Source organism: Cetorhinus maximus, chromosome 15, assembly GCF_964194155.1.
Source record: "Cetorhinus maximus chromosome 15, sCetMax3.hap1.1, whole genome shotgun sequence".
In the NCBI taxonomy this organism is placed as follows: domain Eukaryota; kingdom Metazoa; phylum Chordata; class Chondrichthyes; order Lamniformes; family Cetorhinidae; genus Cetorhinus; species Cetorhinus maximus.
The window spans coordinates 41,692,433-41,836,611 of record NC_135893.1 but is presented as its reverse complement, the minus strand read 5'-3'; the positions used below and the strand labels follow the sequence as shown (position 1 = coordinate 41,836,611).

Genomic DNA, 144,179 nt, shown 5'->3' with positions numbered 1-144,179 from the left:
AGTCATCAGAGGCAACATGGCCAACCATTACACAGGCTGTCTCCACCCCTGCTGTGGATGTCAGGGCAGCACCTAGAAGTAGCCGGCCCAGAATGGTTTAGAATTTCTGATCACAAGTGGTTGCATGGATAAACACATTTTGTCACTTTATAATCTGAAAATCGATTCACTTTCACTGAATAATGTTTAATGGTGTCTTTCAGCTTCATTTACAAACTTCATGAGTCCTCCCCCTGCCAACCCCCACCCCCTGTCCACTGGCAGTTCAGCTGCACGCAGCCAGCTTATGAGTAATTTTGGGGGGAGGAGTGTATATGTGTCAGTGCCTTTTGAAGCCTCGAGCAAGCACTCTCAAGCACGTGGATCTTTTCTCCAACACACTCATCTCAATGTCCTGAGCATTTTCAATGCTGACTGCTGGGGTTCTCTTTCATTAGTCCATCTGAGCTGACCTTCATTTCTGTCCACCCACTGATCGCACTCCTATGCAGTATCTGTTCCCACCCAACACGAGGCTTCTTTCACTTTTGATTTTAGAAGCATGGTACTGGGTACTGGCGAAGTTTGTCTTTCGCTCCCCCGTCCTTTCCCCTCCCCCAGTCACCCATTTTCCTTTCTCCCATCACCATCGAACCCCACCGGCATCATCTTCCACCTCCCCACCATCATCTGCCAACCAGAATCCTTTTCTTTCTGGGATGTCCTAGAGTCATAGAGGTCTACAGCACAGAAAAAGGCCCTTCGGCCCATCGAGTCTGCGCCGGTCAAACAAGTACCTAACTATTCTAATCCCATTTTCCAGCACTAGGCCCATAGCCTTGTATGCCATGGCATCGCAAGTGCACATCCAAATACTTCTTAAATGTTATGAGGGTTTCTGCCTCTACCACCCTTTCAGGCAGTGAGTTCCAGATTCCCACCACCCTCTGGGTGAAAAAATTCTTCCTCACATTCCCTCTAAACCTCCTGCCCCTTACCTTAAATCTATGCCCCCTGGTTATTCATCCCTCCACCAAGGGGAAAAGTTCCTTCCTGTCTACCCTATCCGAAAGGATGAACAGGTGAACATCCCTATCTTTCTGAGAATCCTACCCCTAACCACATTGATCTGCCTGACCTCCTCCTTTCCACCCCCAGGGTCCGTGTCTGCCCCCGAGTCCCCACCAACCACCTTCGCTGTCCCTTCTACCATTACCATCACCCTCCCACCCTACCAGCTCACTCTGCCCTCTCTCATTCTCACCATTCCGTCCTAATGTGCCTGCCCTCAATTCACTGCCCAGAAGGCAGTCATCAACTCCACAGACCACTCCCTTGCACGTTCACCTGGACATCCCCCCCTCTCTTACTTCTTCCTCCAACCTTACTCCTTCCACCCCCCAAGACTCCTTCCGCCCCCTGGACTCCTTCCCTCCTGGACTCATTCCCCCCTCTGAACTCCTACCTTCCCCAACATCCTGCCCACCTCTGAACTCCTTCCTGCCCCGAAATCCTGCCCATTCTGCACTCCTTTCCTTACAGCTTCCTTCCTCCCTTACACCTGCCTCTCCAGTTGCCGCATTCTCCCGTTACACCCATCTCTCCTGTACTCCCTCCGCCTTCCCAACCTCTCCCCCTGACACCATTGCTCCCCCACTCCCAACCTCACCTGCCCTGACACCATCATTTCCCCCTCCCAACCTCCCCACCCCCCTGGTACATCTTCCTCACCAATTCAAACCAAAACCTTCTCTCCCACCTCCCAATACACTTTCCTCTCCCAGTCAAACCTCTAACTTCCTCTCCACCCCCTCAACGATCATCCATAACATACCATGGGCAAGACACTGATTTCCCAAAGCAGACTCTCAAAGGTGACCTGCCACCTTCCATCTTCCATAAGCTGCTTCACGGCAGAGCTATGTCCATGACAATCCATCCAGCATGCCAGGGTCTGGTTGCTGTTGCGCTCCAGCAACTTCTGCTCCTCAGATGTCCACTATGTGAGCAAAGTCCTGACAGTAAGTCCCAACTTCTGCATGTCACACTTGTCAAGGTGTGTTCTGTTTTCCCGCCAATGTGGGTGGTAAATTTGACGTGGGGAATTATTATAATACAGCCTATGGTAAAGGCTGAGTTGCTCAAAATCCAGAGGGAAACTTGAAACAACTGTCATAACCCATTTTTGCAATTTGTATGTTTCGAGATACAGGTTTTGAATTCAGTAGTAATAAGACCAACGAGTCTCAAGGGGTTTTTTATAAAACTAAATTAAACATTTATTAATACAAGAAAAATTGTAAGCACATACATTTGTCTACAAAATCTCAATTATAATAACTACAAAAATTCCCTAATTAATCTGATTCTCCATTACACCTCTGTTAAAGCAACATAAAAACTCATAGATTTAAAGAGACACCTGGAAGAGCACACCCTAGACAGTCGTATTCAAAATGATAAAAGCAAAATACTGTGGATTCTGGAAATCTGAAACATAAACAAAAAATGCTGGAAAAACTCAGTAGGTCTGACAGCATCTGTGGAGAACTCTGAAGAAGAGTCATACAGACTCAAAACGTTAACTCTGTCTTTCTCTCCACAGATGCTGTCAGATCTGAATTCAAAATGAGTTTCTTTCAGCCTTGGATCCTTGCAGACAGACTTGAAGTTTACAGGCTGGAGGCGTCTCACACTTGATGGCGCTTATAATGCTTCTGTCTTACACACAATTTCCTTTCTCCTTTATACATATCTTTCTCTTTGAATGTAAATTTTCCATTATATTGCTTGGTTTTCAATTTTACCTCTTCTAAGCATCCTTTGATTCCACCAATTTTATTATTAAACTGAAAAAAATAAACACATTGCTTGGCATCTTCTAGCTAGGTGCAAGATTTCACCCACTCGTTTGAATGCTTTATTTAAAAATGCAAATTGCCTCCTTGACACCTATGTTTCTAAACTTCCCCATGTTTATCTAATTACCATTTCAAACCTACTCCTTTCTATATATCAAAGCCTCTAGACCAGCTGGCTTTAATCCAATTAAGACACACACACACATAGACACAGACAGGACTAAACTATATTTTAAAAAATAATTCTCAATAACATTATAGACGCTAACCTTTTCATGACATCTCCCTCCTTGTCAAAAAATGAACCACCATAATTCTAAAAGATGGCTTCAGTTTTAATAACCCATCTTACACTATTTCTTATACTTAACTATATATTTACACTACCAGATGCATGCATTAACATAACAATGTACAAGTCCTTACTATCAGCAGAAATCATTCCAGTTCAGTGTCCAGGTTTTAAAATGTCCAATTTTTCTTCTAACCTTCAAACTCTTGATAATGCATCTGTAAACAGATTCTCTCATCCAGCAACATGTATTATATGTAGATTAAATGGTTGCAGTAATGAACTCCATCTGAATAGCCTTGCACTTCTGTCTTGAAATTTGTCCAGAAACTTTAAAGGATTGTGGTCTGTATAAACAATTGTTTTTGACGGGTTGTTTGGCACATAGATGTCAAAATGCTGCAATGCCAACACCAAACCCAACGGCTCCTTTTCAATCATTGAATATCTTCTTTGTTGTGCATTCAACTTCTATCAAAAATACCCTATCAGTTTTTCAATTCCAATGTCATCTTCTTGTAACAGTATGGCCCCAATGTTGCATCAATGGCCAACTTAAATTGTTTGGGGTACTTGGGTACTTCCACAACTGGTGTCTTAATTAATACAGTTTTCAAACTATCAAATGCCTTCTGACACTCCAGTGTCCATTGAAACTTCTTGTTCTTTTTTAATAGTTCATTCAGTGGAGCAACCACACTGCTAAAATTTGGTACAAATTTCCAGTAAAACCCACTCATGCCCAGAAATCTTGAAATTTCTCGTTTTGTTGTAGGCACTGGGAAATCCATGACAGCCTTGACTTTCACATCCCTTGGAGCAACCATGTCCAACAGCATGGCCTAGAAACATAACTTGTGCTTTGCAAATTCACTTTTTGCCAAGTTCATCACCAAATTAGCTTCTTGTAATCTAGTTAAAATTCTTCCAGATGCCGTAAATGCTCATCCCATGTCTGACTGAAAACTATTAAGTCACCAATATAAACAGCACAATTGCTTAAACCTACAATTACTTTGTCAGTCTTTGAAATTTCACAGGTACTTCATATCAAATGGCATGATTTTAAACTGATGTAGTCCATTTGGCGTCACAAAAGCCGATATCGCCTTTGTTCCCTCCAATAACGGTACTTGCCAATATCCTTTTAGCAAGTCAATCTTTGTGATAAATTTTGAGTATCCCACTTTCTCAATACAATCCTCTAACTGTGGTATAGGATATGAATCTGCCTTTGTCACCGCATTCACCTTTCGATAGTCCACAGACAGTCTTTGTGTTCCATCCAGTTTCAGTACCAGTACAATAGGCAAACTTCAGTTATTGCAACTAGACTCAATGATATCATTTTAAAGCATGAAATCAATTTCTTTCTATGATAACTTTACCAGATTTAAATTATAAGGATGTTGCCTTATTGAAGATGAAACTGCTACAGAGACATCATGTATAGCTTATTTCCACAAACCGCTCTGTGTGACTGCAATAGCCTTTTCCAAATCACTTTGACACTTGTCTGGAAGGTAACTCAGTGTTACATTTATGTTTTCAAGTACCCAGTTTATCCAGTTTGATTAGAGGAAAATCAGAGTCTTGCATTTCTATCTCTTTCTCATTATCTACCACCACTAACACCTCCATTTGGTCCTCTTCCCTTTCAAAATACTTTTTAAGCATACTTGCATGACACACCCTCTGCTTCTTTCTTCTATCTGAAGTATTTATTAAATAATTTATTTCACTTAATTTCTTTTCAATCCTGTAAGGCCCATTAAATCTTGCCTTTAATGAGTCACTCAGCACTGGTAACAGAACTAGCAATTTCTCTCCAGCAATAAAACTGTGAGCTTAAGCTTTCTTATCTGCCTTCACTTTCATCACTTGCTGTGATATCTTTAAATGTCCCCTAGCTAACTCACATGCTCTGTTTAACCTCTCACTGAAGTTTGATACATAATTCAGGAGAGTAGTTTCTGGATTTTGACCTTCCAATTTCTCATAACTTAATTTCAGTGGTCCCCTTACCTTATGACCATAAGCTAGTTCAAAAGGACTAAAACCAGTCAATACATTAGGAGTGTGCCTAATAGCAAATAACGAGAATGGAATTCCCCTATCCCAATCCTGTGGATAATCCTGACAGTACGCATTCATCATAGTTTTCAAAGTTTGATGCCATCTTTCCAAAGCCCCTTGTGACTCTGGATGATAAGCTGTTGACTTAAATTGTCTTATCCCCAAACTGTTCATTAATTCCTTAAACAGCTGTGACACAAAATTTGATCTGATCTGATTGTATTTCTTTAGGTAAACCATATCTTGTAAAAGAAAATTGTTAACTCTTACACAATCTTCTTAGTTGTAATATTTCTTAAAGGTATTGCTTCAGAAAACCTGATAGACACATCCATTATTGTCAGTAAGTACTGATTTCCATTTTTAGACTTAGGGAGGGGTCCTACACAATCAATCATGGCCCTAGTGAAAGGTTCTTCAAATGCTGGTATTGGGGTTAAAGGTGACGGCTTCATCACTGCTTGTGGTTTCCCTATCACCTGACATGTGCAACATGTTCTACAGGATTTGACTACATCCCTATACAATCCTGGCCAACAAAAATGTTTCTGTACTTGCCTGTGTCTTTCTAATTCCTAAATGTCCCCTCATTGGAATTTCATCAGTAATCCTCAGAATCTCATTTCTATACCCTAATGGGATAACAATCTGACGTACCTCCCTCCAGCTTTCATTTGCTGAAACATGATCTGGCCTCCATTTTCTCATTAAAATATCACCCTTAAGGTAATAAATTCGGGAATACATTTTGCTTCTGTTTCCGAGTAAGCTTTCTGATATAACAGTTTTAATTGCAAATCCTTTTGCTGCAACTCAATTAATTGTCTTGAGTTAAACACTTCAGCGGTGTCTTTCTGGATAAGGTTATCAAACACAGTGCCTGCTAATTGGATTTCAATACTTTCTTCCTGCCTTTGAACTACCTGTCCTTTTTGTTTTTCTTGTTTCAATCTGTATGCCTGTGATCTCATTAACATGCAAACTGGAAATAATCCAGGATGTTCCTTCTGTAACACCTCTGTTGAAAACATTTCTACAGGCTACTCAACTACCATAGGCATCACTCACATTTGTGATCCAGCTATATCATCATCCAGAATAAGTTGAACCCCTGAAATGGGCAATATTTGCACCACCCCAACAGTCACTTCGCCAGTTTTCCACTTAATCTTTAAACTTACCTTCCACAAGGGAATAGATTTAGCATCTCCATGAATCTCATTTATTTATCACCTGTTTCTGTAATATTCCCTCTGAACAACAAATGCCCCTATCCCACAACATTAAGGATTGACTAGCCCCTGTGTCTCTGAAAATTTTAACATCTTTACCTACTCCATCCTGTACACCTGGAAAGACTTTCCCTTCATACACAAAATCTTTAAATATTTCTGCAACCTGCTCCTCAGAATTCTCTTGGATAAACTGTGAACACATTCCCACTTCTTTACCTATCACTGATTCTTCCCATTTTACCTGTACACAAACCGTTGGTTTCTCCTGTTCCTGAACCTCAGAACTCACAGTGCTTTTACTTGCAGAACTTTTCTGCACTCCAATAATTCCAACAGATTTTCCCTGCAATTTTCAACACACTGACTTTGTGTGCCCTTTATTACAATGAAAACACCTCAATTTTCGAATGTCACTTTTACCCTCAGCACCTTCCTTTTTATTCTGAGAAAAAAAAACTTCCTGGGAATTTCTACCTACTCTTTCTCTTCCCTGATTTCCTACCTTCCTTTCACCTTCCCACTTTCTATCCTTTTCAGTTTTAAAAGGGTGACAAAAAAGGTTTAGCTCTATGAACTAACTCATAATCATCAGCTATCCCAGCTGCTTACCTTACAGAATCAATCCTCTGTTCCTCCACATGAGTTCTCACTACTGAGGGGATTGAATCTTTAAATTCTTCCAAAAGAATTAAGTCTCTAAGAGCTGTATATATTGTCTCTATTTTTAATGCCTGTCAAATTTACTTTGTTTTATTTTCTCAAACTCATTATAAGTTTGCCCAGGCTGTTTTCTCATATTCCTAAATTTCTGCCTGTATGCTTCAGGAACCAACTCATATGCACTCAAAATAGCCTTTTTCACCATACCATAATTCACCAATACTTCTTCTGATAGCGAAGCATGTACCTCATGTGCTCTACCACCAACTTAGGCTGTAACAATAATAATGTCCAGTTTTCCTGTGGCCATTTCATTTGTTTATCTATCTTCTCAAATGAAATAAAGAATGCTTCAATATCCTTTTCAAACTTTGTAAGAGCTTGTACAAATTTAAACATCTCCCCAGTGGGTTCTACTCTGGAGATAAATCTATCCTCACCTCCCGGCATCTCTTTTTTAACTGCCAACACTTTCCGTTGGAATTCTCTCTCTCTCTTTTTCTCTTTCTTCTTTCTCTATATTCACAATTTCTAACTCCCTTTTCTTTTTCTCTCCTGCCTTTCTGCCTGTTCCCTTTGAAATGCCCTGTGTCTTTCCTTTTCTTCCAATTGAATTGTTTTCATTTTCAACTGAATTTGAGCCCATTCCAATGAACCACCCCTTGGAGAACTCTGTCTCTCAAGTATTCCTTCCAATTTTTAATGCTGTGCTATCACATCAATTATGTCTGATTTCTTAACCCCCCGCAGGTAACCTCAATTATAATTTATCCGCCAACTCTGTTAACTTACTCTTGTATCCTTTTTGTAACGCAATCAGAGTTATATTTACTACTCCCAGACAAGTCTTAGCAATTACCAAAGCCATTTTTACAGTCTCACCACTTCAAAAATAATTCACACCCACTCCTGAATTCAAAGTGCTTCTCATAGTCATAGCCTTAAGATTCACCAATTCCAAAAACTCAAGGAATTTCAAGTATATCCCGCCAAGGGCCCCCAATTACTATGATACAGCCGATGGTAAAGGCTGAGTTGCTCAAATCCCAGAGGGAAACTTGAAACAACTGTCATAACCCATTTTTGCAACTTGTATGTTTCAAGATGCAGGCTTTAAATTCAGTAGTAATGAGGCCACTGAGTCTCAAGAGATTTTTTATAAAACTAAATTAAACATTTAATTGTAAAAATTGTAAGTGCATACATATGTCTACAAAATTTCCGCTATAATAACTACAAAAATCCCCTAATTAATCTGGCTCTCAGTTACGCTGCCTGTTAAGGCAACAGTGAAGCTCATAGATTTAAAGAGACACCTGCCAGAGCACACCCTGGACAGTCACATTCAAAATGAATTTATTTCAACCCTGGATCCTTGCAGACAGACTTGAGATTTACAGGCTGGAGTCTTCTCACACTTGATGGATCTTACAATGCCTCTGCCTTACACACAATCTCCTTTCTCCTTTATACATATCTTTCTCTTTGAATGTAAATTTTCCATTATATTACTAGGTTTTTAATTTTACCTATTCTAACAATAACATCCTTTGATTCCAAAGATAAACACGTTGCTTGGCATCTTCTAGCTAGGTGCAAGATTTCACCCATTCTTTTGAATACTTTATTTAAAAATGCAAACTTCCCCCTTGACACCTATGTTTCTAAACATCCCCATGTTTATCTAATCACCATTGCAAACCTACTTCTTTCTATACATCAAAGCCTCTGGACCAGCTGGCTTTAATCCAATTAAGACACATACACATACACACACATAGACACAAACACCACTAAACCTATTTTTAAAAACAATTTCCAATAACATTATTGACATTAATCTCTTCATGACAGGATGATCCCAGCAAACAGGGCTTATAATGATATACAGAAGTATGTAGTTCCTAATGTGCAGCGGCGGGAAACATAGCCTGCCATTGACGGGTGGAGCAAACGATTGCAAATTGATTTCATGATGGCGTAAATCCGATTGTTGGCCTTCCCACCATATTGTCCACTTATGCATGCTATGACGTGCCAACGGGCACAGAAAATTCTGTCTTGACTTTATTCAAAGTCAAGTGGAAGATTTAAAACCTGGACACAATGGAAGGGGCAGTTGGCCTCACTGCTGTCAGACTTACAGCCTCTCAGACTGAAGGAGTTGGGAAGAGAGAACCCAGAACAGGTGGTGCTATGCCAAGTAGAAGAAAAGGACTGCTTTTGGGTTAACTACCCAGCGAAGAGCTGTTGAGGATGGAAAGCATATTTGAGGAAACAAAGATATGAAAAGTTAGCGACCATGGAATCACCAGAGAGAACTTAATGATGGGGGGCAGTTCCATTAGATAATGCTCAAAGGGTTGAGTGAAGGGGATGTGTTTTAAAAGGGTGTTATGATCCCCATAGAGATCGATAACTCTTAAAAAGATATTTGAATTATGACTGATGAAAAGATCACACAGCAAAAGTTCAAGTTTTAAGACTTTTACTGTTATAAACAAAGTAAAAACAACATTGACTCACACTATTTTCATTTTCCAATCTTCACTAGATATAGGCAAGTTACCAGAGGATTGGAGGTCTGCGAATGTTGTACCATTGTTTAAAAAGGGTGTGAGGGATAGGGCAGAAAATTATAGGCCAGTCAGTCTGACTTCGGTGGTGGGCAAATTATTGGAATCAATTCTGAGACACAGGATAAACTGTCACTTAGAAAGGCACAGATTGATCAGGGGTAGTCAGCATGGTTTTGTTGGGGAAGATCGTATCTTGCTAACTTAATAGAATTAAGGAAGATTGACGAAGGTAGTGCAGTGGAAGTTGTCTACATGTATTTTAGTAAGGCATTTGATAAGGTCCCACACGGCAGACTGGTCAGAAAAGTGAGATCCCATGGGATACAGGGAAAGGTGGCAAGTTGGGTCCAAAATTTGCTCAGTGACAGGAAACAAAGAGTAAGGGCCAATGGATGCTTTTGCGAGTGGAAAGTGGTTTCCAGTGGCATTCCACAGGGCTCAGTGTTGAGGCCTTTGCAGTTTGTTGTATATATTAATGAGTTGGACTTAAATGTGGGAGGCGTGATTGGGAAATTTGCAGATTTTTTCTTTAATCATTCACGGGATGTGAGCATTGCTGGCTAGGGCAGCATTTATTGCTCATCCCTAATTGCCCTCAAGAAACAGGCAGTGAACTGCCTTCTTGAACCTGCGGTCTATGGTGTTCAAGAAGGCAGTTCACTACCACCATGTGGTTCTCAGAGGGTTGTGCGAGGTGGTGGTGGCGGAGTCATTAAATATTTTTAAGGCAGAGAAAGATAGATTCTTGTTAGGCAAGGAAATCAAAGGTTATCAGGGTTAGATGGGAATGTGGAAATCGAAACAAAAGAAGATCAGCCATGATCTTATTGAATGGCGGAGCAGGCTCGAGGGGCCGAATGGTCTACTCCTGTTCCTATTTTTTATGTTCTTATGTGCACAATGACACAAAAATTAGCCATGTAGCTGATAGTGAAGAGAATAGCTGTTGACTCCAGAATGATATCAATGGTTTGGTTGAGTATGGCAAATGGAATTCAATCACAAAAAGTGTGAGGTAATGCATTTTGGGAGGGAATACTCAATAAACAGGAGGATATTGAGAGGGATAGGGGAAGTGAGAGACCTTGGACTGCATGTCCACAGTCCCTGAAGGTGGCAGGACAGGTGGATTAGGTTGTAAAGAAAGCATATGGAATGCTTTCCTTTATTGGATGAGGTACAAAATACAAAAGTAGGGATGTAATACTGGAATTGTATAAAATGCTGGTTAGGCCACAGCTGGAATTTTGTGTACAGTTCTGGTCACCACATTACAGAAAGGATATAACTGCTCTGGAGAGAGTACAGAGGAGATTTACAAGAATGATGCCAGGGCTTGAAAATTGCATCTATGAGGGAAGATTGGATAGGCTAGGGTTGTTTTCCTTAGAATAGAGGAGGCTGAGCAGTGCCCTAATTGAGGTTTAAAAATTATGAGGGGCCTCGGTAGGGTAGACAGGAAAGACCTGTTTTCACTAGCTGAGGGGACAATTAATAGGGGACATATGTTTAAGATGATTGGTAGAAGGATTAGAAGAAACATGAGGAAAATGTTTTCACCCAAAGAGTGGTGGGTGTCTGGAATTCGCTGCCTAAGTTGGTGGTTGAGGCTGAAATGCCAAACTTATTTAAAGGTACCTGGGTCTGCACCTGAAGTGTTGTAACCTGCAAGGCTACGGACCAGGTGCTGGAAAGTGGGGTTAAAAATGAGTGGCTCTTTTATTTCTCCTCTTTTTATGGCCAGCGTAGACATGATGGGCTGGGTGGCCTCTTTATGCACTGTAACTTTTCTATGGTTATATTTTTGTAGGTAACTTATACTCTAAAACAACAGAAAAGATCCCCCATGTGATTTTTAAAATGACTGGTAATCCAACCTTATTGTTATATTTTATTCTGTCGCTTAAGCAGACCCCTCATTCAGTCGTATTTTCTGCTCACCATGACTTGTTTCCTTTTCCGTTCCCAGCTAGATAACTTTTAATTCAGAACAGACTTTTACGATGAAGGTTATCTTGGAGATTCCTCTCTCTAGCCTAAGCTAGGTGCATCTTCCAGGCTCATTTCAATCCTCACAAACTTGGTTTCGTCAATCAAAGCAGGAGCTCCCACCCACATTCTGCTTAGTGAACAATAGAGACTGACTGCCTCTATTTCTCTGCTCTCTCTCTCTCTCTCTCTCTCAGACTCTTGCAGACTGACCTGTCTGTGAAGTTCAGGGATATCTTAAGAAAATCCCTGTAAATCGATTCTACAATGGCTTGCTATGGACTCTTCCCCTCTCAAAGCCCATCTCTATGGCAATGTGACTGTCAGGGGCCCTGCATCCAGGTAGAAATGCTAATTAGTTATCCTTCAGACCTCCAACTCCATCCTTTCTTGAAATTAAATAGGCAGTTGCAAGTATAACCATTTACAAAACCTGACATTCCTAACACCCAAGCTCTTTCACTTTATCTGGAGATCAAAAATGGACCGTGTCCACAGAGACACAATCTACAAACCTCTAGATAAAAGGGGGGAAAATTGTACTCGACATAATCCTCATCCTGATGGCCACATTTGTGTGTGGCTGCATCAAGTTGTGCGTAGGCCCTCAGTATGCAAACACCATGTCACTACATGCTGAGGTTCTACCTGTTCCCAAGTTGTGAAGGCTGTGTCATGGACAGGAGCGGGGGTCTGTTCAAACAGCACTAATTTTTCCTCTCACCCACCTGTCCGTAAACAGAAAGGTGTTTTGATTTGTTTCTTTTTTAATAAGTGGTGGCTTATTTCCCAAACCCCCAAGGTTTTGTGTGATCCAACACCAACTAATAAGCCCACAGCAAACTTGAGGTAAGATGAACTCAAAAGGTTAGATTATTGTATACATTCAAAAACTTTGAAAAAGAGGGTCTGCAACGCCGCCCCCCCTCCCCAACACATACAGTAAAGAGACTGATAGAGAAAAGGTTTTACAGTACAAAGAGCACAGAAAAAATGAATATTGGTTCACATGAGGTCCAGAGTCCAGAATCAAAGTCCCACGGGGAGCTTCTTCATAGAGGTCAGCGGGCTGAAAACCGATGGTGTAAGATTCGCTTTCCTGTTGGTGTTGACTTCACAAGATGAAATCGGCATGCAGAGATGAATCAGTTTGTAGGTGATGGTATAGAACTTTCAGCAGAGGCAGGGTAGATGGGGCCAGAGCTCTTTCTGTGTGGCCTGCTAGTCAGATGTTAAAGCAGCAGATTGGCTTGCAGCTCAGGAAGGCAATATTAACTTGTTCAACAAGCCAGAGACTTAGATCATGTGACCCTACTGTTAATGTTGAATTTGTGTTGCAATAAAATGCAGCTGTCCCCAATTGGGGAAGGATTAGGGAATCATTATAAGAGTATATATACCAGTTCATCTCTGACTTTGCTTTGCTGTCTTGGAAATAAACCTGTTTTAAGGTACAGGCTAATTTAGGTTCATTCTTCCTCAACATACAATCATTGCAATTAACATGGTAGCAGAGGATGAACTTTAAGCCTTGGTTGATCGGTTGCTGAATAAGAAGTTTTTGCCTCTATCCTCTGAGGGAAAAAAAGAAACATACTGCTGCTGACAAACTCAGCGATGGAATGGCAGAAGGACATTGCAAAATCTGAGGCTTTGACTACCCACCCATCTTTTTTCGGAGGTCAAACCACATCAGTAATGGAAAAACGAAGTTACCCCAAGAGAAGCAAGGTATTGTTTTGGCTTTGTCATTACTAGCAAAAAGTAAGATTAGGAGTAAAGTCTTTTAAGAATTGGACATGATGACTTGGGCACTGAGGAGGGATTGGCCCTTCCATTACAGTTTTTGGATAAGTTTTACAAAAAGAATGATTTGTTGGAAGCATATGTAGCATGGTCAATCTTTGATAGATTTAAGAAAACAGATGATCAGTTCATGGAGGAATATATTATGGACTTTGATAAGTAGTGTAAGAGACTGAAAAAGTTTAACCTAATCTCAGAGTCTGTATTTGCATTTAAGTTACTCGATTGTGCACATATTTCTCATATCAGCAAACTTTTGGCATTGACGGGGGTTCAAGTCCATGGGAAAGACCCTCTCCTCGACCAAATGGCTTCTGCACTAAAAAGATTTTTGATAAAACAGTCATTTCCAGCGACTTTCCTATCAAATACAAGCAACTCTGCAGTAAAGCAAGGATGGAGGATTTCATACTGAATTTCGAGATCGACAAGATATTAAATGCAGATTCTAGTACAAATACGGTGTTGCTGATAGATGGTCGTACTTCTACCCAATTTGAGAGTTGAGACAAAAAGCGGGTCTGTGACAGTGACCGTAGGTGTTAAAACCCGAAAAATGCATGGGGAGTAGTTAATTGGTGTGAGTCTAAGTATCATTACGTAATGATTTGTCCGCAGCGAAAGAATCGTGTTTTTGAAGTAATGCATGAGACAGATAATTCCGAGGCTGACTGCCATGAAGGAATCGTGTGTTTGAATCCGGTGATAAGCATTTTGATGGCTGATTCATTCAACTGTGCAGTTTTAGCTAGCAGTTGCACTTCCACAGTGTGTGAGGTGGATTGGCTTAACTGCTACCTGGAGTCTCTCGATGAGGCAGATCGGCAGAAGGTTGAGGAATATGAAAGCTCTGCCTGTTTCAAGTTTAAGGTAATAACATGCCAACATAACGTGTCTTCCAAAAGAGTAATCCCCCTGCAAGCTGGGATCAGCCTCTTCATCAGTAGTGATGTAGTCTCTAGTGAGATACCTCTATTGTTAAGCAGATCTTCGATGAAGAAAGCACAGATGAAGCTAGACATGGAGAATGACAGACTGATTGTGTTCAGAAAAATCGTGGATCTACATTTTACTCAGTCAGGCCATTACTGCCTGGCATTAATGAAGTCAGATATTTCTCATCAAAGTTCAAGCAGTCTTGTCAACTTCTAGGAATGAAAGTTTGGTGAATAAAAAGAACATTATTAGAAAGTTTCACAGACCATTTGCACATCCAGCACCACAAAAACTGAAAGCTCTATTGTGGAATGGTGGAGTGGCTGATAAAGATTACGACAACCTTACCAAGCAAGTCACGACTCTATGTGCCAATTGTGTTAAATATCAAAGGACACCACCACATCCTGTTGTGAGTCTGCCACTAGCCAGGGAATTTAATTATGTGGTGGTAATGGACGTTAGAGTATGGAACAAGGATCAGGGTTTTTTTTTACTACACTTTGTAGATATGGCAACCAGATTTAGCTTATTTATGGTAATACATGGTCAGGACAATCGGACCATTGTTGATAAGGTCATGGAGAAATGGGTGGGTACCAGATTAGGAACACGAACAAAATTCCTGATGGATAATGGAGGGGAACTTGTGAATGAAGAATTTCGGGACGTGTAAAAAATTTGAATATCATAGTTATGCATACTTTGGCTGAGAGCTCATTCAGCATTGGTTTGCGTGAGAGGAATCATGCAGTGATAGACGACATATTGCACAAAATACTGGCTGATCAACCAGATTGCAAACGGCGTTGGCATGAGCAGTGCATGCATGGAATTCTTTACAAATGGTTTGGGGGGTGTATAGCCTGTACCAGTTGGTGTACAGGAGGAATCCAAAGTTGCCTTCAATGCTATTGGATGCTCCTGCTGCTCCTGAAGAGCTAATGATAGTTCCTGTTTTTTTCTGCCCACTTGGATGCCTTGCATGCAAGCAGAAAAGCTTTCACCAAGGCTGAAGTTTCCGAAAGAATTAGGAGAGCATTGCGACACCACATAAGACCATCTGAGGTAAAATTTAGCTAAGGTGATCTGGTTTATTATAACAGACTGGGGCAAAAGGAATGGAAAGGCTCAGGGAAAGTTATAGGATGTGAAGGGAAAACTGTGATTATTCAACATGGAATCAAACAATAAAAGCTCATTCCTCACAGGTCCTCACAGTCAATTCGGAATGAATTAGCAAATACTGACAATGTGATAGATGATGAAGTACCATGTGCCTCACATACTCATAGATCTTGTGGAGCAGAGCCAGAGGGACAAAATATAATGGATCAGGAGATGGATATCAGTAGAAAATTGGATTTTGGTAAACAGGAAGAGGCTACTTTGTCCAAAGGTCAGCTGCCCAAAGTGGGTATCATATCGTCCAGAAGGATCGGATAACTGGAGGGATGCAACAAAAGTGGACGGGCAGGAAAATCTACTGGAAAATAAGAATTGGATGAATATCCAAGAAGAGGAAAAACAGTGAAGGCCAAGGACTAGGAAAACGGAGTATGAGAATGGAAAGTAAGGAAGCGGAGCCCAAGTTACAGTAATGGGTTGGGTGATGAATCCAGGGTGGAGAAACATTCACAAATAGTGGATAGGGCCTCTGACTGGGTAAGGACAGGAATCTAGCAGTAGGAACCCGAAAAGACTTAAACAGGCAAGTAAGGGGTCACAGCCTGACTAGACGACAAAGTAGAGTGGAGAATTGCGAGTCATTACGACAAAGTAGCAGAAGCAGGAGTCCCCACGACCGAGAGGTTTTTGTAACGGCTTACAAGTTAGGAGATAAAGGTATATGGTAGGCTAAGCAGAGGGAGTTGGACAGTTGAAGGGAGTTTCATGTATATTCAGAAGTCTCAAATAGGGATCAGCCAGTGTTATCACATAGTTGGGTCTGCATGGAAAAGGTCTTACCGGAAGGCTAGATTAGTGGCCCAGGGATTTGAAGAATGCTTAATAGATGAAGTCAGAGTGGATTTGCCCAAAGCAGGGAAGGTAATTTTTAATTTTTTCTGGCCCTTTTGGCAGTGTTTTCGTGGGAGTATACGTCAATAGATATAAAAGCTGCATTTTTGCAGGGGGTTCACCTCTTGAGGGAAGTGTTTCTCAAATCTCCTAAGGAGGCACTTGAAGTGGAGGGAAAATTCTGGAAATTGAAAAAGTGCATATACGGTTTAAACAATGCTTCTAGAGTGTGGTACTTTTCAGTTCAATCAGTGTTGTTAAAGTTGGGTTCTCTCTAACTCAAGGCAGGTTCTGCCATATTTTACTGGTACCATGGCGTGAAACTGGCAGGCATCTTCTTGATGCATCTTGAGACTTCCTATGGAGTGGAACTAGTGAGCTTCAAAACAAAGTTATTGACAAGATTAGGATAGACCTTAAGTTTGAGAGTCAGGCTAATAGGGTCTTTAAATATATTGGATTAGAAATAAAACAGTATAGGTCTGAGGTTACTTAGCATCAGCAATCGTATTTAGAAAGTGTTAGCCCTATTGCAGTCAGTCAGGCTAGGTCTTTGCAAAAAAATCCAAGGATGAGGCAGAGCAGCTGTGAAGTCTGGTTGGGCAATGAAACTGGCTGGGTGCTCGAGATGAGGCCAGATGTGAGTTTTGATGTTCTTGAACTGAGTATCATAATGAAACATCCCAAGATCTAGGATATCTTATAGGTGAACAAAACTTAAAAAAGTTAAAGATGGAGAAATGTGTACTGAAGTATCCATCATTGGGTGATCCTAGAATATAAAATTGATTGTGTTCAGTGACACCTCTCACACAAATCTTGATTGGTTTTCAACTGCAGTGGGTTTTATAATATTTCTTGTGGGTGAAAATGAAGTGTTGGCTCTTGGTTTTGGAAGCAAAGAAAATAAGGTGACGAGTAAAAAGCACCCTGGCTGCAGACATTCTTGCACTAGTAGAGACAGTTGACATAGCATTCTTTTTATCTAAAACATTAGGGGAAATACTAAAAGGGGGAAATGATGAAGGAAATGTCCCAGTAGAGTGTTATATTGACAATCGATCCCTTAGAGATAATGTACACTCCATAAAGAGTGTAAGTGAAAAAAGATTACGAATTGATATTGCAAGTCTAAAACAAATGGAGAGAAAGGAAATCTCTAAGCTCCAGTGGGTTGATACAAGTCATCAGTTATTAGATTGTTTAGAAAAGAACGACTCAAGATGTGAGCTTTTTTTTTTGGAACTGGGTGACTTATTTTTCTATCTTCAGTTTTTTTATTTTTCTTAAAAGGAAATGCACCTGTGTTTTTTTTTAAAAAGGAAACTTGTTAATGTTGAATTTGTGTTGCGATGAAATGCATGCTTTAAATTGGTAATTAACCATAGCCATCCCCAATTGGGGAAGGATTAGGGAATCCTTGTAAGAGTATATAAACCAGCTCACTCCTAGCGTCTGGGAGGAACTGGGAGAATCTGTGCCTTTGCTTTGCTGTCTTGGAAATAAACCTGTTTTAAGGTACAGTCTAGCTTCAGGCTCATTCTTCCTCAACACAGAATTATTGGAATTAACATGTACCTCTCCACAACGTCTTCAACAAACGTTTTTTATCCGGTGTTGGAGATTGGCTTTGTGTTCCTGGCTGATAACGTCTCTGCCATTATGGGTTGGAAGAGGTGCTATTTGTTGAGGGTCTAGTATTTAGGAAGTCATTGTCTCTGTAGAGTCTGACTCTGCTGGCAGGCCTGGTTTATCAAAAACAAATGGCTTTCATGTAGCTCCCTTTGAATTTGGGCTTTGCAGTCCCCAGGTGGTCTGTTTGTATATCCTTAGAAATAATGAGGTGTAACATTTCTGAAACTGCAAAGTTTCTTTTGTTCTGGTGACTTGCAGAGAATAACTCATAGACAAAGGATCAACCATCTTAATGGTCTTTGTCACCTGTAAGGTCCAGTTTAAATTTAAGAAATAGCAATGAGGATATATTTTTAGAAGAATATACAATGTTAGGTTCTGTTCCATCACAGATGGCTCTGGCAACATTACCACAAAGATCCATTCTACCACCTGTTCTTTGTGGAAATGTTTGTGCAGAAAAACACCTTTCACCACAAGTCCATCAGACAGTGATCTGTTTGTAATGTTCTCGAGGCCCTACGGGAAAAGGAGATGGCAGATCCTGTCAGATAGTTCCCTGAGCAGATTGTCAAAGTCATTGGCAGAATGCCTCATTGCCAGAACTTGCTAACAAGCACCAAGATGTAGCTTGGCAGGTGGTGAGAAATACCCTCTTGTTCAGATCCTTCCTGCACGCCTGGACTCTCAGTATGCTGTCTTCGAGGCAGCTGTGGTAGAGATGAGAACATCGCTCACCACCTTCTGCTAAGCAGATCTAGAAGAAAAAGATTGCAATAGTTTTTGTTGGAATCATCCTGAGCAGCCCTGTGCTCCAGAGGCTGTTCCCAGGCATGCACACCGAGATAAACATTTGCTGCTGCTGTGAACCCAGTGAAAGATGCTCTTTGGTCTCCCTGAAACTTGCTGAATCTTCCAGTGCAAAGAATCATCGACGGTCGAGTGTTGCAGACTGGTGCATTCGAAGGTTCAGGACTCCGTACTGAGCGACACATCAAAGCTTGGGGCAGCTGCCACAAAGGCACAAGGCGGAAAGGTCACTGTCTAAGGCCCTCCTATTGTAGTACACTGAGGGGCAGGGAACAGTGTAAAATACCCTGGGCTGTATATTTTGTCATGAAATAAACATTATAAATAACCAGTAGCCAGTGCAGACTCAATGGGCCAAATGGTCTTTTCCTGCATTAGAAAGATTCTGTGAGAAGGTGTAATTGTAAGTGTCGTGAGGCACCTCAGGGAATCCACATGCTCTATTGAAAGGAACTGCTCCCATTTACATTTTATGTGAAGTTAACTTTGAACTGTCACATGGTATACTTTTATAAATTTTATGAATAAAGTATATTTTTGGACCAACAAGGTGAGGACGAGGTCAAGTAGGTTGTTTTGTCTTATTGGTTCCTTGATGCAGAAGGAGGTAGGTGGCAATCTCAGGTGGAGTTTAGGTGCTGGAGATGGGCAACTGGTGACTGACTGGGGTGCTAACGCATCAAGCAGGCTGCGAGGCCCTCCTTGCCTGCCTGGGTATGAGAACAGCCACAGGCCATCCTGTGGAGGCATTTCCACCCCCCCCAAAACCCTCCCAGATTCTGCTGAATCTATTTTTTGAATTAAAGATTTGAAAAAGTTGTAGAGAGGGTACCTCCATTTTGAACCCCCTCTTCTCTTACTTACTTCCCATTAAAGCCAACTGCTCCTCTCCAAGTTGGATTGCCTCTGATTAGTCGTCCAGCTTTGAGAGCCCGCTCGCAGTCCTGGGATGGAGAACCTGTCTCCTGTCTCATCGTGGACACCTGTATGAAAATCCCAGTGAATGACAGTTTCCCCTGAAGGTAGCTTCAGGGCCCAGGAATAGTCCCAACCTCTCTTTTCGACCTCCAGAGGAAAAATACAGCCCTTGGTGACGGACATTGAAGTCTCCCACCCTGAGCACATTCTGCGCCCTTGCCACCCTCAGTGCTTCCTTCAAGTGGTGTTCAACATGGAGGAGCACTGACTCATCTGAAGGTAATCAGCAGGAGGTTTCCTTGCCCATGTTTGACCTGATGCCATGAGACTTCTTGGGGTCAGATCAATGTTGAAAACTCCCAGGGCCAGTCCCTCCAGCTGTGCCACCACCTCTGGTGGGTCTGTCCTGCCAGTGGGACAGGAAAAGCTAGGGATGGTGATTGTGGTGTCTGATTCAGTGAGTGTGACTATGTCAGGCTGTTGTTTGACTAGTCTGCAGGACAGCTCTCCCAATTTTGGCACAAGCCCCGAGACATTGGGAGGATTTTGCAGGATTGACTGAGCCTTTATCATTTCCAGTGCCTAGGTCAATGCTAGGTGATCCGTCAGGGTTTATACTTTTTCAACGTTTTGTAGTGATTTGATAAAACGGTGTTGCTTGCCATTTCATTGAGAAGTTAAGAACTAGCCATATTTTGTGGATCTGGAGACACATGTAGGCCAAGCTGGGTAAGGATGGCAGATTTACTTCCCCAAAGGACATTAGATGGCTTTTTGCAACAATCCGGTACTTTCATGGTCACCAGCTTTTTATTCCAGATTCATTTAATTGAATTTAAAAAGAACCAGTTGGTGGGATTTGAACTCATGTCTCCAGAGCATTAATCTGGGGCCTCTGGAATACTGCTTCAGCAGTATTATCCCTTTGATTGCATGGCTGCTGTAAGCTGCCTGGGCTGACAGTACCACTAACAGATGAGTCTCCACTGCTCTGGGATTAGCACATTTCACTGGCACTGGAAATCCCGGAAGCTCAGGAATTCAGGGAATTCTGCAGGAGAGAAAATAACAAATGCAAAAAAGCACACTACAGAACAGCGAATGAGAACAAGTGACTGAAGAGAAAGCATCAGGAGAATCAGCCATGGCTCAGTTGGTCGCAATAGACTGAGAAAGCTGAGGTTCAACTCCCAGTCCAGAGATTTCAGCACAAACTCCAGGCTGACATTCCAGTGCAGCGCTGAGTGAGTCCTACACTGTCAGAGGTACTGTGTTTTTCAGATCTGCCCCCTCTGGTGGATGCAAAAGATTCCATGGCACTATTCCAAGAGCAGGCACATTCTCCTCTCTGTCCTAGTAAGACAATGCAAACTCTCGGAAATTTATTGCGAGAGGTGATATTTAAGTAAAATTAAGCCTCACTCTCAATATGATAGACCTCTGAAATCTCAGGATTTTTCTCTGTCACTCACAAGGACTAATGTTCGAGGCTACGGATAGTGCCAATTACTAAAGTGGGCAACCCGTGAACTCACCTAATTATCAAGCATGGACCAATAGGGAAACACAGAGGGTGAGCCAGGGCAGGAGATCATGTGTGTGTGTATATATATATGTTGGGAGATGGGGGGAGTGGAGCAGCTGGGAGGGTTAGGGAAATGTGACACCCTTTATTTCCACAATGGACGCAGTAGAGGAGGTTAAATTCCTGTGATCTGAGACCTTGATTGCTGCCGTCAAGGGCTCAGACCAGCTCTTCAATGTAACACAAAAATGTATTATTAAACTGTTTATACTTTAATGCAAGGAGTATTACAAAAAAGGTAGATGAGTTAAGGGCACAGGTAGACACATGGCAGCAGGATGTCATTGCTATAACAGAGACCTGGCTAAAGAAGGGACAAAACTGACAGCTTAATATCCCTGGTTATAGAGTCTTCAACACAATAGAGTAGGAGATGAAAAAGGATTGGGGGGTTGGTGGGTAGCACTAATGGTTAAAGGATCAATTCCAGTTGTGAGAAGGGATGGTATACTAAATGGGTCAACAAACGAGGCTTTATGGATTGAGCTTAGAAATAAAAAAGGGGCAGTCAAACTACTACAGACCCCCAAATAGTGAAAGGGAGATAGAAGAACAAATATGTAGGCAAATTTCTGCTTGTAAGAACAAGAGGGCAATAATAGTAGGAGACTTCAACTATCCTAATATCAACTGGGATTTAAACAATATAAGGGGCACTGAGGGAGAAAAATTCATGCAGTGTGTCCTGGAAAATTTTTTAAACAATTAGTGACAAACCCAACGAGAGGAGATGCAATTCTAGACCTAGTCTTGAGGAACGAAGAAGGACAAGTGGGTGAAGTGACAGTTGGTGGCGATATCGGGGACAGTGATCACAATTCAGTTAGATTTAGCATTACCATGGAAAAGGACAGAGATAAGGCAGGAGTAAAAGTCTTTAACTGGGGGAAGGCAAATTTTGCAGAAATGAGAAGGGACTTGGCTGAGGTGGACTGGACAGCACTGCTGGAGGATAAAACAGTGGAAAACCAGTGGAAAGCACTAAAAAGCGAGATCCGAATTGTACAAAGTAGACATGTTCCCTACAAAAATAAGAGTGGTACTACCAAATCTAGACCTCCCTGGTTGTCTAGAGGAATACATGGGAAGATCAAACAGAAAAAGAAAGCATACGATAGGCACAAAGAACTAAGCACTGCAGATAGCCTAGATGAATATAGGAAGTGCAGGGACAAAGTAAAAAAGGAAATAAGGAAATCAAAGAGAGAGCATGAAAAAAGATTAGCAAGTAAAGTTAAAGATAACCCAAAGATGGTTTACCAATACATTAATGCTAAAAGGTTAGTTAAGGAAAAAGTGGGACCTATCAGAGATGAAGATGGAAACTTGTGTGTAGATGCGGAGGCTGTGGGAAGGGTTTTAAATGAAAATTTTGTCTCCGTGTTTACAAAGGAAAGGGAGGATGTAAATATAGTAGTCCAGGAGGAACACTGCGAGATATTGGACAGGATAGTCATAAAGAGAGAGGAAGTACTCGAAGGGTTGAAATCCTTGAAAGTTGATAAGTCACCAGGGCCAGATGGATTGTTTCCGAGGCTGCTGAAGGAAGTCAGGGAGGAGATAGCAGATGCTCTGAGGATGATTTTCCAATCTTCACTAGATACAGGGGAGGTACCGGAGGACTGGAGAAATGCAAATGTAGTTCCATTGTTTAAAAAGGGATCAAAGGAAATGCCAAACAATTATAGGCCAGTTAAGTCTTACATCGGTGGTGAGCAAATTAGTAGAATCAATCCTGAGAGATAGGATTAACTGTCATGTGAAAAGGCATGGACTAGTCAGGGATGGTCAGCATGGATTTGTTAAAGGAAGGTCTTGCCTCACAAATTTGATTGAATTCTTTGAGGAAGTGACAAGAAGGATTGATGAAGGTAGTGCAGTGGATGCTGTGTACATGGATTTTAGCAAGGTATTTGACAAGGTCCCACATGGCAGATTGGTCAGGAGAGTGAAAGCCCATGGGATTCAGGGTAATGTGGCAAACTGGATAAAAGGTTGGCTTTGTATCAGGAAACAAAGGGTAATGGTCGATGGATGCCCTTGTGAATGGAAAGTTGTCTCAAGTGGTATTCCACAGGGCTCAGTGTTGGGGCCCTTGCTGTATGTGTTATATATTAACAATTTGGACGTGAATGTGGGGGACACGATTGGGAAATTTTCAGATGACACAAAGATTGGCCGAGTAGTGGATAGTGTAGAGGATAGCCATAATCTCCAAAACGATATAGATGGGTTGGTGGAGTGGGCGGTAAAGTGGCAGATGGATTTTAACATAGAGAAGTGTGAGGTCATACATTTAGGGAGGTCAAACAGTTACAGGGATTACACAATAAATGGGAATATACTAGGAGGGGTAGATGAAGTGAGAGATCTTGGCGTACAAGTACACAGGTCCCTGAAGGCAGCAGTTCAAGTAGACAAGGTTGTAAAGAAGGCATATGGAATGCTTTACTTCATTGGCAGAGGTATAGAATATAAAAGTAAGGATATAATGTTGGAATTGTATAAAACACTGGTGAGGCCACAACTGGAGTACTGTGTGCAGTTCTGGTCACCACATCACAGGAGGGACGTAATAGCTCTGGAGAGAGTGCAGAGGAGGTTTACAAGAATGTTGCCAGGGTTAGAAAAGTGTAGCTACGAGGAGAGATTGGATAGGTTGGGGTTATTTTCCTTAGAACAAAGAAGGCTGAGAGATGACTTGATTGAGGTGTACAAAATTATGAGGGGAATAGATAGAGTGGGCAGGATAAAATTGGTTACCTTGATGGAGAATTCTAGAACCAGGGGACATAGGTTCAAGCTAAGTGGCAGAAGGTGTAGGGGGAACATGAAGAAGAACATTTTTACGCAGAGGGTAGTAGGTGTCTGGAATTCGCTGCCCAAGTTGGTGGTAGAGACAGAAACTCTAAACTCTTTGAAAAAGTACCTGGATCTGCACCTTAAGTGCTGTAAGCAGCAGGGCTATGGGCCAGGTGCAGGAAGGTGGGATTAGAAAGGGTACCTGGGTGTCCTCAGACTGGCATAGACAAGATGGGCCGAATGGCCTCTTTCTGTGCTGTAACTTTTCTATGGTCCTAAAAATATCCTGCACATAATATATAGCATCTCATCACATCAGAACTTTCTAGAAATGGGCCTGGAGTAGAATTCTACCATCGGCCATGCCATTCTTTGATTTCTCTGGAGCCAGCATTGGTTTGATACCATGATTACGACAAACGTGAACGTGATGTTGGAGGTTGTTGATAACTTCATGTACCTAGGCTCCAGAATATCAGTAATCTGTCATTTGATGCTGAAATCACATGCATCGCAAAAGGTGCAGTTATATCCAAACCTGTGTACTCAGCACACTCCTCTACAGTGATGAGACCTGGATGAATTATGCGAGGCAGGAGAAAAGGCTGAACAGTTTCCATCTTCGCTGCCTCTAATGTTTCCTTGGCATCTCTTGGCAGGACAAGGTCACCAACTCAGAGGTCTTAGATTGTGCTAATCCATCAGCATACACCCATTGCTAAACCAACAAAGTCAGCGCCAGCTTGGACACGTTCATTGGATGGATGATGGCTGTTTACCTTCTGTACGGTGAACTGGCCACTGGGTCACAACCTTCTGCACGTCCATTCTTCCTCCACAAGGCCACCTGCAAGATCATATGGGACATTGACACTGACAACTGGAAGACAGTAAGTCACAGCCGCGACCTCTGGAAGCTGACTGTTTGGAAGGGCCTTGGAAAAAGCGAGCAGAAGTGAGCAGAGGACCCAGAGAAAATATGCCAGCATATTGTGCACCTTCTCATCCCACTCTCTTCCTCGGCAGAGACTGCCATACCAGAGTGGGGCTCCTGAGCCACGCCAGACGGTGTTTAACACAGAGTCATCCACATGCCGCAAACCATCGTCTCGGAGATGGATGGCTGCCAAACATACCCAGGTAACAGGTAGCATATTTGAAAAGCATTTTGTAAAGCAGTTTCAGATGCTGTAAAATGTTTCTAAGAGATCAAATAAGCCACTTATCAGGTTTACAAATCAACATTCAATGGTTTACCCAGGAGGGAAAAAATAGTTTAAAAACTGGGAAATAAGAATACTGGTCTGAACTGTTTTTCCCTGCTGGGTAAGTTTGTAAAAACATTTTTACACCAAATCCGTTGATATTTGAGTTTGCCGCTTGATTTGTGAGGCGGTGGATTGGCATGTGTGAACATTTTATCTGCTCTTTATCATATTTCTCTATTCCTCCATTCTCCCCTGTCAGGGACTCTGAGATGAGCAGGGAATCAGATCAACTTAGTCCGCCGATCCCACCGGCACGGAGCCTGCGCACTGTGACGGAACGGCCGGCACGGAGCCTGCGCACTGTGACCGAGCAGTCGTGGCTCGCCGGCTGCTCCGACGTGACTGCAGAAAGTGGTGCTTCCGGTTGAAAGGTGCAGGCGGCCGGAAGTGGCGAAAGGCTGGGTGCCGGCTGGCTGCTCGCCCGGAGATGCTCGAAATTCGGGAGCGGAGGAGAGGGGGAGCCGGAGGGAGAGTCAGCCGGGACAGGTCAGTGTGGGGAGAGGGGGAGCCGGGACAGGTCAATGTGCGAGGAGTACCCGGTCGGTATCGTGGCCAGACCCAGCCCGCAGCTATTCGACTGTGGATCCCTCACAGCCGCCCCATTAAATGGAGATTCAGCTGAATTCTCTCATGATCACAATGGTTGTTTTGTTTTTAATCCCTGTTTGGAGCAGTGGTTAAAGATTAATTCTGTATAGAGGCCTCCTTCCATCTCTAGGTGTGACATCGGCCCATTTTCACTTGTTTAAAAGGTTTGCTGCTGCATTGCCTCTAAGACATGTTTTCACACAGTCCGAAAAGCCAGTGAGAACATTTAGTGGATCAATGTCTTCCCTTAAAACAGTTTAGTTCAGTTGAGACTTCCCTTTAATCCAAAGGAGCACACCGTTGTGCCATCGTATTCTGTTTCACGTTTTATTTGACTTGTGTAAATGGTAAGTTTATACAAAGAGTCTGAAAGCACTTCAGATCATATTAAAAAATAGGAGTAGACCATTCGTCTCCTCGAGCCTTGGTCATTCAATAAGATCATGGTTGATGTGATGTGGCCTTCACTCCACTTTCCTGCTTGTCCCCCATAATCCTTGAATCTTTCTAACAGTCAGCCTAACTCAGCCTTGAATATATTCAATGATCCAGCCTCCACTGCTTCCAGTAAAAAAGAATTTCAAAGATTAATGAGCTTTCATCTCTATATTAAATGGACACCCCTCATTTTAAAACTGCCCTCTAGTTCTAGATTACCCCATGAAAGGAAATATCCCCCCACATCCACCCCGTCCTGCCCCCTCAGAATCAGATATGCTACTTTTGGAGACCGAGGGATGTTGCTGGTGTTTTTTTTGGTGTTATTGGTTGAGGGAGGAATGTCGATTTGATACAGGGGATATAGTGGGAATGTGTAATTGAGGTAGAAGGTCAGCTGTATCTTATTGAATGGCAGAGCAGGCTTGAGAGCTGAATGATCTACCCTGTTCCTATTTCTTATGCTAACTCTTTCAATACCTGACCAGAGCCTTAGTTTAATGTTTTATTTGAAAGAGGAGGACTCCTCTGGCAGTACGTTATTCCCTTAATACTGTGCTTAGATCCTAATGTTGGCTTTGAACCCGAATATTCTAACCAATCATGCTGAGCTACTCCACCTATATGGGCACAATGTTTGCATATGGTGGGTAACACTCAGTTCTGCACTTCACCACAGTCTTTCATTGTTAACCAGGCCTGATGCTTCGTGAGAAGCTGTGACATTTCTGAATGGCACATAAATGTCAAATATTGTCCTAAGAGCTCCGTTTAACTTTTCAAAGGATCCAAATACTTGCTTTGAAATTCCTGACTAGTGTCTTGTTTAAAGCTGCTTCATTTAAAACGGCTTAAGCCTTGGTATTTCGCTTCTTAAATTTTCCATGATTTTAATAGTGCTCAAGGTGAAGGCTAGGCCAGACAGCCAGAGAAAAATACAAGTGAGTGTGATTGCTCTAAACAGCACATTTCCCGTGTCTCTACTTGCTTTCTGTGCAAGCTGTAACATTAGCTGTACAAGCTGTAACATGGATCAAAAAATTGGTTTGTGCTGTTACCTTGTTTAGTTCTGGAAGCTAATGGACACTATCAGCAGGTCATGTCATTGGTAGACTGAACTGGTTTAAGTGAACGTTGAAAAAGAATCTATAAGTGATATGAGGCAGCATTTCTTATTTTTGAAAGCAACATATTGCTGATGCTGGAAATCAGAAATAAAAGCAGAATGTGCTGGAAATACTAGGGCAGGCAGGACCTGTGGAGAGATAAACAGTTACCATTTCGTCCTGTTCACTTACATTGTCCTAGTCCTGAAATGTAAACCTGAATATTTCTAACATTTTCTAGTTTTATTTCTAAACTAGCCATAAGATATTTGTGGTGAAATGAATATTTTTATTTCTTCCGGACTCCTCCTTTATCCCCCATCCCATCCTCCCCATGCCATCCCCTTCATGACACATCCACCTCATCCCTCTCATATCATCTCCATCCCACTCCTCCTTTCTATACCATCCCCAATTCTATCCCTCTCATGCCTCCCCATTCCCTTTTCCATATCTTGCATGCATCCCTTCCTCTCCTACTTTCATATTGACCCCCTCCTCCTCCAGAGAAACTTGAATATTACTCCAGGTGATTTGCGTCAGATGGATCAAAAAATGTTCTCAGTGCACTTAGGATCTGAATATTACAATAATGTTTTAAAATATCTAATTAGCCAACTGTTATTCCACAGGTGCAGAATAACCTCACAAAACATAAAGCACTTTGAAAAGCAAGGCGCAGGCTGATGGCAAACTGATTTGTTATAAAATGCGAGTCAGTTATGCTGCTATGTCACAAGACTCATTCATGATTTCTCTTTACTGTTTAAAGGTAGCCCTGGAAGAGCTATCCTGAGGAAGCTGCCTGACACAATGGAGTTGCCAAACTACGGCAGGCAGCTCATGCAGCAGCTGTACACCCTGAGAAAGGAGGAACAATTCTGCGACTGCACCTTACTCATCGGAAACACTCAATTCAGAGCGCACAAACTTGTACTGGCCGCCTCCAGTTTGCTCTTTAAATCTCTGCTGGACAACACGGACACAATTTCCATTGACCAGGCTGTTGTCTGCCCAACAGAGTTTGCTGTTCTTTTGGAGATGGTCTATACAGGGAAAGTTCCACCAGGGAAGCACAACTTCACAAAAGTGGTTTCTGTCGCTGACAATTTGCAAATGTTTGATATCGCTGTGAGCTGCAAAAATATCATGGCAAACATAATGAAGCACAACGCGGCAAATGAAATGCGGGTTTCTAACCCTGCTGTAGGTCGAGCTGTACAACATCCAGAACGATCAAGACCAGCAGACACAAATCAGTATTGCATAGTGCAAGAATTGGACAAGATTGAGGAGTCTGCTCCTAATGTTACTGAAATAACTGGGGCAGCAGAGCAAAGCTTGCCTCTGGTAGGATTAAACTGTGCTGGTTTAGAAAGCACTGGAGTTGCACTTCCCTCTGAGAAGAATATTCTGTTTGATACTGTTGATCCAAAACAAGGTGCTGAGCACCAAGAAAGTTTAGCAGAAAACAATATCGCTAATATCCAGGATGTTAACTCCCCAGGTTGTACAACAGGTGGAGAAATGGTCAGTGAGCGAGCCAGCAAGAAAGGTAAGCTCATGATATCAGGTACAACACAGCACTAGTGTTTCCCTGTGAATTGATCTTTGTAACTAGAGTCAGCAGATGATTCTCAATGAGGTGTCATTCGGTAAGTTTCAGTCAATAAAGCATTTCAGCTCCTGGGAAATGCCTCTCAACCTCTCCCAATCAGAGATGGCAAAGATCCTTTTTAAATTAATTTTTTTAGTTCATTCACAGGATGTGGGCTTCGCTGGCTGGGCCAGCATTTATTGCCCATCCCTAGTTGCCCTTGAGAAGCTGGTGGTGAGCTGCCTTCTTGAATCGCTGCAGTCCATGTGGTGTAGGTACACCCACAGTGCTGTTAGGAAGGGAGCTCCAGAATTTTGACCCAGTGACAGTGAATGAATGGCGATATGCTTCCAAGTCAGGATGGTGAGTGACTTGGACGGGAATTTCAGGCGGTCGTGTTCCCATCTGCCTGCTGCCCTTGTCCTTCTAGATAGTAGTGGTTGTGGGTTTGGAAGGTGCTGTCTAAGGAACCTTGGTGAATTCCTGCAGTGTATCTGGTAGATAGTACATACTGCTGCTACTGTGCATCGGTGGTGGAGGGAGTGAATGTTTGTTGTTGAGGTGTCAATCAAGCGGGCTGCTTTGTCCTGGTTGGTGTCAAACTTGAGTGCTGTAGGAGCTGCACTCATCCAGGCAAAAGGGGAGTATTCCATCACACTCTCGACTTGGGCCTTGTAGATGGTGGACGGGCTTTGGGGAGTCAGCGGGTGAGTTACTCGCCACAGGATTCCCAGCCTCTGACCTGCTCTTGTAGCCACAGTATTTGTATGGCTAGTCCAGTTCAGTTTCTGGTCAAAGCAAAATACTGCGGATGCTGGAAACCTGAAACAAAAACAGAAAATGCTGCAAAAACTCAGCAGGCCTGACAGCATCTGTGGAGAGAGAAACAGAGTTGACGTGTCGAGTACGTATGACCCTTCTTCTGAGAAGACCCTTTTTGTTTCAGTTTCTGGTCAGTGGTAATCCCAGGTAGTGGGGGGATTCAGTGATGGTAATGCCATTGAATGTCAAGGGGTGAAGGGTATATTCTCTCTTGTTGGAGATGGCAATTGCCTGGCACTTGTGTTACTGTAATCCTGATGTGGGCACTAAACCAACAATGACTAGGTGTGTGGCAGGTTCTGGTTCTTGCTTAATATTTCAGGTCAGCCCTTGTAGCAATATTAATACATAATTGCTATTGGCTGACCACTGTGGGAATCATTGCTACAGTTGTACAGGACATTGGTGCAACCACAACAAGAGTTCTATATACAGTTTTGATCTTCTTATTCAAGAAGGGACATAATTGCATGAGAAACAGTTCAGAGAAGGTTCACTCGGCTGATTCCTGGGGTTGGGGGGGTGGGGTTTTACCTTACAAGGAAAGGTTAGACAGTTTGGGCCTGTATCCATTGAAGTTGATCTTATTGAAACATATAAGACCCTGAGGGGGCTTGACGGGTGGATGCTGAAAGGATGTTCCCCCTTTTGAGAGAGACTAGAACTGGTTTAAAAATAAGGGGTCTGCCATTTAAGACAGAGATGAGAAGAATGTTTCCTCTAAGTGTCGTGAGCCTTTGGAAATCTCTTTCCCCAAAGAGCAGTGGAGGCAGGGTCATTGAATATTTTTAAGACAGAGGTAGGTAGATTCTCGACTGACAAGGGAGTCAAAGGTTATCAGGAGTAAATGCAATATGGAGTTGAGGCCACAAACAGATCAGCCAAGATCTTATTAAATGGTGGAGCAGGCTCAAGAGGCTAACTGGCCTACTCATGCTCCTAGTTCGTTTCTGACCCCCTCAAGTCGGTTTATTTGTTCGTCAATATTTGAAGATTGGCAGATCCTCGTGGAGTAATTCCCCAATTCAATAGAATGAAAATGTTTGAATTTATACGCTGCCTATTTTTTTCTCCAGGATAGTGATATTTTTTGGAGTGTTATTACTTTGTACTGTTAACAACAGACTTGGATTTATAAAGTACTATTAATGTAGAAAATGTCCCAAGTCACTCCACTGATGTGTAATCAAGTAAAATGGACATAGAGCCCTCAGAGGTCATCGAAAGCTTGTTTGGTTTTCTGGATGGTTTTGCAGCAAGTGTGTGAATCAGTGAGGTGGAGGGACTTTAGGGAGGGCACACTAGAGCTTGAGGTCTAGACAGATAATGGCACGGTTGCCACTGATGGGCAAAATGTGGGGCAAGGGGAGGAACTTGCAAAACCAGAGTCAGTGGAGTAAAGAGTTTGGAGGGAGGAAGGGTGAACAGAAAAGGTGAGGCCATGAGAAAAAATTAAAACATGGGTTGAAAATTGTAAACCTGGGATATTGAAAAGGAGGCCGAAGTAGGACATCAGAAGCTGGGATGATGGCTAATCAGACTTGAAGCGAGCTAGAATTCAAACAGCAGAGTTTTGGGTGAGTGCAAGTTTACAGACAATGGAGAATGGGTGAGAATTGGACAGGGGTTTCAGTGAAGATGGGCTGAGGCAGCACGGAGATGAGTACATCACAGAGGTGAAAGTGGACGATCTTGCCATGGAGAATGAGACATCGAGGTGTCAGTTTGCAGGGATTGAATTTTATTCATTCACGGGATGTGGGCTTCGCTGGCTGAGCCAGCATTTATTGCCCATCCCTAGTTGCCCTTGAGAAGGTGGTGGTGAGCTGCCTTCTTGAATCGCTGCAGTCCACAGTGCTGTTAGGAAGGGAGTTCCAGGATTTTGACCCAGCGACAGTGAAGGAACAGCGATATATTTCCAAGTCAGGATGGCGAATGACTTGGAGGAGAACTTCCAGATGGTGGTGTTCTGCTACCCTAGTCCTTCTAGATGGCAGCGGTCATGGGTTTGGAAGGTGCTGTCTAAGGAGCCTTGGTGAATTCCTGCAGTGCCACTTGTAGATGGTACACACTTGCTACTGTGCATCGGTGGTGGAGGGAATGAATGTTTGTGGATGTGGTGCCAATCGAGCGGACTGCATTGTCCTGGATGGTGTCCAGCTTCTTCAGTGTTGTAGGAGCTGCACTCATCCAGGCAAGTGGGGAGTATTCCATCACACTCCCGTATTGTGCATTGTAGATGGTGGACAGGCTTTGGGGAGTCAGGAGGTGAGTTACTCGTCTCACGATTCCTAGCCTCTGACCTGCTCTTGTCGCCAGAGTATTTATATGGCTAGTCCAGTTCAGTTTCTGCTCAATGGTAACCCCCAGGATGATGTTAGTGGGGGCTTCAGTAATGGTGATGCCATTGAATGTCAAGGGGCGATGGTTGGATTCTCTCTTGTTGGAGATGGTCATTGTTTGACACTTGTGTGGCGCAAATGTTACTTGGCACTTGTCAGCCCGAGCTTGGATATTGTCCAGGTCTTGCTGCATTTGGACATGGACTGCTTCAGTATCTGAGGAGTCACGAATGGTGCTGAACATTGTGCAATGTTACTTAGTATTAGAGAAAAGAGGTTGAATGGCCAGCTGTTTAGTTGGGATGGACTCAAGGAAACAGGTGCTTGAGCCCTTTTGAAATGTTGAGCTCAGGGAATGGAGAAAAACTAGAAAGAGATGGGTGTTCAGAGCAATGCTGGGTGAGCTGGGGTGTGGGGGAGGATAGTACAGTGTCGTGGGCAAAAAGGAGGAGGGCAGCAGTAGAGGCAACTAAATTGCTGGTCTTTATTTAATGACAAGGAAGTCTATGATCACCTTGCACTTGTTGGTGAGGCTGGAGATCAAGAGAGGATTAATGGGCTAGTTGACTGTGGAGATAAGCTGGCAATTATCTTTGCTGATCAGAATGATCCTTAAGTTGTGGGCAAATTTTGGCAGTGAATCCAGTATTGAATATCTAAACCAGTAGTTCACCAAATATACTCAATGTTGCAAATGTGGCAGTGGTTGTGCACAGTGAGATCCTACTAACAACAATTGGATCAACTGAGCGGGAAAAAATGTTTAAGAAATCTTCTGCTTTTCTTCAAATAGTACTGGGTTCTGGGCTTCGCTGGCTAGACCAGCATTTATTGGCCATTCCTAATTGCCCTTGAGAATGTGGCAGTGAGTTGCCTTCTTGAACCGCTGCAGTCCATGTAGTGTAGGTACCCCCACAGTGCTGTTAGGGAGGGAGTTCAGGATTTTGACCCAGTGACAGTGTTGCACTCCCTAAGTACTGACAACGGCTGACATGGACACGTGGGATCTTTTCTTAGGTACACTTTTGAAGTATGAATATCCAAAGGGAAGCTCCCCCATCTTCATGTGAGCTGGTAAACTGGTTGATACCACAAGGTGACTAAACCATACAGGTCCATGGGATTCAGTTGGGATTTTTGACTTTTGAAGGAGTTTTTTCTTATACATAGAGCTGCTGATTGGAGATAGGTTTTTCTCTGTTGACTATACTCTATAGTTCCAACAAAGCCGTAGACAAGGAAATGCGCGGATCACTGTAGGATTGCTGTTCAATGACTGTCCAGAAACTGGCCAGGATTGATGATCTCCCTACTCAGGAGAATATTTTGAAGGTGGAAAGGAGAGAGGCTGTGAGGAAGATGTAATTACCACCCCTTAAATTAAACAGTGAATCGTGGAAATATTTGTTTTGATGTGTTGGTCATTAAGTGTTTTGGCAAGCATCAGTTTTTGCTTCTGCTTCAGAAAGAGCACTGGTAGCACTCTTGGCTTGTACACTTGGTGTCAGCTGGGAAACTACTGGTGAGCCACTCTTGGAGGGTTTGAGGATGTTTTAACTGAGATGTTAAACTGAGGCATTGTCTGCCCCTCAGGTGAATGTAAAAGATCCCAAGGCACCATTTGAAGGAGAGCAGGGGAGTTCTGGTGTCCTGACCAATATTTATCCTTTAACTAATACCACTGACCAGTTTAATTGGTCATTTATCATGTTGATGTTAAGGGGCCCTGCAGGCTGCAATATCTTTCTAAACTCCAACAGTGATTACACTTTAAAAATACTTCATTGGTGTTGAAGCACATTGGCATACCCTGAGCTTGAGGAAGGAATGTAGGAAATGTTTTCTCCTTACTGACTCTAGGCCTTGGAAGTCACATGGAGATGGGGATAGAGAGGATGAAGTGATGTGGTTCTGTACAAGCAGATGCTTTCTTGGTTGTCTTGTACTTTTGCATTCTTTTTCTGCACAGATTAATCAGAAAATGCTTTGGCAATTCTAGTTCAGCTTGAAATAAGCTCATATTAATATTGTTCAAAATAATTTTAATCAAAAGTACTCCTTAATCTGAGCACTTGGTCTTGTGAAAATGAGGAATGAGTCAGTGATTCCACATTCTTCACTTACTGAACTACGATGTAATAAAATAAATTTCCTGCAAAAAAGTTCTGCAATGAATCATTACTGCCCATTGATTGTAGGTTTCAGAGAAAGTTGCTGTTTTACACCCCTCGCTGTGGATTCTTCAGCTCCTGATTTGGCCCAATTCTGATCTATGTCTAGAGTTGGATAGAATGAGTCCTTTACTCGGGTTTCTAATCTGCTAAATTTTGTGTTTGCACTTCAAGATGATGCGGGTGCTGGAAATCTGAAATAAAAACAAAGTGCTGGAAAAACTCGGCAGGTCTGCCAGCATCCGTGGAAAGAGAAACAATTAATGTTCCAGTATGACTTTTCTTCAGAACTGGTTGAATACGGATGTTGCCTGATAGATCAGTTAAGGTACAAGGATATATTTTTTGTCAAGGGATGTGGGCGTTACTGGCAAGGCCAGCATTGGCCCATTCTTAATTACCCTTGAACTGAGTGGCTTGCCAGACCATTTCAGAGGGCAGTTAAGAGTCAACCACATTGCTGTGGGTCTGGAGTCACATGTTGGCCAGACAGATAAGGATGGCAGATTTCCTTTTCTTAAGAATATTAGTGAATCAGGTAGGTTTTTATGACAATCAATGGTAGTTTCATGGTCACCATTACTGAGACCATCTTTCAATTCCAGATTTATTAATTGCTTTTAAATTCCACCAGCTGCCATGGTGGTATTTGAATCCATGTCATCAGAGCCTAGGCTTCTAGATTACTAATCCAGTGACATTACCACTGTGCCACCATCTTCCCCTAAGGGGATAAGAAGGAAGATAGTGGAAGGAGTGGATGTTCAGAGTGGTGGATGAGATGCTTTGCCTGAACTTTGCAGTTGTCGCAGTTGCACTCATCATGCAAATGATGAGTGTTTAATCACACTCCTGACTTGTGCCTTGTAGTGGTGGTCAGGCAGGAGTCAGGCAATGGAAATACAGTTTTCCCTGACTTGAGTGCATTAGCTTTGGCTATCCGACCAGCAGTGTAATAGTTTCTGTGCCTTCTAGGTTCCGTTGTTCATTCTGGACAGAGGACATCCAGATTGGCTGGTTTAAAGGCAACTGTAAACTCTCTCCTTTTTTTTCTAGGAAGTCAAGTGCCAGAACTAGAAAGATTGAGGTAGTTATGTCATAGTTGCAATTAGGCTAATATCTTGTACATTACACTGTGTAGTTTTCACCTATGTCTGATCATCCCTAAGCAAGGTGATCGGTCAATGGTGAGTTAATGCATGTGATATTGTTTTAATTAATATTTTTTTAAGTTGGATGAAAATTCCCAGATTTAGTATTGTTGAGGGATGTTGACATGGGTGTTGTGTGATCACATTCTTGGGCAGTGTATGTTCTGGGCGATGTTTAAATTAACCTGTTGTGTATATCTTGTGTCAAACTTGATTTGATTTTGCCACTATAACATACAGCTTCTGCAGCAATAATGTTGTTTTTGTCTCTGAGCAGAGGAGCCCAGGAATCTCTCAGAGCAAGAGTTCCTCTTGCAGCATAAACATGACCTTGCAGAGGCTGTCCAGGACCTACAGGCCTTAGTGGATTCTGTGGTTAGATCTGATGACATCCCAGTGGCAGAGAAAAAGGTATTGATATTTATGTTTTAAACAATTGTCTCCTCCCCCTGCCATTTACCCTCATCCTGCCTGCCCCTGTCCGTACCCCCATCCCCATCCTGTACAAAGGAACACGATGCCATCCTAGCCTTGGCACTAACTGCTGTTTCATGATGAAACGTGCTTGCTCCACTCCGACCTCTCTCTTCTCCCCACCCCCCCACCCCCATCGGAAATGGAGTAAATTCCTCTGCTGTGAGGCTGGCAGGGTCAAGTGAGCACTGTGAAGTAAATATTTCTATCACTAAAGGTGCGTCACTAGGCTTCCAGTATCATGGATGCATGGTAGAAGTGTACAAATATAGATTTCTTTACCTGTGTATAGATTTGCAACATTGGAAATAGTTAAATCACTGGGATAAGATGTACTGTGGAGTTTAACAGAGTCTAACCGGTGTTCACCTTCTGTGTCCTGCTTCAGGTATTCTTAGACTGCTGTAAGGAAGCAGAAAGCAGTGAAGTTTTCTGCAGGTTACTGGATAAAGTCACAGAAGAGAAGACTTTGCAACCAGAAACCCTGATATTTGTGCTTGAACAGAACAAAGAAGCTTACCCCAGGCTGCAAACTGTGCTTCAGAACTTGAACCGAAATCTGCCCATAGAACGGTTAATACTAACTGGTGAGTCCCTGCATCAGTAACTAATACTCGCTTGGTAGTACAAAATTTGAATGCTGCTGATAAGAGAAATGCTGTCACAGCATTTCATCTTGCACTCATCAGGACAGATGCAAGAATGCCAAATTTTAAAGGGAAATATGAATATATGCAGCTTCTAGCAAGTGTCAGTCAGCTACATTACGAGCTCGACTGATAATTTTAAATTGGCTATTAGCGTAATTCTTAGCACACAAATGCTGCCCAATCGTGGAGTCATATCTAACACTAGACATTATGTTCTGAGTTTTGCAAGCATGGGTTTGTTGAACAAGCTACATATATTCATGTACAGGAGCCTCGTCTCTGCAGGCAAAAGGAGTATGTCCAACGTAGCATCATTTTGAATAAACAAAAGCAGGGGAGGCAATAGCTCCCTGGTGCATTCGCCATAGCAACACCTTGACTAGTCAGAGCTGACTTGCTAACCAATTAGTATCCCTTTTCTCGTGCAGTATATGAAATTGTTATTGCCTTTGAAATTTGATATTCTTGTGGCTGTCCTGATGAGTGCAAAATGGAAAGCTTTAACAGCATGTCTCTTTTCAGCAGCATCAGTAACTTTAGTTATAGTACAGGTTCTGTACTAACTAGTAGATTAGTGTGTTAAATTGGGGCTGCTATGTATTCAGTGATTTAACCTTTGGTTTTAGTGTAGAATGTGTAAGATTTCTAAGAGCAGATTGTTCTAGAGGTGTATTAACCTTGGGTCTCATTGTGTTGAAAGAAAATGGCTTGTTGGCACCACAGCTTTGAATTTTATATTTGAAGTTTAGTTCGTAGTGCTAAAGTAAGTAAAAGAGAAAAAAAACAATGTTGCTTACATTTATGTAGTGCATGTCATGACTTCAGGATGCCCCAAAGTGCTTTACAGCCAATGAAGTATGTTTGAAGTGTAATCACTTTTGCAACTGAGGAAACACAGCAGCCAATTTGCGGACAGCAAGTTCACAGAAACAAATATGTGACAAAGATCAGCTTTTCTCATTGATGAAGCTAGAAGGATACATTTTGGCCAGGGCTGTGATAAGGTGAGGTGAGAGTGACTGTTCTTGACATCAGGGCAGCATTTGACCGAGTGTGGCATCAAGGAGCCCCAGCAAAACTGGAGTCAATGGGACTTATGGGGTGGGGGGATCGCTCCACTGGCTGGTGTCATACCTAGCACATAGGAAGATGCTTGTGATTGTTGGATGCCAATCATCTCAGCCCCAGAACATCACTGCAGAGAGGCTAATGTCCTAGGCCCAACCATCTTCAACTGCTTTATCAATGACCTTCCTTCCACCATAAGGCCAGAAGTGGACATGATTGTTGATGATTGTTCAGTACCATTCGCAACTCATCAGATACTGAAGCAGCCCATGTCCATTTGCATCAAGACCTGGACAATATTCAGGCTTGAACTGATAATTGGCAAGCAACATTTCTGCCACACAAATGCAAAGCAATAAGATCTCTAACAAGAGAGAATCTAATCATTTCCCTATGACATTTAGTGGCATTACCATTGCTGAATCTCCCGCTGTCAACATCCTGGGGGTTACCAATGATCAGAAATTTAACTGGATGACCCATATAAATACTGTGGCTACAAGAGCAGGTCAGAGGTTGGGAATTCTCACCACCTGATTCCCCAAAGCCTGTCCATCACCTAAAAGGCACAAGTCAGGAGTGTGATGGAATACTTGCCTGGATTAGTGCAGCTCCAACAACACTCAAGCTCGATACCATCCAGGGCAAAGGAGCCCACTTGATTGAATCCACCAACTTAAGCATTCACTTGCTCCACCACCGACGCACAGTGATGGCAGTGGTCCCATCTACGAGATGCACTGCAGCAACCCTTGTCAAGCCTCCTTCGACAGCAGCTTCCAAACCTGTGACCTCTACCACCCCGAAGGACAAGGGCAGCATGGGAACACTACCACTGACAAACTCCCGTCCAAGCCACATACCATCCTGACTTGGAACAATATCGCTGTTCCTTCATTGTTGCTGGCTCAGAAACCTGAGACTTGCTTCCTAACAGCACTGTGGGTGTACCTGCATCATATGGACTGCGGTGTTTCAAGAAGATAATTCACCACCACCTTCTCAAGGGTTATTAGGGGATGGATGACAAATGCTGCCATAGCCAGCGATGTTCACATACTGTAAAAGAATTTAAAAAAGACTCCGCTGCTCTTCAAAAGTATTCCACAAGACCTTTGATATCCACCAGAGAGGGCAAGCACAACATTTAACATTTCACCTGAATAATGACACCTCCCACAGAAGTGTACTTGGAATGTCAGCCTGGATTATCCGCCCAAATCTCTGGAATGGGACTTGAGCCATTTCAAGTGAGTGCTACCACTGAATGACAACTGGCACCTTAAAGAACGTGCGGTTATGAAGCAGTTCTAAATTGTAGTTACTGTTGCAATGCAGAGAAACATGGCAACCAGCAAGGCTCCACAAACAGCTGACTGAGAAATGAAATGTATGTTTGTGATGTTGACTGAGGGGCAAATATTGACTGGGACACTGGGAGAACTCTGCTGCCCTTCTTGGAATAGTAGCTTGGGATCTTTTACATCCACCTGAGTGAAACAACTGTCCTCCACAGTGGAGACTCTTTTCTCCTTATCCTATTTTAGGCTGGGCTAAGATTCGCTTACCTTTTTAACAAGTTGGCCTGAGTCTTCACTAGCTTTAAAGTGAGTGCAGCCATTAATTGATTTTAACATAACTTAGTAGCAACCAGCCAATATTATAGAGCTGATTCGATTTGGAAACTTTTACCTCTTTAGAGGTGTGTTGTGATTTGTTATGTAAGCGCCAAACAAATGTTTTTGCAAATTTTAGTCTGAGAATATAACCAGACCCAAGCCTGGATTTTTTAATGTGGTTTAGCTTATACCCAAACAGTTTGAAATGGGTGTTAGGTGAAGTGTGGTATTTGAATTCTACTTTCTGACATTGGCTTGTTATCTTTACATGCACAATTTGAAGTTCAGATTTGGACATGTCTAGAAAGGAGAACATTGTCTGCAATCCTTTAAATTTGATTTACCCAATTATGGAATATCAGGATAAGGGGCCAGGAGACTTAAGAACTAGCAGGCAGAACTGAAGGGAAAATAAATCTGAAATCAAACACAAGCCTACAGGCAACTGAAAGAGCAGCCCAACCCTGCTGTTTGATGGCTGGGGAAGTGGAGGTAGTGCTGAATGAGATGGTTACTCTCTGCCATTCCACAGTACTGGTCCTTTAGGTCAGCATTGCAGCAAGCTGGAAGGAGCTAGGTCCAAGGATCTGACTGCAGCTGACTATTCCTGTCACTGGATGTGCCAGCACAATGCTGCATGCCAGCACAATGCTGCATGGCAGCTACAGGTCACCCTGCAGTAGATGGCACAGGTCTCTATCTCACCCAGACCTTGTGAGGGCAATTTTCCATGGTCATTGTCAGGGAGCTGTGCCAGAGGCTGCAGGAATGGTTGATGCCACTTTGGCAGATGAAGCTAATCAGGGTATACTGACCACCCGAATGTACCTTTTTCACAAGAGCATAATGTACTGCAATTCAGGTGCTCCTGAAGAAGCAACCGCCATTATTGCTAGTCAAACAGTCAGGTAATGTGTAGTTTGGATATTTACCCTCCGAGCAGTTTATGTGCTGTGCTCCTACCCTTTCCTAATCCCTAAATTCCTTTAACATATTGACCTCTGCTGCTGATCATGAAGTTTCTCAGTAACTACCTAGATTACATGTTGCAGACACCGAGGTGTACAAGACAAATGTTGGAACCTTAAAGCTGAGTTTGTAATGTACTTTTCTAATAAATAGGTTTCAGCAGAAGATGCCTGTGTCTGGATCTCTTTATCAGACACTGACTTCAGGCAGATGAAAAATATAAATTTTAATGAGGCATACCAAAATTTCACCTTTACATACATTAGCTGTTTCTGAAATGGAGGCAGATAGTGGACAAAATGTGGGACCTATTTAGAAAGGGTTCATGTGAAGGAGAATCAATATCCTTGAAAGAATACTGTGACTTTTAAAATTCTATTGCTGCAAAATTGCAATAGTTGCCAGCATGTGGATGTTACATAAAGGAGGTAGAATCATAGAATGTTACAGGACTGAAGGAGGTCGTTCAGCTCATTGTACCTCAGGCCATAGTTCTTAGAGCTATCTAATTACAGTAGTTTTCATAACTTTGCAATTATTTTTATTTATGAATAATTGTTTCCATTGGTCGGGGAATCTAAAACATGGGGGCACAATCTCAGGATAAGAGGGTGATCATTTAGGGTGAGATGAGGAGAAGTTTCTTCACTCAAATGGTTGTGAATATTTGGAATTCTCTACCTCAGAGGATTGTGGATGCTCCGTTGTTGAATACAATTAAGGCTGGGATAGACAGATTTTTTGGTCCCTCGGAATTAAGGGATATGGGAGCTGGTGGGAAAGTGGAGTTGAAGCCGAAGATCAGTCATGATCATATTGGATGGTGGAGTAGGCTCGATGGGCTGTGTGGTCTACTCCTCCTATTTCTCATGTTCATTTTCAAGTATATATCTAATTGTCTTTTGAAAGTTTCTACTGAATCTGCTTTTACCACCCTTTCAGTCAGAGACTTCCAGATACTAGATGTGCTACATTTTAAAAAAAAGAATTTTCCTCATCTCCCCCTGGTTCTTTTAATAACCCTTCTTTCCCATGGCTTCTTCTGAGCCCTAATCCTCTCCAGCACAGAAACAGTGACCTACCAGCAACTCCTGAGCTCCCTAGGACTTCTGAGCTCGAACTGCATCGAATTGCTCCCAGGGTAACTAGTGGAGTGCCACAGGGATCAGTGCTTATTTACAATACATATTAATGACTTAAATGAGGCAAGTGAATGTACTATCGGCAAGTTTGCAGATGACACAAAAATAGGTGGGAAGGCAAGTGGTGAGGGTGACATAAGGAGCCTACGGAGGGATATAGGTTAAGTGAGTGGGAAAATGTGAGATTATGCATTTTGGCAGGAAGAATAGAGGAGCTGAATATTAGTTAAACGGAGAAAGACAGCAGAAGGCTGCAGCACAGAGGGATTTAGGAATCCCTGTGCATGAATCCCAAAAAGCTAACATACAAGTTCAACAGATAATAGGGAAGGCAGATGGAATGTTAGCCTTTATTTCAAAGGGAATCGAGTATAAAATAGGGAAGCCTTGCTAAAACTATACAAGGCACGAGTTAGACCACATCTAGAATACTGTGAACAGTTTTGGTCCCCTTATCTAAGGAAAGATATACTAGCATTGGAAGCAGTCCAGAGAAGGTTCACTAGGCTGACCCCGGATATGGAGGGATTTTCTTATGAGGAGAGGTTGAGCAAGTTGGGCCTGTACTCATTGGAATTTAGAAGAATGAGAGGTGACCTTATTGAACACACAAGATTCTTAGGGGGCTTGACAGGGTGTATGCTCAGAGGTTGTTTCCCCTTGTGGGAGAGTCTAGGACCAGAGGGCATAATCTCAGAGTAAGGGGGCGCCCATTTAAAACACAGATGAGGAGGAATTTCTTCTCTCAGACAGTAGTTAATCTGTGGCATTCTTTACCGCAGAGAGCTGTAGAAACTGGGTTGTTAAGTATATTCAAGGCCGAGATCGTTTTTTAATCAGTAAGAGAATCGAGGGTTATGGGAAAAAGGCAGGAAAGTGGAGTTGAGGATTATCAGCCATGACCTAATTGAATGGTGGAACAGACTCGATGGGCTGAATGGCCTACTCCTGCTCGGTCTTATGGCTTCTCTGTGAGCTGCACACCACATGAGGCCCAAACTGCAACCCTCAGTTGCACCAATGGCTCCCAGGTCATCTTCGAGACCTAGCTGCCTGGAGCCTGCTAACAGCAGCATCTTTTTGGTATCCAGCCTCTTCCCCTGCTGTTGAATACTCAGATAAATGGAAACCAGAGAATCTTCTTAAGCTCGACCCATCTTCATGACAATGTAACCTTCCAGGATTTTAATGCTTTTAAACAAATTTAGCTCTAACTCCCACAACAAAACATCTCACTGGGACTGTACCTCTTTGCACATAGTGTTGACAACACAAATCCACTGTCCAGCTAATTAAACACACCTGCTGATTAGGATCTTGTGTTTTTGGCTGTTAACCCCTTAAGTCAGCATGGCTGCAACATTTAAGTGTAATAGACTCCAAGCTGCTTCAGTTGCATTTATCCCATTTGCTACGGTTAAATGTTAATTTTCCCAGAGTTGAATGTATTAGCATGCACCATGAACTAGATATTTGTCACACCCTGCAAGCACCAGTTCCATGACTGACAACTTAAAAATCATCTAATTAAAATTCAATAGGATTGGTTATGTCTAAACTAAACACATACCACTGACTCTCAAGGTGGAACAGGATCTCTGCTTCAGTCCTTACCATGGTGGAGGATCTGGTACATTACTAGGTCAGTCCCACTGTACAAAGAACAAAGAAAAGTACAGCACAGAAACAGGCCCTTCGGCCCTCCAAGCCTGCGCCGATCATATTGCTCATCAACTAAAATATTTTGCACTTCCGTGGTCTGTATCCCTCTATTCCCATTCTATTCATGTATTTGTCAAGCTGCCTCTTAAACACCACTATCGTACCTGCTTCCACCACCTCCTCTGGCAGCGAATTCCAGACACTCACTACCCTCTGCGTAAAAAACTTGCCCCGCACATCACCTTTATAGTTTTCTCCTCTCACCTTAAATCTATGTCCCCTAGTAATTGACTCTTCCACCCTGGGAAAAAGCTTCTGACTATCTGCTCTGTCCATGCCACTCATAATTTTGTAAACTTCTAACAAGTCGCCCCTCAATCTCCGTTGCTCTAGTGAGAACAATCTGAGTTTCTCCAACCTCTCCTCATAGCTAATAACCTCCAGACCAGGCAGCATCCTGGTAAACCTCCTCTGCACCCTCTCCAATGCCTCCATATCCTTCTGGTAATGTGGCGACCAGAATTGCACGCAATATTCCAAGTGTGGCCTAACCAAGGTTCTATACTGCTGCAGCATGACTTCCCAGCTTTTATACTCAATACCCCTGCTAATGAAGGCAAGCATGCCATATGCCTTCCTGACTACCTTATCCACCTGCGTTGCTACTTTCAGTGACCTGTGGACCTGTACACCCAGATCCCTCTGCCCGTCGATGCACTTAAGGGTTCTGCCATTTACTGTGTAATTCCTGCCTGTATTAGACCTTCCAAAATGCATTCCCTCGCATTTGTCCGGAATCCTAACTGCTGACCTCAGTCAGTGCATGGCTGCTGACTGAACTTGTCGTTATTGCTGAGGTGATTCGAGGTACTGCTTGCACATACTCATCTGAGCTACCATATGTTAACACCACCAGGAAACATTGACATGGTGGCGGGGATAGAAAAAGAAACCAAACTTATTTATCTGATTTCTCACATGTTGACACGTTAGTCTAAATCCTGTGGGTGTTTTTTACATTTTGTACAATTCCAGCATGAGAAAGGTTAGAGCGCAGAACTCTCACTACTGAAGCAATTGTGCAAAAATATTTTTATCTTTTCTTCCAGCTCCACCAAAGCAGAAGGATTCACAGGTGTTGGCCATTCTTGAGCTAGTTGAGATATGTTTTCTTTGTTTTTGGCCCCCAAATGGCTTGGTTAAGGTGCAGAATTTACAATGGGAGTAAATGTCAAGATGCTGCAACACAGCAATGCATTTCCCACCCTAAAAAAAATCCTGTTGTCATGGTTTTTGGACATTCTTTATAGATCAGTATTGAGCACGCCTATGTAATTGACTATCATAGGAGTTCCCTATGTCCCGAGGTCCTTGTATGCTATCGCTACAGGCTGCCATCAATACGTGGTGATGTAGTTCTACTGTTTTCCATCCTTGTATCCTTTGTTACACCATGAGCAATTTCATGGGAGACTGGCTAATATATGAAAACTCCATCTTTGCATCAAGTATAATTAATATTATGAAAACAGAAATTAGGGAAGCTGAACTAACTGTCATGACTTATGCTGTTTAACTATTTTTTTCACATTTTGTAGCCAGTAATAGTGTGATACTGTGGCAGTTTCACATTTTTTTTGCACAAGACCAGTTGCTTCAGTTCATTGAAATTATTGCAGTGTACTAGAACATTTTCTTTTGTTTAAAACCAATACTTATGCTTATGAACTCTGTTATTATCTGGAGGCAGCGCAGGCTACTGAGATATTGGGTGGTTTTTCAACTGTTTAAATGCTGTTAGCAGATCCTGCAAAGAGTAGGTTGGCAGATAAATGAGAACCATTCGGAGATTTTTTGGGGACTAAAGTGGACTTGCATTTGATTGTTGAAATCTAAGGGAAACGGTTCTCTACTCTGCCCACCTCTTGCTTCACCTGCCACATTTCGACTGGGGACATAGTTTTTGATTTTTGTACCGCATTTGGTGTATAAAAACATATGTGAATAAGTGAAGAGGGCATTTGGTAGAACGCATACCTCCGTTAGTGTTAATATAATTACGCAGCTATTCCTCGAGGCTTTTCCCTGCCTGGTTGATGTTCTGTAACAGCAAAGATGAAAAAGGAAATATTTTAATTAAGAGCTTCCCTCTTCACTGAGGGTGTTTCAAACCAATCCACATCCAACAACCTTCTCTGAAAACTCTGCTCACATTTTGACAATTGTGATAAATTCCACCACAGCAGCTGAGACAATCCGCAACATTCTGAAATAAACAATATTGTAAATAAAGCCACCCACAGCATCCTTTTTTTAAAAAAAAGTCAATTCGCCGTATCTCCCAATGTTAACGGATCCTTTTAAAAAAAAAAAATTCCAGGATCCGAATCCGAATCTTTAGCAAAAACTAATCAGCTCTTGATTGGGTCATACCCTATTCATGTACCAACTTGCGTTGAAAATTGTCCATTACTTCTTGTGATATATTGTTTATAGACAATCAGACAAACAAACAGGGCAAAGATGATGGCAGTAATTGGAGATAGAGGACTATGTGTTTCTTAATTAGAAAATTAGAGGTATTAGCAGTCATTGCATTTTCAATTTGCCTGTATAACATGACAAAATGAAAATTAATAGTTCTAGATTTTATTGCACCTGCTACTGTTGGGCAGACATGTTTTTGCCTGTTTGTTAGTCTGTGGCCAATGCATCTCAAAAAAGCTAATGGACGGATTTCAACAAACGGTGGTGCACAGGGTATGGCCAAGGAAGAACTGATTAGGAATTGGTGAAGATGCGGATCCGGATCTTGGAATTTTTTAAAGGATCTGTTAAAATGTGGGATAAAGCAAAGTGACTTTTTAAAAAAAAGAATGTTGTGGGTGCATTTATTTAGATTGTTGTTGATTGTTTTAGAATATTGTGGATGGTCTCAGCTGAATTTGTCACAGCTGTCAAATTGTGTGCAGAGTTTACAGAGCAGGTTGTTGGATGTGGATTGGCCTGAAGATGTCCCAGTGAGAAGGAAGCTCTTAATAAAGAGATTTATTTTTCAGCTTTGCAACTAGAAAGCATCAACCAGACAGGGAAAAGCCTTGAAGAATCGTGTAATTGTAATAACATTGAGTTAACATAGCATGGCAGAGGTACATGCTCTATTGAGTGTCCTCTTCACTCTAACCAACAGCTTACATTTATATAGGTCTTTTTTCATGGTTAAAAAGTGTCAGTTTTTCACAGGAGTATTATTAACAAAATTTGACATTGAACCACATAATATATTAGGGTAGATGACCAAAGGTTTGGTCAGATAGGTAGGTTTTAGGGAGCATTTTAAAAGGAGGAAAGGGAAATATGGAGGTGGCGAGGTTTAAGGAGAGAATTCCAGAGCTGAAGGCACAGCTGCCAAAAGTTAGTGATTAAGATCAGGGGCGTGCAAGAGGCTAGAATTGGAGGAGCACAGATATTTCAGAGAGGTGTAGGGTTACAGAGGTAGGAAGGGGCGAGGGTCTTTCATAACTTCAAGGTGACCAAAAGTGCTTTGCAGCTAATGAAGTACTTTTTAAAGTGTGTTTCCCATTGTAGTGTAGGAAGTCAGTTTTATGCATGGTCAGATCCAAAAAACAACAACCTGATAATGACCAGATAATCTGTTTTAATGATGTTGCTTAGTGGATAAATATTGACCAGGACACTGGGGAAGAATGTCTCTGCCCTTGGTATAGGGTCATAGAATCTTTTAAGTCCACCTGAGAGGAATGAGAGGCCTGTAGTTTAATGTCTCATCTAAAAGACAGCGTGTCCAACAGTGCCGCACTCCCTTAGTACAGCAGTGGTAGTTTCAGCCTAGATGTTATGCTTAAGTCTCTGGAGTGGGACTTCACTCCACAACTGTCTGACTCTGAAGCAAGATTGCTACCACTAACTTGTGATGTGCATACAGCCCTACTCTTACTGAGGAGAATATAGGTTTTGCTTTCTACACGCTTCAGTTGTACTAGCTGGAAATGTATTGCTGTAGTAGTGTAAGCCAGACACCTGAACAGTGGGCAGGATTTAAAACTATTTGTTATTCTTGGCCCATATTCAAAAATTTCTTTCCTGTTTGAGGGACATTTGTGGAAGTCTTTAGAGCTAGATAGATGCAGAAGAAAGCAAAGGGATTAATATTATAAAAGCAAAATACTTTGGATGCTGGAAATAAAAAATAAAAGCAAATAAAAACTGGAAATAACTCAGCAGGCCTGGCAGCATCTGTGGAGAAAGAAACAGAGTTAAAGTTTCAGGTCAATGACCTTTTATCTGAACAGAAATAATATTGTCTTCAACTTGCTTAGTGTGAAGGCGTGACTTTACTTTTTATTCAAACCTTGTTTATTCATAGATTAGCGTCTGTATCTCATTTTGTTTGGAGCTGATGGATTGGTTGTTTCTAATATTTAGGTCGTATTGATAGTGAAGATTTTCTGCTCAACCTTTATTTACACAAAGAGGAGGTTCTGGAATGTGTGACGGACTTGAGCCCTTTATTGGACTGCCTGGACTCTGCTGAAGAAATGGCTTTCAGTGAGGAGGAGAAAAAGGTCATTTTCCCTTTTGAGTCTATTTATTTATCCAGCCAATTTTAAAATGTTTTACTTTTGACTCTGTATTGAAAAGGAAAGGCAACCTCGTCCTATCCTCATCAGCAATCCGAGAAGAGATTGAAGTGACTTTCTCCTTCCTTTAGAGATACAGAAATGTACAACACAAGATAAAAACAAAAAACTGCGGATGCTGGAAATCCAAAATGTACAACACAAGAGGTGGTCATTCGGACCATCATATCTTGGTTGGCTGGCTCTTTGCTCAAAACCCCACTGGCCTGTTCTCGCCTCATTCCCTACATTGAATCAAATGATTTTCTACTTTCATCTTAAACTATCAGATTATTTCTGCCTCATTTATTCCCTCTGGAAATGAATGCTCTCACAGTTCTCCTCATCAACATTTTTCCTAATCTCTCACTTTATTGTTTTAGTCACAGTTTAATTAACAACTTTGTGTTACTATTCAACAACCAGAAGAAATAATCTTATCTTCATGCTATCAAAATCTTTCATTCTTTTAAAGACTCCTCATGCCTTGTAAGCCGCCTCTGCTCCAGTAGGTAAAGGTCCAGTATTTCAATAAGATAAAAACAAAAAACTGCGGATGCTGGAAATCCAAAACAAAAACAAAAATACCTGCAAAAACTCAGCAAGTCTGGCAGCATCTGCAGAGAGGAACACAGTTAACGTTTCGAGTCCGAATGACCCATCAACAGACCTAAGTAAAAATAGAAGAGAGGTGAAATATAAACTGGTTTAAGGGAGGGTGGGACAAGTAGAGCCAGTGATAGGTGGAGATAACCAAAAGATGTCACAGACAAAAGGACAAAGAGGTGTTGAAGGTGGTGATATTATCTAAGGAATGTTAAGGGTAGAAAGCAGGACAAGCAAGGTACAGATAGCCCTAGTGGGGGTGGGGGTGGGGTGGGGTGGGGTGAAGGAATCGAAAAAGGCTAAAAGGCAGAGAAAACAGTGAATGGAAATACATTTAAAAATAATGGAAATAGGTGGGAAAAGAAAAATCTATATAAATTATTGGAAAAAAAAGGGGGGGGTCGGAAAGGGGGTGGGGATGGAGGAGAGAGTTCGTGATCTAAAATTGTTGAACTCAATATTCAGTCCGGAAGGCTGTAAAATGCCTAGTCGGAAGATGAGGTGCTGTTCCTCCAGTTTGCGTTGAGCTTGACTGGAACAATGCAGCAGGCCAAGGACGGACATGTGGGCATGAGAGCAGGGTGGAGTGTTGAAATGGCAAGCAATGGGGAGGTCTGAGTAATGCTTGAGGACAGACTGAAGGTGTTCTGCAAAGCGGTCACCCAGTCTGCGTTTGGTCTCTCCAATGTAGAGGAAACCGCATTGGGAGCAACGAATGCAGTAGACTAAACTGAGGGAAATGCAAGTGAAATGCTGCTTCACTTGAAAGGAGTGTTTGGGCCCTTGGATAGTGAGGAGAAGGGAAGTGAAGGGGCAGGTGTTGCACCTTCTGCGGTTGCATGGGAAGGTCCCGTGGGAGGGGGTTGAGGTGTTAGGGGGTGATGGAAGAGTGGACCAGGGTGTCCTGGAGGGAACGATCCCTGCGGAATGCCGCCGGGGGGGGAGTGAAGGGAAGATGTGTTTGGTGGTGGCATCATGCTGGAGTTGGCGGAAATGGCAGAGGATGATCCTTTGAATGCGGAGTCTGGTGGGGTGATAAGTGAGGACAAGGGGGACCCTATCATGTTCCTGGGAGGGAGAGGAAGGTGCGAGGGCAGATGCACGGGAGATGTGCTGGACACGGTTGAGGGCCCTGTCAACCACGTGGGTGGAAAACCTCGGTTAAGGAAGAAGGAAGACATGTCAGAGGAACTGTTTGTGAAAGTGGCGTCATCAGAACAGATGCGACGGAGGCGAAGGAACTGAGAGAACGGGATGGAGTCCTTACAGGAAGCGGGGTGTGAGGAGCTGTAGTCAAGGTAGCTGTGGGAGTCAGTAGGCTTGTAATGAATATTGGTGGACAGTCTATCACCAGAAATTGAGACAGAGAGGTCAAGGAAGGGAAGGGAAGTGTCAGAGATGGATCATGTGAAAATGACGGAGGGGTGGAACTTGGAAGCAAAATCTGGAAAATTGGGAGGAGGAGGCTGAGCAGGGATATGTGCATGGGAGCAAGTCTCCAGGGCAGTCAGTGCCCAGGGCCTCCGGCAGAGAACTGCCCTGCGATGCCGAGAAAGGATGAAAGACCTCATCTGCTCCACCAGGGAAAGTGAACCTATATCACCCCCTACACCTCAACCCCCTCCCACGGCACCTTCCCATGCAACTGCAGAAGGTGTAACACCTGCCCCTTTACTTCCCCTCTCCTCATCGTCCAAGGGCCCAAACACTCCTTTCAAGTGAAGCAGCATTTCACTTGCACTTCCCTCAATTTAGTCTACTGCATTCGTTGCTCCCAATGCGGTTTCCTCTACATTGGAGAGACCAAACGCAGACTGGGTGACTGCTTTGCAGAACACCTTCAGTCTGTCCGCAAGCATTACCCAGACCTCCCTGTCGCTTGCCATTTCAACGCTCCACCCTGCTCTCATGCCCACATATCTGTCCTTGGCCTGCTGCATTGTTCCAGTCAAGCTCAACGCAAACTGGAGGAACAAAACCTCATCTTCCAACTAGGCACTTTACAGCCATCTGTACTGAAAATTGAGTTCAACAATTTTAGATCATGAACTCTCTCCTCCATCCCCACTCCCTTGCCGATCTTCCCCCCCGCCCCCCCACCCCCTTTCCCCAATAGTTTATATAGATTTTTCTTTTCCCACCTATTTCCATAATTTTTAAATGTATTTCCATCCATTGTTTTATCTCTACCTTTTAGCCTTTTTCAATTCTTTCACCCCACCCCACTAGGTCTATCTGTACCTTGCTTGTCCTGCTTTCTACCCTTAATTAGCACATTCCTTAGATAATATCACCACCTTCAACACCTCTTTGTCCTTTTGCCTGTGACATCTTTTGGTTATCTCCACCTATCACTGGCTCTACTTGTCCCACTCCCCCTTAAACCAGCTTATATTTCACCTCTCTTCTATTTTTACTTAGTTCTGTTGAAGGGTCATTCGGACTTGAAACGTTAACTGTGTTCCTCTCCGCAGATGCTGCCAGACTTGCTGAGTTTTTCCAGGTTTTTGGTTTTGTTCAAGCCTTTCCTCAAAACAATAGGGTATCACCCTAATGAATCTATTGTTTTAATTGGATGCCTTAAACTGCAGGTCGTGCTTTAACTCTGGCCTACACATTTCTTTCAAATTCAACATTGCCTCCATTAGTCTGGATTAGGTGGTATCTTCAAAAAAAGCAATCAAGGCCAAGTATATTTAAATCTGTTTGATTTCAGTCATTTTCTTCAAGGCATCCATCAATCTGCCTTTTTCCAATCAAACAGGCTTTCTGAAACCTTCAAAGTGTCAGTTCAACCAGTTGGCTTCCATAGACAGAGCTACTGTTAGTCGATCTGATAAACTCATATCTTAGTTCAGTAGTGTGCACTGGTGAACTAATATACCAACCTTTGAATATTTTTTACATCTTCTTAATGTTTTGTTGCAGGTATTACTGAAATGCTATTATGCACATGTGGCACACCCTAGTTTATTTTAAAAAGCAATTTAGTTAATATTAAGATTTTACCCTGTTCTTGATGATCTGAGAGTTATATGTAAGTGAATAAAGTCAAGGATTTTTTTCCATTGTATTCAGTGGTCACACTTAGTGACAATCATCATTTTTCAGGAAACAGCAGAAGGTTGAATGCATGTGACTCAATTTAAAATAAGCAGACATACAGAAGACAGAAATCACAGGTACGGGAACAGTAATAAACGATCATGGGATAAAATGGTTCACACTATTCACCCTTTAAACAAACATGAATATAGAATAAAATTCAAGTATTTACGTTTAATTTACAGCACAGAAAGAGACCATTCAGTCAACTATGCTGAATATCTATGTTGGTGTTGCCTAGCTTCCCTTAAAGGCATCTGTGCCCTTCCCACCATTGATAACAAGTTCCACATTCCAAGCAACCTCTGCATAAAGTTTCTTCCGAATTATTTATTGGATTTTTTAAATAACTACATTGTTTATGGCCCATAGTTTTGGACTCCCAGTAAGTGGAAACGCCTTCCCTACGTCTACCCTGTCAATCCCCTTTGTAATTTTAAAGACCTCTATTAGATTTTTTTTGTAAAATGGGGTACAGAACTGTATTCAAAATGTGACCGAATATTAGTTAAGCAGTTGGCGTGTACTCATTGGTATAGCATGATTTCAGGTGATTTAGACTGTAAGAGTAGTCTTTAGAAAATGTACTGTTTCAAAATTTTCTTGTTACTTCGTGAAATGTAGTTACGGCTAATATGTTGATATTTAGGTGATTGTGGAATGCTGTCAGGGAGAGACCGCCAGAGGTGCCATGGCTAAGTTGTTGAGGAAAGTAATCGAAGAGAGACTGCTCAGCGCTGAGACTGCAATAAATTTCCTTCAGACAATGAAAGAGGCTTACCCAGTGCTGCAGTCCTCGCTAAAGACTCTCACAGCAGAACCAGCAATGGCTGCAAAGTCAGGTTAGTTACATGAGAATCTCCTGAAGGGAACAATGATGAGTCAATGAATTCTGAGCACAAATATTGTAATAGAGTGGTTGCACTCATCTGGACAGATGCAAGAAATCCAAATTTCAAATGGAACAACAATTTATACTACATGGGAAAAGCGGTGCTTCATGCAGTATAAGTTGTTATTCCCTTTGAAATTTGGAATTCTTGCATCTTTCCTGATGAGTGCAAGAGGAAAAGCTTCGGCAACATGTCTCTTTTTTCAGCTACCCTCAAATTCTATACTACCAAACGACAATTTGAAGAGGATTATTTGTTTAATCCTGAGGCATGCTCTGAATTTATGTAGAGATCTGGGGAAGTGACAACATTTTCTGTGACATAAGCTGGAATTCACCCATCAGAATAGTCTGAGACCCTGAATCCCCAAAAATATGTAAGCAATTGAAAAACCCCCCCAAAATAGTATAGAACCCTTGGTGAGGCCACATCTGGATTACTGTGTGCAGTTCTGGTTACCACATTATAGGAAGGATGTGATTGCGCTGGAGGGGGTGCAGAGGAAATTCACCAGCATGTTGCCTGGGATGAAACATTTAAGTTATGAAGAGAGGTTGGATAGACTTGGGTTGTTTTCGTTGGAGCAGAGGAGACTGAGGGGCGACCTGATCGAGGTGTACAAGATTATGACGGGCATGGACAGGGTAGATTGGGAGCAGCTGTTCTCCTTAGTTGAAGGGTCAGTCACGAGGGGACACAAGTTCAAGGTGAGGGGCAGGAGGTTTAGTGGGGATGTGAGGAAAAGCTTTTTTACCCAGAGGGTGGTGACGGCCTGGAATGCGCTGCCTGAGAGGGTTGCCTCACATCCTTTAAAAAGTACCTGGTTGAGCACTTGGCACGTCATAACATTCAAGGCTATGGGCCAAGTGCTGGTAAATGGGATCAGGTGTTTCTCACGTGTCAGTGCAGACTCGATGGGCTGAAGGGCCTCTTCTGCACTGTGACTCTGTGAATAGAACAACAACCCTTTGAAGAACACTTCATGCTCTGAGCTATATGAGTGAATCCTCTTATAAAGCATACCTTAGTGATGTACAATATCATCAATGCTCCAAAAGCGGTTATATAATAGTTATTGTTATAGCCTGGGTCTACCAACCTCCAATGTAAGGGTGTAATTACATTTTAACCAGATCTGCATCTGAAGTATGTAAGTACAAAAAAAAGACTGCCTCAACCTCAGGTTTGTTGTCCAATTACTGTTGCAGCTCTGCTCATGGAGAAATAACAACTGATGATAAATAGAGTAAGCAAGGAGGAGATGTGACTTTGCATGGGCAAGAGAACATGGCTCTAATGGAGCAGAGAATTCTGGATCAATAGCAGATAAAAGGAAAACATTGTAGATGAAGGAGAAAAATAAACTCTTTGGATTTGTTTTGCCTTTTAGGAAGAGGGGTTAGTGCTTGATCATTTTGCTCAAATTAAGGAAGCATGTACAAGATCAAACGTAATAGTTAAAGGATATTTCAATTTATCAGCGGTAATATTAACATATTCCGAATGAAAGTAAAAGCAGAGAAAATGTTACTGGGTATTGTGAGACTCGTGCATGATTCTACGAGTACAAGGTGAGGTTGATTGTGGACCTCGATGCTCTATAATAACTAGAGGAGGTTGTAGTCAGAAAACCTTAAAATCATGTGCCATATGTGCTCGAGTTTAAAGTTAGACTCAGTCAAGAAGAGAGGAGTGCAAATTCTCAAATTTAAGGTGATGAATGCAGGAATAAAGTCAATGAGATTAAGAAACTGGATAGGCAACTTAAAATAGAAAACCAGATTAAGACTGTTTAGACCAGCATTTATTCCCCATTCCTAATTGCCCTTGAGAAGATAATGGTGAGCTGCCGCCTTGAACTGCTGCAGTCCATCTGGTGTAGGTACACCCACAGTGTTGTTAGGAAGGGAGTTCTAGGATTTTGACCCAGTGACAGTAAAGGAATAGCAGGATGGTGTGTGGCTTAGAGGGGAACTTGCAGGTGGTTGTGTTCCCATGAATCTTCTGCCCTTGTCCTTAGAGGTAGTAGAGGTCACGGGTTGAGAAAATGCTATTGAAGGAGCCTTGGTGAGTTGCTGCGGTGCATCTTGTGGATGGTATACACTGCTGCCACTATGCATCAGTGGCAAAGGGAGTGAATGTTTAAGGTGGTGCGTGGGGTGCCCATCAAGTGGGCTGCTTTGGCCTGGTTGGTGTTGAGCTTCTTAAGTGTTGTTTAAAATAAACATGAAAGTGTTTTAGAACAGTGAATGAGCACCAAAGGAAGCAATTGGATCCTGAATGATCCCAAGGGTCATTGACTTACCAAAGGACTAAAAGTCCAAATGACTTGTGTATGTCCTCTCCATAAGCTTCTGACCAATTATAGAAGTGCAATTTTCAGATAGGGAATTTGGACTTTAATAGGTTTGCAAAGATTTTGGTAGTATTACAAAGATTGGTCTGGAAGCTTGGGAAACACAAAATGGTTGAAACTTGTGAAATGGATCATAAATTAGCTGAATCAGAAGACCTGAAAGGTCCTCATGAAAAGAGTTGACTAGTACTGTGCATCTGTAAGTTCCCAAATAGCATGGAACAATTGAACCACATACAGGTGGAATTAAATAATCTTGGACATTGGACTGAGAAGTGATAGAATTTGTTTAAAGTATGTAAGTAAAAATTTGAGACTGGTTAAGGCAGGGAAAATTGCAAATATAATCTAAATATTAAACTGCAAGACAAAACACGAGGGAAACCTATTGCTAGATTGTTTGCTGAAAAAACATCATCTCTCTATGTGGCAGCAGTAAAGAAAGCAAACAGTATCAATAGTGTATAACTAGAGAGGGAGATCATTGAATTTGTCAAAGTAACATAGGTCCTACCCCACCTGTTAACCATAGTGCAGTGAGGCATCCATACACAGGAGGCAGTGCAGTAAAGGACAACTGATAGCTGAGCTACAAAACAGGCTGCCGAAACTGAGCATATTCCACTGGAGAAAGGAGGGCTTAAGGAATATTCATAAAATATTCATGGAATTGTTGCAGCACAAAGAGAGGCTAGTTGGCCCATTGAGCTTGTGCCGTTTCTCTACAAGAGCAATTTAGCTAGACCGACTCCCCAACCCTTTTCCTGTAACCCTGTAAATCTTTCCCCTTCATGTGCTTATCTCATTCGCTTTTGAAAGCCACAATTGAATACGTCACCAGCACCCTTTCAGTCAGTGTATTCCAGAGTCGAACCACTCTCTCCTGAAAAAAAAATTCCCTTGTGTCACCTTTGTCATCGTCACTTTCAATCTTCTACCAATGGGAGCAATTTCTATTTACCTACTCTCTCTAGATCCCCCTCATGATTTTGAATACCTTCATGAAATTTCCTCTTAAATCTCTTTAAGAGAACAAACCCAATTTATTTAATCTATCCATGTAACTGAAGTTCCTCATCCCTGTAACCATTCTTATATAGCTTTTCTGCATTCTCTGTAAAGCCTTCACACCCTTCCAAATGTGGTGTACCTGGAATTGGACACAATATTCCATTTGGTTCGTCATAATTTTCTTGCTCTTAGTAAATAGATGCTTCTATTTGTGAAGCCCAGGATCCCATATACCTTTTTAATCACTTTCTCAATCTGACCTGCCAACCAAGGCGGTAAGATATAAATATAGGGATATGAGGCAGGATATATTTGATAAAACATCAAGACAACACATATATTGAAGCACTGTGTACGAAAGGTGAACAGATGGTTTAGTTGAGGATGCAGAATAAATGGAACTGAGGATCTGCGGAGGCAGTGGAGCAGAGTGGATGCTGTAGGCAAACTTCAGGGGACTCCTTTGATATTTGGTACTTGCGTATGAGTGACAAGAGTAGTTAATTCTTTTTGCTTTGTGACCAATTCAATGGACCACAATGTTTTCTTCTTGTCTTGTACAATTGGTTCCTATCTCTCTCATTCTCCTCCTCTGACATTTTCATGCTGATAAAATTTTATATTCAATTTTAGTAGAAGCTGTTGGATCTCAAGTATAATCTCATATTTGCCACTAACTGTGGCTGCCAAAATTATAGGTTTGCTGTGTTATGTTGTTCATCTTAGTGAAAGATAGCAAACTGACGTATAAAAATAAAATTTTGAGGGAGATCTTTGCCTTATTTGCTGATATTGCGACACCTCTTCACAATATGACAGTTTTCAATGTAAATGAATAGGTGGTGATGATTTTTGACAACACTGTTGAATTGATGTTTGGCCAAATCAACAGAGTGCTGTGTATATGAAGACTGGAGAAGAGCCAAAGTAAATATATTGAGGATAGATATGCTATATGTGCAAAGTTGTGTCACTGCAGCCTCTGCTTTTTTTTCCAATACTTGAAATTTCAGTCCTCTTTGCATTTAAATCACACTATACCTTTACCTCTCTATATTGGTAATTTCTTCCAGTACTACAGACATCCAAACTCTCCAATCCTCTGGCTTCAGTCTCTGGAACATCCCTCTTCCTCCCAAATTTTGCTCCACTACAGTGGGTGTCCTTTCAGCCACCTAGGCTTCATATTCTGAAATTTGTTTCATTAAGACTCTTCTTGGCTACTATCTGAGGCTGAACCAAACCATTCACATCCGTAGTGTCCTATTTGACCCTGATCTGTGCTTCCAGTTTTGTATTCTCTCAATCACCAAGAACCTTTGTGGCATTGCATGTGTTAGCTCCTTCCTCAGCTCATCTGCTGCTGGAATCCTCATCCATGTTTTTCTTTGCCTCTGGACTCAACTAATTCAGTGTTCTTCCAACTGGCCTCCTATCTTCGGGAAACTGGAGCTCATCCAAGACTTTGATGCCTGTATCTGAACTTGCAGTAAACCCTGCTAACCCATCACCCCTTTACTCACTGACCAACATGGGCTCCAGGCTAAGCAACACTTTGAATTTCAAATTCCCATCCTTGTTTTCAAATTCCCCGATGACTTTGCCCCTTCCAATCTCTAATCTGCTACCGCCCTCTAATTTCTGCATTTTTCTAAATCTAGCCTCTTGCGCATCCCCAGTTTTCAGCACTCCACCATTGGTAGCCTACCTGAAATACCCTTCATCAACCCCTCGCTCTCTTGCGCAGAAAATGCAGAAAATTGCTCTTGCAAAGAAATGCAAATTCCCTTCACACCCTTACACTCCATCCATGTTTACTCATTAGCATTTCAAGTACACTTCTGCACCTAACTTCTTTTGATAATTTCAAGCTTAGTCCACCTGACTCCAAGGCAATTAAACCACACAGACAGAACCAATCTACACTTGCACCCATAAACCTAATTTACAATAAACCAGAATAATATTATGAAAACAATAATACTTTTGTAACAAGAGGGCATTGATTTAAGATGATTAGAAGGATTAGAGGAAAAGGTTTTTCACCCAGAGGGTGGTAGGCATCCGGAATTTGCTGCCTAAATTGGTGGTTGAAGCTGAGACCCCCAACTTATTTAAAAGGTACCTGGATCAGCACCTGAAGTCCGTAGCCTTGCAGGTTACTGCACCAGGTGCTGGAAAGTGAAATTAAATTGAGTGGCTAGTTTCTTTTTCTCTCTCTTTTTTGGCCAGCGCAAACACGATGGGCTGAATGACCTCTTTCTGTGCTGTAACATTTCTATGATTCTAAGGATGCTATATAAATGTAGATGATTGTCTTCACTCCATCCTTTTCTCTTTTAGAGCCTTCCTTAAAACCCACCAAAGAAACACACTCCTTGCATGTAGAACTATCCTTCACTGACCACAAAATGAATTCTCCTTCAGCACAATGCAACTGTCTCCTGACTGGTACAACATGCCTATTCCCATGCAGACAGGCTCCCTGTCATACTAACTGTGGACATTTTCAGAACACATTTGCCAATTGGCTTTGACCACAAAATAATAGTTCTCAAAGATATAGCTAAGCAAAGCTCATTTTTAATTTTCAAATTCTTAGTCACTTGGCAACCCCAATCTTTCTTCTTTTCGCTTGGCATTCCTCTCACCTTGCATCTTTTATAAAGCACCGTGGGCCATTTTTCCAACCTTAATGGCACTATATAAATGCAATTTTTTGTTGTATTGGCTCTCTCAGTAACATTGCCAAATGGGTGATTAGTTTAAAGAAAGAAAAAAAAAGTTTTGGGCTGGTAAAAATGTTTTAATTTCTCAACAGAATTGAAGAACTCAGAAGATTATGGGTTTGACTTGCTGAGACGATATCAAGATAATATTGTTGATGCAGTAACTGACCTTCAACCTCTGCATAACATCCTGTCTGTTGCTGAGGATGTATCTGATGATGAAAAAGAGGTATGAAATAAATTTTATTTTTGTATAGTCAAGTATGATATGGCATGAGTCAATGTTCCCGTGCAAGCTGCAGCAAAAGTGACCGCGTAGCTGTCTAGAATTTGCCATGCAGGGGGCAAACAGGTTGTGCACAAGAGGATGTGTCGCCACACGCCAGTCTTAGAGACCATACAATGCAACCAACAGGCTGTGCACAGCAAAGGGAAATTAGAGGACATTGAGAATCGGAATTTTATATTCTTGGTTTTTTGGCAGATGTGATGCTGCTGCATTTTTTAGTTATCTAGATCAGTGAGATGAAGCTACTTTTGTTTCACTATTCAGTCTCATATGTTTGCCAACAGCTTGTATATGTTATAGGAACATATTTGTTTATGTGTATTGTGCCCAGACAAGTAACAAGGTAAGTGCGTGTAATGAGATAGTAGGAAGTAGGACATAGTCACAAGTCAAATGCAAAAACACCTTTTATTGCATCTTTTTTGAGTTTAGGTTTTGAATATTAAAAATTAGCTTTGTTTAGCTATTTCTTTGAGAACTATTTTTTTGTGGCCAAGGAGTAGTTACTAGGCAACCATGTTCAGGGAATATCCGCGGTTAGTATGACAGAGAATCCCTCTCCATGGGAATAGGCATGTTGTACAATAACACCAGTCAGGAGACAGCAGCTTTGTGCTAAAGGAGAATTAATTTTGTTATCAGTGAAAGGACCGTTCTCCAGAAAGGTTTTCGGTTGTCATAGGCCGTCAATGGCAAACGGATGATCAGTGACTTGGAGATGATTGTTCACACTTCATGCCAGAAATGGTTAATATCTTAAATGCCTGACCTGTTGGGAAGGTGTTTGTTACAGATTGGTATGTCTTAAAGAAGGCTCGGTAGCCTTCTGGAGGTTAACTGTAAGTCTTTATTAACTACTAGATCTATTCACACACGTACAAGAAAGGGTACAAGCTAGGAACTGTCTCCATGCTTAGGTCTATACTTGTCTCTGCTCAACACCACACTGACCCTGGGTCTGGGTCATGTGCCTTCTTACATCACTGTGGGCAGTAATGCACTCAGTCCCACGTTAACCCTATATGTGCCAGACCCTGATAAAACAAACACACCCCCATTGCACTATTACTACATTAGAACTATCCCATTTCCCCCTTTCTAATCCTTGTATTTAGAGGTTCAGGCAGCCTGGCAGCCCTATCACCCTTCCATATCTCGTTAGCAGTTCTGTCAGAGGAGTGGTAGGCTCTGTCATTTGTGGCTCATCCTATTGGCCTAGAGGTTGAGCTGACACCTGGGTATGCTTTCATTCTTTTCTGCCATTCCTTCGCGTTGAACCACACTCGGTCGGTCCAGCTGTTGCAACGATAGGTTGTTGCTGCTAATCTTTTGTGATTGATCTGGACCTATTGTGATCCGAGTTGACTTGGAAGTATGGAATTGTGATCCATGTAAAAAAAAAAGTAAGTGTTTGTGTAGCTTTAAGAGCTATCTGCATTTCAAGATGGTGTTGCCGTTCACTGGAAGATAAAGGAATTTCCTGTGCTTTGCTGGTTTCAGTGAGCTACGCAAAATGGTGTTGACATTCTTCTTGGGGGGAAAAAAATAATAATGGCTGCCTGGGTTGGTCATTTACCAACTTCTTTAGTTCTGCTGTTTTACTTTGTAAACTGTTGAGTCCGGGTCAAGTGCCATCTTATATCGCTGTGTGGGCAGTACTGTTCTCCGTCCCACATTAACCTTATATGTGTCAGATCCTTATACTACATGACCATTGAGATTATGTTTTATCGTTCAAATGGGCCTATGTCAACATCAAAGAAAAGCTAGACATATTGGTGTAGCAGCTTTTGGGGCCCTGGGTCTCTAGATGCAGGTAAGGCAGCCAAGTGAAGCTACATTGAGCCATCACCTACAAAACATTTCATAAATTCTGTTCAAAAGTAGCTTTCGGACTCTCTTGTTTAAGAGCAGTTTATTTTTTAAGTTAAAAACAAAAACAGAATTACCTGGAAAAACTCAGCAGGTCCGGCAGCATCGGTGGAGAAGAAATCAGTTGACGTTTCGAGTCCTCACGACCCTTCGGCAGAACTGAGGTATAGTTAGGAGAGAGGTGAAATATAAGCTGGTCTAAGGTGGGGGGCGGGGGGAGAGAGAAGTTGAGGGTGGGGTGGTTGTGGGGATAAGCAAGCAGTGTTAGGAGAAGATAATCAAAAGATGTCACAGACAAAAGGATCAAAGAGGTGTTGAAGGTGGTGATATTATCTAAGAAAAGTGCTAATTAAGAATGGAAGGCAGGATACTCAAGGTACAGCTCTAGTGGGGGTGGGGTGGAAAGACTAACAAGGTTTTAGTTTTAGATTTAAAAATAATGGAAATAGGTGGGAAAAGAAGAATCTATATAAATTATTGAAAAAAAAAGGGGGGAGGGGGAAGAAACGGGGTGGGGATGGGGGGAGGGGGAGTTTAAGATCTAAAGTTGTTGAATTCAATATTCAGCCCGGAAGGCTGTAAAGTGCCTAGTCGGAAGATGAGGTGCTGTTCCTCCAGTTTGCGTTGGGCTTCACTGGAACAATGCAGCAAGCCAAGGACAGACATGTGGGCAAGAGAACAGGGTGGAGTGTTAAAATGGCAAGCGACAGGGAGGTTTGGGTCTTTCTTGCAGACAGACCGCAGGTGTTCTGCAAAGCGGTCGCCCAGTTTGCGTTTGGTCTCTCTAATGTAGAGGAGACCGCATTGGGAGCAACGAATGCAGTAGACTAAGTTAGGGGAAATGCAAGTGAAATGCTGCTTCACTCTTTTCCCACCTATTTCCATTATTTTTAAATCTAAAACTAAAACCTTGTTAGTCTTTCCACCCCACCCCCACTAGAGCTGTACCTTGAGAATCCTGCCTTCCATTCTTAATTAACACTTTTCTTCACTAACACCTTCAACACCTGTTTGATCCTTTTGTCTGTGACATCTTTTGATTATCTTCTCCTATCACTGCTTGCTTATCCCCACAACCACCCCACCCTCAACTTCTCTCTCCCCCCGCCCCCCACCTTAGACCAGCTTATATTTCACCTCTCTCCTAACTATACCTCAGTTCTGCCGAAGGGTCGTGAGGACTCGAAACGTCAACTGATTTCTTCTCCACCGATGCTGCCGGACCTGCTGAGTTTTTCCAGGTAATTCTGTTTTTGTTTTGGATTTCCAGCATCCGCAGTAGCTTTTAGCTTTTTGTTTTTATTTTTTAAGTTATTGAATTTGTGCAAGTGCTCTGGTGTACAGTTTTAGGCATATATGGCTCTGTTCAAAATATAGACTAACGAACAATTGTGGCAAAGAATTGTGCAATAAGTTATGTTTTTTGGGCCTTTCAGGTAGGAGAGTTATGTGGACTGAGCTTTTCTAGTTTATACACGTATATATCTAGTATTATACCATTGTAATTTATTTTTGTTTCTGGGCAATTCCCTTTCAGGGGTTAAGGATAACAAGCTCCAACACCAACGCCCCTCCAGATCTTCATTCCCCTTCACTTCCCTCTGACCCTATCTTTCTTCTAATCTCACCTGTTGCTGTGTATTCCCGACACCCTCCAATCTTTCACTCTCCCTGACGCTGAACAATCTGTCCATGGTTTTATCCCCATACGCCCTCAACTTAAGGAATTTCAAGCTCTTGCATTGCCTTCTCCTCCATGCCCACTTCTTTGACCAGCAGCCTTCCCCTGCTTAATAGATCCCTTCAGCTGTCTCCAATAATCTCCCTCCACTTGGACTTCTCCTTCTGACCTTCTACCCTCTATTGAACTCTGCATTGAGAGCTGCTGGAGTGACATCAGCCATCTTAATTTCTCTGCTCCCTTCATTCACTTGTCCTCACATTCCACCCCACCAGTCTGCAATGGGTGATGGGACAAAATCTAATCCATTGAAGCTAATTTTGTGCCAAACTAAAGGTGGTACCATGAATAATATGGGAATAAAACAGACACATTGTGCTTGATGCAGATTAGTGAGCAACTCCAGTTTTTACATAATTGTTTGTTTGGATTATTAAGATTATATTGCTGTGGCCCTGCATAGTTGTGAACAGTTCAGGAGAATCTGAATTTTGTCCAGCACAAGATTTATGTGCTTGGAAGTGATGAATAAATAATCTAATATGTAGCTAGCATTGTCAAATATCTGGGAGCATGCAGACATCTTGGTGTTAAAATAGTCATTCAGCTCGTAGATCTGACTGGATGTAAACACAAAATCTATTTGTGTAAAATTTAATACCTCTCAGATATCTTGTCTATCTATCCAGCACGACTATACAGGTTAGAAAAAATGATCAGTGCCTTCCTTCTGCACCCGCTGTCTCTAAAATACTTGAAGATCATGGTTTACAAACATCAATTCCATGAGATCTTTTTGTTCTACGCTTGTAGAGTCGGTTGGTTGATTAGGTATTTTAAAACTTCATTGTAATATTCAGGTACTGAGAAGAACAGTTTTTTGAACCCTCTCATACATGGCACCTGGATTGAGGTGTAAGACCCTCTATTTGCAACCACATGTTGCTCTTCTAATCTTTGCCATGCAAGTAGCTTCAGGGAAAAATGGTTGCTAACTGTAAGTTTTAAAACGCCTCACTGTAGTTTGTGGAATCTTGCTATGAACAAAATGATTGCCACTTGGGTTTGGTGGGAGGGAGCCTGGTGCAAGCAGAGGCATGTGTGGCACACAGAGGACTGGAGCGTATGATGTTCCTGTGGCTCCAATGGTTAATGTGTCACTGTCCAATTGCAAAAGTGGAGTGTGTGCATGAGAGAAGTGGTGCAGATTCTCCCTGACAGCTATGAATGGTGGTTGTTTCCTTTAAAAAGTTAGGGTGTAAATCGGTGAGAAGCACCAGGATTCATTGTTTCCTCTCATCTTCCTCCAGTGATGTTGAGGTACGGTAGTTGGAAAAAAGCATGTGCGAGCATTACCTAGAATCACCTCAGCAACGACTGTCGCTCGGTCAGCATACCCGCGCTGGCCGTGTTCAGCAGTCAGGATTGCAGTGGGATTGACCCGGGAAAGTGCCCCTGCACCAGCTGCCCCCACCCCCTTCCCTTTGTTGAGGAGTCAAGCTGAGATCCTGTGCGACTTTTGAGTCAGAGTTTCTTTGTGTTTAGTTCGGACATAGCCAATCCTATTGAAATGTAATTAGATGTTTTTCAAGATGTCAGCTCAGGAAACGATGCTGCTTGCAGGGGGTGTAGAGGAGGGGTCAGAGCCAATATAGAAATAGGATGGGGATGGCTTGGGAGGATGAAAATGGGGAAGGCATGGGAGGAAGGGCATGGCATTGAAGGGATGGCATGCGTGAGATGGAATGGCATGGGATGGGAATAACATGGGAAGGACAGCTTGGAAGGGCTGGATGAGATGATGGAATTGACTGTAAATGTTTTGCGGTTTTCTGCTAATATAAAATATTTCTTTAATTTCGATATTTTTCAGAATAGCCAAAGTTGTTCTTTGCTCTGGGCTCTTCTGCACATTGGGTTGGGGCTCACGACACTGAGAAAATGGGTAATTTGCTTCAAGGCTGTTGCTTGCCTGTTTTATCAGGCTAATGAATATAATTTGACCTTTTATTTTTATGTGCCAGAATTGATCTGCTAGACAGGCATATGTTTATCTCGTTAGCATTACAACTTAGACATTTTGTTTTAAACATATGGTGGCCATGGCTGGATGATCTTTTGCATTTCTTTTCTACACTCTTCATTTAATGCTTCGTGGCATTCACAAAATGCTTTAAAGTTGTAACTGTAAAATATTGTTTTCTATAATGGCTGACCAGGATTTCATGTACTTTGCATCTTCTAACCTATTGCACGACCACACCATTTTCAGTAGAATTTTGAAAAAAATTGTCCATTTCTGCTTAAACAAAGATGGAACCGGTAATGTATGTATAGCTTTTAATTCAACTTCAGTGCACTTCCAGTTACCTTTTTAATGGATTCATTTTTGGTGAAGTTCTGTTGTGTATCAACAGTGGATTCTGAGAGAAGTACAGCTGTCGAGTTGGCGTAGTAAATTGCCATTGTTTTTCTTTCCTAATCTTTGTTAAATGCTGGGCACAGTAACTCTGACAGTGTAGTGCCAACCATTTCTGTTGCTTTGGTTGCTATGGTATGATACCCAGCAGCAAGTCAAAATGCAACACACGCTTCTGAATACTGCAATTTCACTTGCAAAGGTGCCTTGTGTGATTTAAAATGATTTGTTTTTTTTACATTTTTGCTGACAGAGAATTGAAGATCTTATTAAAGGGAAAGATGCGATAGATTGTATCAGAGATTTGATGGAAGCAGTGTTGGAGAAGCAAACGCTAGCAGCACTCACAGTCTGGAAACTGCTCATCCGAATGAAAGAGGGTGTGCCAAAGCTGTGCGCTCTGCTAGCTGAGCTCCAAAGAGAACCAGAAAGTCTCCGGCTCATTTTATCTGGTGAGGCTTTCAATTAGCAATACTAGAATTAGTACAGGGTAAGTGTTAATGAAATACAATCAACGTAATAACCCATCTGATGCAAGGCAAAAAGGGTGCTTACCTATTCTGTTTTAAAAAGAACTGGCACCTTGATAACAATGTGATTAAGTATTATAGTGGTCAGAGTTTTAGAAATGTTATGTTATGGCCTTGGCCCAAGCATGAACAAAAGAGCTGAACTTGAGAGGTGAGGTGAGAGTGACTGCCCTTGACATCAAGGCAGCATTCGACCAAGTGTGGCATCAAGGAGCCCTAGCAAAACTGGAGCCAATGGGAATCAGCGGGGGAAAACTCTCTACTGGTTGGAGTCATACCTAGTACAAATGAAAATAATTGTGGATGTTGGAGGTCAATCATCTCAGCCCCAGGATATCTCTGCAGTTCTTCAGGGTAGTTCCTAGGCCAAACCTCCTTCAGCTGCTTTATTAATGACCTTTCTTCCATGATAAGGTCAGAAGTGGGGATGTTCACTGATGATTGCACAATGTTCAGCACCATCCACGACTCCCCAGATTCTGAAGTAGTCCATTTCCATATGCAGCAAGACCTGGACAAGTTTAAGGCTTAGGCTAATAAGTGGCAAGTAACATTCATGTCATACAAGTGCTAAGCAATGATCACCTCCAACAAGACAATCGAACTATCTTTCCTTGATACTCAATGGTATTACCATAACTGAATCCCCCGCTATCAATATCCTGGGGGTTACCATTGACCAGGAATGAACTGGACCAGCCACATAAATACTGTGGCTACAAGAGCAGGTCAAAGGCTGGAAATTCTGCAGCGAGTAACTTACCACCTGACTCCCCAAAGCCTGTCCACCATCCACAAGGCACAATTCAGGAGTGTGATGGAATACTCTCCATTTGCCTGGATGAGTGCAGCTCAAGAAGCTCAACACGATCCAGGACAAAGCACCCCACTTGATGGGCACCCCATCCACCACCTTAAGCAGTCACTACCTCCACCACCGACGCACAGTGGTACAGTGTGTACCACCTATAAGATGTACTGCAGCAGCTCACCAAGGCTGCTTCGGCAACACCTTTCAGACTTGCAACCTCTACCACCTTGGTGGAAAAGGGCAGCAGATGCACCATCATCTGCAAGTTCCCCTCCAAGCCACACACCATCCTGGCTTAGAACTATCTTGCTGTTCCTTCACTGTTGCCAGGGCAAAATGCTGGTACTCTTTCCCTAACAGCACTGTGGATGTGCCTACACCACATGGACTGCAGTATTTCAAGAAGGCAGCTCACCACCATCATTTTGTGGGCAATTAAGGATGGGCAATAAATACTGGCCCAGTCAGTGATGCCCCTGTCCTGTGAATGAATAATTTAAAAATATCTCATTTTTGTATTGTAATGAGTGTGTGTATCTATTGTTGTTCATTTTTTTGGAAGCCTTCATGAAGGAGACACTCTGTCATATTTACCAGAGGAAAATCTTTGGAATTCACTTAAAAGTCATGGATCAAAATGGACTAGAAAATAAACCACAATTTATTTGTGGCTTTTTTTAATAAATGGGTCAATAATGACGTTCTACCTCTATAACTGTGCATGTGGTATAACTATAAATTCCACATTGTACTGGCCTCCCACTTCAGATTCTAGCACGACATTGGGAGCTGATAAATTCCATAAACCATTGGGTCATTGCTGATGTTTGTCTACTGACGCAAGACACCAAAACCAAGCCAAGAAAGCTGTCTCCTGTAGGAGTACCAGTTACAAACTGGTAGCAGGTGTGTGCAGCTGTGGGCTGGTATAACCTGTGTTAGTCAAGCCACAATAATTCAGCACATAACTTCCCACCATAAAAGTGGTTAGAGTTTCAGAAGTAGTTATAGATACCATTGCATGTGACCATTACAATTGAAATGTGTTGAAGAAAGTTTCACTCAAATTCAGACATGTGGCTGTAGCAATAATAAATGTTATAGAGAAAGCTTGTCCAACTATGTTGTTCACAAACATCAAGATTGTAGATTTTGCAGGTGATTCTGGTTTTGACACTGATGTAATTTTTTCTGATTTAAATCTATCCTGGTGAATAGCCATCAGCTTCCCTATTAGCTTTACAGAATCCTTTCCATCAAAAGTAATTATGACAGGTCCCATATTGGTCCCTTTTATACAATGTGGTGGATACGACAGCAGTATGAGAAGATGTGCAAAAGAAGTAGACATAATGTTTTCTCAAGGCATGAATGTTATTTTAAAACGGTTCTGCATGTGTCAATCTTGTGTGTAAGTACATGGCTGTAGGTGTGGACTGATTTTATTTTTTCTGACCTTTTCCAGTGAGTGACAAGGAAAGTAAAGCTTTGGATATTTTGAGAAGACATAGACAGTTGATCACCGATGCAATTGATGATATCAGTTCGCTTCTGGATTGTTTCATGCCTGGTGTAGAGAATCTTCCCACTGAAACAATAGAGGTGCTTTATTTTCACATGTTCAATACTTTACGCAAGTTTATAGTTTTTTTTTAACCCAAAAAATGTTATTGAACCAACTTACAGTGATAAATTCATGTTAGTTGATCTTCTGTGGAATTTAGATGGGGAATTAAGACCATTTGTAGTCTTCAGGTGAAGTGAGGTGAGGGATAATTTGACCAGGGTTATATACTAGGTCTTTTTGTACAATGCTTTATACATGTTTATATTGTTGAATAATAAACTTTCAATACTTTAAGTAAAGTTGTTTGGAGAAGGCTGAAGTTCTGGAAGATGCAAAGCTGAAATTTTCCGGTGCTGCCATTGACTAGAAAGTGTAATTGCAGCGTGACAAGTTTACATAGGCTGTTTCCATTATAAGTGTGAACATAGGAGTTTGGAACAGGGAACAGTTGATGCAGAAGTATGCCAAAAAAAAGTTGACAATAGGTTTTGTTAACTTATTCATACATTATAAATAGATATGCGCATATTCTTCCCAGTTGATTTCCTGCCCTATGTAGCATTCAGAAATGCTTAATGTGCAGTTTCTGCCAGTCGAACTGTGTAAATGGTCCGTTTAAGCTGAAACTTCCTCTGTTTGTGGGAAAGTTTCCTTGTCTGCACCTCCTGTTGCTGTTTTTAATATGCAGCAGCTTCATGTGATGTATATGAGGTGCAATCTTGAATCTTAACAGAGAATGTTGCAATGTTCTTTGTTATAGTGTATTTAGAATTGTTAGACAGAAGTAATATATCAATATAAAAAGCAAAATGCAGCAGATGCTTCAATTCTGAAATAAAAACAGAAAATACCAGCTCAAGCAGCATGTGTGGAGAGAGGAAGGCAGGGCTAACACTTTGTTAGAACCAGAAACTAAATATAAGAACATAAGAAATGGGAGCGGACAGAGACTATCCAGCCTGTCAAGCCAGCTCTGCTGTTCAAAATGATCATAGCTGATTTTGGGCTTCAACTCCATTTTTCCACCCGCTCCCCATATCCCTTGATTCCCTGAGAGGCCCAAAATCTGTCAGTCGCAGCCCTAAATATATTCAATGGCGGTGCATCCACGACCCTCTGGGGCAGAGAATTCCAAAGATTCACATCCCTCTGAGTGAAGAAATTTCTCCTCATCTCAGTCCTAAATAATTGGCCCCTAATCCTGAAACCTGAAAGAGAAAGCAGTCGATGATTATGTGGATGGGGTGAGATGTAAATTGGGAGGAGTCTCATGTGGAGCATAAATATTGACACAGACTGGTTGAGTTGAATTACCTGTGTGAGCTGCAGGCACCAGGTAATTCTATTTAATGTTATAGCTGGACAGCTTCGAAGGAGCAACAGAGCCAAAGTAAATGGGGCAGGGAGGAAAAAAGAAGTCTGGTTAGATGGGAGACAGGAGATGATTAAATGGCACAAGTGATAATGATAGTGTATCCTGTCCTTGTAGATAGAAGCCAATAACTTATTTGGAATTTCAGCTGACATTTGTATGACATTTTTGTACATTTTTAGATAAAATTTCTCTCTCCTAATTTCTCCCCATTTTCCCTCTTCCTTTGTTGACAGTGCAGTTCTTGATGAGGATGCAATTTCTTGGGTTTGAACTCCTCATGTCAGCTTACACATTGAATGTTGGCAGGTTGTTTGGCTATAGGCCCATCACAGCTGAAACCTTATACAACTTACCCCGGTTATAATTTAACCTATACTTAAACTAGTTCTTTTTTCACAACTTAACCCATAGTTAAATAATTTAACCCCTCGTTCTGCAGGGTACTGCACATTATATAAGTTAAATGCAGTTTATATAATTATGTAAGTTAACCCTTAAATATATAATGCAACCCTTATTTATGCAGTTTCATCTGTCATTTTGCCATTGGTTATTTAGCTAAGTGTAATACTGCAAGGTTAATGGAATCTTTTTATGGTTCTGTGCTATTTATTGCATTTTTAAAATCCTGTTTTGCTTTTCATCATCTTATCCCAAACATCACCACGCGGTGGAATGCAGAAATTGAGCAAAACTTGAGAAATAGATATACAGCTTCGATCATGGCCATTTCAGCACCAACAAAGCAGCTCTTCACAGTAGTTCACTCCTTATATGGACAGAATGTAGGGGGGGTGGAAAAGCAGAACATATGCACACAGGAAAAGGTATTGAGTTCAGGTGAAAGGTTACAACTTGAAAAGGTAATTCTGTTTCCCTCTCCACAGATACTGCTGGACCTTTCCAGCATTTCCTGTTTTACTTTCCAAGCTAGTGTAATCACTCCCAGGGAAATTCAGAGTGTCTCGGTTTTAGAGCACAATGTTTCTGATCTGTCATTCCACCTATGCCTGAAAATGACTTCAAAGTCCCATTTCTGCTCCATGCTGCCAGTGGCTTAAAAGGGTTCTCTTATGGCTGCTGCCATTTTAATTGCATTCTTATCGCTCTTCTACCACCATTGAATCTAGCCAGAGCTTGGACACCTTTGCTATAGCTCTTTCAGACTAAAAGTGTGCATTGTTATGCATGTCAGAAAATGCCAATAGCAATGGCCACAGAATGTGCTTTATTAAAGTGAAAAGGTATATACTCTGCAGAGTGCTTGTAAAATAAAATCTTTTACTCTGTATATTTGACCCCTTTATTAAAATTTAAATCATGTGGATGAAATGATTTTGCATAATATTGCAGTGCAAATGCATTTAGCTAAAATGTCTTTCTCCACCATTAAAAGAAGTTAATGCATTGTTAAAATAACAGGCAAGTATGTCCTCCCTACTGGAGTGCGTAGGTATGGTCAAGAACGCAAAGAAGTTATGAGGTGGGAAATGACCACCTGTAGGAAAGTCTCCCTCTGAGAGTTTTGTAGTGTTATGGCAGCAGAGCTGTTTCTCATGTGACCTTTTCCCAATCTTAGTTCTCAATTTGAGCAGGAATATCTGTATTTTCATTGGTTGGGGTAAATAGAACATGTAGATACCTGTGAAGATTGAGAAGATGGTTAGGTGGGCAGTAGCGGTGGGGTCTGGGTTGCTTGGGCATGTGGAAGATGGTTTTTGGAAGAATGACCAAAGCTCTTAACAAGATAGATTCTCTCTTCTTGCTCTGGCTCACCTGCCCTGCCCTGTCTAGACCGCTTGTCCCACCCTGCCAGCCCTGCCCTGCCCCACCCCACCCACTCCACCTCGAAGAATAGACTCACCCAGTGTCTTGGGCCAAAGGCCACAAAAAACTAATTGGATTATCAAAGGGGACTGGAGTGGTTGACTAAAAGTTAAGAGTTCTAGATCATCAGTGACATGTATTTTCTTGTCAAGTTCCGATTTATGAGCAAACAGCTGTCTCATTATTTAAGTGCAATTATGATTCCAGCTTTGACAGGAACTTGGGATAGTCCTACATGTCAACGTTCTTCAAATGGCTGACTTAATAATGTTGATGTAATAATCATCCTTCAAGCTAAAACCAGAACCCAATAACTGTACAGTTTTCAGATGAGAAATTTAGGCTCGCAGGTATTCATCAGTTTAAGAAAAGCAACAAACAAGTTAAATCCAAATTCAAGTGCCTAGGTAGTAGTAAAGAGCAGACTAGATACGTGTGCTTCGTGCCCCTGATAAAGCAGACAAGTTAATATGTTCCCAACCACCCTGGGAACTACTATTTTGAAGAAAAGCAAAGGCTCAGCCTAAATTAAGTCTTTTTCATATAATGACTGACTGACTGATTTATATGGCAACGCCACCCAGCATGATTTCACCTCATTTATATTTGGTTGGTAAAATTCTTAATGTTACAAATATTGATTGATTTCAGTTCGTTTGATGTGATGGTACAGAATACATGAGGGAGTGTCTCTGTGCCATCATAGGTAGCGAGTACTTTAACTTATGTGGAGGTTCTGCCATCCATAAATAATCGACTGCTGGGAACTGGGTTCATGTCCATGATGTATTTTCTTCAATGAGCGACAAAAAGGTGCTTCAGTACAAGGAGGGAAAGTTGGAGAGCATGCAGATTGTTCACATTAAGAAATAAGGCAACAAAGAAAGTAACTATACATAGTATATTGACATGGAGGCTGTGATTACAATATCGACTACATGTAGTTGAAGTGTTCTGTGTAATAAGTATTGGCCCCTGCATGCAATCTAATGGGAGAAAAATGGCAGGTTAGTATCTATATTTTATAATAATCCTAGCTGGGCGTAACAGTCCTGAATCTGATTGTAAAGGAGTATGTGGAGTTCCTGGTTTATGGAGCTTGAATAGATATGGGGAAACTTACTCACCTGATTAGTAATTATTCAAGAGATGTGACTTGCTCAGTGTAGACTAGGATAATTACTAACATGTGGAATTTAACATTACCCTAAAGAAACTCATTTTATAAATTCTATTGTATCATTTGGATGGTTTATATTTCTTCCTACTGTCAGATTTTGAAGAGCTGCTGTTACAAGGAGACTGCTGGTCAGTCATTAGAAAGCATTCTGGGTAAAATTCTAGAAGAGCGACTCATTCCTGCCCTGACGTTCTGTAGACTCTTGCATATGATCAGTGAGTCCCATCCGTCCCTTGAATTGGTAATAAAGGCGATGGAGCATGCAGGTAACCGTTCAATAAAGGGTTTACATATATAGTTCATGGGCATGGGTGGAAGTAGCATTTTAAAGTTTTGACCTCTGGTATTAGAACACTAATATTCAGTTCCTTTGGAAGTCCATTTGCTTGCTTTGCACCAATACAGCTACATGGAATAATTCAAGTTTTACACTGATTGTGATGCAAGTTAATTTTCAGGTGCTCCCCATTATTTGTGGCTGTTGCTCGCACCTTTCCAGAGTTGGAATGCTGACGTTGTGGGAATTTTCCTGATTTTCTGTATTGTGTTTCAACCTGATTACTTCTGGATAATAGAGCAGTGGACTGCTTCCTTACTTTACCTAAACCCCTACTTGTAATTCCAACAAACCTTCCAGCTCTTGGCCTGCACTGCTTCATATAGTGAGCTTGCTAAAGGTTTAAAATGAGCACTCAAGAAAGCTAATGCTGATCCACAAAGCTGAGTATTTGCAATATATTTCTTCATTGATAACCAATGAATCTACCTACTAAATCTTGATGGTGCGAAGCAGCCAACCTTGTGAACTGTATTTAAAACAACTGAAAGACTAAAGGAGTTACAGTTAAGAAAGGCGGAAGTGATCTTCCCCTCTGACCTTGCCTGCAAAAGCTGCTCTCTTGCCCCTTGGACTGATGTCCCTTCAGCACTAACTTCAGTTGGAGAGATGGGGTAATCTTTTGCAGATTTAAAACCCAATTAGCAGGTGGAAAGCACAAGTTCACAATGCACCACTAAATCACTAAATACTTTTAGTGAAATGATAGAAAGCTGAAAATTTATATAAGACTATCCAGCAATCAGTTTTAAAATAAAGCACAGAATTCAAATATAATTTTAGGATGTGGTGTAAAATTGATACGTATATGTTTATTCTTTGATATAAAGGATAAGCTTTTTTGGTTATCACTGAGGGAGATACATGTTGTAAAATAGAGCACTTGGCACTCACTGGTTAACAGAGCTTATCAGGATGAAGAGCAAATGAACTTCTGCCCTTTTTACACCAGCCTGGATTTTTCCAATTCCAGTACCAAGCTCGACATAAACCCTTAAGTTTAGTACCAAAATCGGGATAGTTTTGAGCAGTGAACTCGCACTCATTTGCAACTGAACTGAAAGGTTTTTAATTATTTTAATCTAGTAGAGAGGAAAACATTTTCATTCATAATATAAACAGAAAATGTTAGAAATACTCAGTAGATCTGGCAGCACCTGTGGAAGGAGAAACAGAATTAATGTTTCAGAAATTCTGAAGACCTGAAACAGTAACTGTTTCTTTCTCCACAGATATTGCCAGACATCCTGAGTATTTCCAGTATTTTCTGTTTTGATTTCACATATTTCCAGCATCGGGAGTATTTTTCTTTTGTATTAAAGCTTTTCATTTCATTAGGTTGGACCAGGTCCCAAATCCCAGAGGTGAAAGGAATTTGATCTGTTAAACTCTGCTCTCTAGCCCCCTAACCTGCAGCAGCTTTTTATTAAAAATAATATTTAACAAAGCTCTACCTGGAAGTTTAAGCTTGTAGATCTCTAAAGTTTGCGTATTACCTTTATACAGTTGCAAGCAGTAATCTAATGTTGCAGCCTTCTCTGGAAGTATGAAAATAGACATTTTTTACAAATCTGCTTTACAATATTCATGATGAACAATTTATAGAATTATTATTGGAAATGTAAATTCTGAAGCCTGTAAATGGAATTCTCTACATTTTTCAGGACTAATGAAAGAATCAGTAAGTGACATAGAAGAGGATCAGAAGGAAGACCTGATGGATCAGGAAGAGAGAAGTGAAGAAGATGCAGAGCACCCAGAGGACACTGGTCATGACAGAGAGGGTGATAGCGAACCAACTACAGAAATAAAGAAAGTGAAGCGCAAACCTGGAGCCAAGCAGACCTTTATCTGCAGCGCATGTGGCAAGACTTTTACATTTAAATGTCGTCTTGAACTGCACCTCACCCGCTGCCGCAGTATCAGTCACGTTAAAGTAGCTAGCTGCGAGGAATGTGGCGAGACCAGAACTTCCCAGAAGGACCTAGAAAGGCACAGAGTAGAAGTGCACGATGCACCAAGGGGAAAGAGGAGGCGGTTACCTGTGACTTGTGACATCTGCGGAAAATCCTTTGCTCACCAGTCAGGTTAGAAAGCAGCTTGTGGGATTCTTTTATATAATTGGTCGAGTCAGCAGTAACGAATCAGTTAGAGAGAGTACTCAAACTTCTGAAAGTGTCAATGGAATGGAAAAAGATAAATTGGGCAAAATATTAAATGCATATTTTCTAGAAGCATTCACTGGTGAAGATGCAACTATCTAGTATCTGCAGTATACCCAAAATCTTAAGAGGACTTCTTAGTCAGTGTGACAGAGTTTAAGTTAGGAGAACATAGACCTAAGTAATCACCTGTTCCAGATTATATATATCCTCAGGTGCAGAAGGAGACTTGGGGAGGAGGCATGTGGGTGACTGGCTGTTTTTTTAATTTATCCATGGGATGTGGACGTTGCTGGATTGGCCACCACTTATTGCCTATCCTTAATTGCCCTTGACAAGGTGGTGACAAGCTGCCTTCTTGAACCGCTGCAGTCCATGTGCTGTAGGTACATCCACAGTGCAGTTAGGGAGGGAGTTGCAGAATTTGGACCCAGTGGCAATGAAGGAACGGCGATATATTTCCAAGTCAGGATGGTGAGTGCATTGGAGGGGAACTTCCAGGTGGTGGTGTGCGCCTCTGTTTGCTGCCTTTGTCCTTATAGAAGGTAGCGGTCGTGGGCTTGGAAGGTGCGTCCAAGGAGCCTTGGTGAGTTCTTGCAATGCATCTTGCAGATAGTGCACACTGCTGCCACTGTGCGTTGGTAGTGGAGAGCTCGAATGTTTGTGGATGGGGTGCCAATCAAGTGGGCTGCTTTGTCCTGGATGATAAGCTGCTTGAGTGTTGTTGGAGCTGCACTCATCCAGGAAACTGGAGAGTATCCACCACATTCTGACTTGTGCCTTGTAGATGGTAGACAGGCTTGGGGAGTCAGGAAGTGAGTTACTCAACTTAAGATTCTGAGCCTCTGACCTGCTCATGTAGCCACAGTATTGATATGGCTAGTCCAGTTCAGTTTCTGGTCAATAGTAACTCCCAGGATGTTGATAGTGAGGGATTCAATGATGGTAATAGCATTGAATGCCAATGGGCAATGGCTAGATTCTCTCTTGTTAGAGATGGTCATTGTGTGGTGCAAATGTTATTTGCCATTTGTCATCCCAGCCTGGATATTGTCCAGGTCTTGCTGCATTTGGACATGGACTGCTTCAGTATCTGAGGAGTCACGAATTGTGCAGAACATTGTGCAATCATCAGCGCACATCCCCACTTCTGACCTTATGATGGAAGGAAGGTCATTGATGAAACAGCTGAAGCTGGTTGAGTCTAGGACACTACCCTGAGGAACTCCTGCGGTGATATCCTGGAACTGAGATGATTGACCCCCAACCCACAACCATCTTCCTTTGTGTTAGGTATGACACCAACCAGCAAAGAGTTTCCCCACTGATTCCCATTGACCGCAGTTTTGCTAATGCTCCTTGATGCTACACACAGTCAAATGCTGCCATGATGTCAAGGGCAGTTACTCTCACCTCACTTCTGGAGTTCAGCTCTTTTGTCCTTGTTTGAACCAAGGCTGTAATGAGGTCAGGAGTTGAGTGGCCCTGGCGGAACCCAAACTGAGTGTCAGTGAGAAGGTTATTGCTAAGCAAATGCCGCTTGAAAGCACTGTTGATTACCCGTTCCATCGCATTACTGATGATCGCGAGTAGATTGATGGGGTGACAATCAGCCAGATTTGATTTGTCCTGCTTTTTGTGTACATGATATCTGGGCAATTTTCCACATTGCCAGGTCGATGCCAGTGTTGTAGCTGTACTGGAACAACTTGGCTAGGGGCGCAGCAAATTCTGAAGCATAAGTCTTTAGTACTTTTGCGGGAATATTGCCTGGGCCCATAGCTTTTCAGTACCCATTGCCTTCAGCCATTTCTTGATATGAAGTGGAATGAATCAAATTGGCTGAAGACTGGCATCCGTGATGCTGGGGAGCTCCAAAGGAGGCTGAGGTGGATCAACCACTTGGCGCTTCTGGTTGAAGATTGCTGCAAATGCTTCAGCCTTATCTTTTGCACTGATGTGCTGGACTCACTCACCATTGAGGATGGGGATATTTGTGGAGCCGCCTCCTCCAGTGATAGTCCAACACCTTTCACGACTGGATGTGGCAGGACTGCAGTGCTTGTATACTTATTGGTTGTGGAGTCGCTCAGCTCTGTCTGTTGCTTGCTGCTTATGCTGATGGCACACAAGTAGTCCTGTGTTGTAGCTTCACCAGGCTGACACCACATATTTAGATATGCCTGGTGCTGCTCCTGGCACACCCTCCTGCATTCTTTATTGAGCCAGGGTTCATCCCCTGGCTTGATGGTAATGGTAGAGTGGGGGCATGCCAACCATGAGGTTACAGATTGTAGTTGAGTACAATTCTGCTGTTGCTGATGGAACACAGTGCCTCATGGTTGCCCAGCCTTAGTTGTTAGATCTGTTTGAAACCTCATTCCATTTAGCACGGTGGTAGTGCCACACAACACGACTGAGGGTATCCTCAATGTAAAGACGGGACTTCATCTCCACAAGGACTGTGCGGTGGTCACTCCTCGTGATACTGCCATGGACAGATGCATCAGCGGCAGGCAGGTTGGTGAGGATGAGGTCAAGTATATTTTTCCCTCTTGGTTTCCTCACCACCTGCTACAGACCCAGTCTAGCAGCCACGTCCTTTCGGACTCAGCCAGCTCTGTACTGGTGCTACCGTGCCACACCTAGTGATGGACATTGAACTCAGAATCTCTGGCTGTTAATGAGGCTCTGCAGCACTTGAACTAAGCAAATGCAGCAGTGAAATTGCTAAAGATGTGAAATTGAGCTGTCAACCACAGGCCCAATATCCAAAAATTCAACGGCCTGAGAAAGAATTTGTGAGAGTGCCAGGCTCCCACTGGCTTAGCAAACTTCAAAAATACTCCCCTCCATTTGGTAAACTCTCTGTTCACTGATACAGGTAGTAGAAGCATAGCATGCAAGAAACTTTGAAACCTGGTTCATCAGTACAACTTCTGCCATGTTTGGCTGTTTGATATCTGAATCACTTACATTCCTCATTCCTCCTTCGTATTCCATAGCACCTTGCATATGTTCCCATCCCACCACCCCCACCCCATTGCTGTCCCTCACCCTCCTTGTTGCTATCCCATAGCTCTCACCTCTGCCCTTGGGCTGTAGGTGACACAAGTGGGCATTGTCTATTGCCTATCCCTATTTGTCCCAAGAACATGGCATAAAACTTGAGTCACAGGTCAACCAGGAAGGGGTGACAGGACCCCTGCCCTAAAGAATTTATGTAACAAAACAATCATCAGCACCCACTCAACAATCACTGACTTTCCTGGTTACTTACTGGTGCCAGCCCACAAGTCACCAGACATTTAAAATTTAATTTCACAGATTCCTATGGTGGGACTTGAACTCTTAAACTCTTGGGTGTTTGTGCAGTACCATGACCATTAAGCTACCATACCTTCTACCCCTCAGAAAAACAATCAGCTCAGAGTTCCAAACCCACTTTCCTTTATCTAATAACCTGTGTACCTTCCCCAATACATAGACAGTGAGATTGTCCTAGCCTCTAGCCTGCTTTGTGTTACATTTAATATTTATACCTGTATTTTTCTCTGCAGGAATGCAGTATCATAAACGTTCTGATCACTTCGATGAGAAACCTTTCTCTTGTAGTGAATGTGGGGCAAAATTTGCAGCAAATTCCACTCTAAAGAATCACATGAGGCTCCATACTGGAGAGAAACCATTCTTCTGCAAACATTGTGATATGACATTCATGCAGGCTGCTGCGCTGGCCTATCACATGAAGAAAAAGCACTCGGAAGGTATGAACTATATCACTTCACTGTGAAGTTGCCATTTAAAATTTTTTAAATGTTATTGACTTTTAATGATGCAATAGTGGAATTGAAAGCTCTGTCTGTGATTTTCCAATTTGCGATCCGCTCCACTGTTTTTCAGGAATACTAAGAGTCAGAAGCTTTCCATTGGCGAGAGGGGAAATTCATACAGAGTCACTGGAGAAATACTCGAGTCTTGACTGATTTCTGAGTAGATAAGGCAGGAATTGACCACAAGAGACTGGGCAGACCAATTAACGGATAAAACTAGGGATGAACAGTGAAAGGTGTTCATAAAAGTAGAGTGAAATACAAGCCCTGCACAAATCCCTAAGGGCAAGAGCTCCACTTGTGCCATTAAACAATCTTTGTAAATAAGAAAAGCGAGAGATAGAATAAGATCTTTCTTTTAATTTTATACTAAGATAAAGGACAATCCCTCCATGTCTGGGCGGGATATAAAAAGCAGCAAAGAGGTGAAAGAAAGTAGTAAGAGCTGCAAAAAGGATGATACATCTCCGCCATCTTTTGAGGTCCCCAGCATCACAAATGCCAATCCTTCATGTGACATCAAGGATACTGCAAAGACTATGGGCCCTGACAACATTCTGGCAGAAGTACTTGTTCCAGAACTAGCCCCTCACCATGCTGTTACAGTGCAGTCACAACATTGGCATCTACCCGACAATGTGAAAAGTTGCCTAGTTGTGTCCTGTCCAGAAGAAGCAGGATAAATCCAATCCTGCCGATTACTGACCTCGGTTACCTCTTGATCATCAGCAAAGTGATGGATAAACACCTTCCAAGGTGTCGTTGACAGTACCATCAAGTGGCACTTGCACAGCAATAACCTGTTCACTGTTGCTCAGTTTGGGTTCTGCCAGAGCCATTCAACTCTTGATATCATTATAGCCTTGGTCCAAACATAGACAAAAGAGCTGAACTCCAGAGGAAAGGTGAGAGTGACTGCCCTTGACATCAACGTAGCCTTTGACTGAGTATGGCATCAAGGAGCCCTCATAAAATTGAAGTCAATGGGAATCGGGGGAAATCTCTCCGCTGGTTGGAAAAATAGTTAACACGAAGGAAGGCAGTTGTAGTTCTTGGAGACCAATCATCTCAGACCCAGGACGTTGCTGCAGGAGGTTCTCAGGGTAGTGTCCTAGGCCCAGCCATCTTCAGCTGCTCCATCAATGACCCTCCCTCCATAAGGTCAGAAGTGGGGATGTTCGCCAATGGTTACACAATGTTCAGCACCATTCGTAACGCCTCAGATACTGAAGCAGTCCATGTCAAATGCAGCAAGACCTTCACAATATCCAGGCTTGGGCTGACAAATGGCAAGTAACATTCGCGCCACACAAGTGCCAGGCAATGACCATCTCCAACCAGACAGAATCTAACCATTTCCCCTTGACGTTCAATGGCATTACCATCACTGAATACCTCACTATCAACATCCTTGAGGGGGGGGGGGGTTACAATTGACCAGAAACTGAACTGGACTAGCCATAAAAATACTGTAGCTACAATAGCAGGTTGGAGGCTGGGAATTCTGCGGAGAGTAACTTGCCTCCTGACTCCACAAAGCCTGTCCACCACCTACAAGGTACAAGTCAGGAGTGTGATGGAATACACTCCACTTGCCTGGATAAGCTCAGCTCCAACAGTACTTAAGGTCAACACCATCCAGCACAGAGCAGTCTGCTTAATTGGCACCCCATCTACCAACTTAAACATTCACTCCCTCCACCACTGATGCACAGTCACAGCAGTGTGTGCCATATACAAGATGCACTGCAGGAACTCACCAATGCTCCTCCGACAGCATCTTCCAAACCTGTGACCGCTACCACCTTGGAGGACAAGGGCAGCTGATGCGTGGGAACACCATCACCTGAAAGTTCTTCTCCAAGCCAATCACTATCTTGACTTAGATCTACGTCACCATTCCTTCACTGTCATGGGATCAAAATCCAGAACCCCCTTCCTAACAGCACTGTGGGTGTACCTACACCAGATGGACTGCAGCAGCTCGAGAAGGTGGCTCACCACCACCTTCTCAAGGGAAATTAGGTATGAGCAACAAATGCTGGCCTTGCCAGGGACACCCTACACCCCATGAAAGAATAAAAACAGTCGTGCTCTTACAAAACACACTCTATTCAGGAATTGTCCCCTTGGATTGGAAAATTACCAATGTTACTTCACTATTTAAGAAAGGTAAGAAAGATAAACTAGGACATTATTGGACTAGTAGTCGAACATCTCTTGTGGGGTGTTTACTAGAATCTGTTAATTTTGAATGTTTAGCCAAGTATGAGTTGATCAGAGAGAGCCAGCATGGATTTGTTACAATTTATGTCTAATGAATCTGGTTGATTTTTTTTGAGAATGTAGCTAATGTGGTAGATAAGTGTCTATAAGATGTTGGTTATATGGATCTCCAGAAGACATTTAACAAGCTTCCACATAAGTGACTTAACAAAAATAAGAGCAAGTAGAATTAGAGGCAAATTTTTGGTTTGAATTGGAAATTGGCTAGGAGGTAGGAGATGGAATAGGGGTAAGGAGTATGAACTCAAGTTGGCAGGATGTGACTAGTGCTGTCCCCAGGGATTGCTACTGAGGTCTCAGCTTTTCACTATTTATTAATGACTTCAACAAAAAAGTAGAGAGATGATAAAAGAATAGAGAATCGTGTTTTCAAGTTTGCTGATTTGTTTTCTTTTTTCATGGGATGTGGGCATTGCTAGCAAGGCTAGCATTTGTTATCCATCCCCAGTTACCCTTGAACTGGGTGGCTTGCTAGGCCATTTCAAAGAGCAGTTAAGAGTCAACCACATTGCAGTGAGTCTGGAGTCTCATGTAGGCCTCACCGAGTAAGGATGGCAGATTTCTTTCCTAAAAGGACATTAGTGAATCAAATTTTACAACCATTGATGACAGTTGTCATAGTAACCATTACTGATGGTTAGCTTTATAATTCCATCTTCCATGGTGGAATTTGAACCTGTCCCCCAGAGCATTAGTCTGGGCCTCTTGATTACTGATCCAGTGACATTAGCACTACATAACCATCTCCTCCAAACACTTAAGTTAGGTGTAGAGAGGAGCAGAAGGTTTCAATGAGAAATTGATGGATTAAGTGATTGGTCAAAATTGTGGATGTTGAGTTCGCAGTGTGAAGGTTTGAAGTCATCCATTTTAGACCTATGAAAGACAGATCAATGTATTTTCAAAATGGTAAGAAGCTGGGAACTGCGGATGAACAGAAGCAAAGAGACTTGGGGTCTAAGCACAGAAATGACTAAAAACTAATGGACATGTGTAAAAAATAATTTAAATGCCTTACAGAATATTGATCTTTATTTGGAGAGGAATCAAATATAAAGGGGGTGGAAATTATGTTATGGCTGTACAGAGCTCTGGTGAGACTCCATCTAGAGTATTGCATTCAGTTCTAGGCACTGCATTTCAGAAAGGATGTGTTGCCCTAGGAGGGGTGCAGCATAGATTGAGCATAGCACCAGGGCTAAATTATGAGGACAGGTTGCATAGACTATGCCCCTATTCCCTTAATTATAGAGGATTGAGGGGTGATTTAATTGAGGTGTTCAAAGTGGTTACATGATTCAATAAGGTTCATAAATTGTATTTCCTGATGGAGAAGTCCAACAAGGGGGTGTAGCCTTAAAATTAGAATTAATGTTGTACATGGTTGATATCAGGAAGCTGCTCTTAAAGGGGAGTGGAAATCTGGACTTCTGTTGCCTGACAAGCTGTTGAGACTGGGAGTCAATTGAAACTTTAAAAACTGAGTGATAGATTTTTGTTAAGTAGGAGTATTAAGGGTTTTCTCTTTTGTGTGATTGGGGCTCACAGGCTAAGCCAGCATTTATTGCCCATCCCTAAGGCGGTGGTGAGCTGCCTTCTTGAACTGCTGCAGTCCATGTGGTGTAGACACACCCACAGTGCTGTGAGGGAGGGAGATCCAGAATTTTGACCCAGCAACAGTGAAGGAACAATGATATTTTTCCAAGTCAGGATGGTGAGTGGCTTGGAAGGGAATTTGCAGGTGGTGGTTTTCCATGTGACTGCTACCCGTGTCCTTCTAGATGGTAGTGGTCATGCGTTTGGAAGGTGCTGTCTAAGGAGGCTTGCTTGGTGTGTTTCTGCAGTGCACCTTGTAGATGGTTCACACGGCTGCCACTGCGTGTTAGTGGTGGAAAGAGAGAATTTTTGTGGAAAGGGTGCCAATCAAGCGGACTGTTTTGTCCTGGATAGTGACACACTACTTGAGTGTTGTTGGAGCTGCACTCATCCAGGCAAGTGGGGAGTATTCCATCACAGTCCTGACTTGTGCCTTGTAGACGGTAGGCAGGCTTTTAGAAGTAAGGAGGTTAGAACAAAGAACAAAGAAAAGTATAGCACAGGAACAGGCCCTTCGGCCCTCCAAGCCTGCGCCGATCATATTGCCCGTCAACTAAAGCATTTTGCACTTCCGGGGTCCGTATCTCTCTATTCCCATCCTATTCATGTATTTGTCAAGCTGCCTCTTAAGCACCACTATCGTACCTACTTCCACCACCTCCTCTGGCAGCGAATTCCAGACACTACCCTCTGCGTAAAAAACTTGCCCCGCACATCTCCTCTATAGTTTTCTCCTCTCACCTTAAATCTATGTCCCCTAGTAATTGACTCTTCCACCCTGGGAAAAAGCTTCTGATCATCTACTCTGTCCATGCCACTCATAATTTTGTAAACTTCTATCAAGTCGCCCCTCAATCTCCGTCACTCTAGTGAGAACAATCTGAGTTTCTCCAACCTCTCCTCATAGCTAATAACCTCCAGATCAGGCAGCATCCTGGTAAACCTCCTCTGCACCCTCTCCAATGCCTCCATATCCTTCTGGTAATGTGGCGACCAGAATTGCATGCAACATTCCAAGTGTGGCCTAACCAAGGTTCTATACAGATGCACCATGACTTCCCAGCTTTTATACTCAATACCCCTGCCAATGAAGGCAAGCATGCCAAATGCCTTCCTGACTACCTTATCCACCTGCATTGCCACTTTCAGTGACCTGTGGACCTTTACACCCAGATCTCTCTGCCCGTCAATGCACTTAAGGGTTCTGCCATTTACTGTATAATTCCTGCCTGTATTAGACCTTCGAAAATGCATTACCATGCATTTGTCCGGATTAGACTCCATCTGCCATTTCTCCGCCCAAGTCTCCAACCGATCTATATCCCGTTGTATCCTTTGACAATCCTCTTCACTATTTGCAACTCCTCCAACCTTAGTGTCGTCTGAAAACTTACTAATTAGCCCAGTTACATTTTCCTCCAAATCATTTATGTATACTCGCTGCAGGGTTCCTAACCTCTGACCTGCTCTTGTAGTCACAGTATTTAAATGGCTAGTCCAGTTTAGTTTCTGGATGTTGATAGTGATCATTACTACTGATGGTAATGCCATTGAATTTCAAGGGCGATGGTTGGATTCTCTCTTGTTGGAGATAGTCATTGCCTGGCATTTGTGTGGCGTGAATGTTACTTGCCACTTGTCAGCCCATGTCTAGAAGTTGTCCAGGTCTTGTTGCATTTGACATGACTCCTCAGATACTGATGTAGCCCGAGAATGGTGCTGAACATAGTGCAATCATCAGTAAACATCCCCACTCCTGACCTTATGATGGAAGGAAGGTCATTGATGAAGCAGCTGAAGATGGTTGGACTTAGGACACTACCCTGAGGAACTCCTGCAGTGATGTCCTGGGTCTGAGATGATTGGCCTCCAACAATCACAAATATCTTTCATTGTGCTAGGCATGACTCCAACCAGTGGAGAGATTTCCCTTTGATTCTCATTGACCTCAGTTTTGCTAGGGCTCCTTGGCGCTACGCTCGGTTAAATGCCGCTTTGATGTCAAGGGTGTTCACGCTTGCCTCACCTCTGGAGTTCAGCTCTTTTGTCCATGTTTGAACCAAGGCTGTAATGAGGCCAGGAGCTGAGTGGCCCTGGCTGAACCAAAACTGAGCATCAGTGAACAGGTTATTGCTAAGCAAGTACCTCTTGATAGCACTGTTGATTACCCCTTCCATCATTAGACTGATCAGTCAGTAATTGGCTGTGTTGGATTTGTCCTGCTTTTTATGTACAGGACATACCTGGGCAATTTTCCACATTGCCAATGTTGTAGCTGTACTGGAACAGCTTGACTAGGGGAGCAGCAAGTTCTGGAGTACAAGCCTTCAGTACTATTGCCGGAATATTGTCAGGGCCCATAACCTTTGCAGTATCCAGTGCCTTCAACCATTTCTTGATATCATGTGGAGTGAATCAAATTGGCTGAAGACTGGCATCTGTGATGCTGGGGACCTCCAAAGGATGCCAAGGTGGAACATCCACTCGACACTTCTGGCTAAAGATTATAGCAAATGCTTCAGCCTTATCTTTTGCACTGATGTGCTAGGCTCTTCCATCGTTGAGGTGGGGATATTTGTCGAGACGACGACTACAGTGAGTTGTTTAATTGTCCAGCACCATGCACGACTGGATGTTGCAGGACTGCAGAGCTTGGATTTGTTCCATTGGTTGTGGAATCGCTTAGCTCTGTCTATCACTTGCTGTTTGGTATGCAAATAGTTCTTGTGTTGTTGCTTGACACCTCATTTTTAGGTATGCCTGGTGCTGTTCCTGGCATGCCCTCCTGCAGCCTTCATTGAAGCAGGGTTGATCCCCTGGCTTGGTGGTAATGGTAAATTGGGGTTACATATTGTGGTTGAGTACAATTCTGCTGCTGTTGCTAATAGTCCATAGTGCTTCATGGATGCCCAGTCTTGAGTTGCTACATCAGTTCGAAATCTGTCTCATTTAGCACAGTAATAGTGCCACACAACACAATGTAGAGTATCCTCAATGGAAAAACAGGACTTTGTCTTCACAAGGACTGTGCAGTGGTCACTCCTACTGATAGGGTCATCATGGACAGGCAGTTTAGTCCAGGTTGGTGAGGATGAGGTCAAGTATGTTTTTCCCTCTTGTTGGTTCCCTCACCACCTGCTGCAGACCCAGCCTAGCAGCCATGTCCTTTTGGACTCAGCCAGTTCGGCCTGTACTGGTGCCACTGTGCCACTCCTGGTGTTGGACATTGAAGTCCCCTGCCCAAAGTACATCCTGTGCCCTTGCTACCCTCAGTACTTCCTCCAAGTGGTGTTCAGCATGGAGGAGCACTGATTCATCAGCTGAGTGGGAGGAGGGGGCATGCTATGTGGTAACCAGCAGGAGGTTTCCTTGCCCGTGTTTTACCTGATGCCACGAGACTTCATGGGGTCCAGAGTCAATGTTGAGGAATCCCAGGGCAACTCCCTCCCGACTGCATTCCACTGCGCTGCCACCTCTGCTGGGTCTTGCCCGTGGGACAGGACATACCCAAGGATGGTGGTGGTGGCCTGAGACGTTGTCTGTAAGGTATGATTCTGCGCATATGACTGTCAGGCTGTCTTCCAATTTTGGCACAGTAAGTAAGGTGTTAGTAAGGAGGAGTTTGCAAGGTCGGTAGGGCTGAGTTTGCCGTTGTCATTTCCAGAGCCTAGATGGATTCTGAGTGGTCCATCCGGTTCCATTCCTTTCAGGCTTTTTAGAGGTTTAATACAACTGAGTGGCTTGCGAGGCCATTTCAGAGGGCATTTAAGAATCAACCACATTGCTGTGACCATTGCTGTCCCGCAGTTTTCCTTCCCTAAAGGATATTAGTGAACCAGATGGTTTTTATGACAATGGTTTCATGGTCATCATCAGACTTCTAATTCCAGGTGTTTACTGAATTCAAATCTCACCATCTGCCTTGGTAGAATTTGAACCCAGGTCCCAGAGCATTACCCTTGGTCTCTGGATTACTAGTCCAGTGCCAATACCAGCATGGCACTGTCTCTGTTCAGAATCAAGGCAGGTAGATAGAGATAAGGTACAAATCAGCCATGATTTAATTGAATGGCACGATAGGTCTAATCGCTGTGTGAGGGACTAAGACCTCACCCTGTATAATTTTTTAATAAGATATATATAAAGACATGCTCTTTGTTATCTCTGAAATGGCTGAATCTGTATCTGTCTGTGACTTTGAACAAAAGAATCTACCTGGCAGCATTGGAGAAACTCGCTCCTCATTATCCCTGAAGGGCCACTGACGACTCCCTTGTTGACTGCAAAGACCAAATTCCAAGAGCTATACACAAAGGCTATCTGCATTTCATAATCCCAGCTGACCAGCAGGAGTCTGCTCTTCTGCTAAGGCAAATGACCCTGCAATCTTCCTTTAATTCTTAATGATTGAGACATTGAACAATCTCAGCGACCCAGAGGGGGGGTACACATCCCTTGTCAGAGACAGCGTGGAGAAGTGGGAGTCATGTGATATGGATCCTTGGCTGGTGCAACCAGTAATATTGGCATGCTGGATTACAAAATCAGTCTGCCATTTTGCCATCTAACTAGCAACCTCACAGACAAGGAGCTCTGGCTTGGGTTGCACACCTGGCCCCATCTACACTGCTACTGGAAATTCTGAACCATCGCCTACAAGACTGATTCAACTCTGCCTGCCTATCTCATCATGTGAAGTCAACACCACTGGAAAAGTGAATTATCCAACATTGGTTTTTGGGTCAATAACCTCCACGAAAGAATATTTTTAAGGCAGAGGTGGATAGATTCTTGATAAGAAAGGGAATGTTAGATTATTGGCGGTGGGTGGGATGCAGATTTCAGGTTACTATCAGGTCAGCCATGATCTTATTAAATGGCGGGGCAGGCTCGAGGGGCTGAATTGCCTACTGCTCCTTGTTCATATGTAATACTTCATTGGACTTTGATTCTGGACTCTGGGACCCACGTGAAACAATATTTATTTTCTCTGTGGACTCTGCACTTAAACCTTTCCTTTCTCTATCCCTCTTTTGCTGTTTGAATGCAAAGGGGGCAACATTTGCACCCTCCCATGTTCGAGCGTGTGCAAATAAACTAACCCTTAGGATGAACTCAATCTTGAGTTTGCTGTGGGTTGTTAGTAGAAAATTGGATCACACCAAAACTGAGGGATTAGGAAATACGTCACCGCTTATAAAGAGGGAAACAAATCAAAACACCTGGCAGCATCTGTGGAGAGAGAAACAGAATTAACATTTTGAGTCTGGTGGAGTTCTTCAGAGTTCTGAAGAAGAGTCTTACAGATTCGAAACGTCAACTCTGTTGTTCTTCCTCCACAGATGCTGCCAGACCTGCTGAGTTTTCGCAGCTTTTGTTTTTATTTCAGATTTCCAGCACCTGCAGTATTTTGCTTTCAAATCAAACATCCTTCTGTTTATGGGTGGTGAGAGGAGAAATTAGTACTGTTTAAATTAATCCCCTCCTGCCTGTGCTCAATACGTACACCTGTCTGATGTTTTATGTGGGTTAATAAGATTAGATGTAATTCATAACATATATATTTTCTGAACAATTAACCCTGTTTGGGGGGATGGTGACCTAGTGGTAATATCACTGGACTAATAATCCAGAGGCACTCCGGGAGCATAATCCCACCATGGCAGCTGGTGGAATTGAATTCAGTTAATAAACCTGGAATATGAAGCTATTGTCAGTAATGGTGACTATCTGTCAGCTCTGAAGAAGAGCCATACGGACTCGAAACGTTAACTCTGTTTTTCTCTCCACAGATGCTGTTAGATCTGCTGAATTTTTCCAGTGTTTTCTGTTTTTGTTTCAGATTTCCAGCATCCGTAGTATTTTGCTTTTACTTTGAAACTATCATCGATTATTGTAAAAACCCATCTGGCTCACTAATGTCCTTTAGGGGAGAAAATCTGCCATCCTTACCCATCTGGCCTACATGTGACTCCAGAACAGCAGTAATGTGGTTGACTTTTAACTGCCCTCTGAAATGGCCTAGCAAGCCACTCAGTTCAAGGGCAATTAGGAATGGGCAACAAATGCTGGCATTGCCAGCAGCACCCACATCCCATGAAAGAATAAAGAAAAAAAAAGTTTGAAACCATTATGTTCTGGAATCTGTGTCATGACTTTATAAGTCCCTTTAATCTTCTGAACCTTTTGCAATTCAATAGGGAAAATGTACGGGTGTCAGTACTGTGAAGCGGTGTTTGCCCAGTCCATTGAGTTAACGCGTCATGTACGGACCCACACTGGGGACAAGCCATACGTCTGCCGGGAATGTGGCAAAGGATTCAGCCAGGCCAATGGGCTCTCCATGCACCTACGTTCATTTCACAGTGAGTATGAATGAGGTGCTCTGCACTAACATTATATTTGAACACTACTGCATTTTGCCTCACTGCTTCGCTTCTCGTACGCCATGTTAAACAATGGCACAATAAGTCGGAGTGCCCTATGTGCCTTTCTCATCATATGAAATCTATCAGAAAGTAGCAAAATTGATGGATGGCATCAATCCAATGATATATAATGCAAATGGATTTTCAGGTGGCTTTGAAAAAATGTATTAATTTTTGATGAAGATGAACGTATGTGGAATGAAAACTGGAAAGTGAAGGCATTCAGAATCTGGTGCTAATTAGAGAAACATTATCTGGAGACATTGAGTAGTGCAGCTGTACAGTTGATGCCGATCATAAATTACTATGGAACTGCCATGGTGATGCTCACAATGTGTCAATGGATAACTTATCAAGCCAGAAATGTTACAGCATTAAATGGCTTTGGCCACAGTTAAAATATAATGGCCTCACTTCAGGGCACTCTTTCTCTGTTTCTTCCGAACTTTGCTTCATTTTGAGTGGCTTTCTGCTGTTGTATTTTATTCCCTCTCTGTATGGCACATACATTTGGCTATTTCTGTTGGTAGCACTTTTCCTATCTCTCTCTCTCTCTCTCTACAGCTGCCTTGGTGGACACAGCCTAGTTGTTTACAACATACCAATATTCCTGGCCTTTCTGGTATTTGCTTGGAGAAATATAATTTTTGTTTCATGCCAAATGGGCATTCAGATAACTCAAGGTTTTGCTGTCAGTACAACAGCTTGCATTTATAAAGGGTTGTTAGTGTAGGGAAACCACCCAAGGTGCTTCATATGAGATATATCAAATAAAATTTGACACTGAGCCATGAAAAATTAGGACAGGTGACCAAGAGCTAAGGTTTTAAGGAGCATCTTAAAGGAAGAGAGAAGTGGAGTGATTTAGGGAACAAATTCCAGAACTTAGCAAAGGTAAAAAAATCATAATGGGAGTTATGTACAGGCCTTCGAACAGTAGTCAGGATGTGGGGCACAAGATACACCAGGAGATAGAAAAAGCGTGTAAGAAAGGCAAGGTTACAGTGATCATGGGGGATTTCAATATGCAGGTAGACTGGGAAAATCAGGTTGGTAGTGGATCCCAAGAAAAGGAATTTGTGGAATGTCTACGAGATGGCTTTTTGGAGCAGCTTATGGTGGAGCCCACTAGGGAACAGGCAATTCTAGATTTAGTGATGTGTAATGAGGCAGATTTGATAAGGGAGTTTAAGGTGAAGGAACCTTTAGTGACCATAATATGATAGAATTTACCCTGCAATTTGAGAGGAAAAAGCTGGAATCAGATGTAACGGTATTACAGTTGAATAAAGGTAACTACAGAGGCATGAGGGAGGAGCTGGCCAGAATTGACTGGGAGATGAGCCTAGCAGGAAAGACAGTGGAACAGCAATGGCAGGAGTTTCTGGGAGTAATTTGGGGGAGACAGCAAAAATTCATCCCTAGGAAGAAGAAGGATACTAAAGGGAGGACGAGGCAACCATGGCTGACAAGGGAAGTCAGGGACAGCATAAAAGCTAAAGAGAAAGCAAACAATGCGGCGAAGAGCAGTGGGAAGCCAGGGGATTGGGAAGCCTACAAAGACCAACAGAGGACAACTAAAAGAGAAATAAGGAGGGAGAAGATTAAGTATGAGGGTAAACTAGCCAGTAATATAAAAGAAGATTGCAAGAGTTTTTTTTAGATATATAAAGGGTAAGAGAGAGGCAAAAGAGGACATTGGGCCGCTGGAAAATGATGCTGGAGAAGTAATAATGGGGAACAAAGAAATGGCGGAGGAACGGAATAGTTACTTTGCGTCAGTCTTCAGGGAGGAAGACACGAGTAACATCTCCAAAATTCAAGAGAGTCGGGGGGCAAAGGTGAGTATGGTGGCCATTACCAAGGAGAAGGTGCTAGAAAAATCTGAAGGTGGATAAATCACCTGGACCAGATGGATTACACCCCAAAATTCTGAAGGAGATAGCTGAAGAGATAGTGGAGGCATTAGTGGTGATCTTTCAGGAATCACTGAAGTCAGGGAGGGTCCCAGAGGACTGGAAAATCGCTAATGTAACCCCCCTGTTTAAGAAGGGAGTGAGGCAAAAGACAGGAAACTACAGGCCGATTAGCCTGACCTCGGTCATTGGCAAGATTGTAGAGTCCATTATTAAGGATGAGATTTCAGAATACTTGGAAGTCCATGGTAAAATCGGGCAAAGTCAGCATGGTTTCATCAAGGGGAGGTCATGCCTGACAAATCTGTTAGAATTCTTTCAGGAGGTAACTAGTAGGTTAGACAAAGGAGAGCCAATGGATGTTATCTACTTGGACTTCCAGAAGGCCTTTGACAAGGTGCCGCACAGGAGGCTGCTCAGTAAGATAAGAGCCCATGGTGTTAGAGGCAAGGTACTAGCATGGGTAGAAGATTGGCTGTCTGGCAGGAGGCAGAGTGTGGGGATAAGGGGGTCCTTCTCAGGATGGCGGCCGGTGACTAGTGGAGTTCCGCAGGGGTCAGTGTTGGGACCACAACTTTTCACTTTATACATTAATGATCTAGATGAAGGAACTGAGGGCATCCTGGCTAAGTTTGCAGATGATGCAAAGAGGTGGAGGGATAGGTAGTATTGAGGAGGCGGGGAGGCTGCAGAAGGATTTAGACAGGTTAGGAGAATGGGCAAAGAAGTGGCAGATGGAATACAACGTGGGGAAGTGTGAGGTCATGCACTTTGGTAGGAAGAATAGAGACATAGACTATTTTCTAAATGGGGAGAGAATTCAGGAGTGCAAAGGAACTTGGGAGTCCTTGTCCAGGATTCTCTTAAGGTTAACTTGCAGGTTGAGTCGGTAGTTAGGAAGGCAGATGCAATGTTGGCAGTTATTTCAAGAGGACTAGAATATAAAAGCAGGGATGTGCTGCTGAGGCTTTATAAGGCTCTGGTCAGACCACATTTAGAATATTGTGAGCAATTTTGGGCACCGTATCTCAGGAAGGATGTGCTGGCCTTGGAGAGGGTCCAGAGGAGGTTCACGAGAACCATCCCAGGAATGAAAGGCTTAACATATGAGGAACGTTTGAGGACTCTGGGTCTATACTCGATGGAGTTTAGAAGGATGAGGGGGGATCTGATTGAAACTTACAGAATACTGAAAGGCCTGGATAGAGTGGACGTGGGGAAGATGTTTCCATTAGTAGGAGAGACTAGGACCCGAGGGCACAGCCTCAGAGTAAAGGGAAGACCTTTTAGGACAGAGATGAGGAGAAACTTCTTTAGCCAGAGAGTGATGAATCTTTGGAATTCATTGCCACAGAAGGCTGTGGAGGCCAGGTCATTGAGTGTATTTAAGACCGAGATAGATAGGTTCTTGATTGGTAAGGGGATCAAAGATTACGGGGAGAATGGGGTTGAGAAACTTATCAGCCATGATTGAATGGCGGAGCAGATTCGATGGGCCGAATGGCCTAATTTCTGCTCCTATGTCTTATGGCCTTGGGACCTAGGCAGCTGAAGACAAGGCCACTTATGGCGGCGTGATTAAAATTGAGCTTGTGCAAGAGGCAGATCTCTGCTGAGATCTCAGAGGGTTGCAGTGCTGGAGGAGATTACAAAGATTGGGAGGAGCAGGGCCATGAAAAGATTTGAAAACAAGGATGATAATTTTAAAATTGAGCAGTTGCTGGACCATTGAGCATAAAGGTGCTGGGTGAATGGGAATGGTGCAATTGGGATGCTTGCAGAATACGAATATATGAAATATGAGCAGAAGTTGGTCAAATTCTACGTTCCCATCTACCCTCAATAACCTTTGATTTGAATGAGCTCAAGTTTACTGAGGGTGCAAGATGGGTGGCTGGCCAGGTTAGCATTATAATAGTCAAGTATAGAGCTATCAAAGATATGGATGATTTTGGGAGATGAGTGGAGACTGACGATGTTATGGAGATGAAAGAAGTTAGTCCTGGTGGTGGAAGGGACATGTACCAGGTCAAAAAATGTCAGCATTACAAACAGTCTAGCTCAGCCTCAGTGGCCTATGAGGGAGGTGGAGTTGGAGTTTTCTGGCTTCGGATTCGTTGCTCATGGGGGCTGAAACAAAGGTGGATTCGGAAAATTCAGTGACGTGTAGGACAATGGCGGCAATGTCTGAAAGTTTTTAAAGTTTCAGAGCTGGTGTTTCAACTGGGGAATCTGAGATGGCATAAGGGGTGAGGACCCCTAGTTTAGAGGAAGCCCACCCTCTCCATTACTCTTCGATGTGTAAACAGGTTGTGCAAAATCTCTCATGCAAAGTCCTGAGCGTGCGTGTAAACATGTTCTGTGGATATTTGGTTTTCGTTTCAAGGGCACTCCAACAGCGTCAATCAAGATTAAGTAACAAAGTTCATAATGAACAGACTATTACAAATACAGAGATCCTTGTTCCAATTTTGTGTTTTTTAAGAGGTTTTTGTCAACTTGGGATTACAATAGTGGAACAGAGGCAGTCAAGCTATGAGAAAAGTGTTTTTGATGAAATATTAACTGAAATAAAGGGGTGAATTTTGACCCCCAGAAATATGTAGAAAGATATTAAAATTATGAAAATAAAGAACTCAAACCCACCTCTTACCCACCCACCCCTGGATTTAACAGAGGCAACCTGGGCCGGTTTGGCATTTTAAATATTTTAATAAGGCCGGGAAACTCATATTTAACATGCTTTGCAGTTTAACCTTGGTTGGCCAGTTCCCCAGGCCTTATGAAACCTGGCAGCTTGAGGAAAGCAGAGAAAAATTAAGTGTGTTTACAGCACTGTTTGTAGGTCGGAAGGGCTACCCCCTGCCCAACCCCCGGATCCCCAAGCTTAATTCCTTTCCTTGGATTGGTCCACAACCACCCCCTGGCCTGGCGTGATGGCAGTTCAGAGCCTCTGTCCCACCTACCAGCCTTGCGCACTTAAGCCCACTTGCAGATGCTGGCTGCCAACCTCCGGCTGTAGCCTGCTCCAGAGTGGTCCCTGCCTGGCTGGAAGTCAAGCCCATCAATCAGGCTGATTGAGGTTTGATCTCCATGAAAGTAGTTGTGCAAACAAAACTCCATTATTAATTGTCAGGATTGGCAAAAAAGTGAGGCATGCTTTATAAAGCAACGTGTTTTTCTGTGATCTATGAAACATGCTTTACCATTGCAAGTGGCTGGGGATTGAAAAAAAAATCACCATTTTAAAACCCTTGATCAATGTGATAAATCTAACATGCTGTAAAGCTAATCAAAGTGTTCAACCGTCAAGCCGCACCAATTCCAAGCAAAAGAATTGCTCTCTCCAAGTCAGTGATCATTTGGAGCAATTGGTTAACAGTATACAATACCCCCCTCTTGTAAGTTAAGAAAATATTCCTAAATGGGACAGTGCATCTTGATATCAGATTAATAGTGTAGACAGAATTAATTGATGTAAATAAGAGGTTTTTTTCTGACCATTGCAGACGTTGAAGACCCGTATGATTGTCAGAAGTGCCGGATGAGTTTTCCAACTCTAGAGGAGCACAAGAAGCACATCCAGGAAGTGCATCCTCCTGAGTACAATCCCTGTGACATTTGTGGAAAGAACTTTAGTGCACCATCGCTTCTGGAAAGGCACATGGTCACGCATATTGGTGGAAAACCATATAATTGTGATATTTGTGACAAGGCCTATCAGGTTGGCAGTTTGGACACAGATTCTGAGAACCAAACATTGAACCATGTTCTAACTTCGTGAGTTTGCATGTGTTTTGATCATATATAGTAACAGAACTCACCAAGGCTCCTTAGACAGCACCTTCCAAACCCTTGGCCGCCACCATCTAGAAGGACAAGGGGAGCAGATACATGAGAACACCACCGCCTGGAAGTTCCCCTCCAAGTCACACACCATCCTGACTTGGAAATATGTCACCGTTCCTTCACTGTCGCTGGGTCAAAATCCTGCAACTCCCTCCCTAACAGCAAAGTGGGTGTACCTACACCACATGGACTGCAACGGTTCAAGAAGGCAGCTCACCACCACCTTCTCAAGGGCAATTAGGGATGGGCAATAAATGCTGGCCTAGCCAGCGACGCCCACATCCCATGAGTGAATTAAAAAAAACAGTATCTGGAAAGGTATTGTAGATAAATAGCTCAATTATATCAATGTCACATTATGTTGACCAACAGAAAATTGCTTTGTTCTTAGAAGCCCTTTTAGTTTCCTCATATAGCTAAAAGTCCAGATATATTCGATCATTTAACCATCGATTGTAGCATTAAAATTGCTGCCCCTTACACATATCCAAAATGCATAGTGGGAGACCTAACCTTGATTTAAAGTAATGTGTTGTAAAAGTGGGCTTTTGATGTTTTGAGTAAATATATCTTGTATGTGAGATAGAGGCTATTTGAGCCATGAGTGGTGGGAGATTTGATTCCTTGAACTGAGGGTGAGATAGTTTCTATATAATTAATATTGATTATTACATTTCACTTTTGTAGGATGGAACATCCACTCAAAAATATTCCGTTTAATTATTTTGCCCTCAAATTCTCTACTTCTGAAGACAGTAATTCACTCTGAAGTATGGTTTCATAAATAGCAGCAGCCCTCCACTATCTCAGCCAGATGGCTGTTCTTGTGTATGTGTGTGTGCATGTCTGAGACCCGATGGTGAGTTTTAGGAGGCTCTGTAGTTTTGGTAATGTAGCAGCATCACAGCTCAGCTTGGCCTTGTCTATGTATGTGGAATGGTGACTATTGAGCAGTGATCAGGAGCGGAAGTCAGCTTATTTATTTTGTGCTCACCTCTCAAGTGGGACATAAGCTCACTTCCTACATACTCAGAGGCCGGAGGGCTACCACTGAGCCCAAACTGACACAAATATGGATGGAGTATTTGAACCTCTGATCCTGCTGGGTGCTGACTATTTTGGAAGCAGATCATATCTATCCACTGAACTTTTGAGGACCATAAGGTTCATTGTTTTAAAATGGTAAATGCTGATGAAGACCGCTAGTTTTGTTATAGAAATAGTAAATGTAGTGATTAGAAATATAATTCTTTAAAAATCCACTCATGACCATAGTGTCAGTAACTTACAGTTAGAACTACACTAAGCCAACATTCATGCATCCCCAATTTTATCCTCCCTTTACAATTCCTTTAATGAAAGATTGCCACTTATATTGCATAAACCAACTTCTCCGAGTTCCACAGCCAATGAATAGTTGGAGTGCTGGCTCTGTTCTCAGCAAAATGCGGCACAGCAAGGCCCCACATATAAAAGGAACAATCAGTTAATTTTTAGTGATGTTTTGTTGAGGTCAAGAACACAAACATTAGGAGAGCTCTTCAGACGTGTAGTGGGACATTCTTGGCTCACTTGAGGGCTAACTGTGCTGCTCTTTAAGTGAGAAACAGAGCAGCAGACTGATGTTACATAGTGATACAGGAGCCTACCTCTTAACCTGCACATCCATCTGCATAATCCAATTTTGGATTGGGAGTGGAGGGGGCAAAAGCTGCTGTGACATTGTCACTATTATTTATTATCGATGACCATCCCTCCATCATGAGGTCAGAAACGGGGATGTTCACTGATGATTGCACAATGTTTGGCACCATCTGCAACTCTTCAGATACTGAAGCAGTTTGGGCCCATATCCAGGTCGGACAACATTCAGGTTTGTGCTGACAAGTGGCAAGTAACACAATTGCCAGGCAATGACTATCTCCAGCAAGAGAGAATCTAACCATCTCCCCTTGATGTTCAATGGTATTGCCATCGTTGAATCTCCCTCTATCAACATCCTGGGGGTCACCATTAATCAGAAACTGAACTGGACCAGCCATATAAACATGGTGGCTATAAGAGCAGGTCAGACACTGGGAATTCTGTGGCAAGTAGCTCACCTGACTATCCAAAGCTTGCAAAGATGGAATACTCTCCACTTGCCTGGATGAGTGCGGCTCGTCAAGCTTCCTTCATCAACATCTCCCATACCCATGAGCTCTTCCATCTAGAAGGAACAAGGGCAGCAAATGCAAAGAAGAGAGGTTAAGTGAACTGGAGCCCCAGAGGACCAGCCTGCCCTTTCTCATTCTTGACCTTTAAGTCCTAATGTGTGCTTTTTGTGATATCTTTTGCAGCAACTGTCTGGGCTGTGGTATCATAATCGCACTCACCACCCTGACATCTTTGCAGCACAAAATCACCGTTCTCCGAAGTTTGCCACTCTGGTGTGCTCAGCATGTGAGAAACCCTTTGGCAGCACAGCATCTCTGAATAAGCACATGAAATCTGACCATTCAGGTAATATCTTTTTTCTGGTTTTGTACCCTTTCTCAATCTCTGTATGAATATGTGGTTTGGCACTGGGCTATGCAGAGTAGGAAAACCCTATATTTGATCCCTTGTGATAAATTGTAAGATAATTGATGTGACTCAAGGCAGTGATGATTTCGTTATGATGGGTTGCAAAGCATGCTGAATACACCAGGTTAGGTTGTAGCAAAATTATTTGTGCTTTGGCTGAAGAGTTACGTACGTTAGAATGCAGCTGCAACAGCTCCCTGATTGAATAACTTATAATCACACTCTGTAGATTTACGAATGAAGAATCCCACTTGATGAGTTGTGGCATCCATGAAGCTATCCTCAGAGAAAGAAGTGAGGGGTAACATGGAGGAGAAGCAACATCCTTGGCTTCCTTGGACCATACTTTAGTATCAAATAGTTGTTCAGTAGAATGAAGTCGTTTGCAAGAAGAAAAACTTCAACATGTCTCTTTTTTTCCAGTGATATCAAATCAAAATATTATGTTGGCAGTTTGAACCTTGATTTTTTTCCCCCCCATCTGTAGATTTTCATATAATTCTGCCACATTTGGTTCTCTTTTGGCTGTAATATGCAATGTATTCAATTTATTTCACAATTTAACTTCTTCCCTATTCTCCACCCCTATTAACTATTTAATACCCTGCTTATGAGTGTCTCTATATAGTGCAGGGAGTGCAGTAAACTTCTCCAGGGCAATAAATGTCAGTCTGTAAACAGTCTAATGAGAGGCATGATGTGTGAGTTGGAATATAAAATGCCATTCATTGTAAATATTGCACATGTACTTGCTCCATAAATGTAGGTGTAATTGTTCTTAATGTGTGGTTTTTTTGTCGAAGCTTTTCATCTTGCACTCAGGGCAATTCACAAAAAATGTCAGGGGAAACAACATATACTGTATGAGAAGAGCGTGCTGATTGGGTGGCAAGTGGTCTCTCGTCGATGCATTGCCATGGAGAATGCATTAATTGATGGTGACTAATAGTTAACTGCCAAGCATTGTTTGAAACTTAAACCATGCAGCTTGACTCTTGATTGTTCAAGGCATTGTCCTGGGGGATGAACCAGCGAATGGCTGTCGCTTATTTTGTTTAGCTGAAACAGGTGCAATGTGTGTACATGTTCTTTGTGTCTGCAAAGAACAGGGCTCTGTGCATTAATATATGTAGCAGAATGACAGCAATTTGAATCCTAACCCATGTCTGATCCTATGATGTATGTATCTCATTGTAACTTGTCCAACATGTCCTGACTGCCAGTATTGAAAGAGGGTGTAAATTCAGCCCAGGTCAGTTGTTACCTTGTGCACAATTCACTTGTTTAAAAAGTGATACACATTGCACTGTGGTTTCTACTTCTGCACTCATCACTCCATGATCTCCCCATCATTAAGAAATAGAAACTTGCAGGCTGATGATGTCAGAAGTGGGAAAACCCTGACCGTTAACCCTTCAAGTATCAGATAATATTAAACTGCGTTCAATATAGAATGCAGCAGTGGTAACAATGTAAACTATAATAAAAGTGAATAATATTTAATTCGAACACCATAACCTTTCACTGTTGATGAAATATTGCACTTTATTCTCTCAGATATCAAGATGTTGGAGTGTGAGAAGTGTAAAGACACCTTTGCCACACAAGCATTGTTGCACATACACATGAAATCCAGACATTCAGGTATGTAAAGTGGTAACCTGGGTAGAAATAGCCCATTTGGACTCCCCCCTTAAGATACAAGTGCTTTGATGCTGGATTTTTGGACCTTTGAGTGAATATATCTATGCAGAATTACCTGGAAAAACTCAGCAGGTCTGGCAGCATCGGCGGAGAAGAAAAGAGTTGACGTTTCGAGTCCTCATGACCCTTCAGCAGAACTGAGTGAAGTTAGGAGAGGGGTGAAATATATGCTGGTTTAAGGTCGGGGGGAGGGTGGGGGAGAGAAGTTGGGGGGTGGGTGGTTGTAGGGACAAGCAAGCAGTGATAGGAGCAGATAGTCAGAAGATGTTACAGACAAATATTGAATTCAACAACTTTAGATCTTAAACTCCCTCCCCCATCCCCACCCCCATTTCCGTTTCTTCCCCCTTCCTTTTGTTTTTTCTAATAATTTATATAGGTTTTTCTTTTCCCACCTATTTCCATTATTTTTAAATCTATAACTATAATACCCTGTCAGTCTTTTCACCCCACCCCCACTAGACCTATACTTTGAGTGTCCTGCCATCCATTCTTAATTAGCACATTCTCTTAGATAATAGCACCGCCTTTAACACCGCCCTGTTCCTTTGTCTGTAACATCTTTTGATTATCTGCTCCTATCACTGCTTGCTTGTCCCTACAACCACCCCCCCTCCCAACTTCTCTTCCCCCCCCCTCCCCCCACCAAACTTTAAACCAGCTTATATTTCACCCCTCTCCTAACTTCACTCAGTTCTGCTGAAGGGTCATGAGGACTTGAAACGTCAACTCTTTTCTTCTCCGCCGATGCTGCCAGACCTGCTGAGTTTTTCCAGGTAATTCTGTTTTTGTTTTGGATTTCCAGCATCTGCAGTAGTTTTTTGTTTTTATATCTATGCTGTTGCTCATGCAAAGTTGCATTGCAGTAAATAGTGATATTTCAGTCTGACATTTTATGTTGCATGTGACAACAAGCTGTTAGCATGTTAAGAGTATAAAGAATATTTTTTCTCGATCATTGAACTGATGTATGCACCTAGTATAGTTTTTGATTATAGTAAAACCTGGTTTCTTAGAGACAGTTTTGCATCTGTTTGAGTTTTTTGGTCCCAATTACAAAGGTTACAATTTTCAGCCAGTATGTGAGAGTCTCCAGTGGAGGTACTCATGGATAGGATAGAAGTGTGTTTCTCAGCCAGTTTCATCGATAAGTCATGCCGCTTGCTTAAAACAGTCACTTAAACAAATAAATCTATGGATGTTTTGTAGTGACTTAAGTAAACATGCTTGTCACTTGTGCATCATAGATACCAAGAAACAGACAGCAGATAACATGAAACAGAATATGTGCATATTATGTATGAACATTAAAATAGAATACAGCTTTCTAAGATCTAATCATTTGGTAATACTGAACTTGAGTATTGCTGAAAAAGAATGCCAGTGTGATGCTAGGTATATAGGCTGTATGTCCCAAAGACTGGCAGATCATACCAAACAGCAGGTCCCTTCCACTGTTTGCAACTGGCAAGATATGGATCATACTGTTGTGGTCACTTTGACAAACAGACCACAGGAGTCTCAGGTGCAGGTCACGATCGTTTATTCGAGCGATTGCAAGGAGAGAACAATCTCAATACAGCTTGCTAAATTACAAGTGTTCACCATATTTATACATTATTGATCACGTACAAGAACAGTTTCCAGATTCTGACCTCGTTAGCATATAGTTTACATTAAACAGACATCTCTCTAGTAACAAAGGTACCAAGGTACAGGCATCACCTGTCCCTACTTTCACCCCCGGCAGAGACCTTCCCTCCCATCTCAACGAGGACCACCTGTTCTTTCCCTATCTGCTATAAACAAACCCAATCTTGGTTGTTTTTCAACCTAAGGCTCCGGTCTGACTCCTAAGACACCCAATCTATCATATTTGCATTCCTCTCTATTCGGCCTGGCCTTGCTGATGGTCACAGGCTCTGAGGGTGTGCAAGGTTCAGATTCCTCTCTGTCCAGCCTGGCCTTTAACTGTACTTGCAGGCACAGGCTGCTTCGATATTTTAAGTAGTCCATTCCCTTTCAATAAGATCTTAATGTACCCCTATATTCCCCCCTTACAGTCCCCCCTTGGCCTAGCCCAAGGTAGCCAACTACAGTGGTGCTGTCTGCCCTCTTTACGTACCGCCACCCATTGATACTGGCCAGGTATCCAGCTTTGGTACATAAAAAGTACTAGTCAGACCATCTGTATCATTTGGTCCTTTAATTTAAACCTCTGACTCGCCAAATTCCTTCTCCACCTGTTAAAACTCCCCCAGCGCCCCTTTTTTGTGACTTCCGGGTGCGATGAATCAAGTATGTTAGATATATAATCAGTATTAGTTGAAGCATAACTAGGGCATGGGAGATAATCCGAATCCAGGGGTGTATCTGTACGTTTGAGCCCCAGTTCCACAGGTCCTCCCACCACGTGGAAGAATCTATTTGTTCGATATCCTCCTTTAAGGTTCTAACCTGTTGCTGCAGTGTACAGTAAGTTCTGTATATCTGTTGACCCTGCCTCCGAATTGCGGTTAGGTGCTCTGGTAATAAGGGAATTTTTTAGGAGAACTGGTTCAGATACTGTGTCAGGTTATCTTTAAGGTTTTCCACGATGTGAATAGTAGTCGTTCGTCTCTTGTATATTTCAACCAGTTCCACCTTCCCCACCCTTGCCGGCACCTGTGGGTGTAGGCACACCGAATGATTGTGGATGGGGCATATCTGATTACCCCCGTACTGGATTCTTTCCTGCCACGTGGTGATACAATATCTCCCATTCCCTGCATATGCAACATGGGTCGGTTCTTTTGCAGCCCATATAGTTTCCATTGTACAGTTTGCTGCTGCTGTTTTAAATCCACACTTTGCTTCCTCTGTCTCATATATTGGGCGTGCACATACTACTGCAGTGGCCTCTATACTACACCCTTCTGATGTGGTGTTAACTATAGTTCCTTCTATGTCTACTGCGTATGGCGGAATATCATGGTACTTAATATAGTAACCCCCCCGCAATATAACCCCAATATTTTCTACTCTATATAATGTCCTGCCGGGTGTTGACATAGGTATGACAGGTATTACTAATACAATGCCTATTAGCGTATTATTATTTACTATACGTTCAACATTCATTCTATGTACGTGTGTTAAACCTCTGAGCTGGCAACCGGTCAAGTCATGATACTTGTGTCGTGAAAGATTAAATAAATGCTCATTAGTTACCCATAAAGGAACTACCCCTTCATTAATCTGTCTTAAATTCTCTTGGGCTTGTTCCAGTGCCCAAGATCCATAGGTGCTGCAAACATCATTTCTGCTCGCTTCGCCTGAAATATTTTTCCCTATTTCAGTCAGTTTGTTGATAGTCCCCGCATGACTTTCGAGCACGGTAGCCAGGCTTTGGATTAACTGTGTCATGTCCTGGTCTGTATTTAATTGGGTGTTAATGAATTCCCTGTCACCGCTGTAGAATCTCGTTAAGCTTAAAGCTCAGGGTACGGACCTTCTGGTCAACAGTTGTCAGGTTCTGAATTAACCACTGATGTCCCTATATTGAATATCGTAGCGGCATCATTTATCAGGCTGCGCTTAACGCGGTTCCCTCCCAAGCCTGATCGCATCTCGCCATTGAACTGAGATGCTTCAGTCATCAGCTGGCCCATTAGAGCTGTATATAGTGCTCGAATATGGGTTGAGCACCACTGGGGCGGGGCAATTCCAGATATGTTCAAGATTACGGGTACCAGCTCGTGGTGTACATTATCATACAAAACTCCTGATTAACCAGTACCAAACCATTCGTCGGTCCTAGATGCATAGTTGGACAAGGTGGGTCAGTCGGTGTGGTTTGAGGAGCTTCAATTATCTCTACTCGGACTGTGGAAGTAGACGTGGGAGGTGGCTGGATAGTGGCAGACCTCCGACGCCCGATCTGAAGCAAACCCTTACTACAATTCGAAAGCACTTGTTCTCCTACTGTTACATTTATCATTCCCCGTTGCGTGTCTCATTCGGCACTGTCCGTGCTGTACCAAAGTTCCTCCTGCGGTGCGGGATGAGCAGTGATGATCCCCGACCTTGTTGCCAGTACTGATACGCCCATGACCAGGAGCGTAGATCTGTGGAGACATTAACATCGGCTCCCGTTCTCCGGGTTACCGCTCGGTCAATTGTCATGTATCTTTAATTGTGTGGAATGCCTCCATTTACTTCCCGTTCTCATATCTACAAGTGCGCATGTATCACCTGTCATAATTACCTCGTATGGTCCATGCCTGTTCGCACCGGGCTCACCTTGACCATCACCTTATTCCCCACTTGGTCCATTGTTGCTCTTTGGATTTGCCTGTTTCCATATCCTTAATCACTTGTCGGTCTCTGACTTCCTTCCTTAACTCATGCAATTGCTTACTTATTCCCCTCACATAGTCTCGCATCCTTCCTTTTAGTGGTCCTACATCTCCCACTCCTACTATGATTCCCTCGGGTAACTGCATTGCTCTCCTAGTCATTATTTCACATGGGGTGAACCCGGTGGTCCTGCTTAGGGTAGCCCTAAGGCGCATTAGAATATTGGGCTGTTCCCTGTGTCTTGAATTGCTTTTGTGATTGATGTTTTTTTTTTAAGTTCAGTTCATCCTTTCCACCATCCCTGAGCTCTGTGGCTGGTAGGGAATGTGGAATTTCTGTTTATATTTAAATTTATACATTTCTTTAATGACTCTTCCTGTGAAATGAGTTCCCTGATCTGAATCCATCTGGATAGGCACCCTCCACTCCTTCCAATCTATTGCCTCCTGCTTCTGTCCCACGTCCTCCTCAATTCCTTAAACTGCCTACACAACTCTATAATGCACCTTCCTATCCTATCTTTCAATGGCTTCCAGTGACGGTTCTCTCTGGGAGCCGCTTAACTGTCTGTCATCATAGTGTTAATCCTGTATCCATCTTGTGGTAAATTATTGTTAAGTATTATTTCTCCTTACATTTCAGTTCCTGAACTACAGATTTTTTTCCCCTGACCATGATCATCCTAAGGTTCTCTTGATGTCAGTTTCTCTATTGCCTTGATCGTTTATAATGTTTCCTTGCTCTTTAGGCCGTATTAACTATTCCATGTCAACGAGGATCTCTGTCTCTAGATCTTTGCTTATCTCCCCCTGTGCCCTATGCGTTTCCAATGTCTTCAGTTGATGGCCAGATTATCAAATTCAGTTCCCTTAAAACAGTTTGTATATGGTGCCCTCTTTCCCTAACTCTTTCTCCTTCTTACCTCATGCCATTTTACACATGCAACAGCTACCATCTTATCTTGTTCAGATTGCCTGGAGAGACTTTTTAAAATAAATAAAATATTCTCATAACAGTTTTAAAAACAGAAATCAGGCATTGACATGTTCCTTATCTTCTTCTCAAACAACATTTTATTGTCTCAAAAGTAACCCACTAAATTGTGCCTGACCCGTTTCTTTTAGAACTATCCCAGATTCATTAACTCGGCCAAAAATTGGATTTCTGCCAAACTTTGTCAAGGTCTTGAGCTTAGCTTCATATTTTGGGAACAGACTGACAAATACAAAAGCTTGCAGCATTTGAATTAGTGCCAATTGTTGTCAAACCTTTTAAAATGAAAATTCCCTTTTGAGAACTTTATCATGAATCAAACCTCAAAATTTTAAACTTTGTAAGAAATGTAATTAATTTACACTATCAAAATTAAAACTACCTCTTTCTTATGTGTATTGATTTGTATCCAAGTTATAATTCCCATATGTTTACTGACACTTTCTTTACCTTTGGATAGCATCCTCGTTATTTGAAGTAACCTGTTAAATTACATTGCACTTTACATCTCAAGATTGCCCCAAATTCAAATTACAGTGCTGCTGGGATGCAGATTTCCTTTCATATTTAATTCATCTCTTCAAAATAAGCCCCTTTTTATCCATTGGAACCACCTAGACCGTGTGTTTATGCCTTTTGGTTTTCCTGGAATCCCTTGAACTTCAGGTAATTTTTCCCCTCAGAATTTTAGAATGCTAACTCGTATGAGTTAATGTAACTCATATGTATCAATCCCAATCAGCTTGGAAACTGGTGATACTAGTCTGCAAGGGGGTGGTACAAAGGTCGGTTCATCTAACCCTGTTTAATGACTTAAAACACTCATATTCTAAACGAAACTTCAAGTAGCAATGGGGGAAATAAAGGGATCTTGAAGGCTCCACCTATAGGGCAATCAAACTGATGAAAGCTCACATTTCCCCAGCCCCTGCCTGTCAGTGCTTATTAACTCCCTAGGGGTACCCGCCTTTTCTCTCTCTCTCTCTCTCTCTCTCTCTCTTCAGCACAAGCAGCTCTTGTAACTTAGATCAGTTTATTTTTTAAGTTACAGAAAATTCAGTGGCGGACCTTTCAGGTCCCAGTCATCCTTCCACATTTTCAGGAAAATCTCGTCATCCCGCACGGAACATTATACACCCCCAAGGCTTCCTTAACTGCCTCCTCAAAGTCCCTGTGCAGGGCTGTCGCCTTCTCCCGATCTGCGACGTCCCCAGGTTTCGCCCAGCCTCCACTTCTAAACTGCAGATATCCCCTGGGCATTTAGCCTTCACCAGCATATGGGTATCAAGGGGGTGCATTGCATGGATATCTTGCATTTCCTGCAGTTTGGTCCAAAAATCTGGGTTGCTATGCTGAGTTTTAAGTCTCAGCAGTTCTTTAAGCAAAACCTGCTTCTCCCCTGGGCTGAGTAGTACCTACTTAACTTTCTCCGTAACCCTCTCAATATCCTCATCCTCCCCCCATTCCTCAGCTCCCTTTCTCCCTTTGGGTTTTAATTCGCCTTTCCTGACTTTACTTTTCCTAACAGTTATTGCCGTAGGTGCCATGGGATTCAATGGGCACAGTGGGGCAGTTGGTTCGTATGAGAGCGGTTTTGTCCCAACTCCATCATAGGTTTCTCGTTCGGAGCTCTCCTCCTCTTGATCAGTATCACTACAAGCTGCCGCCACTGCTCTGATCTGTCCTGAATCTGACTTTGTCTCTCTCTCTCTCTAATCGATTGGAACTTAGTAATAATCCGTCTACACAACTGCAGGTACAAGATAATAATAACCATCACCCCTTTCTTTTCCTTATCCTTTTTCTGCTCTATCCACCACTGTTTTTGTTCTCTGAGGGTTCCCTGTGGGTTCTACCACTCCTGCATTTTTGTGATTAGTTTTGACTGTTGTTCTGCTATGAACCTTGAAATGGAATCTGCGGTTCCCCAGTCGAGATCCATAGCGCTATTCTGTTTCCCTGACGGCACTCTGTTCTTATTCCCGTCTATCTCTGCGAGGTGCGATCACACCGGCCTAACACTTTAGATTATGCAATGTTAATCTTATTCTACACCATATTGTGCGTAAAAACAAAAAGTGCACATATTTTGTGCATCCGGTCTTCTTAGGCTGCCAGGTTAAATCATACTACCTGGAAAAACTCAGCAGGTCTGGCAGCATCGGCGGAGAAGAAATCAGTTAACGTTTCGAGCCTTCAAGGCCCTTCGGCAGAACTGAAGCATAGTTAGAAGAAGGGAGAAATATAAATTGGTTTAAGGTGGGTGGGGTGGAGAGAGACATTGAGGGTGTGGTGATTGTGGAGATGAGCAGATAATCAAAAGATGTCACAGACAAAAGGGTCAAAGAGGTGTTTTGTCTGAGAAAAGTGCTAATTAAGAATGGAAGACAGGATATTCAAAGTACAGCTCTAGTGGGGGTGGGGTGGAAAGACTAACAAGGTTTTAGTTTTAGATTTAAAAATAATGGAAATAGGTGGGGAAAGAAGAATCTATATAAATTATTGAAAAAAAAAAGCGGGGGGGCGTCGGGGGGGGTGGGGAGAAACGGGATGGGGGGGGAGGTGGAGTTTAAGATCTAAAGTTGTTGAATTCAATATTCAGCCCGGAAGGCTGTAAAATGCCTAGTCGGAAGATGAGGTGCTGTTCCTCCATTTTGCGTTGGGCTTCACTGGAACAATGCAGCAAGCCAAGGACAGACATGTGGGCAAGAGAACAGGGTGGAGTGTTAAAATGGCAAGCGACAGAGAGGTTTGGGTCTTTCTTGCGGACAGACCGCAGGTGTTCCGCAAAACGGTCGCCCAGTTTGCGTTTGGTCTCTCCAATGTAGAGGAGACCGCATTGGGAGCAACGAATGCAGTAGACTAAGTTAGGGGAAATGCAAGTGAAATGCTGCTTCACTTGAAAGGAGTGTTTGGGCCCTTGGACGGTGAGGAGAGAGGAAGTGAAGGGGCAGGTGTTGCATCTTCTGCGTGGGCATGGGGAGGTGCCATAAGTGGGGGTTGAGGAGTAGGGGGTGATGGAAGAGTGGACCAGGGTGTCCCGGAGGGAACGATCCCTACGGAATGCCGTCAGTGGGGGTGAAGGGAAGATGTGTTTGGTGGTGGCATCATGCTGGAGTTGGCGGAAATGGCGGAGGATGATCCTTTGAATGCGGAGGCTGGTGGGGTGATAAGTGAGGACAAGGGGGACCCTATCATGTTTCTGGGAAGGAGGAGAAGGCGTGAGGGAGGATGCGCGGGATATGGGCCGGACACGGTTGAGGGCCCTGTCAACGACCGTGGATGGAAGAGGGAGGATGTGCGGGATATGGGCCAGACACTTCCTCCCCTTCACTTCCTCTCTCCTCACCGTCCAAGGGCCCAAACACTCCTCCTTCACTTCCTCTCTCCTCACCGTCCAAGGGCCCAAACACTCCTTTCAAGTGAAGCAGCATTTCACTTGCATTTCCCCTAACTTAGTCTACAGCATTCGTTGCTCCCAATGCGGTCTCCTCTACATTGGAGAGACCAAACGCAAACTGGGTGACCGTTTTGCGGAACACCTGCAGTCTGTCCGCAAGAAAGACCCAAACCTCCCTGTCGCTTGCCATTTTAACACTCCACCCTGTTCTCTTGCCCACATGTCTGTCCTTGGCTTGCTGCATTGTTCCAGTGAAGCCCAACGCAAACTGGAGGAACAGCACCTCATCTTCCGACTAGGCACTTTACAGCCTTCCGGGCTGAATATTGAATTCAACAACTTTAGATCTTAAACTCCCCCTCCCCCCATCCCCACCCCGTTTCTTCCCCCCCCCCCCCCCGCTTTTTTTTTCAATAATTTATATAGATTCTTCTTTCCCCACCTATTTCCATTATTTTTAAATCTAAAACTAAAACCTTGTTAGCCTTTCCACCCCACCCCCACTAGAGCTGTACTTTGAATATCCTGTCTTCCATTCTTAATTAGCACTTTTCTCAGACAAAACACCTCTTTGACCCTTTTGTCTGTGACATCTTTTGATTATCTGCTCATCTCCACAATCACCACACCCTCAATGTCTCTCTCCCCCCCCCCCACCCACCTTAAACCAATTTATATTTCTCCCTCCTTCTAACTATGCTTCAGTTCTGCCGAAGGGCCATGAAGGCTCGAAATGTTAACTGATTTCTTCTCCGCCGATGCTGCCAGACCTGCTGAGTTTTTCCAGGTAATTCTGTTTTTGTTTTGGATTTCCAGCATCCGCAGTAGCTTTTAGCTTTTTGTTTAAATCATACTACTGTCGCCTTTCAGGTTAATGAAATTGTCATGGTGGAACTTGTTTGATCTTTTTTTGAAAGGAGCAAAATATTTTTAAGGTTGAGGTACTCCCCCTCAGGAAATTCTGCATGTCTTTTTTCTGCATGTCTGCCTTTTTTCCCTCTTGACATGTTTGCAGAAACTCCTTCAAACTTAGAAAAAACATCTCATGATGTGAGCAAATAACTTCTCAAGAGAAATTCCAGGGACTTCAAATTGAGTCTGTGACTTGGCTGGTATCCTTTGTTAGCTCTACTGGAACATCTTGCAGTGTAATGTCCAGAATTTTCAGTCTGCCTTACTCCCTGGCCAAGTGGAGGTCGAGCAAAGTGTGTTCGTGACTGGCATCCAAAGTTCAGAATTACTTGTTGAGTAACTCAGACATTAATACGGAGTGCGTACCTTGGGAAACCTTGAGTAACTGGCTTTCCATTACTTGATTTTAGAGTTTTTTAAGGCTGTATCTAGTAGGATGAATAAGGGAGAACCAGTTAGCGTAGTGCATTTGATTTTTCAAAAAGCTGTCAATAAAATGCAACACGAGAGGTTATACAAAATTGGGCTTATGAGATTGGGATAATATATTAGCATGGATTGAGGATTGGTTAACTGACAAATGACAGAGTAGAAATAAATGGGTTATTTTCGGGTTGGCAGGCTGTAACTATTGGGATGCTGGAAGAGTAGGTACTTGGGCCTCACCCTTTATAATCTATATCAATGACTTAAGCTGGGAGACTGAGTGCAATGTATCCAATTTTGCTGACGATGAAAAGTGAGGGGGAAAGTAAACTGAGGAGGACACAAGATGGTTGCAAAGTAGGTTGAGTGAATAAGCAAGAGCATGGCAGATGGAATATAATGTGGGAAGTGTAGGTTGTTTACTTGGGTATAAAAGTGGAAATGAAAATATTTTAAATGGTGAGAGAAAGGGGATTATTGGTATACAGAGGGCTTTTAATTTATTTATTCATTCATGGCATGTGGGCACCACTGGCTACACCAGCATTTATTGCCCATCGCTAATTGCCTTCTTGAACTACTGCAGTCCATATGTTGTAGGAACACCCACAGTGCTGTTAGGAAGGGAGTTCCAGGATTTTGACCCAGCGAAGGAACAGTGATATAGCTCCAAGCCAGGATAGTGTGTGGCTTGGAGAAGAACTTGCATGTGGTGTTGTTCTCATGCATCTGCTGCCCTTGTCCTTTAGGTGATAGAGGTTGCAGGTTTGGAAGGTGCTGCTGAAGGAGCCTTGAAGTACTGCAGTGCATCTTGTAGGTGGTACACACTGTTGCCACTGTGCATCGGTGGTGGAGCGACTGAATGTTGAAGGTGGTGGATGGTGTGCCATAAGCGGGCTGCTTTGTCCTGGATGGTGTCCAGCTTCTTAAGTGTTGTTGGAGCTGTACTCATCCAGGCAAGTGGAGAGTTTTTGATAAGGACCCGCACAAGAAGTGAGTAAACAAAATTAGAGCACATGGAATTGGCATGGTTTGAGAACTGGTTAACAAACAGAAAACAGAGTAGGAATAAATGGGCCATTTTCAGGCTGGCAGGCTGTGACTAGTGGGATACCGCAAGATTAGTGCTTGGGCCTCAGCTATCCACAATCCATATCAATAACTTGGATGTGGGGATTAAAAGTAATATTTCCAAGTTTGCAGATGGCACAAAACTAGGTGGAAGTGTGAGTTGTGAGGAGGAGGCAAAGATGCTTCAAAGGGATTTTGAGAGGCTAAGTGCGTAGGCAAAAATTTGGCAGATGGAATACAATGTGGAGAAATGTGAGGTTTTCCACTTTGGTAGGAAAAACAGAAGTACAGAGTATTTCTTAAATGGTGAGAGGCTGGGAAGTATTGAAATTTAAAGGGGCTTGGGCGTCCTTGTTCATGAGTCACTGAAAGCTAAAATGCAGGTATAGCAAGCAATTCAGAAGGCAAATGGTAGGTTGGCCTTTATTGCAAGAAGATTTGAGTGTAGATTAAAGATATCTTACTGCAATTATATAGAGCCTTGGAGGGACCACACCTGGAGTATTGTGTGCGCTTTGGTCTCCTTACCCAAGGAAAGGTATACTTAACATAGAGGGAGTGTAACAGGGGTCCACTGAATTAATTCCTGAGATGGAGGCATTGCCCTATGAGGAACAATTAAATAGACTGTGCTTTTATCCTTTGGAGTTTAGAACAATGAGAGATGATCTCATTCAAACATACAAAATTCTTACCGAGCTCGACAGGGTAGAGGCGGGAAGGATGTTTCCCCCGACTTGGGTGCCTAGAACCAGCGGACAGCCTCACAATAAGGGGCAGGCCATTTAGGACTGAGAGTCATAGAGTTATACAACACAGAAACAGGCTCTTCAGCCCATTGTGTCTGTGCTGGCCATCAAGAACCTATCTATTCTAATTCCATTTTCCAGCACTTGGCCCGTAGCCCTGTATGCCATGACATTTCAAGTGCTCATCTAAATACTCCTTACATGTTGTGAGGGTTCCTGCCTCTACCACCCCCTCAGGCAGTGTGTTCCAGATTCCAACCACCCTCTGGGTGAAAAATGTTTTACATTTCTTCACTCAGGGTGCTGAATCCTCAGAATTCTCTGCCCCAGGGGGCTCTGGAAGCTGCCGTTGAGTATGTTCAAGACTGAGATGAATAGATTTCTACATACTAAAAACATCAAGAGATATGGGGATAGTGCAGGAAAATGGTGTTGAAGTAGAAGATCAGCCATGATTTCACATGACTGGCAGAGTGGGCTCGAAGGGCTGAATGGCCTGCTCCTATTTCTTATGTTCTTATGTATTCCATCACGCTGCTGACTTGTGCTTTGTTGACAGTGGACAGGCTTTGAGGAGTCAGGAGGTGAGTTACTTGCTGCAGAATTCCTAGCCTCTGACCTGCTCTTGTAGCCACAATACTTATATGGCTCGTATTGTTCAGTTTCTGGTCAATGGGTAACCCCCAGGATAGTGGGGGATTCAGCGATGGTAATGTCAGGGGAAGAAGGTTAGATTCTCTCTTGTTGGGGGTGGTTATTGCCCGACACTTGTGGCGCAAATGTTACTTGCCACTTATCAGCCCAAACCTGAATATTGTCCAGAAAATGGATATGGACTGCTTCAACATCTGAGTCATGAATGGTACTGAACATCGTGTAATCATCAGCAAACACCTCCACTTTTGACCTTATGATGGCAGGAAGGTCATTGATGAAGCAGCTGAAGATGATTGGCCCTAGGATGCTAACCTGAGGAACCCCTGCAGTGATGTCCTGGGGCTGAAGTGATTGACCTCCAACAACCACAACCATCTTCCTTTGTGCTAGGTATGACTCCAACCGGTGGAGAGTTTTCCCCCTGATTCCCATTGACTCCAGTCTTGCTAGGGTTCTATCATGTCATACTCAGTCAAATGCTGCCTTGATGGCAATCACTCTCGGCTCACCTTTTGAGTTCAGTTCTGTTGTCCATGTTTGGTCAGGAACTGAGTGGCCCTGGCAGAACCCAAAGTGAGTGTCAGTAAGCAGGTTATATATGTATAGGTGTCACTTGATCACACCTTCCATCACTTTGCTGATAATCGAGAGTAGACTGATGTAGTAATTGGTTGGGTTGGATTTGCCCTGCTTCTTATGCGCAGGACATACCTGGGCAATTTTCCACACTGCCGGGTAGATGGCAGTATTGTAACTGTACAGGAACAGCTTGGCCAGGGGCGCAGCTAGTTTGGGAGCACAAGTATTCATTACTATTGTTGGAATGTTGTCAGGACCTATAGCCTTTGCAGTATCCAGTGCCTGCAGCTGTTTTTGAAATAACGTAGAGTAAATCGAATTAACTGAAGACTGGCATCTGTGATGCTGGAGACCTCTGGAGTATTCCCAAGATGGACCACCCACTCGGCACTTCTGAGTGAAGATGGTTGCAGATGCTTCGCCCTTTATCTTTTGCACCGATGTGGTGGGCTCCTCCGTCATTGAGGATGGGGATATTTGTGGAGCCTCCTCCTCCTCCTGATAGTTGTTTAATTGTCCACAACATCTCATGACTTGATGTGACAAGACTGCAGAGCTGAGATCTGATCTGTTGGTTGTGGAATTGTTTAACTCTGTCTATAGCATGCTGCTTATGCTTTTGGCATGCAAGTAATCCTGTGTTGTAGCTTCACCAGGTTGACACCTCATTTTTCGGTATGCTTGGTGCTAGTTCCAGCATGCCCCCCCCTGCACTCTTCATTGAACCAAGGTTGATCCCCTGGCTTAATGGTAATGGTAGAGTGGGGGATATGCTGGGCCAATCATTGAACCAAGGTTGATCCCCTGGCTTAATGGTAATAGTAGAGTGGGGGATATGCTGGGCCATGAAGTTACCTGAGGACTCACGAATGCCTTTTTACATGAATCACAAAGTTAATATGCAGGGACAGCATGCAGTTAGGAAAGGTAATGGTATGTTAACCTTCATTACAAAGAGTTTGAAGTACAAGAGTAAAGATGTCTTAGTGCTGTCAAAGAGGGCATAGGTGAGGTCAGACATGGAGCATTGTGTACAGTCTTAGTCTCCTTTCCTAAGGAAGGATATACTAACCTCCGAATGTCTGCAATGAAGGTTTCACTAGATTGGTTCCTGGGATGAGGGGATTGTCCTATGTGGTGAATTTGAGTAGACTAGGCCTATATTTCATGGAGTTTAGAAGAATGAGAGACAGTAGCATATAAAATTTCAAAGGACTTTGACAGGGTAGATGCTGGGAGGATATTTTCCCTCGCTGGGAAGTTTGGAACAAGGCTGGTGGTGGTGGTGGGGAGCTGGGGCACATCTCAGAATAAGGGATCGATTATTTAGGACTGAGATGAGAAACTCCTTCACTCAAAGGGTTATGCATCTTTGGAACACTCTACTCCAGAGAGCTCTAGATGCTCAGTTGTTGCATGTATTCAAGACAGAGACCATTTGTATCTGTCAAAGACCATTATTGTTTTCAGTGACTGTTCACCACCTCACCTTTCATTCAGTGAACCTGTTTGATGAGGACAGGCGGACTCCATTCTAAAACTGCCGACTAAAGGTTAGTCAGTGTTTGGACCTATTCTTACGATGTAAGAAGACATCAAGATTAAAAAAAAGACTCTGATCACCAAGCTTGTTCTTGCCACAGATTACATAAATACCTGTCAAAATCTACTGCACCTAATCTTTTGAAGTATAGTTTTGCGTAAAAATGTGCGCATTATAGTTAATTAAGCAGAACTCCAAAATTTATCCACTATTTCATCTCCTATGGACAATATTCCCTATTCCAATACAAAGCCAACTCCATTCTTGATTCCTGATTTCTCTTCAGTTCTGATGAAGAGTCATACGGACTCAAAACGTTAACTGTATTCCTCTCCACAGATGCTGTCAGACCTGCTGAGTTTTTCCAGCAATTTTTGTTTTTGTTTTTGTTTCAAATTTCCAGCATCCGCAGTATTTTGCTTTTATCCATTCCTAACCCATTTATTTAGCTCCCTTTTTTAAGGAGCTCATTATCTCAGCATTATTACTTTTGCTTGGAGTCTTTTGCATATCCATAATACATGGGGGAGGCTTTCTAAAACTTCTCATCTCGCTTGAGACTTAATTTTTAGACCTTGCCTTCAAGTTCTATGCTGAAAAAGTCATGTAGTTGCATGCAAATAAGGTTTACATCTATATTCGACTGAGGTGCCAACTTGATGAAGCTACAACAGAGGACTGAATGCATGATAAACAGCTAAATAATCTCACAACCAATGGATCAGATCAAAGCTCTGCAGTTCTGCCACATTCAGTCATGAATGGTGGGGGACAATCAAGCGACTAGCTGGAGGAGGAAGGACGACAAAATATCTCCTTCCTCAATCATGGTAGAGCCTAGCACACAAGTACAAAAGTCGAGCATTTGCAACCATCTTCAGCCAAAAGTGCCAAGTGGATGATCCATCTCAGCGTGCTAAGGTCCCCAGCATCATAGATGCCAATCTTCAGCCAATTCAGCAGTGTGTACCATCTGCAAGATGCACTGCAGCAACTCGCCAACAACAGCATTTTCCAAACCCATGATTTCTACCACCTCGAAGGGCAAGATCAGCAGATGCATGGGAACACCACCACCTGCAAATTCCCTCCAAGCTGCACACCTTCCTGACTTGGAACTGTATCGCTGTTCCTTCACAGTTGCAGGGTCAAAATCCTAGAAGCTCCTCCCTTGTAGCACTGTGGGTATACCTACATGACATGGACTGCTGCAATTGAAGAAGGCGGCTCACCACCACCTTCTCAAGGACAATAAGGAACGCTGACTTTGCCAGCAAAGTCCATATCCCAAGAAGAAAATTCAGTTCACTTCACGAAATGTCAAGAAAAGTCTGAGCGCATTGGATACAGCAAAGGCTATGGGCCACAACAATATTCTGCCCATAGTGTTGAAGTCGTGCTCCAGAACCAGCCACACTTCTCGCCAAGCAGTTCCAGAATGGTATGTCTTGTCCACAAAAAGCAGGAGAAATCCAATCCAGCTAATCATTGCCCCATGAGCAATATCAAGTGACACTCACTCACCAATAATCTGCTCACTCATGCTGTTTGGATTTTGCCAGGACCACATAGCTCCTACATATTACAGCCTTAGTCCATTCATGGACAAAAGAGCTGTATCCTAGAGAAGAGATGAGAGTTGACTCTCCTTGACATCAGGATAGCATTTGACTGAATATGGCATCAAGGAACCTGAGTAAAATTGGCCCAGTGGGATTTGGGGTTGGCGGGGGGTAGGGGGAAGAGGGTAGCTCTCTGCTGCTTGGAGTCATACCGAGCACAAAGTAAAGTTTGTTTTTTTTTTGGAGGAAAATCATTTCAGCCCCAGGACATTGCAGGAGCTCCTCAGGGCAGTGTCCTAAGCCCAACCATCTTCAACTCCTTCCCTCCATCATTAGGCCAGAAATGAAGATATTCGCTGATGATTGCAGAATATTCAATATCATTCTCAACTTCTTAGATAATGAGCAGTCTGTCTCCATCCCATAAGATCTGGACAACACTCAGGCATGGGCTGATAAGTGACGAGCAACATTTGCGCTTAGAAGTGCCAGGCAAGGACCATCTCTAACAAGAGAGAATCTTGCAATCTACCTTTGACATTAAGCAGCATTACCGTTGTTGAACCCCTCACTGTTAATATCCTGGGGAGGGTCACCAATGAATAGAAATTTAACTGGACCAACTACATAAATGCTGTGGCTACAAGAGCAGGTCAGAGGCTGGGAATTCTTTGGTGAGTAACTCATCTCCCTGCACCCAAAAACAATTCCACCATCTACAAGGCAAAAGCCTTGTGATGGAATACACCCCAGTTGCCAACACTCAAGAAGCTTGACACCATCCAGGTAGCCAGCTGAATTGGCACCCCATCCACCCCCTTAAATATTCACTCCTTTCACTGCATATGGCGGCTGCAATGTGTACCATCTGCAAGATGCACTGCAGTGACTTGCCAAGGTTCCCTTGACAGCACCTTCCAAACCTGCAGCCTTCACCACCTAAAAGGACAAGGGCAGCATATGCATTGGAATACTACCACCTGCAAGTTACCCCCCCAAGTCGCACATCATCCTGACTTGGAACTATATCGCTGTTCCTTCATCGGCACTGGATCAAAATCCTGGAACTCACCATCTAACAGTACTGTGGCTGCATCTACAGCACATGGACTGCAGCGGTGCAAAAGAGGGCAGCGCCCCACCACCATCGTGATGGTAATAAATATTGGCCTTGCCAACAACTCCCATATCCCCTGAAGTAATAACAAAAGCCATCATCTGCATTCCTTAGCATTTTAATATCTGGATTAGGTCACCTCCTTAATCCTTTTTCCAGAGAAAATGAGTTCAGTTCTAAGTCTATGCCATTCATCCTGGCTGCTTTCAGATTGAATTTTGTTCGAAACAAATTTGATCAAAACTGATTAGAAGGGAGGATTGGACAATTTTCTCCATGGTTACCTTCAAGCCAAGAATGTCTGATTTCAGAAATGTTCTTTGATATTAGCTTGAAGAGTCAGATTAACTCTAAATAATCCAAGAAGCCTAATACAGTTGAACACTAATCAATGCAGTGCGTGTTCTCTGATAACAGGAATGTGGCTGAATACTCTACAATTCCTACTTGGGTGTGTGTCCTCATCAGAATCTTAATCCAATGAAAATAAAGCTATTAAAAAAAATACTGAAAATATTGAGATCAGGCAGCAGAACAGGTAGGCCGGGTGATAAGGCATAAAGAATAAATAAGGCATAAAAAATAAATAAATAAAAATTTTAAAATGGCTTAAAAAGGAGGCCAAGATGGAGGAAAGAGTTCATGGTCTGAAGTTGTTGAGCTCAGTGTTAAGTCTGGAAGGCTGTAAAGTGCCTAGTCGGAAGATGAGTTGCTGTTCCTCCAGTTTGCGTTGGGCTTCACTGGGACATTGCAGCAGGCCAAGGACGGACATGTGGGCATGAGAGCAGGATGGTGTGTTGAAATGGCAAGGAACAGGAAGGCCTGGGTCATGCTTGCGGACTGTGCAAAGGTGTTCTGCAAAACAATCACCCAGTCTGTGTTTAGTCTCCCCATTGTAGAGAGGACTGCATTCAGAGCAGCGAATACAGTAGACTAAATTGAAGGAGTGCTGCTTCACCTGAGAGGAGTGTTTGGGTCCTTGGAAGGTGAGGAGGGAGGAGGTAAAGGGGCAGGTGATGCATCTTCTGCGATTGCATGGGGAAGTGTCATGGGAAGGGGGTGACGAGTTCGGGGTGATGGAGGAGTGGACCAGGGTGTCCTGAGGGGAATGGTCCCTACGGAATGCTGACAGGGAGCAAAAGGAAGATGTGTTTGGTGGTGGCTGGAGTTGGCGGAAATGGCGGGGGATGATCCTTTGAATGCAGAGACTGGTGGGGTGGAAAGCAAGGACAAGGGGGGCTCTATTATTGTTCTGGGAGGTAGGGGAAGGGGTGAGGGCAGAGGCGCAGGAGATGGGTTGAACACGGTTGATGTCCCTGTCAGCTGCAGTGGGGAGGAAACCTCGGTTAAGGAAAAAGGAAGACATGTCAGAAGTGCTGTTTTAGAAGGCAGCATCATCAGACCAGGTGTGACAGAGGCGAAGGAACTAGGAGAATGGGATGGAACCCTTACAGGAAGCAGGGTGCGAGGAGCTATAGCCGAGGTAGCTGTGGGAGTCGGTGGGCTTGTAATGAGTATTGGTGGACAGTCTATCACCAAAAATGGAGACAGTGATCAAGGAAGGTTAAGAGAAGTGTCGGAAATGAAGGTAAAGGTGAGAGAAGGATGGAAATTGGAAGCATAATTGATACGTTTTTCCAGGTCCAGACTAGAGCATGAAGTGGCACCAATATAGCCATTGATGTACTGAAGAAAGAGTTGTGTAAGTTGGCTGAGTCGGAGTGGAACAAGGAATATTCCACATACCTCACAAAAAGACAGGCATAACTGGGGCCCGTGCAGGTATCCATAGCCACACCTTTTCTTTGGAGGAAATGTGACAAGTTAAAGAAAAAATTGTTCAGTGAGAACAAGTTCAGCCAGGCGGTGGTGGATGGGGATTGTTCTGGCCTCTGTTCAAGGAAGAAGCAGAGAGCCCCCAGACCAATCTGGCGGGGGATGGAGGCGTAGAGGGATTGGATGTCCATGGTGAAAAGGCATCGGTTAGGGCCAGGAAGCTGGAAATTATTAATATGACGTAGGGCATCAGAGGAATCGCGAATGACAAGGAAAGAGAATAGAGTCAAGATAGAAATGTAGGGGAGGCAGTGGCATAGTGGTATTGTCACTGGACTGGTAATCCAGAGACCCAGGGTAATGCTCTGGGGACCCAGGTTTGAATCCCACCATGGCAGATGGTGGAATTTGAATTCAATTTATAAGAAATCTGGAATTAAAAGTCTAATGATGACCATGAAACCATTGCCAATTGTTGTAAAAATGTCCTTTAGGGAAGGAAATCTGCTATCTTTACCTAGTCTGGTCTACATTTGACTCCAGACCAACAGAAATGTGGTTGACTCTTAATTGCCCCTGTTTAGAGGGCATTTAGGGATGGGCAATAAATGCTGGCCTAGCCAGCGACGCCCCCGTCCCAAGAAAGAATATGAGCAAAAGAGTTCTGTGGGGCAGGAACAGGTTGACACGATGGGTCTACCAAGACAGCCCTGTTTGTGGATTTTGGGAAGGAGGTAGAAGTGGACTATGCGGGTTTGGGTGACTGAGGCTGAAAGCTGTGGAAGGAAGATCTCCAGAGGAGATGAGGTCAATGACAGTTCTGGAAATAATGGCTTGATGTTTGGTGGTGGGGTCATGGTCTCGGGAGAGGTAGGAGGAAGTGTCTGAGAGTTTTCGCTCAGCCTCTGCAAGATAGAGGTCAGTACGCCAGACAACAACAGCACCACCCTTGTCAGCAGGTTTGATAGCAACCAGGATTGGACCTTAGAGAACGGAGTGCAGCAAATTCAGAAGGAGACAGGTTGGAGTAGGTGAGTGGAGCAGAGAAATTAAGATGGCCGATGTCACGCCGACAGTTCTCGATGAAAAGATCAAGAGCAGGGAGGGGTCCAGGTAGCGGGAGAATACTGGAGGTGGGTGAAAGGATTCGCTGAACGGGGGGAAGAACTCTTTCCCAAAGAAATGAACGCAGAGACGAAGGCAACGGAAGAAGAGTTCAGCATTGTGCCGAACCCAAAATTCATTGAGGTGAGGGCGTAAAGGTATGAAACTGAGCCCTTTGCTGTGTACAGGATCTTCAGCATCAAAGAGGGGAAGATCAGAGGGTATAGTGAATACACAACAAGGGCTAGGATTAGAAGAAGGGTTGGAGTCAGATGGACGGGAAGGGGTGGAGGGGCCCGGATGTGCGTTGGTATCAAGTTGTTGGAGTTTGTGTTCCATAGCACCTGAAAGGAAGAGAAAAAGCTTCCTGTTAAGGCATCGGATGAGATGAAGTATAAAATGAAACTAGGGACAAGGGCAGCTTTGAAGTGGGGTGAGTCGGTGCTGGTGGAGAGAGAGAGGTCGACTGCGTACGTATGGCAGCACATGGCACTGAGTGTGGATCTCAGGATGCAGCAAGAACAGCAGTCCGAGGAGAGTTGTATGTCCCGGAGATAACTGTAACCCTGGGTGGATTTGAAACATGAGGGATGAAACTTCAGTTGGAATCCACATGGGGTAAGTCAGAGATGGTGACAGTTGACAGGATGGAAATATGGCTGTGAAAGCAAGTTTTGGTAAACACCTTAGCAAACACCAGGTGGGAAATGGAAAGCAATGGTGAAGAGGGTAAAAGTGACAAATGGAAATCCTGTCAGAGAGAAGAGCCGCACTTCTTCGAAGGTAGGCATTCATGGAAGAGAAGTGTTGGTGAATTAAAAACTAAAATGAAAGCAAAATACTGCCGATGTTGGAAATGTGAAATAAAAACAGAAAATGCTGGAAAAACTCAGCAGGTCTAGCAGCATCTGTGGAGAGAGAAATAGAGTTAACATTTCAAGTCCGTATGACTCTTCAGAGCTAAAGAGAAGTAGAAATGTGATGGGTATATCAGTATATCAGTATAAATACTGTTTAAGAGGGGGTGGAGCAGGTGGAACAGAATAGAAGGTCAGGGATAGGTGGGAGCTCAGGAGAGATTGACTAAAGTGGCATGGACACAAGACAAATGGAGTGTTAATGGGAGTGATAAAGACTAAAGAAGGTTCTGAGAGTGGCATATACCTGAAAGGTTAACTCTTGTTTCTCTCCACAGATGCTGCCAGACCTGAGTATTTCTAGCATTTTCTGTTTTTATTTCAAATTTCCAGCATCCGACAGTATTTTAATTTTGTGTTAGTAAAGCTGTTGTTGGAGTATAAAACTTGAATAAAATCTACAGTGCAACTTGGTCATTAGAATCGCGCATACAGTTGAACTAATTATATTGTAAGTTCACTTGCTCTATTTTGCAGAAAACTTATCTTTCACCCTGTCACTGTAAAACAGATGTGTTTCTTTGCAGAGAAGCAACTGGAACTTAATTTGTTTAATATCACTTCACATTGACTTGTGCTTAGTGTTTCATCAGATTTGCAATAAGTGTGAACTTTTCTTATCAGGAATCCATCCATTTAAATGTTCATACTGCTCGTCGACGTTCAGATTTCCTGGAGCTTTGCATCATCATTTAAGCACAGAACATTTAACTCCACAAAACAACACTTTTGTGTGTGGGGATTGTGCCCAGCTGTTCAACTCACAGCAGGACTTGGAAGAACATCAGAGGAACAAGCATGCTGGAATACTGTTTGCTAATGTTCAGGAAGCAGCCCAAATGGTAAACGTTCAGTTAGATATTGGGACTGGCAAAACTGTTCTGTTGGGTGTTGAAGTGTTAAATGCCTACGTGGTCCTACGTAGCTTTTCTTTTCTTTGTTATTCTCATGTGGACCACTGCCTTTCTTCCCACTGCTATATTTCTCAAAGTTTGTTTGGCTGCTGTATTTTAACCTGCTCTGCCTGTCCTTCATAACATACCATATCCTTGTGCCATCCCATTCCTTCAATATTTTAACATCTTTCTGTTTATTTCTAATACTTCTGTATAAATGCCCAGTTAAGTTGACTTGTCCATTAATTAGTTGTCTTTTGATCAAATAAAGCTGAGTCATTACTGAAGATGAAATCTAGAAATGTCTCAAACTATGATTGGCCATTTGATAAATTTGACTGATACCATGATCCTACAACATCTCTGGTTCTACAAATGCATGTTTCCATACAGCACAGAAGGAACCCATTGAGCCCCTCATATCTTTGAAAGAACCACCCGACTTTTTAATTTGCTCTTGTGGCATTGGTGTCACTGGCAAGGCCAGCATTTATTAGTCCCACTTCCCTCCTCTTTCCTCATAGCCCGGACATTTTTTTTCCTTTTCAATTTATATATCCATTTCTCTTTTGGAGGTTTCTATTGAACCTGCTTTCACCACCTTTTGAATTAGTGCATTCCAGATCACAAAAACTCACCATATTTAGAAAATAATTCTCTCTGTATCTCCTTTAGATTTTAAACCTGTGTCTCGTGGTTACCCACCCTCCTGCCAATAGAAAGTGTTGCCCTTTTCACTCCGAACCCTCGATAATTTTGTATTCCTCTGTTAAGAATAATTTCAGTTTCTCGAGCCTCTCCACATAGAATTATAGAATTGAGTAATAGAACCATAGAAAAGTTACAGTGCAAAAAGAGGCCATTCAGCCCGTCATGTCTGTGCCAGCTGAAAAATAAAAAAACTAACCCCCCACTCTAATCCCACCTTGCAGCACCTGGTCCGAGCCTTGCAGGTTACAGCACTTCAGGTGCTGATCCAGGTACCTTTTAAATGAGTTAAGGGTTTCTGCCTCCACCACCAAACCAGGCAACGAATTCCAAACACCCACCGCCCTATGGATGAAGTAGATTTTCTTCGTGTCCCCTCTAATCCTCCTACCAATCACCTTAAATCTGTACCCCCTGGTAATTGGCCTCTCCACGAGCTGAGACGGATCTTTCCTGCCTATTCTATCTAGGCCCTTCATAATCTTGTATACCTCAATTAAGTCACCCCTCAGCCTCCTCTGTTCTAAGACTAATGAGGCAGAAACACCAGGAAGAAACATGTACTGAGAATAATTGAAGGAACTTATTTTCCTTAATTGCCAGAAGGTTTTATGCAATACTTTATATTCAAAGGAGCAGTTATCATTTATAAAGTTAAACGATGTACAGTGCCATTCTGTTATTGGTATTTAATGTAAGTGCTATTACACCAATTATTCAAAGCAAATTTCATTGGAATCCTGCAGTGCATAGAGCTGTAACATTATACATGCCATCATGCTGGTTTTATTTCAAACTATTGAATGGGATTTATTATGGTAAAAGATAAAATGCTAATACACAAAGCAGGAACAGGAATGCAAGGTCTTCATAGGCTTGATCTCATATTAAATCCTAAACTTACTTCTATCATTGACTGTCACTGAGAAGCATGAACAATTTTCACTGAATTTGAATACATTTTTTTTTTCTTGGGTGTTAAGAGGTTGAGTGGGGGGGAGTGACTTGTGGAGCCAAGAGTAGTTCTCAGGCCTGTTGCATGCCAATCCACAGTGTAAGGTGGTACAGATAGCACAAGCACCGAGCAATGAGTGGTGTGGGAGTTTGAAAGCACAGAAGGAAGCTATTTGGCCCATCAGATTTGTGCTGGCTCTTTGAAAAAGCAATCCTGTTTAGCCCTGCTTTTGTTCATAACCCTCTTAAGTCACACATCCACAAGTACCTGTCCAACTCTTTTTTTTGAAATTTTGTGAAATCAGCTTTCACCACCTTTTCAGGTTGAGCACTGCAGATTATTCTCAAATCTTGAATGAAAAGTTTCTCCTCATCTGCCATCTAGATCGTTTGCCAATGATTTTAAATCTATGATCTCTGGTTATTGATATATTCGCCAGAGAGAATTGTCCATAATACTCCAGCTGAGGCCTAACCATTGGTTTATAAAGTTCTAGCATGATCTCTTTGCTTTTATATTCTGTGCCTCTGTTTATAAACCCAGATAATTTGCATAATTTTTTTAACCAATTTATCAACTTGCCCTGCCACCTTTAAGGATTTGTTTATATGGACACAAGATCTTTGCTCATCTACATGTTTCAAAGTGGTGTCATTATAATATAGTATACTATCTTCCCATATTTATCCTCCCAAAGAGCATCACTTCATACTTCTCCCCATTAAAGTCCATCTGCCATGTTTCACCATCTTGTCTGTCATCCTGAAGCCTAGACCTATCCTCATTGCTGCTACTTTTACCATGTTTTGTATCATCTGAAAACTTTATAATGCTTCCAACATCCACGTTAAGGCCGTTTATAAAATTGACAAGACTGCAAATGACCTACTAATCTGAAAAACATTTATCCAGCACCACCCTTTGCTTCATGTCACATTGGTGTAATTGGGTATATTGCAAAATACGATGCAATATGTAAATTGAGTGTTTGGGAAAAGTTCATGGATTAACTTGGAGAGAGGCAGGGCCTGTTGAACACCATATCTTAGCATCTTACATTTTGGGTGCAATTTTTTTTGATATTGAAATAAAATGCTGGAAACACTCAGCAGAATAAGAAGCTTGGTGGTTCAGACAGCACCTGTGGATAGGAGAAGGCAAGGTTAAAGTTTCAGGTCTATGGCCCTTCTTCAGTACCGGAAGATGTTACAGATGGACAACTTGACTTTTCCTCCTCATAAACTGTTTGCCTGTAACGTTATGTGGTTCTGAAAAAGGGCCGTGGACCTAAAACATTAGCCCTTGCCTCCCCTCTCCGCAGATGCTGTTTGAGCCACAGTTGTTTTGTTTTATAATGCATATTTTGTCATACTGGTTACTTTGTTTCTTTAAATGTAGGTTATCCAAGCATCGGAACAAATGACTGCCACTGAACAGGTCATATCCCTGGAGGAGACTCATCTCAGTGGTGTTGGATCGCAGGTGTTTGTGGCATTGCCCGATTCCCAAAACGGTTCCTCTGGGTCCCACGAAATTGTGGCTGTGAATGTAAATGACTTACTTGATGGGTCTGTGACACTCATCTGTGGAGAGACCCCATGAAAAATAGGTTTAAAATTATATGATCTCAAAACAATCCCAAGGCTTTCCATGATATGAAGAAAATATTTTTCTTCACATTCTAATTTATGATTATGGATCATATCAATTTTAGATCTTATTTGAAGGCTTTATTTCAACAATTATTTTAAAATAAGTTTAGAAACTTAATGAGTACAATGAACGTTTGTCATGATATAATATGCTTTTTAAGAAATAAAATTGTTGAGCTGAAGTTGCAGTGAACCCAAGTAACAACACTGGATGATTCATTTCAACCCAATACCTCATTCCTTTCATATGAATACAGTCCCTAAAACAATTGCTGAGGATCTGTAGAGAGATTTCCCTGATGGCCAAATGATTAACCTTACAGACCAGGATGCCCCCAGGTTCAATCAATGGTTCATACTATAAGGCACATTGGGGGAGTCACTAAATTGGTTTTAACATTCCCATAGTAGGCCTCTAAAAGCCAGAGGCCTTGGCATCTGTTGGAAAGTTGCATTGAATGCTGTGCCAATATTCATGGTGTGAGCCCTTGGGCATTGGCTGCTCTGAGATTGCAGCCATAACATAAAAGTCTTTCCTGGTGTGTGTCTGCCTCAGACAGAGCAAGAGGAGAATAAAGAGCACACAACCATTTTCCTGACTGACGACATGGATTTGGACAGTATACAAAGATGACTCTGGATTATTCAGGACGGGTTGTGTTCTTGCTCACAACCAATTTATAAAAGTGGTACCAAACAGGGCCGTATTTTCATCAGTGTTTATGCCCCTTTAAAGGTCTCTACAGTTTATAGATGCTGAAATGTGTAGCAAAGTTTTCACAAAGTACAAGAGATTTCAGAGTGATATTTATAATTAGTCCACTGAATAAACAAAAGGGCAAGTCCAGTCTGTTATTGATCATTCACCAAATATCAGATTATCTCTCAAAGTTCTTCAAAACCAGTTTTAACACAACAGTCCTGTACTTATAAAATAACTGGCTTCATTTCTTTTTTTTGCACCTGTGCAGTAAAATGAAGAGGAAATCGATCTGTTGTTTGCATGAGTGAAATAGACTCCCTGTACTTCTCCAGTTTGGTCAGTGTGGGACTGTAATTACATTTTCAGACTTGCAGCACAAGTTCACTGTACATGCATTGATACTTGCATCCCATTACTTAGAAAAAGGAACACATCCTAGTCCAGATCCTATTGATTTGATCACATTCTGATATCAATTGGAAGTAATTCTTCTGTAGAAGTCAATTTCTACTCCAGATTGAATGTGAATTACAGTGCTGAGATGGAGAGAAAGATCCACTTTTTTAAACCTATTAGAAAATACCAATTTGCACATTAATCTGTTAGACCTTCTAGTGACCTGCCACTATATTCATAAAAAGGTGCTGTTAACTGTTCTGAAAATCATTTTAAATGCTTTAACTTAAGGTTCACTAATGGGGATGCTTAGGATTTGCACATGTCTGTGTGTAAAGTAGTGATGAAATGTTATTTTCCAGAGGAGTAGTATTCACCTCAGAGGTGACAAACAATGAGCCCAAGTCAGATGTAAACATTTCCGATTGGTTTTCATTCTAACTATTGAATTTTGTAAGGTGAAATTCAACCCCATTTTTTGTTCCTAACATATAAGGACCATCTCCTTCTGAAAGCTGCAGGTACTTAATTTGAGTAGATCCAGTCAAACTGGTTTAATTATGAACTGGTCCTAAAGACCATAAGCAAGTTCAAGGATAAGGCAAAGCAAACTAGCCCATCTCTCCACTTCCTAACTCCCCATCAAAGTATCCAGCTATATTTTCAACCTTTTGAATAATTTTTTGTATACAACTCTACCATATTACTCAAACTGAGAGAAATGTTTGGAGTAAAGGAGATCTTTCTAATACCTGTTGCAAATTTATTTTTCACTAATTTAACTTTGCCCTGTGATTAACCATTACTTTGTTTATATCATTTAACATTTTATATATCTTCATGAACCCTCTCCCCGTCTATCTAACTATAAAATCTGAGCTGAGTATTTCCAATGCACCTGTGTTTTTGATGTGGTGTACTCAAAATGACTGCCAGGACAGCAGGCTTGTCCTGCCAAGGCTATTGGAAAGAGCAATAACAAAACTTCCAAATTGTACATGCTCTGTGTACTTTATGAATAAGGGAGAAAGTGGACGAGGTAATCGTATTGGATAAACTGTGAAAATATAATACACGAGAGAAGGAAGAATGCAGCTAATTTCTGCATATTTGAATAGTTACTTTTTGAAGACTAAACTCCTGGGAATGCCCCAAATTAGAATGCCTAAGGATAGCTGAGAAGCAATACCGAGGTGAGGCTCACCCTGGGCCATAGAGGAAACAATTCAGGATGGACCAGGAGGACTTGGTTTCAACTTTACAGGTTCACCAGAAAGAGAAAGTAAAGCTGAACAATATTAGAGATGCAAATGCAACAGGGCAAGGGTTCAGGGACAGAGTTCAGGCATGCAAAAGGCAAACAGTAGAATGGATCTCTATGAAAAAGGTGACCAATGTCTGGACAGGTTTGCCAAGGTCAGGATACTAGATTTGTAACAATTAACTAGGTGCTGCAATGTATCGTGGAATGATGACATTAAATGGGATGAAGGACTTTCTCCCTCAGTCTGTGTTGATTTATCTTTTTTTCTGAAAGATGAGACTCTAAAGGGATAAAATATAAGCATTTTCATCCAGTTCTCAGCAGACACTCCTTAATCCTTCACTGTTTGAGCTGTCTTTTTCACAGAGGTGGCAGGAATAGTGTAGGAAGTGAAAATGGATCACTGGAGAAATGCTGATCTGCGTTTGAATTGATGGAATAGAAAAGCAGTGCTGAGCTATTGATATTACTTGCTGACCTGCTGACAGTTTTACTAACTAAAACTTAAATGTTTCATTCCCTCTGAAGCCATTTGTCACTTTTATGAGTAGATTTATATCAAAAATGTGCACAATTTGAAAGCTAGACACCCCATCCAGTACTCAAATGGTTAAGTAATCTGAGATGGAAATTGAGAGATGTCTTGTCCAATCAATTTAGGATCTTAAGTAATATACTTCATGGGGTCAACTGAACTTACAAGCCATGAAATGGGTGCTAAGGATGTGAGACTGGGTGGCTAATTGAAAGGACAGGCCTGTAAAGTTGTCACGGAATAATATTTAATTGTGACAGGCAATTATAGCTGGAGTTGTAAGTTTATGCAACCTTTCAACTATCTGAACCAAAAGTGCTATCATTGGATAAAGTAATGCAATTTTGTCTGTCTCCTCCATTAACCTTGTCAAATCAGAGAATATTGACATAACTTAAAGGAAGAGATTGCTGTTTATAGCCTGAACTATTCAAATAACCTTGCATCCTCAATGCTTTCCAATGCTTCCTTCGGTTATAAGATCACTGGGATTTTTTTCCCTGTGCCATGGCGGACAGAAATGGTGATATTTGCGTTGGAGTAAAATGAAAGTCTCCCAAGGGTGCTATTGCGAAGGTGGGTAACCCATAGAATAGATGTGTGAGAATTCATTGATATTATAACCTGAAAAATATTCTCACTGTAGCCTTGAAATAAGTTAAGACATATTAAATACCAGTTTATTTTTGAAAAAGAAACAAATATCCTTCATAGTGAAGGGGGATGGGGACAAGGAATCTGATGACAGCAACTAGCTAACGCTTCTTATGTTCTAGTAACCAAGATGATGATTGTATTAAATGCTCATTCAAATGATGACTATTGTTACATCATGTTTTGTTATTGTGATCAGATGATTTAAATGGAGTTCCACCCTTTTTGAATGTTTTGCTGCATCAGAAGGAAAGAACTCCGAAGAGAACGAAACAGAAACTACACAAAGCTGTTAATGTTAGACGGTGTTGCACATTGAGAACAACTGATCTAGTGTTTTCAAAACCTAGCCTTTGAGAACTATGCAGAATGCTTCGAAAAATATAAATAAAAAATAAAAATATTGATTTACATCCAATGTAATAGTTTCTGTAAGATTTATTAAGCTTTTCACAATGAAACTAGAAAATATATTTTTGATTGTTCTGCCTTCACTGATGTCTCACGCCCTCTGGTTGTCCAATATTAGAATTCAATACAGTAGTGTTTTTTTTTTGGAGAAATTGATAGAATTAACCACTATATTCATTTTGCCATATCTTTCATGATTAACATTTCATTGTACACAAAAAAAATTGGGATACGAGCCTCTTTGCTGATCACATGACTGAATGGGCTGCCGTTCAAGTGACAAGAAACCGCTGCCTGTTATAATAGCTTATAGCCACTTTGGAACCATTTGAGGTTGCAATCTTGTTTGGGTAAATGCAGCAATCTCCACGGTGGTCTCGACTCCCTTAGTGGTCTTCGAAATAGAGCCATGGGATCTTTTACGCCAACCCAAACCAACAGGTGGGGCCCCAATTTAATGTTTCAACCAAAAAATGACACCTCCAACAGTTCGGCACTGGAGTGTCAACCTTGATTTTTGTGCTCGAGTCCTAGAGTGCCCCTCACTCAATTCCTCCTGACATCAACAGCACTTTATTCCATAAAGTGTTTCTTTTACTATACTAACCTGCCCATTTATTTTGACTGGATATCAACAGCAGTTGTTTGCAAAGTCACTAAAGTTTCCGTTTTTAAAAAAAAAAAGTTCTCAAATGTATTGTTATCAGTGTTGGTCAGTGCCCAGTTTAAGAAATTTTCATGTTATTTTGCCAGCTGCATTGAGGCACTGGCAACAACCTTATCGGTCGAATCACCTTTTCATGGTGGAGCCTAGAAGCAAGGAACATAAATCATCATTCCAAAGACACTGTACAAAGCTGTGTAACTCGGGGATGCAAGCTCCAAAAACCTGACCTTCAATTAGTCACAGTCAAAATGAAATGGTACATGATCTCGCACTGAGAGATTGTTAGGCATGCACAGCCTTGTCCTAAACTGATTGGCAGAGCTTGCTGCGGACACTTAAGATTGGAAAGAGATCTTCAATTAATTGATAGCAATGCCATTGCACCACAGAAGAGCTCTGGGTTTGTACAGAATCAAGCTAGGGTGACAAGTTAGATAGTTTAATTTTTCTAATTTCTTGCTATCAACCAGATCTTTATTCAGCCTTTTCTCAGGAGCTGAGAGAAAGGCATAAGATCCATCTGACTCAAACAAGTAAATACTAAAGATAGTATATCAGAAGCTTAGTTTCAGGTGATTCAACAACAGGGCACAAGTAATCATGATAAAAATGACTTGGGTATTGTGTATTGTCCCAGTGTATTGTGCAATTGGCATTTACCACTGAGACCAGATGAGTTGTGACAATTGTCACAGAACAATGCCAAGTGAACCCTTGCACATGTCAGAAGTTCTCAAAATTGCCCACCATGTTTCCACCTTTCCATTCCCTTGCAGGAGTTGTATTGCAGTAGGAAAGATTGGAATGGCCATGAATTGTAGACTTGTGGAGCTTCATGAGATGGGGGAGATCGCTGGCTCACTGTTAAGTTTTAAGAATAAATTGGATAGATACATGGATGGGAGAGGTCTGGAGGATTATGGACTGGGTGCAGGTCAATGGGATTAGCGGAATAATATTTTGGCATAGACTAGAAGGGCCGAATGGCCTGTTTTCTGTGCTGTAGTGTTCTATGGTTCTATGATAGCTAGATTCCATTTAAATACACCAAAATAAATTGAAGAAATGAAGAGCATGTTTGTCTTTTTCTATTGTCTCATTGGTATCAGAAATTAGAATCCATCACAAGTAAGTGATTAACATTAACCTTTTTCTAACTGCCAACAAGTGAGATAAATAGTTGAATTCAAAACTCAACTTTTTTGAACTGCCATTAGATGAAGAAAGTTGTGTACACTCCCTCTCACAATACAGCATAAGGATTGTAGAACTTGATGCAACAAAACAGTTTGTAATCACAGCACTCTCAAGTCTGTCTTTCCTGCACACGTATCTTGTCTAGTTTATATAAAAATAAATTGTATTTCAATAAAAGTTTTTGAAAATTGTACACTTGTTTGAACTTGAATTTGAAGCTGCTTAAGGGAGAGAATGTGAGAAGACCTTACCGTCAATGTGACCGCTTGAAAGTACGGAAACATCTTGGGAAATTCCGAACACTGGAAAAATCCAAATTTTGGTAGAGGCACATGAACAAAGTATTAAGTCCATGCTCAAGCTTTTGAAAGTTTCTGAGGCCTTCAAGTAAAAACACTGATGAAGACTATTTGAATGTTAGTGAATAGGTGAATGAGTGAATGCATAGGGTGGGTGAGATGGGCGGGCTTGGTAAGTGGATGGAAGGGTGAAATGAGTGGCAGGTGGATGAGGTGGTAGGTTTGGGACGTAGTCAGGTTGATTGGGAGGATACTTGGCTCTGGTTGGGGAGGTAGTTAAGTGGTTGCATCTGGTCCAGGGGTCAGTGGGTGTGGTCAGGTCAGGGGGCAGTTCTGTCAGGAGGGTGGTCAGGGGCTAGTCGGGTCAGGACTTTTAATCTGCCTAACATTTCCTGCGTAAGTACCACGGAGCTGCCTTAAGTCTCCGACTCTAACTCAGAGTCTGAGACATTTGCAGGGAGCTTAGGAATTGCCCGCCAGAAGTTTACACTTCACAGGCAATTCCTACGTAGATTGCGATGCCAGGACCTCCACATGGTCGCGACGCACAGCTCAGTCCTATGTATGATCTCCAATGATCCAGAAGCCAGAAGGTTTGGACCATTCAATTTTCCACATTGTAATATATCCAAAACCCAAAGATACAATTACCTACCCACCCAATATCGGCTTTTATCAATAACTATTGGGTTTCCCTCCGATTAAATACAAACTATGTGCCCTAGCTGTTGACACCATCCCGATCCCTGACAACTGTCTTGAGGTTGAACCAGATTGTTCACAAGCTTGGTGTCATGTCTGACCCCAAGTTGAACCTCCTACTATATGTCTGTGCTAACTCTAATACTGTCCATTTCCGTCTCTGTAAAACTGGTTGACTCAGTTCATCAATGCCTCTGTTACCTCTCAACTGTTCTAATGCACTCCCACAAACTACCCTCCATAAATTTAAGGTCATCCTTTGACCTTATTTGCACCAAATTTTGTTTACCCATCATCCCTGTGCCTGCTGACCTACATTGACTCCTGGTCAAGGACCGCCTCAATTTTAAAATTCTCATCCTGTTTTCAAATCCCTTCATGGTTTAGTCCCTCCCTATCTCTGTAATTCCTCAAGCTCCACCATGCTCCAAGATATCTGCGTTCATTTAACTCTGGCCTCTTGAGCATCTCCGATTTTAATTGCTTCACCATTGGCCATAGCTTCAGCTACCTAGGCCCCAAGCTCTGGAATTCTTTCCACAAACCCCTCCGCCTCTCTCCCTTCCTTTAAGACACTGCTTAAAACTGACCTCTTTGACCAGCTTTTGGTCATCTGCCCCAACATGACTGTGTTACTTTTTGTTTTATAATGCTCCTATGAAGATATTATGGATTGGATGTTTTACGTTAAAGGCATTATATAAATACAAATTAATAAGATTTTGCTCCTTTTTTTGATCTGTCGTACTGAGTGTCACTTAGCCTCCTGTTTTAATGAGTAACGAGATGTAAAATAACCAAAAATCATAAAATACCTGATTAATTATGCATAAATTTATATCAATTCTAATGATAGTAATGAACTCTGATATAATTGTTTATAGATTCCATGATGAAATAAAACACCATTGTGAGAAACAGGACCTATTTTTGTCTATAACATGGTAGATATTTGCCTTACAAACTGGGTGGTAATCTAGCAGAGAGAGTCACCTGCCTCTTTTGGAAACTGCCTGATTTCTTCTCAGGATGAAAAGGGGATGGGATCTATAACAGATCTTTTAGCTTTTAGCTTTTTGTTTTTATCTTTTAATGACAAGGTTGTCTCATGAGGAAAGATTGAGCAAGTTGCACCTACATTCATTGGATTTTAGAAAAATGAGAGGTGATTGTATTGAAATATATCAGATTCTGAGGGGGCTTGACAGGGTGGATGTTGAGAGGATGTTTCCTGTCCTGGGGAATATAGCATTGGGGAGCACAGTTTAAAGAAAAGGGATCTCCCATTTAAAATGGAGTTGAGGAGGAATTCTTCTTGGAGGGTGTTTAATCATTGGAATCCTCTTCCACAGAGAGCAGTGAAGGCTGGGTCATTGAATATGTTCAAGGCTGAGTTAGATTTTTGATCCACAATGGAGTTGAGGATTATGGGGGCAACGGAAAAGTGGAGTCCAGGCCATGATCAGATCAACCATGATCTTATTGAATGGTGAAGCAGGCTCGAGGGGATGAGTGACCTAGTCCTGCTCCTATTGCTTAAGTTCTCAAATAGTTATCCATTCTGCCAGATAGCCACCAGGCAGTGAAGACAAAGAGTCACCCCAATGTATTGTATTTGCCTTTACTTTCTGCTTTGTTACATATAGGAATAGAAAACACATTTCCTCACCAAAAATCTCTTTTTTATATGTATGATTGTCCTAGAATATAGCTATTGTGTTTTATCCAGGCTTCTGACAGGGGAACCGAGATATTCAATTCAAATACAAGTATCTTGTGTGGAGATTTTGTGAACTCTTTTGACATTTAAGAAACACACATTTAAATTTCTTTTTCTGATTGTTTTATTTTTTAACAATATTCCTCAGCCTGTCATGTTAACATTGACTAGTCCATCTGATCGCTTTGGACAGAAATACTTGCATGAGAGAGAGAAAGACTCTTGATGGTGAGCAACAAACCTCCTTGCCATTACTTGTGATCGGATCTGTGTAAGTTGCAGTTTAGTGTAGCTGATGTCACAGTGCTATTTTCTATCTTAATGAGGAGGGGGAGTTAAGTCTGCATTGTGTTCACCTATTTACTAAAGACATTAAAAAGTTGCATTTCTATAGTGTCTTACAACATCATCGGCACCACAAAGTGCTTTACAGCCAATAAATTATGGAGTACAGTCACTGTTGTGTGTGGGGAAAACACAGCGACCAATTTGTGCACAGCAAGGTCCCACATACAGTATAAGCAAATGGATGGCCAGCTAATTATTTTCTGTGATATCAGTTGAGTGTGAATGCTCTGGGTGTCCGCAAATAAAACCATGGGATCTTTAACATCTGCCTTTATTATCTTATCCAAAACTCAGCACCTCCAGCAATGAAGCACTCTCTGAGTGCTGCACGGAGGCATCCACCTGCATTATGCGCTGAACTCCACAGTGGCGACTGAACCAACAAGGTTCTGACTCGGTGATCAGAAGGCCACCGACTGAGTCAAGCAGACAGACCTCCTGTTTAATAATTCTGTTTCTGTATAGTCAATATCACAGTCTAATGAAATGCCTTTGGAAGTCAAGTAAGTTTGTGGGGGGGAATGGTAAATTGAACTACATTTGTCTGTGCAGTTTCCTGGCTTGCTGTGCATTATCAGGCACACTCCCACCATGGGGAGTGAGGCTCACCAACTTTAAAATCACAACTTAATCAGGACCCTTGTCTGCACAATGGAAAATATTGTGGTTTTATCTGTGAAATTCCACAAAAAATCAGCACTGAAAATTGAGTTGAATGTTTGAAATGTGGGCACAGTATTCTAGGAATAGTTACTCGTTCAAGTATATCACATTAATACTAAAGTTACAGACAGTCCCTAATGACTGTTATTGTATGCACATGATAACTACTGATTCCTTGGAAAGTGTTCAGAGAGTGACCATACATCTCCTTTAACAAGTCAATATTTCCTTGGTATGAAATGGCTAGAAGAATTATTGTCATTGAATGAGTAATAACCCAATAATTGCTGCTCAACAGACATTAAACATTAAGATGCTCCTCTTTCACTGCTATGGCAGATGTCACTACATTGCAATGGTTAATCATGTTAACACTGTAATGCTATAATTTGTGTTTGTCTCCAGCCCTGATGAATTACCATTGTGCCACTGCTGCTGCTATGGAAGTTGTCAGATCACCTGCTCTAAGTGGAACAAACAAGCACCTGAGGGAATAATTGTTCTCTGTGAAATATTATAGCTTTTGATGAATTTATTCTGAGAGAGACAGCTGCATTATTTTAGCAAAATATGCAATTTAGTTTCTAGTTAATCTGCTCTCCCACCAGACTGGCAGACCTAATTCTGCATGTGTATTCATGTAGGGACTGAAATTCCAACTTACTTTTCTCATTAAACACCTGGATGATCTGCTTTACGCATGGAACAATAGGTTGATAGATCAGAAATAGCCTCCTAAGGTAAGATTGTTTTATGGCCTCACAAGAAATAGTTTCCTTAATAGCAGACCTGCTACTTAATTGTATTTTATTACTGATTTATAAACAGACAGTGGCAATGTTATTTCCTATATCATGCCAGCAACAATTCTCCTATCTCACTGCACCTTTCTATCACGAGAAAGATCCTCATATCACTCATCAGGGACTTCACATTAAAGCACTTCCATCTTCAGAACAGTTATTTAAGACTGAACCTCCATAGCAGACTGTGACTATTTTAAGTATATACATGTGATAACCCACCAAGACAATTGTACAAAATAAACATTGAGACTGCAGTAGAATCCAAGGACCCCAATGACAATCATAAATCACACACACTTCCCTTCCTGTGCTTTGGGACCATTTAAATTCCTTTGTTTTATTTTAGCTTTGTAACTTGCCCTCAACAGCTGCACATATGTGTGTTTAATACTGTCTGTCTGGATGGATTTTTTAAATTTAAAATGGATTGTTACATGGCTGGACTTACCTGATAAGCAGTTGTAAATTTTCCATTTATTGATCTCTTTGGAGCTGCTATCTTATTCTTACTCCTCTTCCAATTGACAAAGTACGTTTGAGATAAAAAAGGAAAGTCTTGCATTTCTATAGCACTTTTCATGATATCAGGATGCCCCAAAGTGCTTTACAGTCAATGGAGTGGAATGAATGTTGTAGGAAATATTGGGAAATATCAAAATCGGCTCAATATAAATGGACAGCCACAGTGAACGAAACTACTGATTGTTTTTATCTCAAGAACATTCAAACTAATAAAACATCTAGCGTATTCCTATTCTTTGCCCCCTTAAGAAATATTTTCATCCTCAATATGCTGATGACAATCTGGAAATGTTTATTGCTAGCCTATTATAGAACCCACACAATTTTCATCTCGTTAAAATTAGAGTGAATCATTTCCCCTGGAATTATGTGGTTCATTTGTCATTTATAATCCAGATATTTATTTTTTTATTCATTCATAAGTTGCGAGTGTCATTGGCTGGGCCAGCATTTGTTGCCCATCCCTAATTGCCCCTTGAGAAGGTGGTGCTGAGCTGCCTTCTTGAACCGCTTCAGTCACTGTGGTGTAGGTACACCCACAGTTGCTGTTAGGGAGGGAGTTCCAGGATTTTGACCCACCGACAATGAAGGAACTGCAATGTATTTTCAAGTCAGGATGGTTGTGCCTTGGAGGGGAACTTGCAGGTGGTGGTGTTCCCATATATCTGCTGCCCTTGTCCTTCTAGATGGTAGCGGCCATAGGTTTGGAAGGTGCTGTTGAAGGAGCCTTTGCAAGTCACTGTAGTGAATCTTGTAGATGGTACACACTGCTTGAACTTGTCCTTTCTCCTTAAAATTATTGAAGCTATATCTTATGTTCAGAACATCACAGATATGAGCATAATGTAGAAGCATAACTTTGCAGTCTTTTCAGGGGAGATTATCAGAATGCACTGGCAATTTCACTGACAGATAGCACACTCTTCCCTTGTGTGTTATCCTAGTCTTATATATACATCATTGACAGTGCTGCTCCAGTAAACAGTCTAATCCATCCCAATATATTTCTTTACATACTGATCTGAACAAGTTGCAAAAAAAAACCTGCATTAATATAGTGCCTTTCACATCCTCAGGACATCCCAAGGTTTTCACAGACAGTGAATTGCTTTTCCTGCTTTTCCGGGAAATGTCGGCAGCCAATTTGTGCACAGCACGGTGCCACAAACATCAATACAGTAATGACCCAAAAATCTGTTTTAGTGATATTGATCAAGAGATGAATATTAGTCCAGATAGACAGGGAACTCCAGTGTTGTTCTTTGAGTAGCGCCATTCACATATGATGGTACGCCAGGCCAGTTTAATGTTGCTTCGGAAAGCCAGCACCACTGATAGTGCAGCACCCCCACAGTACTACACTGGGTTAGATGTTTAAATCTTGAAGTAGGCCTCGGAATCCATGATCACTGTGACTTAGAGGTGAGAGAGCCAACACTGAGGCTAGCTAACACTTGAGTAATTTTAACCCACGGGAAACTGACTTGATCAGGCGCTGTATCTATAATCCTGCACAATTTTACTTTCCATTGACTTCAGAATCTGGCCAGCTGTAAAGTAAGCAGCTGACTTGATTGTTTCAGTTCCAATTGTGCGGGTTAGATTAAAATCACCTCAGGGTGTACTGAAAACCTTAGACTGATATATCTAGGTCTGAGTCTAGAAATTAATACTAGTGGTATAACAGGCTGACACTTAATGTATTTGCATGACCTTAATTTTTTGCCTATTGTTTAACTCAGATTTCAAACTATTTTCTTTCACCCCTGCTAATATAACAGACAAAGAGAGATCTTATAAAGTCTGTAATCAATTCACTAATATTCTAACAGTAATTTGTTGAATAATAAAAACCTATTAAAATAAATAAATATTTATTTATCATATTTGAATATGAGATTTTCCTGTGGCCACAAGTTATTTGGTATTTAATCCTTTCACACAGGAGATTATTAGGAGCCCAATAAAAGAATATCTCCTGGACTAAATGCTCAAGTCAGCTCTGAGTACAGGAGTGCTCCCAATGTTTGAACAGTGACTAGACTTCAGAAGTACTACATGGGCTGTGCAGAGCTTTGGGACATTCCGAGCTCATGAAAGGTGCTATAGAAATGCAAGCCTGTCTTTCTTGGAAATAAATTAGCAAAACTATTGATCCTATCAAGTAGTCAAGGTCTTATAACATGGTTAAAACATTTTGCAGTTGTTCTATTATAAAATTGAAAAGACTTTACCTTACATCAAAAGAGAGTATTTTCATCATGAAGCTAACTCAGAAATCTTTCACATCAAACCAATCACAGATCAATCAATTCCAGAAGAAAATGTTCAAACTTTGCATTACAAAGGATGATGTTAGGCCCTGAAACTCTGAATTGGAGCCACAGTTAAAATCCTGTTTAATGAATATCATCTAAACACCTCTCCTCTTCTACATTAGGGAGGCCAAAGGCAGACTGGGTGCCCGCTTTGCAGAACAGCACTTCAGTCTGAACACATCACCCTGAGCTTCCTGTCCAGAGTCATTTCCATTCTCCACCTTGCTCCCACTCTGGCCTTTCTGTACTTGATCTGCTCCAAGGTTCCAATGAAGTTCAATGCAATCTTGAGGAACAGCACCTCCTTTATCGATTGGGTATTTTATAGCCTTCTGGGCTCAACTTTGACTTCAACAATTTTAAATTGTAACTTTCGCCACATTTTGTTTTGTTATTTTTGCTGCTTCAGTTTTTTTTCTCTTGTTTCTTTCTTAATCCCTTTACTTTGCATTCAGGTGGCTACTATCCTGCCATTCACACCTCGTCTAGACACACCTTTTGTTTTTTGACTTGTCCCATCACCATAACTTTTGGTCTTGCACCATGAGACCTTTTGTCATTGAATCCCCCCTTCAGACTTTCCCTTTTGTTCTCTTCCCCACCACCCACCTTTGCTTGTTCAATTGTCCAAAACCCATTACATCTTTAACTGTTCTCACTCCTGGTGAAAGGTCCAGGACCTGAAGCATTAACTCTGTCTCGCTGGTCCCTGCACAGATGCTGCCGGACCTGCCCAGTGTTTCCAGCATTTTCTGTTTTTATTTCATCTGAACATTTTGCTCGGCTTTTTGTTTTCAATTCACTCGTAATTGTCTGTCATTCTTAATTTTATCTCCAGTAAATTAAATTCATGAAGGAAAAGAAAATTTTAAATTTGGAATTTGTAAAAGGAAATTGTTCTAACCTGACTGCATTGCAGCAGTTCAGGGTTGTAATATCATATTTTACCAGCAGGTGACAGTATCATATCACAAATAGACTTTCAACCACTGGAAAATTTGGACTACTAGCAGGTTCACACGAGGTCATGTTGTAATATTCTATCAATTTTGTGATGCTTCAAACTCAGGATTTATAATGTATGATTAAAATAATTACAATATAAATGTGATTAAACTAATGGCTTTTATGTGCAGTTTTGAATGAACAGCCCTCTTGAAGTAAAATCTAAATCTGAAGTGTAAATTTTACTGGACATGGCACAGATTCTTACTGCCCATAACTCAGGTGAACATAATGTACAGATTTAAAGGGGTCAGTCAGCTGGGTCAGAATGGCTCATGTTTTGAGTGGGTTTTGCATTTTGCTTATCAGAAACACTCATGAAGCCGCTGACTGCATTCCCAACTGGGCATAGAAAAAGTCTGTCAGGGATTATTTTGGTCAGCGAGGCATGTCAGGCATATAGAAACCCATCAATGCCCAATCAGGGCACTGAGAAGTCCACACAGGCAGAGTTTCCATTTCCCTGATGTGAAGTGTATGTTCTCTCCCTCTCAGGGACATATTCCACTGAGCTTTGGTTCCAGCAGGTTTCTAAGGTTTACAGATCGCAGTGAGGATAGAGAGTTTAACCAGGTGAAACTGTGCAGGTTTAAAACCGGCACAGAACATTGAATACGATCCTCATTGTTTGTCCAGCTAGGATTGCAGGGGTAGATGAAGTGAGCAGGAGAAGTCCCGGTGAGAGTCTGACTGCTTCAACAAATGGTCACTGGCTGAGGTATTGTATCGACCACATCTGCTGCTGAGCATTGTCTTGGTTCTAATCTTCCGCTACCAATAATGTCTTCTTGGAACTAACTGGTCCCAAGAAGCACCCCCTCTCCTTCTCCCAAGGGAGAGGGCCATTAGTTGATCATTAGACAACTGTAGGTTTGGCTCCTTTCTCAATGGGCTGGCAATTCTGAAGCAGTGGTAACCTAGATAGAATGAATAAGATTTTATCTCATTGCCATTCATCCCAGAGGCTGAGGGAGACAAGGAAGGAGATTTGTGAAACACTGTTGGTGATGAACACTGGGGAGGTACCAGTGTATTGGAAACAATCAAATGCAGAGTATTATAAAAGCAAAATACTGCAGATGCTGGAAATCTGAAACAAAAACAGAAAATGCTGGAAAAACTCAGCAGGTCTAAGAGCATCTGAGGAGAGAAAGACAGATTAACGTTTGGAGTCCATATGGCTCTTCTTCAGAACATTTTAGAGTATTGTTTTGTTCTGTGGTAGGAGTTTAGATGGGGATTGTCTAGTCCCCCAAAAGTATGCTGCTCGAGTCTCTTTAACCATAACTGTTCATTTACAGCAAGTATTTACACTTTTGGTTCTCCACATGAGGTTAGAGCTTCTCTTCTTCCAGATATCTTATACTTCACAGTCACATAATCTGACATCATTATTACATCAGCATCGAGTGCTTTAGATGTTAACCCTTTACTCTACATCTCCCCTCCAATTCTTTATACCGATCATGTTTACATCCTCCTACATCTCTCCCCAAAGTCTCAGGGTTAGTCTACCAATCATCCTGATCTTGTTCTGAACTCCTTTTGAGCTTGAAGATATTCCATACTCTCCTTTCTGTCGCTGTGAGCATTCTTCTCTTGGGTGGCTGTGGTGCTTGTCTTTCCTCATCTCCAGGATCTGAGTAGTAAGCCCAAGTTTCTATTGGCTTTCTCTCCAAGAATATTAAGGTGCTGTGGTTTCTCCTTATGATACCCTGTCTCAATCCTGTATGATCTTGGTTGTGGAGTTTCTTCAATGATTGAATTTTTTGAGGAGGTGACCAGGTGTGTAGATGAGGGTAGTGCAGTTGATGTAGTTTATATGGATTTCAGCAAAACGTTTGACAAGGTCCCACATGGGAGACTTATAAAGAAGGCAAATGCACATGGGATACAGGGTAATTTGATAAGGGTAATTTGATAAGGTGAATTCAAGATTGACTTAGTCGTAGGAGGCAGAGGGTGACGACAGAAGGATGCTTTAGTAACTGGAAGCCAGTGTCCAGTGGCATACCACAGGGATCTGTGCTGGGTCCCCTATTATTTGTCATTTATATAAACGACATAGATGACTATGTGGGGGGTAGGATTAGTAAGTTTGCGGATGACACAAAGATTGGCCAGGTGGTTAATAGTGAGGTTGAGCGTCTTGGGCTACAGGAAGATATAGACGGGATGGTCAAATGGGCAAATAAGTGGCAGATGGAATTTAACCCTGAAAAGTGTGAGGTGATGCACTTTGGAAGGAGTAATTTGACAAGGAAGTATTCAATGAATGACATGGCACTAGGAAGTTCTGAGGAACAAAGGGACCTTGGCGTGTGTGTCCATAGATCTCTGAAGGCGGAGGGGCATGTTAGTGGGGTGGTGAAAAAGGCATATGGGACACTTGCCTTTATCAATCGAGGCATAGATTACAAAAGTAGGGAGGTCATGTTGGAGTTGTATAGAACCTTGGTTAGGCCAAGCTGGAGTACTGTGTGCAGTTCTGGTCACCACATTATAGGAAGGATGTGAATGCACTGGAGGGGGTGCAGAGGAGATTCACCAGGATGTTGCCTGGGATGAAACATTTAAGTTATGAAGAGAGGTTGAATAGATTTGGGTTGTTTTTGTTGGAGCAGAGAAAACTGAGGGGCGACCTGATCGAGGTGTACAAAATTATGAGGGGCATGCGCAGGGTGGATAGGGAGCAGCTGTTCCCCTTAGTTGAAGGGTCATTCACAAGGGGGCATAAGTTCAAGGTGAGGGGTAGGAGGTTTAGGGAGGATGTGAGGAAAAACTTTTTTACCCAGAGGGTGGTAACGGTCTGGAGTGCACTGCCTGGGAGGGTGGTGGAGGTGGGTTGCCTCACATCCTTTAAAAAGTACCTGGATGAGCACTTGGAACATCATAACATTCAAGGCTATGGGCCAAGTGCTGGTAAATGGGATTAGGTAGGTAGGTCAGGTGTTTCTCACGTTTCGGTGCAAACTCGATGGGCCGAAGGGCCTCTTCTGCACTGTGTGATTCTGATTCTGATTCTGTGATTGTGCCTTTCTTCTGTTGGTCTCGGTCCCATACTCTCTCCCTGGGCTTCCACACTGGTAACTCACTATGCCTGTGATTAAAGTTTTGGCCTGGTTGTTTCTCTGTTCTTCCTCATGCTGTTTTACCCTCTCGTGGTCCTTCATGGTGACGCTGGGTTTGAATTTTTGTGTCAGAGATGGAAGCTGTGTTCTCAATCTCCTACCCATTCTGTAGCGGTGAGGATTCATAGCGCAGAAGAGCTGATTTAAGGCCTTCATTTTTCTTTAATAAATTCTTAATGGTGCTTATCCCTCTCTTAGACTCTCCATTTGCTTGAGGATAGGGGGTGAACTGGTTACATGAGCAAAGCCATATTTGTTTGCAAAATTTTGGAATAGCTCATTAGCAGATTTCAGCCCATTGTCAGACACTACAATGTCCCAGGTGCCATGTGTTGAATAAATTCTCTTGAAGGATCGAATGTCTGCTTCTGTTGTGATACTATGCAGTTAGTTTACTTCAATTCACCGTGAGTAGTAAACAATGACAATTAGGAAGGTTTTGCCTTGAAACTCAAATAAATCCATTCCCAAGCTCTCTCATGGCCTTGCTGAAAAGGTAGAAGGTAATAATGGTTCTTTTAGTTCATGGCTGTTTACGATACAAGTAAGACTGTTAAAAATAATTTCTTCTATAGAGCGCATAATGCCGGGCCATCAGATTGATCGCTGCGCCCTCACACAACTTATTCTACTTCCTAGTGCAGAGAGGTGAAGTCTTTGAAGAATATCAAGTTGAAGGGCTCTGAGTATGACTATTCTCTCATTGAAAACATCAATAACAGTGAGAGGTTTGCGCTGATCAAAGTTCTGGCATAGTATCAGATTACTGGGTATATAGTCTGGCCATCCTTCCAGACATTATTGTTGGACCTGAAGACATTCTTCATCTCGCTGCTGGCCTTGCTTTACCTCCTGCATCTTTCTTGCAGTAGCTGAAAAGCATTGAGGGTTAAGGATGTATATGCTTCAATCTCCTTGATGAAGTACAAATCCCCTTGTTCGGTTCCTTCTGATTGTATTTGTGACAGTGTGTCTACTGTTGTTTGGCCTTTTCTTTTCACATACTCTGTGATGGAGTCATATCTCATCAATCTTAATCTGAACCACTGGATTCTGGGCAGCATCTTCACAATTTCTTTCATGTTCAAAAGGGTGACTAGCGGTTTATGAGTCTGAAAATTTTTCAAATGCCCATGTTGCTACCAATGCTTCTTTTACTATTGTGCTGTACCATTGTTCTGTTTCTGTCAGTGACCTAGAGGCATAGTAGACTGGTCTACGCTTGCCATCTATCTCTTTGCACTTGAAATAAAACTGCCCCCAGACCTGTAGACAATGCTGCTGCTACGGTCAGTATTTCTGAGTCATAATGTGCCGAGATTTCAGAAGAGATTATGGCCAGAATTTTCCGGCTGACGTGCGGATGGCGTAACCCGCACATCAGCGCGTAAAATGATGCACGCTGAAGTCAGCACGCACGTCAGCAGGCGTCATCCCGATATTTCGGTGGGTCGGCGCGATCAGTTCGCCCGCCATTAATTGAAGGGCTTGTTAAGCCCCTTAACTTGCCAATTGTGTACAATTTTGAGGGGCCTGTGCGAACTTCGGGTCGGCGCACGGGCCCAACGGGAAGGCGGGTAGGAGATTATTTAAGAAAACTTTTGCAATGTCGGGATATGTGGACTCAGAGGGGTTGTTCATGTTTTTCACCAAGTTATAATTGATGAAAGTGTTTAAAACTTGCCTGTGTGATTGTTAGTAGTTCTCATCAATGTCCAAGAGGTTTTTGTGTAAAGTGAAAGCATTCTGCAGACAGCATTCTTTTTCGGCCTTGCAGCTTTCCAGAAGCCTCCATTTAGCCTGGGGCTATGGGTTCTGACCTCTCCAGTAGAGGCAGCTCCCCTGCAGAGGAAGGGAGGGCTAGAATAAGGAGGAGGCCAGGACTAGACAATCAGCCTCCAAGGGAGGCACCTTTGGGTGTCCAGACGCAGGCACAAGGGGCGCAGGGCCAAGAGGTTGTCCAAGGTGCAAGGGGCCGCAGATGACGCCACTATCCTGCTGCCAGGGTTTACAGGCGGTGAAGCAGCTATCTCAATATGACTGAGGTGCAGTGCCGAAGGAGGCTCCAACTCTCAAGGGAGACAGTCAACTATATCTGTCAGATGATTGGCCCTGAGATCTCCCCTAACTGTGTGGGTGGACACCCCATGCCAGTGGCTCTGAAGCATACAGTCACCCTCCACTTCTATACCTCTGGCTCCTTCCAGTGCTCAGTGGGTGATCTTTGTGACGTCTCCCAATCAGCTGTCCACACTTGTGTCAAGCAGGTTACAGACGCTCTGTTCAGATGGGTATCCACCTTCATCCACTTCCGCTGCGACCAGGCAAGTCAGACACAGCGAGCCAGAGGCTTTATGGCCATTGCTGGCTTCCCCCGCGTCCAGGGTGCAATAGACTGTACACATGTGGCCATAAAGGCGCCAGCAGCTGAGCCCGGTGCCTTCATCAACAGGAAGGGATTCCACTCCATGTACGTGCAGATAGTGTGTGATCCCAGGATGCTGATTGTACAAGTCTGTGCAAGGTACCCAGGCAGCTCCCACGAGGCCTACATCCTCAGACACTCCCAGGTGCCGGGGCTCTTCAGTGCTCCGGCTCGGCTGGATGTATGGCTGCTGGGTGACAAGGACTATCCCCTGCGATGGTGGCTCATGACGTCTCTCCGCC

General features: G+C 42.4%; 1 protein-coding gene and 1 long non-coding RNA gene across 4 annotated transcripts; both read left to right on the top strand.

Annotated features, from left to right (window-relative positions):
• The first annotated feature begins 25,828 nt into the window (after nucleotides 1–25,828).
• Nucleotides 25,829–126,515, top strand: zbtb40 (zinc finger and BTB domain containing 40). Of its 3 annotated transcripts, none has more exons than XM_078558296.1 (18): nucleotides 25,829–25,936; nucleotides 28,355–29,137; nucleotides 35,943–36,076; nucleotides 36,528–36,726; nucleotides 47,696–47,835; nucleotides 52,250–52,442; nucleotides 58,682–58,818; nucleotides 65,104–65,302; nucleotides 67,657–67,793; nucleotides 72,235–72,406; nucleotides 74,142–74,564; nucleotides 78,200–78,406; nucleotides 88,555–88,719; nucleotides 94,208–94,422; nucleotides 96,887–97,049; nucleotides 98,670–98,756; nucleotides 120,585–120,802; nucleotides 123,918–126,515. In XM_078558296.1, exons 2-18 carry the CDS (start codon nucleotides 28,396–28,398, stop codon nucleotides 124,119–124,121), a joined length of 3,735 nt encoding a protein of 1,244 aa, XP_078414422.1. In that variant the 5' UTR covers nucleotides 25,829–25,936; nucleotides 28,355–28,395; the 3' UTR covers nucleotides 124,122–126,515. The 3 variants fall into 3 exon arrangements, with proteins under 3 accessions (XP_078414422.1, XP_078414421.1, XP_078414423.1); XM_078558295.1 differs by having other exon boundaries at nucleotides 25,835–25,936; nucleotides 28,359–29,137; XM_078558297.1 differs by lacking the exon at nucleotides 25,829–25,936 and adding an exon at nucleotides 26,242–26,385.
• On the top strand, nucleotides 97,063–97,889 carry LOC144690617 (uncharacterized). The gene is made up of 2 exons (XR_013578920.1): nucleotides 97,063–97,241; nucleotides 97,290–97,889. It is a non-coding gene; the product is annotated as an uncharacterized LOC144690617 (long non-coding RNA).
• Nucleotides 126,516–144,179: the final 17,664 nt, after the last annotated feature.

What these genes read in the sequence shown, in the direction of transcription:
- zbtb40 (XM_078558295.1), top strand. Translation starts at nt 25,878, where the DNA reads ATGCTCGAAATTCGGGAGCGGAGGAGAGGGGGAGCCGGAGGGAGAGTC. An exon ending in GAAGAAAAAGCACTCGGAAG is followed by an intron (nt 78,407 to 88,554) that starts GTATGAACTATA and finishes GCAATTCAATAG; the next exon opens with GGAAAATGTACGGGTGTCAG. An exon ending in CATGAAATCTGACCATTCAG is followed by an intron (nt 97,050 to 98,669) that starts GTAATATCTTTT and finishes TTATTCTCTCAG; the next exon opens with ATATCAAGATGTTGGAGTGT.